Below are 144,179 nucleotides of genomic sequence, written 5' to 3'. Positions count from 1 at the left end.
TACTCTCTTAAAAACTTTCAAGTATGTAATACAGTATTAACTAAACTCACAATGCTATACATTAGATCCCCAGAACTTATATCTTCTAACTGGAAGTCTGTATTATTTGTCCAACATTTCTCCATTTCTCTCATCCCCATGGTAACCACCATTCTACTCTGTTTCTACTCGTTCACTTTTTTTAGATTCTGCATGTAAGTGATATCATACAGAATTTGTCTTTCCTTGTCTGACTTATTTCACATAGCATAATGCTCTCAAGGTCCACTTGTGTTGCTGCAAATGGCAAGATCTTCTTTCTCGTGGCTGAATAATATTCCATTACATGTATATCACCACATTTTTCTACCCATTCATCCATTAACAGACACTTGGTTATTTCCCTGTCTTGGCCATTGTGAATAATGCTGCAATAAACATGGACATGCAGATATCTCATCAAAATCTTGTTTTTATTTTTGCATCTATATTTTTCAGGGATATTGATCTGTGGTTTTCTTGAAGTGTCTTTGTCTGGCTTTTGGTATCAGAGTAATTCTAGGCTTGTAATTTTGTAATTTTGGAAATGTTCCCTCCTCCTCAATTTTTGGAAGTGTTTGATTTTAATTTTTCTTTAAATATTTGATAGAATTTACCAGGGAAACCATCTGGTCCTGGATTTTTCTTTGTTGGGAGATTTTTGATTACTGATTAATGTTCCTACTCATTATTAGTATGTTCGTATTTTCTATTTCTTCATGATTCAGTCTGATAAGTTGTATGTTTCTAGGAATTTATCCATTCTTCTAGGTTATCCAATTTTTTGGTGTATAATTATATATACTAATTTCTTATGATTTCTGTGTATTTCAGTTGCAATATCTCTTCTTTCACTCCTGATTTTGAGTCTTCTGTCTTGCTTAGTCTAGCTAAAGGTTTTCAATTTTGCTTATCTTTTAAAAAACAGCTCTTAGTTTTGTGATCTCTTCTATTATTCTTCTGATCTCTATTTCATTTATTTCTGCTCTGATCTTTGTTATTTCCTTCCATCTGCTAACTTTAGGCTTAGTTTGTTCTTCTTTTTCTAGTTCCTTGAGGTGTAAAATTAGGTTATTTCCAAAGATAAAGAGAAGGAATCAGAGCATACTACCACAGAAAATCACCAATTAGCAATGGCAGAAAGAGAAGGAAAAAGAAACAAGGAAACTACAGAAAAAAGCCAAAAAATGATTAATAAGATGACATTAATAAATCTTTACAGATCAATAATTTCTCTAAACAGAATGAATTCTTCAATCACAAAACGCATTGTGGCTGGCTGGATTAATAAAAGCAAGACCCAACTATATTTTGCCTACAGAAAACTCATTTCAGCTTTAAGGAAAACATGGGCTCAAAGTGAAAGGATGAAAAAAAGACATTCTATGCAAGTGGAAACCAAAAGACAACAAGGATCACTATACCTACATCAGACAAAGGAGACTTTATGCCAGAAATGGTTAACAAGAGACAAAGAAGATCATTCTATAAGATAAATGGGTCAACTATACTTCAAAAAAGTTAATTTATTTTAATTAAAAAAAATAAAATTAAAAAGTTTTTTTAAAAGATAAATAGGTCAACTCATTAAGAGGATATAATCATCATAAAGGCACCCAACATGGGACCACCTAAGTATATTAAGCAAATACTAACAGGTCTGAAGAACAAAATAGATAACAATACAATAATGGTAGGGTACTGCACTTGCATCAATGGGTAGATCATTCAGACAGAAAATCAGCAAGGAAACAATGGACTTGAGCCATGCTCTAGACCAAATGGACCTAATGGACCTATAAAGAACAGTCCACCAATAGCCTCAGAATATACATCCTTCTCAAGCACACACAGAACACCATCTAGGATAGATCCTATGATAGGTCACATAACAAGTCTTATCAAATTAAAGAAGACTGAAATTATACCAAGTATCCTTCTAGCTACAACGGTATGTAACTAGAAATTAACAATAGGAAAGCTGGAAAATTCACAAAAGTGGAAATTAAATAACACACCCTTGAAAAACCAATGCATAAAGAAGAAATCAAAAGGGAAACCAAAAATTATCTCAAAACAAATGAAAATGGAGACACAATCTACCAAAATTTATAGGATGCAGCAGAAGCAGTTCTAAGAGGGAAATGTAGAGAAATAAATGCATAAAGTAAGAACAAAAGAAAGATCTCAAATAAACAACCTGACTTTACACCTCAAGGAACCATGATTTGTTTTTATCTACTAATTTATGTATTACACATGAAAGAAGGAAAATCACAAAAACCTCAAAAAGGATTTAAGCAGTTATACAGGTAAACTTATGATCCTATTTAGGATTTTTTTTCCCGTGTGCCTGACAAAAGGTTGTGCCACCTTTGATTAAATAGTTCTGGTGACAGACAGTCACCATCTAATGTGGTAGTCTTTTGGACACTCTCCTTTTGTTTTTTAATATTTTTAAAAATATTTATTTATTTTTGAGAGAGACAGAGACAGAGTGTGAGTGGGGGAGGGGCAGAGAGAGGGAGACACAGAATCTGAGCTGTCAGCAAAGAGCCAGACACAGGGCTCGAACTCACAAACCGTGAAATCATGACCTGAGCAGAAGTCAGACGCTTAACCGACTGAGCCACCCCAGGCGCCCCTTCAACACTCTCTTTGATGGAATGTTATAGTTTACTCATTTTTTTTTAGTAAATTCTACACCAAAATGGGGCCTAAACTCATGATCCCAAGATCAAGAGTTGCATGCTCCTCCAACTGAGCGAGCCAGGTCCCCCATTTGTTTTGTTTTTTTAATTGATCCCAAATCTTCCTTTCTTCAGCTTCCTCTCAATTGTTCCTAGGTTTGTCCCTGAGAGTAAAGCAAATGCATCCCCTCTTCTGTTAGGATAGTTGCTCCATATTTGGAAACAGCTAGAATGCGTGCTACCACCCTCCCTGTCCCCCACCTCCCACTCCACCAGAGCTCTAGAATCTTAAGACAAGGGCTCTTTCCAAAAGTCTTCATATATCAGTGTCTCCAGAACTCTTCTCACCCTGTTTGCACTCTTTTAGATTACACTAAGAAAACAAAATATTCAGGGAGATTTAATTGTATATTTTACATATTAAGTATTCATGGGGTGTCTGGGTGGCTCAATCAGTTGAGCGTCCAACTCTTGATTTTGGCTCAGGTCATAATCTCATGGTTTGTGAGATCAAGCCACCTGTGGGGCTCTGTGCTGACAGCACAGAGCCTGCTTGGGATTCTCTCTCTCTCTCTCTCTCTCTCTGTCCCTCCCCTGCTCACACTCTCTCTCTCCCTCAAAAAAAAAAAAAAATTAAACAAATAAATAATAAATAAATAAATAATAAATAAATAAATAAATATTACATATTCACATTCACTATGCCTTCCCCAAGCATCCAACCTAAAATAACTTTCATTATATTCTTTCATGGTATCTTGTTCTATTCCTTTATAGTACTTATCATATATAAGTGATACTCACAAATCTAATTAATCATAAATACCTAATTTAGATAACACTTTAAATTATTAAATATTCATTTAATAATTTAATTATATCTATAATAATATCTGTCTCTTCCACTGGCCTGTAAGTTCTCTGAGAGCTGGAACTATATTTATTTTGCTCACCATCTTATTTCTTGTTTTCAGCATAATCCATGCTACACAGTATATATTAATAAGTATTTATTGACTGATTGTCAGCTGTTGAATAAAATGAAATTCACATTGTGAACATAATTAAAGAAAACAGAGTGTCATTGTCTTCCTACATAGGAAAAATATCCTGAAAGAAATTTTAAAAAAGAGAATTTTGAGGAAGACAAGGGTCCTGGATTGATGGAGAAAGCAGGAGAAAACACTCCAGCATGTAGCGCTTTATCTAATGTAGTAGAGAATGGTAACTGTTTACTAAAGTCCATATTCCCTTCTTCCTGGACATATGGTTAGGTTACATTTCTAAGCCTCCCTTCCTGTTAGACAACTCCTTTGGTGGTGACTAATTTATGTTCATGCTGGAACATGAACATAAGTGAGGGCTACTGCTTTTGCATTTCTGTTTTAGAAGTGTCCCCTTGCCCTTTTGTCTCTTCCCAGCCTCATCAATGCAGATAACAACAAGGCCACAAGTGGTTTATTCTCCATTTGGGGTGGAGCCACAAGTTGGAAGGAGCCTGGGTCCATTTTGGACTCCTCAGAGCAGAGCTGTCCCACTCACTTGGATTGTACATTCTATTACTGCATAGAAGAGACATAAACTTTGCTCTTTAGGCTACATTATCAGTAGGTCTCTTCTTATAACAAGTTACCTTTGTGGGACACCTGGATGGCTAAGTAGGTTAAGCGTCCCACTCTTGATTTCGGCTCTGGTCAGGATCCCACAGTTCATGAGACCAAGCCCCACATTGGGCTCTGTGCTAACAGTGCAGAGCCTGCTTGGGATTCTCTCTCCCCCTGCTCCTACCCTGCTCACATGCACAAACACACCCTCTTTCTCTCTCAAAATAAATAAATAAACTTAAAACAAAATTTTACCCTTTGCCCTAAGACATCTGTCACTTAGAAAATGTTTGATCAATATTGCTTGAATTCACAGTATAGAGAATGACATGTGTGGCATAGTCTAAAAGAATCTAATCACAGAGGAGATGAATATGCCCCAGACAAGAAGCTAATGAAGAGTAGTGAGAAATCGCTAACCAATTGTGGGAAATATTGGGGGTTATTATAAACATATATTAAAAATATTTTTAAATAATATAAATTGTATTATTAAACTCTCATGTACCACTCCCTCAAAATGAATAAATGTCAGCATTTTTGGAACGCAGTTCAGATTTTTTTCATTTTTTTTAAAGAAATAGTACCTTATAGCGGGAACTTGGGTGGCTCAGTCGGTTAAGAGTCTGACTTCAGCTCAGGTCATGATCTCACAGCTCGTGAGTTCAAGCCCCACTTAAGGCTCTATGCTGACAGCTCAGAGCCTTGGGCCTGCTTCAGATTCTGTGTCTCCCTCTCTCTCTGCACCTCTCCTGCTCGCATTCTGTCTCTCTCTCTCTATCTCAAAAATAAGTAAACATTAAAAAAAAAAAAAAAGAAAATAGTACCTTATAAAAAAATTACTGTCCCCTATAATTATCCTGCCTGGAGGAGGTTTTTCAACATTCCTCCCAAAGTCTGGTACCTACAGTTGAAACCCAAATAAGGACTAATCATGAGAGTACAGAGTCTATTACTCACTGGGATTGGAACGGTAAAGTTCTAATAGCAAAGACCAAGATTGCATTTCTTACTTAACAACTGCTTAACACTATTTGCTTATGTTAAAGTGGAAATTTACTAACACTGCCTAGCCATCTTTCACATTAACTACTACCACCTGTTCTCCCCTTTCTAGGCTAACAAAACTTGTGAAATTGACTTCTGACATAAGTGCACCACCCGACATTTACTACTTGTAATTGTTCTCCTGTTATTCTGGTCTATTGGTGACAGGGCACGACTTTTATTCAGGAGAATTCTTGGCATCTAGTTGCAGACATTGCCCATTTATGAGGACTAAAAACTCCTAGGTGGATCCTAGCACTTCCAATACTTTATAATAAGTTTATCACTTGGTTCCTTTCCCAAAACCGGTCAATATATCAGGCAGATACAGGTGCCTAGTAAAAGCAGGGTCCTATTTTAGTATTTCTGTTTTGTTTTGTTTTGTTTTGTTTTGTTTTGAATCTGAAGAGATTTCATCTAAAAGTTGCTAGACATTTTCTGCCACAAGGAGTAGCGACATCAATTATTCCTTAGAACAGACTTCCTTTGTTTTGAAAAAACTACATGAAGGAGCCATTTAATTATATTTCCCCCAATTGTTCTGTGGATTGTTCTGTGGTGGCATGGAAAGTTGTTTGCTTACAAGGGCAGACTGGGTGAAATTAGCCCAAGAGATTTCCAGATAGTATTATTGAGCAAGAAAAGTAAGATGCACAGAGATGTGTATGATTCCATTTATGTAAAACAAATGAAACAAAAATGTAAACGTGTATAAATATGTTTTTAAGTGGCTACATGATCATAGAAAAAGTACATTAGGCTACATACACCAGACTGTGAACATGGGATGGTTTTGTGGTACAAGGAAAAGCAAAAACAGGGAAGACAAGTAACAAAATAAATAAATAAAAATAAACTTTAAAAAAGATATTTTTAGAAAAGAACACTAAAAAGTAACAGTACCATGTAATATAAGTGAAAGATTGGACTTTGCTAAACTAGTTGAAGTCATCATTTTTTCAAATATAAAAGCAATGTGGTAACAGATTTGTGAGGGTTTAAGGACATATGTGTTTTAAGATGAATATCAAAACACAAAACAATAACAACAACAACAACAAACCCTTATGTACACTAGTAGAAAGACGATAGTAAAACCCTCTATGACAAAAGCAAGTGCAAATTATCTCAAGTGTTTCTGTTAACAGATTTTAAAAATGCAGTTTGGGGTTACAGTTAATAGCATCTTAAGTACAAGGAAAAGAAATGCCAAATAAAGCAGATTTGATTCCAGATCATGGAATAAAATAGGCAGGCTATAATGGCTTCTTTCAGTTATGACTTAAGATCCCTCCACCACTGGAGCATCTAGGTGGCTCAGTCAATTAGGTATCTGACTCTTGATTTCAGCTCACATAATGATCTCACGATTCAGGAGATAAAGCCCTGTGTCAGGCTCTGTACTGACAGCATGGAGCCTGCTTCAGGTTCTCTCTCTCAGCCCCTACCCCACTCGTTCTCTCTCTCTCTCTCTCTCTCTCTCTCTCTCTCAGTAAATAAATAAGCTTTTTTTTTAAAGGCTCCTCCACCACAGGTATTAATGTAACCATTTTACAGATGATGAAACTGAGTCTTTGAAAGTTTTGGCAGCTTTCCTAAGATTACTCTACTTGAATTTGAGCCCATTTCACATAATTCCAAAACCCATGTACTACTCACTATCATAATAATTGTCTCACTATAGAATGACATACTATAGATTTAAAATTCATTTAGGAGCATGACATACATATCCTGTATTTGCCATGGCAGGCTATATTGTATTCCAGAGTGGTGCCACCGAGTTCTTCTCTTCTTTTGTATCAACCCAAATGTTCTCTGCGTTTCCATGCCCCAATATATATCCCTAATTAGATCTGTATAGGCTCACAAACCTATATGATCTTCACACACCTCTATCTCGCTGACTTCTTCTGTCTTACTCCACTCCAGCCACTCTGGCCTCCTTGTTGTTCCTCAAACACAATAAGCATGTTCCTGCCTCAGTGCCTTTGTACTTGCTATTTCCTCTACCTGGAATAGTCTTCCTTCAGATGTCTACTTGATTCACTCTCCTCCTTCACAATGAACCTTTTCCAGATCAACTTACTTAAAATTAGAATCTTTGTGGCCAATCTGACTCTTGCTAATTGGTATCTCCTGTTTTATTTTTTCTATCACATTCATTATCATTTAATAAGTTTTATATTTATTTACTTTGTTTGATCCCTACCACAAAAATGTAAACTTCACAGGGCATTGATTTTCTCTTTTTTTTTTTTTTTTTACTGGCATGTCACAAGCATCTAAAATAGTACTTGGAACACAATAGGTTCTCAATGTGTGGAACAAATGAATAAGTGCATTGCTGTTCTCCTTTCCAATATTCAGATCTGATAGTATGATGATCATTAGATATGTCTTTTAAGTACCACATTCTGGTCATGCATCTCATGCTATAAATGTCTACAATTTCTAAATGCCTGTGATTTCTAGAGATAAAAACAGGACTGAGGGGTCAGTGGTGAGACAAGTGAGTTAATATTGTTGAAGAAATTGTGATTGTATAATATGAAAATATAATTTTTATCTATGCCTATACTTTACACAAAAATGAATCTAGGTAGATTATATACATATTTTTAAGTGGTGCAAAGCTACAGAAATTCAAATTTTATGTTGTCATTAGAAGGGTAATAAACAGGGGCACTGGGTGGCTCAGTAGGTTAAGCGTCAGACGGCGGCTCAGGTCATGATCTCATGGCTCATTAGTTCAAGCCCTGCATCAGTCTCTGTGCTGACAGCTCAGAGCCTGGAGCCTGCTTCGGATTCTGTGTCTCCCTCTCTCTCTCTGCCCCTCCCCTGCTCATGCTCTGTCTCTCTCTGTCTCTCAAAAATGAATAAACGTTAAAAAAATTTTAAAAGAAGGGTAATAAACAATGTCAATATTGCAAAGAGGAATCAAACAAATTTATAAGAAAGAAGTTAAGGTTTTAGTGGCTAAAAGGGCAAGGTGTAAATAATTTATATAATGAATACAAAATTTGTAAACAAACATGGAAAAACCTTCAATGAGTTAACAACAAATGCAAATGAAAACTATAATATGGTATCATCTGACATTTAGAAAGCAATGTGGTTAAATGGCTATGACAATGTTAAATGAAAAAGGCAGAATTCAAAATTGTATCTGTCATGGTTATAATTATGTATATGGACATGGACAGGAAGGGAACCCAAAAGCTAGATGTAACTTGGTCTGCTGGTTTTATGAGCATACTGAAATTTAAAGTTTATTTTCATCCCTTCCTTACCCTACCCTATCCTATGTTTTGGTATGTTGACATTTGAGGTCAATCCTCACCTGGCCAGTTTTGGTTTTATTGTTGTTGCAGTTTTAAACTGAGAAAGACTAATTTTCTATCTCTGTCACACCATATTTTTTCCCAGAGCATTAGGCTTTGTAGTTTTGAGAGCCAGAATAGTACAGAGGTTACAAGCACAGACTCTAGAGCCAGACTGCCCTAGTTTGAATCCTACTTTTTACTTGACCTTGGGCAAGTTACCCCAATGGCTCAATTACTTCACCTTTAAAATGGACATAATAATCATCCCTCACTTGTGTGGTTTTTGCAAGGATTAAAAAAGTTCATGCATGTAAAGCACTTAGGACAGCACGTAGCACTAGATAATAGTGACTATTATTATTATTTTAATTAATTAGTTAAATAATTGATTATTTTCTCTCTGTCTCTCAATATTCTCAATATTCTTGATTAGATTGAAACTCTTGTCAAGCAAGCTCGACAACCTTAAGAATCATAGGGTTCTTCCGTCTTGCACTGTTGGTGGGAATGCAAACCGGTGCAGCCACTCTGGAAAACAGTGTGGAGGTTCCTCAAAAAATTAAAAATAGATCTACCCAATGACCCAGCAATAGCACTGCTAGGAACTTACCCAAGGGATACAGGAGTGCTGATGCATAGGAGCACTTTACGCCAATGTTTATAGCAGCCAAACAATAGCCAAATTATGGAAAGAGCCTAAATGTCCATCAACTGATGAATGGATAAGGAAAATGTGGTTTATATACACAATGGAATACTACGTGGCAATGAGAAAGAATGAAATATGGCCTTTTGTAGCAACATGGATGGAACTGGAGAGTGTTATGCTAAGTGAAATAAGTCATACAGAGAAAGACAGATAGCATATGTTTTCACTCTTACGTGGATCCTGAGAAACTTAACAGAAGACCATGGGGGAGGGGAAGGAAAAAAAAGGTTAGAGAGGGAGGGAGCCAACACACAAGAGACTCTTAAAAACTGAGAACAAACTGAGGGTTGATGGGCGTTGGGAGGGAGCGGAGGGTGGGTGATGGGTATTGAGGAGGGCACCTGTTGGGATGAGCACTGGGTGTTGTATGGAAACCAATTTGACAATAAATTTCATATTAAAAAAAAAGAGTCATAGGGTTCTTTGCCAGGAGTCTGTTGTTTTCAAACTATAATTAATGGTTCAGGTAATGACAAATCTGATCTCTAATGCCATCTTTGTACTATCTAACCACAGAACACAGTCAGGCAAGTCACAGTTTCTCCAGGTGGCAGAACAGACTCGAAAGGTTTGGGATCTGGAGCTAAATCACCAACCATGTGGGACAGACAGAGGAAGAACAGATCCCTCCCTAGGTACTAGGAAATTAAGTCTAAACATTTGCTGAAATACGTGTCACATTCCAGTTATTGTGCTAAGTCTAAAAGCAGAGTAGTTGGTAAGAAAAGCCATTGCTTTCATAGAGGGTAAAGACAAAGAGAAACATCAAATAATCACAAGTGCAGTAAGTGCCACTCAGAGATCCAGGATTCTAGGGGAGCTTACAGTCTGACAAGCGGATATTCCAACCACATGATCACAGTCAACAGAACACAGGTTGATCCAGCATAGGCTGCTGTCAAAGTGAGTGGTAGTATCTGGCAATAAGGAATACATAGCAATTATTACTCAAAACTACAGGAGGCATGCTGGGACTCTTTATTCTGGAAGTTCCTGCCACCAGGCAACATCAAGGAGAGAACTCAGATACTCAGAAGATTAAAACAGATTGGCACATCCTGAAAGGAGGTGAAAAGAATGTACCATATTCTAGAACTCCAAGTAATTCAGTATGGCTGGAGCTCAGACAGGAGGAGCGCTGGGAAGGGAGGCAGGAGCAGCAAGCAGGGACTAGATCTTGAGAGCATTTTCATACCACATGGTGGACATCTGCCAAAAACCTGCAGCCTGCTGGCTGGGGAGTACTATCAGGCTCAGTTCTCTTGCTCCTTTCCACCTACCTAACAATAGCACCACACTGAGCCTCTGCCAGTGTGGAGAGAGGCGTTTTCTAGCTGCCACATTAACCCAAATGGTCCAAACCCACATTCAGAAGGACTTGTAACTAATATGGGCTGTACAGTTGCACCTGAGAGCACAAACAAGGGGTAAGGCTCTCTTTTCCTTCTCTCTCTCTTTCTTCCTCCCTCCCTTTCTCTCTCTCTCTCTCTCTCTCTCTTTTTTCTCTCTCCTGCTTTTTTAGGTTAAAGTCCAACAACTTCTTTTCTAATGAATAAATAGCTCAATGTTTATTTTGCCTTTTCCCTCCTATGTCCAAGGGAAATGATAATATAGCCCTTAATTTTTCTTGCTTTGAATGGGGTTTGCTGAAAGGGGATACTAGTGTCAGTAGGTGGCAGCATGGAAGGAAGCTCTGCTGGGAATTCTCCATCCAAAGGGAAGAAACACCCACATGCCTACAGAAAAATAAAATAGGCCTTTTTATCTCATTTGTGAGTTCTTTCTCTGTGATCGTTTTTCTTGGAATCATGCTGATATTCACTTTGTTATTATTTTAAAACTATATAATTTTGGAACTATATTTGTGTTATAAATACTACATACTTGTACCACATAGATTACCTTTATGAAATAACTTCACATTTATAGAAGATTTGGCATTCTACTCTGAGAAAAACTTTCTCTCCTGCTTGTTTGCTTATCTCTGTATGGACTTGTGTATTCCTATTTTGTTCAATGCGTTGCAGTCTGTTACTGTCCTTACTTACTTTTATGTGCAAAATGATCCAGACTTGGCCAGTGGGGATCCCTTCAAGCTAGCTTCTATGTCCTTTGACAAGTGTTTATAATTGTTTGAGCATTTCCTTACTCTCTTGAACAACAGGTGATCCTAAATCATCTTGCATTTTCTTTGCCTCAGCTCTGGTACCAACCATTTACAACAAGTACTGGTTCCTTTTAGCAAATATCAATATTTAGAAACCAAGATCTAGGCACTCACCATGTTCATTTCTACTGAGCTGTCATTGCTTCTAAGCTCTCTCAGAGAACAGAGCTAGGAAATATATGCATGTATACACGTAGACATACAAACACACACACATTTATATTTATCTCTATATGTATCCATGTATGTATGTTTTTTAAACTCATTAGTTTACATACCAATACTTTTAATTCCAATTCAGCACTTCAGGTTCTCTCTCGCCTTCCTCTTTCCATATCTGTAAACTCTTTCTCCAACAGTGAGAAACCTGACTCACATGATCCTCAGTGTGTTTATTTATTTGTTCAATCTACCTGTATGTAATTGATCTATCTACCATGTTGGTTGTCTGCTTAGCCCCAGGCACTGCCATTTCCACAGCAACTGCCTCTTTCAGAGGAGGAGAATGGATAGAAAGAGTGGCTTAATGAGAGGAAAAGAAAAATGGAAGGAGGGAAGGAAGGAAGGAAGGAAGGAAGGAAGGACAGAAGGAAGGAAGGAAGGAAGGGCCAGTTCCATCTTAAAGCTTCCCACCTACAGATTGTTCAAAAAACCAAGGGCTTACTCAAAGGCAAGGGTTCAATAGTGTTTCCAAATGCCAAATAGGGAAAGAAACAGAGAGTCTGATCAGCATTCAACTGTCTGTGCTTTCTGATCAGCATTCAACTGTCTACGCTTCTTGCAGTAACTCAAAGTTTCTGTCAATAATAATCTCAGAGAGTCCTACAGAGGCTTTTCTACAGACACTGTGATTATGGTTGAGGGTATTGCTGCCATTGCCATAGTAGTGTCCCTATTTGGGTTCCACAGTTATATTTCTTCTAATTTATACCTGTCCATGATCAACCACCATGTCATAATATCTGTGTTAAAAGGAGCCTACACACAGTGCTGAGACCAACCTTTCTCCATGGAAGCTTTTATATTGAAAGCTAAAGCTCTTAGAGACCAAATACAAAGACCCAAATACTTCTATGAGGAGTTATCAGGCCTTTATCCTCCCTAGAAAGATCTTGATATTCTTTTTAGATAAAAACAGTGATAATTTCTGGCTTTTTCAGGATAGTGATGGTGCATAACAGGATCTGCAATTTACAAAATTCCGGGGCACACATACTTTTATTTAAGAAAAGGTAGGAAATTACCTTAGAGACATATGTGAAATATGAATATTTTATCACACTTAGAAGACCTCAGCAAAATTCCAATATATGAATAATATTCTTCACTTCCTCTTAGAGAACTTGTGGCACCCTCTGATGATAAATCTGAATCCCTCCTTAGATAATAATTTATCCCCTTTACAGAAATCTCTAGTCAAGGTAGTAGTAAGCTTTCCTCAACAACATCACATTCAAGCCAACTTTAGAAATGCTCCTTTAAAGTCCAGAAGCTTAATTTCTGGGCCAAATCTGTCCAGAATGGATCAGAATAGTACCCAACTGTCCACCAACCATAGACATGAGAAATAAATGATAGTATATTCAAAAGCAAAATATTACACAGCAGTGAGTGTACTACAACTATGCAGCAGCACTGCATCTCACGAACATAACCAAATGTGAAAGAGGCATCGTGTATGATTCTGTTCCTACACGATGTCTACTTTCATGTTCAAATATAGACAAAACCAGTTCATGGTGCTACAAGTCAGAATTGTAGTCACTTGTGGGGGAATAGCTAGAAGAGGGCACAAAGGGGGTTTCCAGAATTCTAACACTATTCTGTTTCTTGATCTGGGTCCTATCCATTCTGTAAAATTTCATCAAGCTATACACTTAAAATTTATATATTTTTACTGTGTATATTAAATCCAATCAATATATATTTATGCCTCAAAAGGCTCCTTGAGTGAAACACCATTGATCCTTAAGGAAGGATCCAGAAATTTTCAGGGAAAAAAGACCATTCTTAGGTCACTTTCTAACATCTTCAGGAAAGGTCAGGATTGTTTTAAGTCCCCTGGTTATGACCGTAGGCTTCTCTTCTGTCTCCACACCTGCTTACTCTGACTGACCTTAGCCCCATATATTTGAATCAGACCATGTGGGTACCATTTTGTGACTAGAGGATTTTTGGAGGTGAGTGAAACTCCATGTTTATACCTATATTTTGAGAAGGCTGACTCTCCCCAAGTCAAATTTGCCAAAATTTTTTTAATGTTTATTTACTTTTGAGAGAGAGAGAGAGAGAGAGAGAGGGAGAGAGAGAGAGAATGAGCGGGGGAGGGGCAGAGATGAAAAGGAGACAGAATCCAAAGCAGGCTCCAGGGTCTGAGCTGTCAGCACAGAGCCCAATGAGGGGCTCGAACCCACAAAGTGTGAGACCGTAACCTGAGCCAAAGTTAGACGCTTAACCTACTGAGCCACCCAGGTGCCCCAAATTTGCCAAAATTTAATTGAGAGCCTACTGAACATCAAGTCACATTCAAGGCCTGGAGACTACTCATGCTGAGGTGGGGAAATCCAGTCATGACAGGTAAACATCTCTAGAAAGTAGGAAAATTTAATGATCTTCTTTAAAATGTTGAATTTAAGATTTCAAAGATCCAGAACCAGAAATCTTGAGCTGATATCCCATTTTTCAGTCTTAAGTAGCAGATAGTTTTGAAAGCTCCCCATACCCAAAGTGGTTCTTTGCCCTTCAAAATGATGTGAGCCTGTAGCCACATTTAGAGCTATGGGACTTAAATTGGTAGGGGAAATTGGATTTTTGTTGCTTTGGAGAAGACAGAAAAAGACAAATAAAACGTGTGTCTTTATGACTTACTTTTCCATAGGATTCAAAAGATGTTAATCCATAAATTTGTGAACTCCCCATTTGGCTCTCTGGGAACCAATCTAATCTTAAGGTAACATATATGTAACTATTCCCTATGTGCAATAAAGATATGCAGCTATTGAATATATTCACAGCAGCATGTCCCTGGAATAGTTTCAGGTTGATGTCTGGCTCTGCTTATTCTTACCGTTATTATCAGCACACCTATTCATACCCCAAATCTTGCTCAACTGATTTAAAGACACTTTCTAACTTTTTTTCATTGCTTCATGTCATCTTTGCAGTTTTTTTCCTTTTTTAATTATTTGTGAACACTCCTTAGTCTCAGCCCAATTCCTAAAACTGCCACAATATCCAACTAGCAATTTTCATTTTTTCCTCATATATTTTTTCCAAAAAACATCGTAACAAGTTATCCAAGACTTTAACCAAGTTATATTCTTGCATTCTTGGCAACTGAATCATTGAAAGAATGAGTCTGATAATCATCCCCAATGACATTTTTACCAGGGCTTTCATAAAATAATCCCTATATTGGAGCAATAAATAGTTTATTTGAATTTTTCTTGAAAAACAAATTATATTTAGAATGGCTCTGTAATCTGTGTACTTTTCCTAAGAGACTCCTTCTAGGTCTTTCTTTGTTCATCTCATGACCAATAATATCCACAAATATAACTACCACCTAAGCAACTCAGGTATTTTATAAGCCCATAAAAAGGTAAAAGAACCTTCAGAATGTGTGTATATTTTCAAAGTCATTAGATTAATCTAGAAGTATCATCTGAAGCAGAATTTTGTTTAGGAATCAAGATGTGTAATTTTTAACACCAAGAACATATGCTCTCCTTTTTTCTTCCCCTCTTTATTTCTCCACTACTGTGATTCTTCCCTTCATTTGAACAGCTTCTAAGCTCTTTATTCGAAGATTGCACCCTGTTTTTGCTTTTCTTTATTAATCTTACTACTCAAAATCTGAAAGTAGGATTCAGTAAACTTTCTAGGTGAAACCAAAGGGGATGTTTGTCAAACTTGGCACCCTCTGGTTTAAGGTCTGTATCATGCCGCTGATACTTATAGTTTCCAACCTCTGTTGGCTCCTTTACAATCTAATGCCCTGTAGTCTCTACTTACTTTCTGGCATAGGAAATCTCTCCTCTTTCCTCACAGATAACATGGTAAATGGTTTTGAAGCTTTTTAAAATGAGGAAAGTGATGGCACTAAAAGTTGCATCGATCGTATACTATTTTATAGTTTATGAGATAGTTTACGGAATTGTTAGAAATAAATGACAGGCCTCCTAATTCCCAATCCCTATGTCTGGAAAGAATTTAATACTATTGTCTTACTCTCATTTTACTTAGTTTTAAGATTATCATCTATTAATAATAAATGTAACTGTTCTCCCATTAATGATGGCAATATAAAGTCTTCCTTCCAAATAATTTATTTAAGTAAAAATGCCATTACATTAAAGAAACTTTAAATAAATAATAGCAAAGGTGATATGAGGATATGGCAAAAATCGTGAAAATCAAATGACTAAAGTTTGGGAACCATCACTATTTGGGAAACTATAAAGACTGATGTAGAATGATGGCAGGGCAACTGAAAGTCAAATGTCATTTACTCTGTTCTCTAGATGGTACTTAATGATTCCCGTGCTCCTTTATGACATCAGTTGAGGTCATAATGGCAAGAGACAATCCCAGGCTTTCCGCTTGCCTGACTCCAGCCAATAGCTGACTGGCAATTAGAGAAGCAATCCTATCACACGTTTGGAATAGTCAGAAAATGTGCTGATAGGAGCCAATCAGAGTGACAATCTTCAAGTCCTATAAAAAACATAAAACTGACCCAAGAAAAGAAATAGGTAAGTTGGCCAGTATCAGGGAGCACAGATTTGCATGCTACCTCACCCCTGGGGCACCAGTCTCTGATTTTTTTTTTTTTTTGGCTCTTTCTAAAAACTAGATGTGAATCCTGGGCAAGTGTACAACAGTTACAGAAAGAGCACTATGCTCTGGGTAACCCTAAAAGTTTACTAAGGACACTGTAAGGTGGGAACCATCTTTGCTTGGTATTTATGGTATTTCTATTATAGCAAATATTCTTTTTAGCTAAAAAATGATAAACATCTTGTTTAAGTGGCAAGTAGTTGGGATGGAAGTTTTGTTTTTGGCAACGCCATAAGTGGGGGGACAGGGCTAGGGAGACTGACACAAAGATCTTGCCCTAAACCCTTACAGGGGGACAGAAGTTAGAAGAGGAAGCTCATGCTTTTGTTTAAGAACAATTTATAGGAACAAAAATTATAACAATATTTATTAACTTTAGGAAATTTTTAAAACTTTTATAAGCTTCAATGTCTTCATCTGAAAATAAAGAGAGCAATAACATACTTCATACTAATTATTGTGCAGATTACATGAGATAATGAATATAAATCACCAGGTCACACTAATGCTCCATAAATGTGACTTCTCCATGAAGGCAAAAGAACTGAGGTCAAGATCTGAATCTTACCAGTTATGTAACCATGGGTCAGTTTATTTATTTATGACTCAAAATTTTCCAAAATGTATATGAGACAGATTATAAAAATTCCAAATAACAAAATAGTATACATAAAATTTCAGAATCAGGGAAAATATAAATTGGAATGGAAAACCAAGTGAAAAGAAAAAATATAACATATATGTTCAGACCATTAAGTCTTTTCACAAGTACTAATGTGTACTAAAGTATAAAATTAGCTCTGGGCTTCCTAGCAACCCGAAAGAAGATGGGAAAATGTTTGAACAAAATATCCCTTCATTCTCCATGGGGAAGAAAAATATCAAATGCTCATGACAAACGTGTTTTCGAAGCTTTAGTCTCCTCATCCTTAAAATGATAAAAAATATTATCTAGCTTTCAGGTTAGATGTTGAAGACTAAGTGGAATAATGTATATGAAAAAGTACTTTTAAACTTAATGTGCTATATAAATGTTACTTATTATTCCATATACTTTATCTAATAGAGCAGGCTTCTCACACTTTGGGATCTTCTGTTAAGTTACTGAGCTAAATTACTTTTACCATAGGAATATCTAGCATCTCCAGGTACTATTCTAATTATTTACGTGTATTCAATTCCTCTTGACAATAATAGTAGCTGATATTTTATTATCCCAAATCAGATGAAGAAATTGGGGCACAGAGAGGTTAAGTAACATTCCCAAGATTACTCTGCTAGTATGTGGCAGTGGTAACATGAATACCCAGGAAATTTGGCCTCTCAACACATGCTTTTAACCATACTTGTACACGGCTACAACTAGGTATAAATTCCTTATACTCTCAGGGCTTATGTAACTATAAAGAATACCCATCTATAAATTGAATATAAACCAACCAATAAAACCAATAAGTTTTAAATTAAAGGTCTTAATGTGATGTGACAGAAGATAATTGTTTTCCCCATAACTACTGGTAGCATGAATTTGATGAATTTGGTCAGGTTAAAACCAGGTAGTGCAAGACTACATTACCTCATCACTGTTTTTCATCCAAATTACTGTAAACCATTGTTCATATAGCTTATAGTGATATTATGCTTTTACTTGATATAAACACATCATTTACATATTAAGTCTGCTTTGGTTCTTTTTTCATTAGTTCCCTGATTAAAGTAGAATTGCTTGGTGCTAACTCAATTATAAAAACAGACTAAAATTGCAGAGTAGCACTTGGCCGTAGGGAGGTCATTCAGATGATGCACAATATGCTTCTTACTTTTAAATTATTGTTTAAATGAAAATTAAAAATTTTTTAATTCTCACAGAGAGCTCAGAGATACCAGTTTGAGAAATCCCACCAGAGACTATTCTTTAAAAAGCAGGTGACCAGATGATCTCTTCGTAATTTGATGTGCAACCCTATCCCACTCTGTTGCCAGAGAGGAAGAACTGAGCACCACCTCCTGCCAGTAAGAGAAGAAAGTCTCTAAGCAATGTCTATACTCCTCCAAGTTTCCACCTCTTTCTATCATGTACCCAGGGCTCCTTGGGGCATCTTGAGGTGGCGAGTCCAGCTAGTCTGAGTCCTATCAGAAAAGAGGGAGACTTTAGGGAGATTTGGCTACAATAAACCTGTTCTGATGATACCAAGTGCCACATGCTAGCCCTAGTGGCCTCAGACTGACAAGGGGCTCTTTCGGGATTCTTTCAGCAATAGCCAAGTCCCAAGACCATGCTCAACTTGAATTCCAAGCCGAAAGGGTCTCAGTTCTCAATGAACAGTTCAGGCCCAGGGTGAAAGCAGATCCAGAAGCACTGCTTCAGGATCAGTTCAAAATAGATAGGAATTTAGCCTTGTTTCCTATTGTAAGTATTCTTCAAATTATGTTTTGCAAACTGAGGTTTGATGTATTGGTTTCCAAATATGCACAGTGGACACAGCATACTGACGTGAAGATGCAAATAGTTTTAAGATGTCTGTTACTGAGTATTGCATATTAAAGACTTCTTTGAGGACAGCAAAAATGTTGCAATAATCTCTACAGAGAAGCAAAGACAAGAGTCCAGCATGCCAGTGTCTGGCTTAAAATTACCATGAAATAAAGAGCCAATAGCACAGATCTTTACTAGCAGTTCTAAGAATGAAGCCTGGACCCTAAAATAGAGTGACTAACTCAATCTCATGATGACTGAAACCTGATCTTGGCCTCATCAACATTTTACACTAACTCCTGGATAAGCAATCTCTTTAAAGAACCCCCAGTAAGGATAAATAACACCCATCTGGCATTTTCTTTTGCTAGGTGAAAAATGATAAGAGGTAAATGATAAATGATAGTAAGTCTGAAATTAAGGAAGGTCATATCAACAACTTATCATATATAGAATAAAGGTAGCAAACAGTTGGCTGCCACCAGGGCTGTAGGCTTATTTATAAAAAGTTGATCTAAAATGACCATATTTTCTGATTTTCCCTGTATAATCCAGGCTGTTGTACCAGTACAGTTATTAATAGCACCATTTTCACTCTTAAAAATTTCTCAATTTTACTACAAATTATCTAGTCACCCTAGTCACCCTATCTATGACACCATCCCATGTTATTTTATACTCCACCTCCCCTTCTGATCCTCTTCTCCCTCATCCCCTAGGAATCCCTTATCATCTTCTTTACTCATTGACCGTCTTTCCCTGTTTTCCAAGTGTTTCATGCTCCAAAATTACCCCTCTATTCAGTATTCACTCCCATGTAACCCAAATTCATTGAACTCAAATGATCCTGGGAAATGATTAGAAAGCAAGCAATGTGGTTATTACATGGAAAGGAGTTTGTGCTATCTGTGATTTTACAAATAATTTAGAACTATAGAATGGGGGGACAGTTTTCTAATGCCTCTTGAAAATCTCTGCCATTTGTCAAAGTAGGGTGCAATTGTGTTAATTATGTAATCACTTCTGTCTGAGTTATTTTTGTGACTGCTATTATATATACACTTGTTCAGTTATATAATAGGGATCGCTGACTTGGCACCCTTTATTCTGAAAGTTTGCCAACACAAAAAGAAGTACAAGGAAAGACATTGGAAAGAGATCCAGAGAAGCAGGATTATATTCTTTATTACACATTTCCATATTTTCCAAGTGGTTTGAATTAAGTTTATATTACTTTTCACCATCTGGAAGGAAAAATGAATTTAATAGAGGAGAATAATATGTAAGACAAGAGTAAAGATCACTTAGACCACTACTTATTCTTATCAACAAGAAAATATGAAAGCTAGCTTTGACATTGGATAATTGTCAGCTGGTTACAAACACATGTGTTTATATCACATATAAAATAAAGCTTCTTTCAGTGGGCAAAAAGTTAAAGTGAATCATCACACCAGCAATCCAGCTTTGCAAGAACTGCCTCTCTTTTATTAGTTACCCTTAACTGGCAAGATAAAGCCCCGCCCACCCCTTCCCCCCCCCACCCCCACCCCCCCCCCCCACTGCTTCCCACTGTGTGCCACAGCAAGGTGTTAACCAAGACAGACAGGAATAAGTCTTGTAAAAGCACATTTTTAAGGGGTGCTATTTCTTTGCACCACCTACTTTGAGCACCAGACTTTTTACTGCAATTGTCAGTTGAGGGCTATTCAAATTCCCAAATTATAAATTATAACAATGCCTAAAGTGTTCTTTTAATGCAGAACAAATTCATTACAAATAACTGACCTAAATATTAAAATACAGTAACCACCTATGCAGATTCCTTCATTAAAATCAACCCCCATTCCCCCCACCCTAAGGAATTATAAGAAGCCTTAGCTAGATATAGCTAGGAAAATTATTTACAATTTGATCCTGTTAAACTCTTCTTCCTTTGTCATCCCAGGCCTGAATTATTTACTGACTTTTTCTTCCCAATAATAATTCATGTTCTATAACAGTAAATGATCTTTCTTGTATGGAAGCTTTAATTATTTCTCACAGAAAATTTTCATCTCTTTTTCTATAATTATTCAATCTCATACTTTAAGCAAGAGTCTTTACCAAACGTGCTTCTGTTGCTGTGGTTATTCTAATTCCTCTTTGACCTCAAATCTACACAAGGGTTAAATTTTAAACAGGATAGTCTCTGTCAGTATACGATTTTTTCATCACCAATTTGCAGGTGGGAGTGGTGGGAGTCATGGAGGGAAATATGTTCTTTTTTTTTTTAATAGCACAAAGAATAACTTTCATTTTGAATACTAGAAGAAAAATTCCTCTTTGTCATATTTGTACTATGATACTTCCCATAGCATACTACAATACAAGAAAACTCCAAGCTAGGGTCTAGGTTTACTGTTTTAACCATTTCGTGTCCACAGGTCCATAACAGGTCACTTACCACTGAGTCTTGAATTCTGATAAGCCATAGAGGAATGAGACGTTTGAGTAACAGCTGAGGTCACCCAAGATTTAGGGTTCAGAGGATGAAAATGGCTGCTGCTGGTGGAGGCATGCATATAGCTGTCAAGAATATAAGAAAAAGAATGTTGAGAGAGTGAATAGTGTTGGAATATGCAGTTCTAGAATACTTGCCAGCAACATGATTAAAGGAAAACATAAATATAGGAGAACCATTTTTTAATAAGAGAAATGAGTAGTTGTCTTAGGCACTTAGAACAGAGGTTATTGAATATTTTTTAAAGAATTATATCTTTCATCTTGTTCCTCACCATGTCTATTGCAAATTATCAGATCCCATCACTCTGTAATAATTAAAATAGCTTTCTTTTATTAAGAAATAACATGCAGGGGCGCCTGGGTGGCGCAGTCGGTTAAGCGTCCAACTTCAGCCAGGTCACGACCTCGCGGTCCGTGAGTTCGAGCCCCGCGTCAGGCTCTGGGCTGATGGCTCGGAGCCTGGAGCCTGTTTCCGATTCTGTGTCTCCCTCTCTCTCTGCCCCTCCCCCATTCATGCTCTGTCTCTCTCTGTCCCAAAAAAAAATAAATAAATGTTGAAAAAAAATTTTTTTTTAAAAAGAAATAACATGCATACAATATAATAGATTTAATGTACTAATCAAAGTATAGCTCAAGAATTTTTGCATATATGTGTACACATATGACATACATATATACATACAAATATGCATATCTTATATCTATGTAACCACATGTAACCAAAACCCAGATGATAAAGTCCCCTTCTCAGCCTAGAATTATACAGCAATTAAAAAGTAACTGATTTTAACAGAGAAAATAATTTGAAGATCACTCACACTGATTGTACTAGAAAATGCATTAGTTATGAAGAAGAGACCCCATAAAACAGTGCTTTTAGACAAATTAGTGGCTTTCTATTTCCCTTATGTGAAAAAAGAAAATCCAGATGGAATGAAGGCTCCACAGAACCTAATGTTCTCCTTCTATGCAGCTACCCCTAGCCATGAGCCATCCTCTTGGCTGTCACAGAGCTCCTGACTCCACCTAGGTGTGGTGACCACATTCCAAGCAGGAAGAAAGGTGAAGGTGAAGAGCAAAGGGCCCTGCCTGCTGAGTCAGGCCCCTATCAATGCTTTCTCAGAAACTCCACCAAATCACTTCTGCCTAAATCTCACTGTTTAAAACTGTGTGGCAAATAGTTTGGGGGTAGCAAACCCAAAACAAAATTAGATTTTATTAGTAAGAAAGAAAGAGGGGCTGGATACTGGCTAGCCAACAGTCCCAGCCACACCAATGGTCACAAACTCCTCCCATGAATGACCTTTCTTGAAAATGCCACTGTGCTTAGATAAATGCAATCTAAAATCATCCCACAATGGGTAATGAGTTCTGAAGTAAAACTCCTATAATCTCTGCCACAGATATAAAATTAAAACATTTGGAAAAGAAAAGACTGGTGAGGTACTGCTTCAAAATATGTTTCCTAGAAAAGCATCATAACATTTCACTATTCTTAAGAAGGAAAATACAGGAAAAATATTAAAGGGTAAAATTAAAAGAATTTGTTTAAGACCACACAAATAACTAAAGAAATTTGATAACATGGTGTACATTAATTCATTATGGTCCACAAGTGGCAGTTTGGCCATTTCCAAATTGTAACTCTTTTCATGATCATTTGGATTATGAGCTTTGATTTAAACTAAGAATTTTTTTTTAAAGAAACTGAATGGACTAGCATCTTCAGATGCACAGTCTCTTAACCACAATTATGAATTCCCAAAATTTGAAAACTAAAAACTTTTTTGCAAGTTGCAGTATCTGTTTGGTGACAAAAGCTGACTTGACTGATATGGGGCTACTTATAGTCTTTATTTACCCCCATTTAGTGTCATTGGTCATATATTTTATTATTATATTTGGTTATGGAATGCTGCATCGTATTACTGCTTTAAAATTACGGTAGTTCCTTCTTATCCATGGGCGATACATTCCAAGACCCGTAACGGATGCCCAAAACCTCAAACAGTACCAAACCCTATGTATACTGTTTTTTTCCTACACATAAATACCTTTGATAAAATCTAATTTTTAATTTAGGTACAGTAAGAGATTGACAATAACTAATAGTAAAATTATAACAATATACTATAATAAAAGTTATGCAAATTTTGTGTCTCTCTCAAAACATCTTACTCTACTGTACTCACCCTTCTTGTTGTGGTGATGTGAGCTGATAAAATGCTACATCATGAGATGAAGTGAGGCGCATGATGCCAGCATTGTGACAGAGCATCAGCCAACTATTGACCTTCTTACAACTTGTCAGGAGGATCATCTGGTTCCTGTGGAGGGTTGGCCATGGGTAACTGAAACTGCAAAAAGCAAAACTGTGGATAAGGGGGACTACTATGGTTTAAAACTCTGAATTCCAAACCATGTTTTCCTTCACCTCACAGTTTTAAGAGGTAAAGGTCTTAAAAACTGCATTACCTAATTGGTTCACAATTTGATTTGTTTAGAGATTCTTATTACTATCAAAGCTCATTCGAGGAATTACACATCATTGCTTTTAAATATTTTCTAAGTCTTGGAATCTAAGAAATCTAACACATTTATTTCTGCCCAAGTGTACATAGCATTTTGGTTCAGTAACAAACAGTAAATTCAAAAAGGATAACTATTTTTATTACTATTGTATTAGTTAAATTCTAGCTTTATAATAATGCTTTGGCTCATTTGTTTAATGTTTATTTATTTTTGAGAGAGAGACAGAGACAGAGTGTAAGCAGGGAAGGGGCAGAGAGAGAGGGAGACATAGAATCTGAAGCAGGCTCCAGGCTCTGAGCTGTCAGCACAGAGCGCAACATGAGTTGAACCATGAGACCATGATCTGAGCTGAAGTCAGACACTTAACCAACTGAGCCACCCAGGCACCCCTAGCTCATTTGTTTAAAAAAAAAAAAATGTGTTAATTGAGCTTTATGCAACTGATAAGAAATATAAGGTTTTTTGAATAAAAATATACCAAAATCACACTTGAAAAGAAGCAGAAAATGAGGCAAATGGTTGCCTGAATTCTTCCTTTTCATTTTACGGGTAATATGTATGATCTTAGACATTTGTTTCTTATTCATATTTATTTATGAACTGAGTCATGGTCAATGGCTATAGTGATGCAGGCAAAATGTAGATTTTTAAAATATAATACCAAAACACTGTGATGCAGCTGTGTAAATTCACAATTTGCATGGAGTTTAGGTTTTTTCCTCCACTTCACCACAGGTTCTCTGGATCTCATCATCACTAAAACTTCCAAAATCTCAAATTCCAACCTTCTACTCTCTGGATATAATTCACTTAGATATGGAACTCCTTTCTGTAGCTTACAAACCTCTGCAGAGACTAATTTCTGACCTCATCTGATGTCATTTTCCCTTTCTCTCAATAGGCTGCACAGACATTGGCCTCATTTTACTTCCTGGAATATTTCAAGCTCCATTCTGCCTCAGGGCATTAGCACATGTTGTAACCTCCTTCTGGTCTGCTATTTCTCATGTATTTTTCAAGTTTGGCTCCTTCTCATCCTTTAAGTCTAGTTTCAATGTCACCTTCTTAGAAACAATTTCTTTTAACACCTTATCTGTGTGTTTCCCTCCCTGTTACTAAGACTGCACTCTATGTCTTTAATAGCACTTACAATTTACAATTACATATTTATTTGCTTGCTTTCTTCTCTGTCTCCCCACTAGACTATGAACTCTTTGAAGGAGATGGTAAACTGTCTCTTGTTCATTAATATATATGTAGCACCAAGCATCACGTCTGGCACATTCCAAGCTCTGAAGAACTATTTGAATAAACAACATGAGAATTATTTATCCTATGTCTTTCAGTAATTTTTTCTAAACATCTCACTCTACATTTTACCTTTGCCCAAGCAAAAGATGTCCAAATCTTGTGTATCATGAATATTGGCTCAAAAGCTCTGAAGAAAATTCTCCCATAAGAAAATATATAATTAGAAATATTAGAAGATGCTAATTTATGGATAATAAAGTATATACACACATGCACATCTACATATGTATATATGAATGTACATATATAATTATATATGTGGATGTGTATGCACATAAAGGAGTGGTGGAAAGGATGGGAGAGAAAAGAACTGGACTAGGATCGTGGAGAGACAAAAGGACACAGTGAAAACGGCCTCTAGAAAATTTTTTCTATTGGAAAGAAAAGTGCTTAAAAATTACTCAAGAATTTTAGTCTACTCTGTTCATTAGATAGCTTTTTAAGGATCTTTTCCTGATTATAATAAAAAAAAATCACAGAATTTTACTCTCATCAGGTCACTATTGATGAGATTACAAAATAATCTCTTTACCGCAGTTGTTCATTAAATATATTTGCATCCAAGTCTTTTGTCATCTACTCCAGTTGAAGGAGAGCAGGGACAATAGACATAGCCCAGAGAAGGGATCTAGTTAGGTTCTATCTAAATTGGCCGAGGACCCATGCCTGTAGGTGTCTGTCTGGCAAAAGCAAACAAATGCATGGTAAGCCGTACCTCCTGGTTTACCGGGGACAGTCCCTGTTTATTCCAATCATCATATAGTTAATAATATGTCCCCTTTCACTCTCAAGTGTCCTGATTAAAATGATGAATTATATAGTCACCTTAGCTATAGCTCCTTAAGAATGTTACCTATTAAATGCCAGGCAGGGAAAGGGATGCCAGACCAACAGGTCTGCACAGGGGGAAAGGGATCCTGAAGAACTAGGCAATTTCTCACCCCTTTTCTTCATCCGGTTCCTTTAAACGTTGCTCTATCCTTGGCTCATTAGAAGTTTAGCTGGCGAAGAATTTTGAATGTGTTCAATTAACAAATATGCAGTATTAGACACATTTCGATATTTGCTGGCTTTTTGACTTTACATTTACAATCATCATGTTGCATTCATTTTGTATTAATTTTTTTTTAAGTCTCAGACTTCATTTTTATTTAAAAGCCCAATTGGAACCACCAAATACCTGACTCAGCTCACAACTAGAGACAGAGCATCAAATTTCCCAGCCCACTTAATTTGAAAGCTTGCCAAGATAGGTGAAAGACCTTATAAATATGTAAAGCAGGAAGTTCAAATTACAGTCAAGTAAATCTCTAGTGATTGATGTTCTTTTCAAAACAATTAAAAAAAAACCTCATAAAAGCAGCACATTTCTAAGACCCCCTTACCAGAGGTTTCACCAGAGTTCAGACTGGACAATGTACTTTTAGTACTCTATTTATTTTGGATTTTTACCACTTCCTGGAGGCCGGGAGGAGGCACAGTGGGAGGATCCAAAAAAACTCAGTACCACAGCCATTTTGTTTGTAAGGCAGAGTGGTAGAATTCTGTCAGCCAGTAAAGGTTTTTGAAACAGAATTTTTAAGGAGGAAAAAAAAAAAGTATGTCTATTGTTTTAAATTTAACCACTAAAATCGTTTTATTTTTATTCTTTGCACAAATGGTAGTTATTGCAGCTAACGAGTTCTATTTTTACAAGGAATTAAATCTCTGAGCTACAGGAGCCGTGAATTTTGTTCAAGGAGGACTGCCTTCTTTAGGTACCTATGATGTCAAATCAACAATGTTTTGATGGAAATCGTTTTTTTTTTTTTAATGGCCATATTTGTATCCAAATTACATATCCACGTTTGCGAAGTGATCAACGATCTGCTTAAGAAATGCATTATATTCCGTTAAAACCCCCATACAGGAAATAAGAGGGTTCCTTAAGACGTTGAAAGGGCATTTTCCTGAGCTTACAGGCAGTCGTGGGTGCTATTGTTTTGCAGTGTCACTTAATAGCGAGCTTAGACTTTTGTCGTTTGGGTGGCTGTGCTTTTAAAAGCCCAGTGTAAAATGGCACACACACTGCATTTTTTTCCGAGCTGCAGGAGGCGGGGGGAGCGGGGGATAGTGCAGACTGTAGGGACACTGCCCTCCTAACCAATCAGAGCACGCCTGCTTGCCATCGCAAAGTTGTTAACCCCAGAGTCTTCTGGCTGCCGCTGCCTCCTCTGCTTTTAATCTTCCGTGGATATTTCTCCGATTTTTTCCAAACGCCCACAGATCCTGGGGGAAGCCACCCTATTCAGCCACTGATCATGGAAGAAAGTATTACTTTTTATTTACCAAATATTTTAAAGATGTTTGAAGATCCATATGCTGCCTGGAGGCTGTTGTTTCTAGGGACACAAGTATCCAGCCTATATTGTTACAATTATTTTTCAAGAACTGGCTTCTTCTTTGCCTACACTAATGGTAAGTTTGTAATTTTTAACATTTATTTCATTAAATCTTTGAATGAGCCACCAGATAAAGAGGATTTTCATTGTGTTTCTTCTAACAAAACCAATCTTTGTATTTTTCTTTAGCTTTGATCTCTGCATATTCCACCTAATCTTGTCTGGTTAATTTTTACTAAAAGAAAGAAAGATAGTTTTTTTGTTTTCATTATTAAAGCTAAATGTTTATAATATAAATTATACTTTAATTACTGTGAACTACAGGAGAACTCAGCTATTTCAAGATGGACTTGTTTTGTGCCAGCAATGTTGGTAATGCCAAATATGTGCATATCCCCTTTATAAAAATTATGTATTACCTAATTTGTCCAGGACTAAATTATCAGCAGGCAAACTATGGATGTAGTTTTTGTTTGTTTGTTTCTTTCTTTCTTTTTTTAACTGGCCTATTGTGGTTTTCTTGATGGATTACTTGGATACAAACTACCGAAAAGCTGCCCTTGGTATAATGAAGGTGGAGATTGACATAACCGGGTTTATATTAAGTTATGGCTGTTACTAAATAGTGGGTCTTTTATTTGCTGATCAGATCTAAACTTGTATTCCATAATATTAATTCTTTGAGGCTCTTCATTAGATAATCTTTGCAGATCTAGCTTGTTTTTCTCCAAAAAAGGTATCTTTGGGAGACATTTTGTAATTTTTGGCATTTTTCTAATTTTTTTTCTTTTTGCACACGGTGGGAGATCTTTTTTGTTTTGCATTGATCTGTGTTGGTGGCGCTGTCGTGCTCCTCAACAATTTATGTCAGTTTCACTAAAAGAAAAAAGGAGGAAAAAAAAAGAGGTGGGGCAAGATTTGATCTATTATCTTATCCCTTTATTTCCTTAAAGAAAGTTCAATTTGGTCAGAGGAATTACTCAGTTGTATGATTGAAATGTTTTTTTTGTGTGTGTGCACTGTGAACTGTGGGTGAGAGCAGACATGTCGTCACAACCAGTCCAGGGAGCATCAGAGACAAGCGTGCAGTTTGCAGTTGTGTTTTATCTGATCTGATTATCTCTAGATCAGAATTTTTCAGTAATAAGCTGTTGGTTTACCCTCTCTTTCCTCGGTAACATTTCGCATTTTCTTTATATCACAATACCATACGTATTCATGTCTTTTCAATGTAACAAAACATTTGAGTTTTAGTTCACTCAATGTTGTAAAAGTTTAATTTCGTTTTGAACCTAGGGATTTCTTAAATAACTATTCTAAGTTTCTCCTAGGAATTTTCTACTAGTTTGACATACAATAATGCCTACATTATTATTTTGAAATGATACTTCAATTAGATTTATGTATATTCTTGTTTTGAAAAAAGCAAATATTTTGGAATAACATAATTTTTTGAGAATATGTACACAACTGCTTCTAACTTTAAAAATACTGGTATTCATGTATCTAAATGTAGGTAAATGTTTTTCATCTTTGTTCTTATTGAGAATTATCTGATTAGAGAATATGGGGTTTAGGCCCAAAGCCTCCCAAGAACAAAATGTATACTATGATATGACATAGGTTATACCCGTCTCTGTGGACATTTTAGTTGTTTATGAAGAGTGTAAGTATGTCCTTCATTTACAAAGAAAGTGGGAGGGATCAATAATTGTACCTAAAAACATAATATTTTGCCAAATAAAGTAAAAACAACTGAAATATTACCCTAGACTACCTTACCATATGATTGAATAATTTCTTGAGAGAGTGAAAATTTCTGGACATATTGTCTTTATTCACTTTGAAATATGTAAATGCTCATTTCACTGATCATTTAAAATTCTGAAGTAAAAACATGTGTGAAAATGACTAGGAATAGTATTTCTGATTTTTGTGTCCCTATAATTTACCTGTATAGGACTCTTTCCTTGAACTTCACAAATAATTATGTATTATGTCTATATTTTGCTTATACAATGCTACAAAAATTTGAAACTGTCCACTGTAACATTTTATTTCTTTATAAAATGTAAATGCCCCCAGCAAGACTAGTTTTGACATTATAGATTATTTATAGAATGAAATACTGCAGGTGTAAATATATTATCTAACCCTCTGGTTATTCTGGAGAGTTTAGTTCTCTGAAGTTGATCTACTGAATAAAATAGACTTCCCAATATGTTTGTTACTGAAATATTCTGTTATTCAGCTGGTGATATATTTTATTTTAATTTGTAAAAACTAAAAAGGTTTATATATTGTAGGCCCCCTTTTAAAAACAAACTGATGCTATGAAGTCCATATGTAGCTATGCAATGCTCTTTGTTCTCCTATATCATTGACTATTACATCATTGATTATGAAGTAACCATTATAGTTAAATTTTCACTTTTTAAAATCAACCATATTATATTTATATTAAGATATTCTTTTATGTATGACTCTTATATCACTATGTAGGTAAGGAGGTTTAAATCTAGGAGGCAAAAACAATTTATTATTTTATATTATTCTCCATTTTTAAATCCACCTTGTACCTCATTTTAGCTCTGGATTCTATGGACATTAATTCTTTTTTTAATTGACAACATTTTTGTGGGCATTTAGTTCATGAGTTTGGTGTGATTTAGATTAGAATTATTATAAACTATAATGTTTCTCTCATGAAAAAAAATCTTTATTTATTAAATGAAGTCTAGAGAGAACTCAGTTTTCCATAGTAACAGTTGCCAGATCACGAGCAATGAGAAAATAATTTTTTTAATCCTGAAATGTCATTTTAGTTAATAATTATACATTTATTTCTTTTTTGCATACCATTTTATCAGAGATAGGAGGAAATAACAAAATTGACTATATTAAAATGGCATATCATATTTTTTACCCTGCTCATCCCTCTCATGGAGGGGAGGGGTCAATGAGTAGTGAAATAGCCAAAAACAGGTTGCAGAAAAAAATGAATAAATGATGCCAAAGACACGGAGAATCTGTAAATCAGATTCTGAACAATAAACCTCAGAAAAATGAACTTGAAATTATGGAGTTCAGTCAATAACAGAAATAATCTGAAAATTTTATTAAGACTTAATGTAATGAACCAACACAATGTCCTAATTTATTAACTCATATTCATTAGTATTAATAAAGTTTGAGGAAATTTTCAGGTTAGCCGTACCTATTAGGAAAAATGAAATAACAAAAGGAAGAGATATTAAGACAACCTAACATAAAATGCTAAAAATATTAGCCAAAACCAATCTAATATTCCTTGGAATGAACTTCTGGAGAAGAAGGAAATATAGCTAAAAATTTAGCTCTTAGAAAACCAAATTCAATACAGGCTTGAAATCGCACATTTCCAACTCCACCTACTTCTTGTGCATATTGACCTCTGCTGTTTCTTGGACATATCATTACTTTCCATAAGACCATACAGATTCACTACTGTCCTCAGCATTTTTGTGCAAGGAAAGAGAGGGGGAAAGTAACAGACAAAATGGGTATTTGTGGTATAACTTTTTTTTATCTCTCCAAAAAGATTCTTAAATGGAGAGTCTAAAGAGAAAGTAAAACAAAGAAATTATTTGTTTATGAAAAAGATGAAAGGGTTGTACTTTATACATGATTTGTTCAACATTTTTAAATTTTATTTTATTTTTAATGTTTATTTTTGAGAGAGAGAGAGAGAGAGAGCTTGTGGTGGAGGGGCAGAGAGAGAGAAGGAGACACAGAATCCCAAGCAGGCTCCAGGCTCTGAGCTGTCAGCACAGAGCCTGACTCAGGGCTTGAACTCATGAACTGTGCGACCATGACCTGAACTGAAGTCAGACACTTAACTGACTGAGCCACCCAGGCACCCCAATTTGTTCAACATTTATTTTTATTTGGGGATTTATTTGTTCTAGATTTTCCTACATATTATGTGCCAGTGTGCTAAGATGCTGGGTATAATATTAAGAAAAGGCATGCATCCCTGCTCTCATGGAGTTTATAGTTCAAGAAGGTTCAAAGTTCTAATCTAAGGTGTTAGATATTGGTAGGGTGGGAGAGGTCCCATTTGGGAATAAAGGCCAAATAAGATTTCTGGAGTAAAAAAAAATTTTTTTTAATTTAAATATGTTCTTATGGGGACTTAACAAGTGTCCTTCTATTGAAGAATCATTATTTGGGCACCAAATATTCACACATTGAGGGGAAAATAGCCCTTAGATTTTAGATACAGCCCAAATAGATGCTATATAAATAGACAGTTAACTAATCCAAATTTCTCTTGCAACGTGAGAAATAAAACATAAACTTATTTTCTTGAAAAGAGAGATGGAGAAGATCACTCTGGTAGTACGAATTTGGGGTGTGTCCTTGTGAGGTCCATTTAACGAAAACTTTTAAATGTGGTAGAGCCCGATTTTGTACATTTTGTACATTTTATTCACATTGTCATGAAATAAATCTCTGAATTTAATATAAACTGTGAAATGAAGCAGGGAAATACAATTACAGTGTTAAAGGATTATATCAAAATTAAAATATTTATTTTTATTTTAAAATCTGTAATAGTTTTAGTGGTATATATAACAGAAACTTTTTAAATAAAAACAAACATTTTAATCTACAAAAGTAACATAATTACACATTTGCCTAATAGTTAATTAGTTAAGCACATCAGATATGGAGCAGGAAATTAAGACCACTGTTATGGGGCACCTGGGTGGCTCAGTCGGTTAAGTGCCTAACTCTTGACTTCGGCTCAGGTCATGATCTTGTGGTTAATGAGACTGAGCCCCACATGGGAATCTGCAGTGACAGTGTGGAGCCTACTTGGGATTCTCTCCCTCTCTCTCTCTGCTCCTCCTCCTCTCTCTCTCTCTCAAAATAATTAAATAAAATGTAAAAAAAAAAAGTTGCTTAGAAAAAGACTGTTGTTATATGCAGATGATATTGAGCAGAAGGCTCTTCATTAAGGATTCTCTATATATGGTTTAAGATGACCTCAAGAATAAAGTAATAAAATTATTTTGCTATAGAGCCAATTAATCCACACTAGCTAGATGTATTATGCCATTTAGTTTGCTTTTGTACTAACATAGAACCTTACTGACAGTGGCATAAAAAATATGGACATTTATTATTTCAACTAAATCATTAACAGGAAGCAAGCCTGTTCTAGGTTTGGTTCAATAGCTTAACAATGTTACCAAGCTCCTTAGCAGTTTACATTTTTTTATATTGCCACAATGTCAGCAATGTCTTTCCTCACAGGCACATTATGACTGCTGCAGCTCCAAGCATCATAGCCTGATATTACAGTTTCCAAAGGGAAGAGAGTTTCTCTTAATGCATCTTTTTATAAGGGAAGAAATTCTTTCCCAGAGGCTCACAGCACCATGCTTCTTACAGCTCATTGACTAGGTTTGTAGGATGTGTTCATACCTTACCCAGTCATGATAAAGAGATGAAATTTCTCATGATTGGTTTGGCTAGGCAAGAGCTCTTAGAAGGATGAAATACCTTCTCAGTATCCAGTGCTCAATATGGTTAGCTTCTATTTGCTTTGTATCAATTTTAACTGCTTTGTGTGAACTTCTTAAATGATAAAACTTAAATATCTGTTTTCACAGAGACCAGACTGGGCACAAAGGCAGCTAATTAAAACACACACACACACACACACACACACACACACTGAAAACAAACATTTAATCAGAGCCTACTTTGCTCCAGCTTCTATCTAAATTCTACTTTTTTATTATATCCTTAAATTCTCACACAAACTTTGGAAATAGGACAATTGTTATACCCATTTTCCAGAAGAAGAACCTGAGGCTTAGAGATTTGGCTCAGGTTACCTAGTAAATGAAAAAGCTGGAGTTTAAACCTGGGAAGTTTGAAATCAGAGGCTGTGTACTTACCTATTCTTCTATACTATCACATTAGACATTTGTAAAATTTATGTTATGTAAATGGACATCTTTTAAAAGCACTATATGATGTCACTGTTTAAATAAATCTAGTAACATTTTCGTTAAAACAGTAATTGGCCACCTAACTTACCAGCTGTGTATATATCTGATTTTTGTACGTTGAGTTTGCTGAAGGCACACTTGTACCACATCTTGTCTCTTCAGGAATATCTCATGAAATTCTGTCAGAAGTTGGGTTTTTATAGGGAAGAAAAAGATCAAAGCCTAGAGATTTCGTGAGGCTTAGTTGAAGTGGGTAAATACATCATTCATAGCACTATGTCCCAATAGAATTTTGGCATCTATTTCACAACTTCCAAGTTCAGTTTTATGTACAGAATGTTTCAGTCTTAGCCACGTTGGGGATGTATGGAAGTTTACCCCCTGGGATATTTTGGGGGGATTCATTGTACTCTAGATCAGTGGATCTCAAACTTTAGTGTGCCCAGAATCACTGAAAACACAGACCCCACACCTAGGGTTCTTGACTCGATTGGTGGAGTGGAGCCTGAGAAGCTATATTTTTGGCAACCTCCCAGATGCTGCTGGTGCTGCTGATGCTGTTGGTCCCCAGGGACCACCCTTTGAGACCCTGCTCTAGAGAGTTGGATGGTACCTGCCATGATAAATAGTTTGCCTTTGAAATAAATATGCCAAACTTAAGAGGATGTCATTTAATATTTGGCAAATAGATGAATAAACACAAATTGAAATATTCAATAGGGTTGTCAAGACAGCCTCACTGAAAGAGTGAGAATTGAGCAATGACCTAAAGGGAGGAGTCTTCTTATGCCTCAGCATGAATATCACATTTCAGATTTATTTGCCAACAAATCATATATGTGTGTATTTTTAGCCTTTTTTAAGTAGCAATCTACAATTTACAAATTATTTTTAAAAGTAGGTAAAAATAGAACTTAGTTGTGCTCAATAGCAACTTACATCTGAGAAAGACTTCTATATCCATGGCATTTTTCTGTTTTTTCTCAAGATTTTATCCCACCAGCCATTAATGCCCCACATTCATTAATAGGACATGGTTTCGATGAGACTGAGAAAGAGGCTGCCATGCCAATGACCTATATTTAGCTTTGAAACTCAGGCTGCTGCCCCAATCCACTGGAAACTCTCCAACCTCCAAGACAAAGGTCACAACCTCTAGTTGAAAAACACTATCACATGCCAAGGAGCAAAGAGGACCTTTGCAAAGAGTTTAATTGCTCCAGTGCTTTGACACTTAAGAAATTTTTATTTCTGAAGGCCTTTGCTCGTTTTTCATTAAAATAGAAAGTCCAAGAAACAAACTGCCAACATAAATGAGTAAAAGGCAGATTCAATGTCCTTAACATTCCCAGAAGCCGATGTAAACTTTGAGCTATCCTTTCAAACCACTAGAGGCTTCATCAGGAAGCTAATGTGAAGTACCCTGAAGAGACAAGAGTAGTAAGGGTGGACTGGTGTGGTCCACTATCAAAAAAGAGTCATTCAGCATCCATATGATGATAAACTTAGAGCATTTTAAATGGTCTGAACCTGACAAACTGTGCTGTCCAACACAGTAGTCAAGAGCCTCCTGTAACTATGTAAGTTTAAATTAGAATTAAAATTAAAAATTTAGTAGCTACACCTGGCTGGTGGCTACCATATTGAGCAACAGATTCATGGAACATTTCTATCTTAGTCTGTTCAGGCTGCTATTACAATACCATAGCATGGGTAGGTTATAAACAAGCAAACAAAAACATTCATTGCTCATAGCTACAGAGCCTGGAAGTCCAAGATCAAGGTGCTGGCTGATTCAAGTGTCCAGTGAGGGTCATAATGTCCTGGTGCATAGATGGCTGTCTTTTTGCCTTCTGTGTCCTCACGCAGCAGAAGAGGTAAAGGACCTCTTTGGGGTTTGTTTTACAGAGGCACAAATCCAATTCATGACATTTCTACCCTCATGACCTAATCACCTCCCAAAGACCCCACTTCCAAACACCATCACATCAGGATTTAGTATTTCAATACATGAATTTGGGGGGACATAAGCATTCAATCTATAGCAGTTTCCACGATTGCAGAAAATTCCGTTGGACAGCACTGGTTCTTCAGACTATGGCAGGCTCACACTGTTGCACCAGTGCTTCTCAACTCCTCCTGTAGTTAGAATCATCCAGAAACTTAAAAACAAAATGCCTGCACCACATCCCCAGAGATTCTAGTTGGTCTAAGATCAGATCTAGGCATAAGCATTTTCCAAAAGTGACTCACAGGATTCTGATACACAGCTGGGGTTGAGAATTGCTAAGTTACTCACTCTACTGAAGTAAGCCCTAAAACAAAAATTTAAGAGGTTAGTAGATTTAGAACTGCTACATCTCATCTTAATATTTCAAAAGCTACAATCCATCTCCTGTAAAGTGAGGAAGGTTCAAACCAAATTAAAGAATAACTGGACAGTCAGGCCAATTCTCTGGGATAAAGCATTGACTGCCTAATGAACACAACATCAGCTGGAAGAAAAACGGCCCAATAGCCACTGTTAGTCTTGCATACTAAAAAACTATTCTGAAATTAATTTGAGCTTTTAAAAAATAATGTGAAGTTTATTAAAGTTAATATCCAAGGAAGCTCTTCCTTATGTTTTAAATTTAATTTACAAATCTTATCATATTTATAAATCTTGCAAGTTTTAGAAATCATGGTCCTTTAAATTTTGGTCTTATTTATAGTATTACTTAAATGCTTTCCAACTCTTTATTCCCCTTTATACTGCACTTATAAACTTACTGCATAAACATTTTCAAGAAGTTAAGAAAGTCTTACATATCTAATAAATTTAACTTCTAAGTATGGTGACTAAGTTCTCTTTAATGTTTCAACACACATATAACTTTGTAGGAATTATACTTAAAAGTCTAATAGGCTGAGCTCTTACAAAACACTTTTGTACTTATTCTACATCTTTCTGGAGTTGAAAGAGTCTTACCTACTAAGAATGTCTTACCTACTAAGAATATTTTAACCCCAGAAAGATTTAGAATGAGTCTAACAAACCAATTATGTCCTACCAAAAAATTTTGGAGTGATGCCTTCCCAAGTGAAAATTTTTATCTGCCTTCTCAGCTTATTGTGGTGTCTAGATGAGAAGAGGTTTTGGCTGCAGCACACTGTATCTGTGTCTGAGACACTAATGTAATATGCTGAGCCTTATTTATATTCATTGTATCAAAAAAAAAGTAAAATTATTTGCTCAAGATATTGAGTCATACCTTTCTGGACCTTTTTCCAAGTCAGGTTAGGATCTTTGATCCACACACACACAAGTGGCTACAACAATGAACAAATATTTATAGGTTGTGCATTTCTTAATCCTTTAGAATATATCCTTTAGATGTAAAGGGTTTTATCTAAAGGTTTTATCTATATTTATATCTAAATCTAGACACCTTTGAACTTGGCAGAATCCTTCACATACTGTAGTATAGGACAATCAACTCTTGGATATACTAAGAGTTACTTAATTGACACAATCTCTTTCATGGCTTTGTCTGAATATATGATCACAATTTCCAAGCATATTCTACTGACAAGGTTTTTTTTTTTAACCCTCACAAGAGCTGACAAGAGGCTTCTTCATACACATTTCTCTTGAAGACATATGAGAACAATTTAAGTACACAGCTTTTCCTGATCTGTTTGAGTCCTAGCTCTGCCCTTGACTACATGTATAACCTTGGGCCAGTTACTTAATTGTGCAGACCCTCAGTTTCCTCTTTTATGAAACAAGGTAATATCACCTACCTCACCTGGTTTTGTGAGACTACAATGAGGGAAAGCACTTAAAGCACCAAGTATAGCACCTGACATGTCTAAGCACTCAGTATATGCTCTAACTTCATTTTATCATAGACCCCCCCCCCCTTGATGTCAGTGATCAAAATAGGCTTTGTGCAGTGTGTTGGGAATTAAAAAGATAACCCCATTCAGGTGTATGGATATCGCAGTATTAGGGAGGCTCTCATTATCCTCCGCAGCTACTCTTAAAAGTCAGTAAATCTCAGTAAAATGTCAGTAAAGTCAGAGATCCTTTTCAATGTAATGATTAAGGTTCCTTTGTTACCTGCGTTTTGTTCACTAAATATATCTCAATAAATTTATTGAGTTTCTACTGTATTAAAAACAACAGCAACAACATTGTGCTGAGCCTTAGAGGATTAGGGAGAAGAGAAAAGCCAATGAGAATTGGGTAGACTTCATGGAGAAAGATACTTTTGACTAGGGCTTTGAAAGACAGTAGGCTTTAACATGTAGAAACTGAGAAAAGACATTCCAGGTAAAGAAAGCCATGTGAGCACAGGCAAGGAGGAGAGAAAACACATGGCATTTGGAGATGCCAGCTAGAAGTCCAGTGTAGGTACAAAGTAAGCTATAATTGGGGGGGGGGGGGGGTGCAGAAACTGGGAGAAATGGACCTGTGATGGTAGCTTGGAGCCATCACAAGGAGGATTTGGAATCCCAAGCTAGGGAATCTGGATGTCCGTTATTGCCAATAGAATACCAATTCAAGGGGCGCCTGGGTGGCGCAGTCGGTTAAGCGTCCGACTTCAGCCAGGTCACGATCTCGCGGTCCGTGAGTTCGAGCCCCGCATCAGGCTCTGGGCTGATGGCTCAGAGCCTGGAGCCTGTTTCCGATTCTGTGTCTCCCTCTCTCTCTGCCCCTCCCCCGTTCATGCTCTGTCTCTCTCTGTCCCAAAAAATAAATAAACGTTGAAAAAAAATTAAAAAAAAGAATACCAATTCAAGTGTTTGTAATTAGCCAAAAAATGGTGATGGGATAAATAGGAGGAAACTGCTTCTTTCTTACATCACTGTTTGCCTATTAGCCTGAGTAGAAGAAAACTTCAATGGTCTAGATCTCTGGCCAGGTAAGTTTTGATGGGGGGAATGAAGAGGAATAGCAAAAGATTGAAAAATGTGGGACAGTTTTCAGTAAGTGTGGACACTGGGCAGCAGGGGGCAGCATGAGGGCACTGAAAAGTTAAAAGAATGTGTAGGGCATTTGCTTCTGTAATATTTCTTGACAATTATGAATTTGCATCTATAAGGCTACTTACATTAATAATAACTTAGTGTTCTTTTCCCAGAAATGAATAAATTAAAAGAGAAAAGAAGAAAAGTTAACAGGCTGGCTGGTGGCAGAATAACATCACTGTTTATTTAAGAGCATAGAAATAAACAGTTGTCTATGTATTATTTCCTTTCAGAGTTCATATAGATTTGAAAATGTCTAAATTTCAATTTGAAAGCAATTGGTTTTCATTTGAAAAACCTTTATGACTCTTAACTATTTTGCATTTTTTCAAAGTACCCTTGTTCAGCTACACTGTGTCTAAAGGAACTAGTAAAAAAAAAATGAGAAAACACCTGAAAATAAAATTTTAGTTAAATAATGAATACAAATTTTAATATACATTCTATTTTACACACAAATATATGGAATTTTAAGTTTTGGCCTTTTATGACTATGATATTTTGGTACTTTCAAATGGAATTTTTCTTTCTATATAAAATTTGAGACTATCCTAAATTTCATATTTTTCTGGTGAAATTCACCTTTTTACTAACCTTTTTAGAAGTTTTGATGGTTCGTGATAGGAAGAATAGAAAATTAGAAGTTTCCCTTTAGATTTTTTTTTTTTTAGCTCTGGAATTTACCATTGTGAATGCTCCATTACACCCACCCGAAAATCTCTCTCTCTTCCGTTGTATGAGGAAGATGGTATAATACTGTTCATATACCACACACTTACAGAGAAACTTTCTTTGTTCCTTCAAGATTCTCTCAGTGCCCATCACACATGTTTAGGAGGCTGTGATCTCTGCATGGATTGCCCTTCATGTCCTGCTTTTTATTGCCTCATTTCACCTTTATGTATGCTTCTTTCCTTGCATTAACATAATACGTTATACTTGTCACTTGAAGAAAATTTAAAAAAAATTTTTAATGTCTATTTGTTTTTTTTGGGGGGGGAAGGGACAGACAGAGAGGGAGACACAGAATGTGAAGCAGGCTCCAGGCTCAGCTGTCAGCATAGAGCCTGATGCGGGGCTCAAACTCACGAAGCGGGGCTGAAGTCTAATGCCCAACCGACTGAGCCACCAAGGCACAATAAAATTTTTTTTAATGTTTATTTTTGAGAGAGAGAGAGAGAGAGAGACAGAGCATGAGCGGGGAATAGGAAAAGAGAGGGAGACACAGAATCCAAAGCAGGCTCCAGGCTCTGAGCTGTCAGCACAGAGCAGTGAGATCATGACCTGAGCCGAAGTTGGACGCTTAATCAACTGAGCCACTCTGGCACTCCTATACTTGTCACTTTAAATGGCCACATAAACTGGGGGCTGACTATTCCATAATTATTGAATATTGATTTCCACCTTCATTAAGGAAAATTTGAAATGATGAATAAATGTTCGGTTCTTAAATAACATGAAAGGAGATAAAAACAAATAGCTTCATAAGTTTATGAACCATTTTCTGTATATTTCATTTCAATCATTTGTAAATTTAAAAATATAAAAATAGAAAATTTTTAACATTACCTTTCAAACCAGGATACACCAGTATGTACACACAGGACATACCCTGTTTGTTTTTACAGGAACTAAGTCCATTAAAGGAAATAACATCTTTTTCTTTTGTATCTCCCATGGTTCATAATACAATGCTTGCACAGAGGCAGGGGCCAATAATTAAAACATTAGGAAAATTTATTAAAGTGTATGAAATAATCTAGTTTTTTGATGTAAAGATTTAAATGTACTCTTTATACTTCTTAAATTGTTGAACTGGTTAAATTGTTACTATTATTGTTCTGGTTGTTTCTATTTGGTATTTTTCTTAGTGCCAGGATAATAGCATTGGGTTATTTTCTTGATTTATTACATAGAAATTCCCTGTACTTTTCCAGTGAGAATATCAGACTAATTGCAGCTCTATTACTAGATTTAATTATTTTGATCATTTCTGCTTCAGCTTTTATTTTGAACCTTGTCTCTTTCTTTAGATAATAATTCTCAATCCTTATTTTCCAGTTTTAATGATATCTTTATAAGCTACATGGATTTCTCACATCCATGTAGTTATGGATTTGACCATAGTTATGGCAAAGCTACTTCTACTAAGCATCCTTTTGTTTAAGCATTGAGTGTTACTAATTACCAACTAGCAGAGCATTACATCTTTGACTCACTCAGTGAAATCACTCGCCCTCTAGGGCATAGCTTTCACTTTATTTGCTCTTACACTCTTCGTAAGGGTTTTCTATACTATGTAAACATATAGCCAAGAAATACGAAAGGCATAATTACTATGAAAATCATATATCTCAATTTTAATTATCTTTTCTTAGACTTTTACATTTAAAAAATTTCACATATCCTCATTTTTTTTCTACCAACTATAGAAAAGGCAAGATGTTCATACAGTTTGACAGTCGGAAAGTGGGGAGGGATCAAGTCTTAGTGCTTTTTTTCAAAGTCCATTTTTTTCAAATGGCCCAAGGACATTAAGATCAAGATTACAAGTTGGGGTTAAGAAGCAGGATTAGAACCTACATCTTTTAACGTAAAATGTTCGTGAATAACTATTTAATACAGATGAGATAGCCAAGCATGAATTATTTTTTAATTCATTGACGACTCAATTATAAAATGTAACATGGCTTAAAAACCTTTTCTTTCTTTCTAAAAATAGTCTTAAAAACCCACATAACAGAGGCACTGCTATCATTATAAAGTTAGATTCTTTTCTCTATACTTAAAATTGTTTTGTTTTTTATTCCCACTGAGAATTGAGAAAACAATTTTAAGAAAGACCATGAGACAGAATGTAGTTCAAAATTACTCCTGAAGAACTGTTAATTTTCAAGTAGACCATGAAAGTGTATTTGAAGAAGCACAGATTCTGGAACAACGCAAAAAAATAAAGACAGAGAGTTCTGCTAAGATGGAAGAACAGAACACACACAGTAGTGTCTGCTACAAACCTGATATAAGGGTGTGTGTGTGTGTGTGTGTGTGTGTGTGTGTGTGTGCGCGCGCGCGCACGCTAGCATTTTTGTGACTAGAAGGACAAAAGATAGGGTTTAAAAAATTGGGGGAGAAGGAACGCTTTTTTATTCAGATAACATTTCCTTCTTTTTAAGGTTTGGGCTTTGAGTATTTCTGTTTGAAGAAAATAAGGACCGAACAGCTAGTGTATACCCCGTTTAGTATTTATATTAAAATGAAGGTAATTAGGACCTGGTTCAACCTCTCCAGGGCAACCAACTTTCCAACCTATACTGGAAACTATTCCTTATCTGTTTTTAAGAAAAATGCTCAGTTTTTTTGGTGAAATAGTATTATCTAATAATTCTTATTGGAATCTTACTATAATAACAGGCACAGAAACTATATTGTAAAATTTTGTAGGGATTAAATGAGATAGTGCAGGGGAACCTGGGTGGCTCAGTCACTTGGGCATCTGGCTTCAGCTCGGTTCGTGATCTCATGGTTTGGAGTTTGAGCCCCACGTCGGGCTCTGTGCTGACATTTTTTTTACAAATTAAAAAAAAAATTTTGATAAGAGAATGCATGTAAAGCAGCCAGCCACAGTAAGAACTCAGTAAATTTGGTTACGTGGTTTCTATACCAAACAATATTTGGAGGCATGAACTATATCCATGTTACAGAGGAGAAAATTGCAACTCAAAGAAGTAATAATTTAAGTTTACAGAGCTAGGAAAAAGCAGAGTTGAGAATCAAACCCAAATCACCTCTGATTCTGGCGTTAGTATTTTAACCACTACATATTAGCCATTTGTTTTATTGGTGTATCATCTGCTAGAAACCTTAATTGCTGCTTTTTAAATGGGGGAAATTGGGCTGCCTGGGTGGCTTAGTCAGTTAAGTCTCTGACTTCAGCTCAGGTCATGGTCTCAGAGCTCATGAGTTTGAGCCCCACGTTGGGCTCTGTGCTGACAGCTCAGAGCCTGGAGACTGCTTTGCATTCTGTGTCTCCCTCTCTCTCTGCCCGTCTCCTGCTTGTGCTCTGTCTCTCTCTTTCTGTCTCTCTCTCTCTCTCTCTCTCTCTCAAAAATAAACAAATATTTAAAAAATGCTTTTAAATTAAAAATAATAAAATGTGGGAAATTAGTGAGCAGAGAAAATTCAGGGAAAACATTTTTATTAATTTTCTGTTCTAAATGGAGTGATGATGATAAAGAGGAATTTTTGAGAAAAATATATTAAAATTATAAAAATTTATAATTCTAAGAGTTAGAATACAGGTACATTTCTTAGAATAATTCAAACTTATGATAGGTTTTAAGGGGCAAAAAAAGATTATTGAAAAATAAATGAAATGGGTGAATTTGGTATTGTGTTCAAGATTTTCCATTTAAGGAAATGTCCAAAGCCCCCTCAGTCTGCCAACAATCTTCTGTGATCAACTGCATGATTTGGACAGGTCATGGATTTTCTGTTCCAATATGCTATTTTGGGGCAAGGGTATGTGTATGCCCTTTCTAACCACTACAGTGAAATTGAAATAATAAATTCTTCCTTAATATTTGTTTAGTACTTTGTAGCTGTCAAAAATTTTTCACTACATTACCTCATTTGTTCTTCATAATGGCCTAAAAGAGAGGAAAACAAGTATTCTTTAAACTAAGTATATGAGATACTTAAGGCTTAGAAACTAAATCATTTCTATGGGATCATACTGCTGGGAACTGGTAGATATTAGATTAGCATCCAGAGCTTTAAACATGGATGCCAGTATTCCTTTTAGCACATGATGCCTGGACTTACTTACTGTACCATGTTGCTACTCGGAGTCCAAAATGTTACTTATCCTTTGACTGTTTTTACACAAAGCACTCAGCCTAAGGGAAACAGTAGCAGCTTGTACAGAGAGGCTCTGACCCCCTGGGGAGCTTGCTTGACCAGATTTGGAGATTGAGTAGTCACTGAGTTCAATGAGTCATTTGTCAATGGGGGGGAAAGGTGCACCAGAGCTCCTTGTAGATTTAAACCTAGGAATGATACAAAGTTACTAAAGGAAAACAAAACAAAAAAAATCTAATTTTTTTGATGTTTTATTTATTCTTGAGAGAGAGAGACAAAGACAGAGACAAAGCACGAGTGGGGGAGGGGCAGAGCAAGAGAGGGACACAGAATCCGAAGCAGGCTCCAGGCTCTGAGCTCTCAGCGCAGAGCCCAACGTGGGGCTGGAAGTCACAAGCGGTGATATCATGACCTGAGCCAAAGTCTGATGCTTTACAGACTGAGCCATCCAGGCACCCCAAAACAAAAAAAAATCTAGAAGATGAATGTAATGTTTTATCTAAATTAGTTGTGTGTGTGTGTGTGTGTGTGTGTGTGTGTGTATCTTGTTGGACTTTGGTTTCACGTGAGGACTTTTTTAGCTTGGTTTTGTTTTGTGTCCTTAGGTAAGAATTTTGAAAGTCTTTACAATTCATGTTGTTTTGTACTGTATATATAGAAAAAAAAAAAGCTCTGAAAAATAAAATGATCTATGGGATAAAAATAGAATTAAAATGTCCTTTAAAAATCGCTCATGGTTATTGAGCATTACTTTTGTGTCACGTTCCTGATAAACTCTTTGCATTAATGATTCTATTGAATCAATGTATCAACCTACATAGTAGATTCTGTTGATTACTATTTCACTGATGGAGAAACTGCAGCTCCAAGAGTTTTAAGTTAGAATAGAAATCTCTGAATCAAAGTGGTTCACCATATTCTTTTTAACAGAGAAACTTTTAGACAGAAACATAGCTAAATATTTTGGTTTATTTGGTATTAAATACCCAATATATTGTCAAAGTATAGCAATCTGCTAAATTCTGTGTCAGAATTCTGTTCATTTTTATACTTAAATGTCTTATTTTACACTGGTTTTAGCAGGATAAAAATCTTAACTGATAATAAGGATAATACTTTACATTTATAAGATCGTTATGCTTTTTTCAAAGTTCACATGTCAGACTTCTCAAGTAATTAAAGGAATAACTTGATCAGAAAAAAACTTTTATTTCCTTGAATTACCTAGATTAGAATTTCCCAAAGTGTGTGTTTATAGAACTAAAGGTAATAATTGATAGTACATAGTAAGGGGTTGCATGGTCAGATAAATTTGGAAAATACTGTAATAAGCATTTGTAAAAGATTTCTTTTCTGCAGTTGTCCTGATCCTTTGCCTTATGAGCCTATACATTCTTTAAAAAAATATATAATAGTATTTTTCTAACTTACTGCTTTTTTTTAATGTTTATTTATTTTGATGGGGGTGCACAGAGAGAGAAGGAGAGAGAGAGAATCCCAAGCAGACTGTAGGCTGTCAGTGCAGAACCCAATGCAGGGCTCAAACTCATGAACCACGAGATCATGACCTGAGCTGAAATCAAGAGTCGGACAGTTAACTGAGCCACCCAGGTGCTACATATGTGCTACCACAGTGTACCTGTGTTTAATTTTTGGCTTATGAGTCTAGTGTTTGGGAAACTTAATTCAGAAGAAATCTTAAGATCTGGATATGACTTATGTCCTTATTAGTTACTCATTTAAGCAAATTGGGTTGGTTTTTTGTTTACTAGTTTCTGCAACTTTAAAGATGGAAGATAAGTTTTACTTCCTCCTGTAACTAGGATTTTGTAAAGACTTGTGAAATAATGGAATGTATTCTCTTTTAATGTCTAATGTGGGAGGTGCTGATGATGTTAGCCACGCTGTGTCCCTGGCTCTGTCCTGAAGCTAGGCTGATTTTTGGCCTTGAGGTGCTCTCACTCCTGTGGGCAAGTAACAAGAAAACTATCTCAGAAAAAGTATTGGGAAATCACTTCAAAATTTTACTTGGCTTTGGCTTGCCTGGTAAATGATTAATTAACATGCTTCAGGCACCACTCAGCCTATGACTCCTCCAGTTCACATCTCAACTCACCAGAGTATATTTTCCGCCCACAGTGTCCTATAGAAATCTTGCTGGCTATGATCTCCAGTGACGGCCTCATTCTTTTTGGTCTTCCTCATTAATCTTTTTGGTCCTCCTTGAAACATTTACCTCACCCAGCTTCTCTCTGTGCTTCTCCCAGCCTCTTGTCTCTCCTTCTCTGTTCTTTTCCTAGCTCTTGTCCCTTTGCTGTCTCCTCGATGTTCGTATCTCTCCGGTTCTGTTCTCCATGCCCTTCTCCTCCTCCATGAATCATTCTTCACACCTATAATCTCAGTCCTTGCGGTTGAAATCGTCACTTTCCCTTCCCTACTCCGGAAGAGAGGAGAAACTGGATTTAGAGTATTTATCTAACTAATCGGCACAACAGTTGCTCAACGTATCATAAAGAATACAGTGAAAGTAAAACTTTAATTTCACTAATACTAACTTATTAGATGATAGAGAAGATAATTCTGTGCCCCACGTTTCAAAAGGAAAATGATTTCCTGCCTTGAGTCATAAAAGCAATAATAGCAACTCAAAAAGTCTCTCTCTCGAAAACCCTCTTCCCAATCTTTTTTGTTTTTTGTCTACCACCCACTAATAAATTTGATATAAACCTTCCAATATGAATTTCTACTTCATGAACAGTTTTTCTCTTTTCTCCAAGTTTCATTTTTTCACCCTATGTACCATTTATACCATACTGATTTATTTATGTTGCTTAGTAAAACTAAAGCTCAACTATAGGATGTTTTATGTGCTCAGACTGTAAGACACCTAAAAGGTTACTACATTCCCTTTCCCTCCCTCCCTTTTCCTCCTCCTCCCCCGGCCCGCTCCTCTCTTCTCTCCTAACTTGCTCATTTTTATGTCTTTGCTCCTTACAACCTTGGACTAACACCTGGGCTGTACACAGTAGTCTTGTCAGTAAGTTCCACTCACTGCATTAAATGAGTTAACACTAATTTAACAAAATTCAGTTTAGATAAATACTACCAAATATGATATATATGTTTTAGTTCTTCAATTTCCTTGTTTTCTAAGGCGGACTTTTATTCTTCTGGCAAATTAATTGTTGGAATGTGTGACATTCCTCTAAAGTACTAAATTGTTATTCAAGTTTCAAATGATTTCCTGTTTATAACTCCCACTTATGCATTCAACTGCATCCAGTAGTCTAATGTTATCCTCACTAAAATAATGCCACAGAAGTCTCATCAACTGCCTACTAGGACTGGGGGAGAAAAGCTCAGATCATGTGTTGGACCTGGGAATTAAGGAAGCCCAGTCCTCAAAATGGTTAAACTTACCTAATCACCTTTTTTCTTTCCAGAGAAAATTTAGACCATTTTGGCAAAATCCTTGCTGGGTTCATAATAGATTTTCTACAAATTTAGGATTTTATATTTCACAACAAGATGTATTATTTTTTTAATTTTTAAATTTCAATACTGCTGGCACCATTTTGTGAATTTTTAAAAATATTCTAATTCATTCTCAGGCCCAATTTGTTTGAGTTGTGTTTCTTTTTCTTTTCTTTTCTTTTTTTTTTCCCCAGTTAAAATTTGTATTGGAGATAAAGGTAAACTGAAATAACTTTGAGTTCATCCTGCTACAGTTTGCTAAGATTAATATTTTCCCTTTATTCTTTTAAGGTAGAGATAGATTATTTCTGGATACATTCTGAATATTTTATCTCAAATATAGATCTTAAATATTTCGTACAGAATCCCATGTATAAATCAACTCTGTAGAAGAATCAGTTCAGATATTATTTCTTTGACACCCTATTAAATACATTGCAAAACAATTGCAATATTTACTTTCCAATATTTCCTTGAGGGGGAAAAACACATCATGAAAGCATTTCCAGTTTTTATTTTCCTAAATGTTATGTTGGAAGAATTATTTGATGCCATTGCTTTATATAGCTTATCATGAAACTAAGAAGCAGAAAGTTAGGAAAAATAACTTTAAGTGAAAATTTAGTGCTTTTGCACAATGCTCCCTTATAGCTCTGTATCATTTTCTCATGTTGAGATCATTATTATACATTCACACATTTTAAAGAAATTAATTTCACTTTTTCTCAATTAAATGTAAAAGCAATATCTCACTTTATTATTAACTCTATGAGGCTATAGGGATCATGTCTTGTTTATCATTGTTCTGCAGCACAAACTGCTTTACCTAGTTCTTAGTAAACATCCAATCAATATTTGTTGAATGCTTGAAGGAATGAAGAATCTAGACTCCTGCTAGCAAAACTGGCATCATGGTTTTTTAAATCTAATTGTTTAATCAAAGAGAGTGTAACTTCTTTGCATCACCATCCATTCTTGCCCTCTTTCCTTCCTGCCTCAGAAGACAGTTCTAACATTAATCAATTTATACGATTCTTTGTTTTCAGTGTAGAAACATGCCCACATCTCTCCCACTTTCAAAAACAACACAATCTGTGACCCAAATAGCTACCCCTTTGTCTCTGCCTCTCCTCCCTTCATTGCCAAGCCTCTTGAAAGGGAAGGCTACATTCAACATCTCTTTTTTCTGACTTGTGGTTCACTCCATGCTTCACTTTATAACCTGGATATGGGGGGCTTCACTCTGGATTCAGACACTAGGGATTTCAATCTCAGCATTGCCCATCACCAGCTTTGTGACCATAGGCAGGTTCTGCAACCTTTATGACAGGACAGATCTCAGAGGACTCTCATGAAAATTAAATGAGATAATACATTTAAAATGTACTTCCGCATTGCCTGGCACATAGTAAATGGTAGGTATTATTCTTACTGATTGGAAGTGTAATGGGAGTTCAGAGATGAGAAAGAATGGTACAGACTTAAGAAGAATTATTTTGAATTCACATAACCACTCACTCATTCTTCATATTAGGAAATTAGAACCCAGAGAGATTAAGTAGTCACAATTTCGTGGAGGACATGATATTTGATTTGGATTTTGAGGGATAATAACAATAGTTTATAATTATTGAATGTTTACTGTGGGCTAGAGACCATTCTAAATATTTACATGGAATGTTTTATTGAATCTTCAAAACATTCCTGTGAGGTCGTATTTCGCATTTCGTTAGCTAGAAATATACTGTCCGTCAGGGAGAACTGAGAAAAAGGAATGAATAAAAATGAATAAAAATGCTGATTTCTTTTTTAATTTTTTTTTCAACGTTTATTTATTTTTGGGACAGAGAGATACAGAGCATGAACGGGTGAGGGGCAGAGAGAGAGGGAGACACAGAATCGGAAACAGGCTCCAGGCTCTGAGCCATCAGCCCAGAGCCCGACGCGGGGCTCGAACTCACGGACCGTGAGATCGTGACCTGGCTAAAGTCGGACGCTTAACCGACTGCGCCACCCAGGCGCCCCAAAAATGCTGATTTCTAAAGATGGTTATGAGACATACCAGCCAGAGTGAAGAGCTTGTCTTAGGCAATAATGAGAAACAATGTTGGACAGAGTTAAGCAAAGTTATGAGGCCTTAACAACCATACCAAAAAAAAAAATTTTTTTTGGCTTTATCTAATGGGGAAAATAAAGAGCAGATATAAATAAGTGACTTGGGGAAGGGAGGATACCCACGGAATGGGGATTTAGGCACACTGGTTGGGTGGCATGAACTATGAAGCCCTGAAGGGCAGTTTGTCCTTCATATACCCAGGGAACCTCTACCAGCCACTATTAGTTACCACTAGCCACTAAGAGAGTACCTGCAGCTTCCTGTTAGGTAGGTGGTTAATAACGGTTTCTTGAAGGAATGAATGAATATAATTATGAATTCCCACTTTCCAGTTGGGAAGTGATGAGAGCTGGCACTATGGTTAAGGCAATGGGAATGGAAATAAGGAGAGAAATCCTAGATACAGTTTCAAAGAATAAATAATAAGACTTGGGCACATATTGGACATGAACTAAAATTTAGAACCATACTTCAGGTTTATTATATATAGCAAACTGCAGTGTTAGAGCAGTTGCATTTCACACATTCTTGGTTGTGTTTTCAGCAGAATTTCTGTATTTGGTGTAAATTGAAATGAAGCACATTTCAGCATGATGATATGTAATTATTATTACCATTAAAACTTCTATCTCTTTACTTTCTACTCCTACTCCCTCACCCCAAGAGCTTACCAGTTTTACCACACACCTGGTTTGTTGTTGGAGTCTTCTACTGAACTCTGGCCAAATAAACCTCACCTTCACACACCTGGCAGTTGCCTTCTCTCACTGTTTTGTTCATACAGTTGCTTTCTCCCATGAATACCTTTTCTTCTACCAGTTCATTGCCATTACCAACTGGAATATTAGTCATCTTTCAGAACCAAATCACATGCTATCTTCTCCATGATGTCTGATCAGCCCAGGTGAAACTGACTTTTCCTTCTGAACTCCCATAGCAATGCACTTCACCATACTGCCTAGTACTCGTCATTTGGTTTACTGGGTATCCCCTTATCAGAATCTTACTTGTATTCCCTACATTTAAGCCTGAACCTTTATTTCTGCACTCCTGGCCCTTAGGAGAGAGGGAACTGAATTGAGTATGAAGCTTGAGACTCCAGTCTTTGGGTCCTTGAAAACCCAGTAGGACCTGGGAGTCAGAAATCCAGGTCACTGAGCTGGATGGAGAGTCGCTGCAAAAAGAAAACGTCACTTAGCAGGCATATTATCTGCGAAAAGGCAAGCTTAATTTGTAAGCATATCTCTGAACCTGCCATGGAGGATGATTCTAGAATTTCTAGAGAACAAGGAACTGATTTGTACAGTATCCATAAGGGATGTAGAAAATGTTATCCATAAGCTGTTATTTTCATGAAGTTTAAAAATACATATATTTGTTTCCGTGGTGGTTCATTCATAACTTAAGATCCTATTTTGTTCTATAAAGTCTGTAAAGACTTTGTGCTACGAAGTCTTCTATAAAATCAATGGAATTCTACTTGTGGGATTTTCAGAAATCTAATATTGTAGGTTGCAGAGGACTACTAGACTAATATTGAACCAGAACTCTTAAACTTGGCTAAATAGGTGTCTATTTCACAGAGTGGTTGGCAATTCTTGAGGCTCCCAGAATATGATACGGGCTCTCGTGGCTAATTCTTTGCACGTGCTGCTTCTCTTGCCTAATATACTTCTCTTCATTTTTTTTTTTTTTTGTTTTTTTTGGCAAGGTTAACTCATACTTATCCTACACAATTTTGACTCAGATATCATCTCCTCCAAAAAAACCTTCCCTGAATGCTTTCATTAGAGCCACTGCCTATGGATTGGGTGCCACTCCTGCCTGTTCCCACAATAGCCTGTGCTTTCATTATAACACTTACTTCAGGTGTGGCAGTTTTCATCTACAGGTCCTTCTGCTCGAGCTCTGAGCTCTGCCAGTGATAAGTCATCAGCAGCATACTTAGAAGGCCACCAGGGCTCATAAATGTTTGCTCATTGAATAAATGCACAGTATTAGTATAGAAAATATGGATGAAAGTCCCTCTGCCTCCCAGAGGTAAGTTGTCAGTATGAGAATTTTAGGGTAATTTTTGAGAACTGGAGTCTGTGTGTTCCTTTTCTTCTCCCCACCTGGTAGAGTGTAGCTAAACCAGCCTGGAAGATAGCAGTTTCCTATGTGCCTTAAGCAAGTTAACAGTTCCCGTCCAACCCAGTATTTAAGAATTGTGATTATTTTTACTGTGTAGCCCCAGGGAGAAAAGCAGACTTATAAAACCTTTTTCTATCTCCATGAACGTTTGAAATTTTGCTGCCAAACCTACTAAACCCACCCTAACAGTCTTTCTGGTTTTTGTTTAATATGCCACCGGAAAGAGCTCTCTGGATACCTAGTTTCATGTATAATATAAACCAAAAATTAATATATCAGTTCTTCCCCTTTTTTTCTGTTTTGATTTGGCAGGAGCACTACAGGCTTTATATGATTCAATCTTATAAAGTTTTTCAGAGAACAAATGATAAGTGTGAACCCATGACTATGTCATAGAAGCAGCTTTTTCCTTCAGTGCAAACAAAATCATGAGCCACATATAATGAATTGGCTGTGCAATCCTGAAGTAGGTCGTTTAAAATTTTTTTTTCCCTTATCTTCCCGATAGGAACTCCTTTTGCTTCAATTACAATAAAAGTGTGAATATGGGTACATAAAATGCAAGATTAAAAAAAAGACCTATTTTGGAGCGGAGAAGGATGCGTACCGTTTATACTGAGTTCAGTGGATGGGAACTGACCAAAGATTTGCTGCGGAGCCTGTCAAATATTATAATCCAGAATTTCATTAGACGCAAAAATAATCGCTGGTAAAAGTTCACCCAAAGTATTATCTTGCCCCTAATTTCGTTTGTATTTTTGTTTTAAAGACCTAAAAAGCCGCGATAACTAAGACGTGCATTCACCCACTGAATTTGCCATCGGTGCGCAGCGCCGTCTGGAGCGCCCCTCCTAACCCCCACCGAGGGCGGCTTTGGCCCCCCAGAGTCGCCCCCGCCCCTTGCGCTGGCCGCTGGCGGGGGTGACAGGTGCCGAGCCCGCCCACCCCCGAGTAATAGCACCACCCCGCAATTCTCCCGCCGTTGCCTTTCGCTAAGCCGGCTTGCGGCTGGGTAGTTTGCCTGCACCTTTGCCTGTCAGAAAACGGCGCGGGGAGGGAGCGAGCGTGAGAAAGTGAGCGTGTGCGCTATAAGAAGGAACAGGAGGATCGAGGCGTCGGCTCCCGGCGTCCGAGCGCCCAGTCGGCCCCGTCCCGCCCGTCCGCCTCCGGGCCTGCGGAGGGTGGGGGCCGCGAGCAGCGAGGCCGGCGGGCGCCGGGGGTTGGCGGGACGCGCGCTCCGTGCCGGCGCCCGGCCTCGAGCCCGCGCTCCCCCCCCCCCGCGTGCCCGCGCCGCTGCGCGATGCAGTGTGGGGAATGGCTGGGGTTGGCTGAAGAGCGCACAGTGGAGTTTTAATGTCCGCCATGTTGGCCATGGCGTATTGAAGAGAGCGAGCGAGAGAGGAGCGGAGCGGCACAGCCTCCCACCCTCCCGGCTGGTGTTAGTGCCCGGACGGCGGGCTCTGCGCTCCGCCCCTCAAGTCCCCGGCAGCGGTAGGCGAGTGGGGACCGAACCCCCGGTTCTCCATGATCCCGCTGGCCGGGGCCGTTTCCCCAGAGCGGAGAGGTATCTGCTGCGCCTGAGATGAGTAAACTGTCGTTTCGGGCGCGGGCGCTAGACGCCTCGAAGCCGCTGCCGGTTTTCCGCTGTGAGGATCTGCCCGACCTGCACGAATACGCCTCGATAAACCGGGCCGTGCCGCAGATGCCCACCGGAATGGAGAAGGAAGAGGAGTCGGTACGTGTTAACTCCCCTGTCCGACCCAGCGCCAGGCCCCGCTCCCTCTGCTGCCTGCGGCGGCGGCGGAGCAGCATACCCACACAAAATGGCCGCCATCTTCTCTTCGCCGCCGACCCTCAGTCGCCGGCCGGGCCTTTACCCCGCCTCCCCCGGCCTCGACCCCCGGCCGCCGCGGCCCGGCGGGGCCCCCTCTAAGGCCACCCGCCGACCCCGGCCACTTGTACCCGGGTCCCGCGGAGTTCGGGAGCCCGAAAGGCACAAAGGGGTCACGTGACGAAGCTGCCGGCAGCCATTTTGTGGTCTTAGTTCTTGGGTTGGGCCTTGTGCATCCGGAGAGGGGAACGGGCTTGGGTGGCGGTGGGGGTGCGGCGAGCCGGGAGCCGCGGAGGACCCGCCTGCAGCCCTCCCGGCAGGCCGCTGGGTGGCGTTCTAGGGCCACCTCGGCCTTCGCGCGCTGCGGGCGCTGGGGAGCGCAGGTTCCGTGCACAGTGGGGGAATTTCGCTTCCCGATGGCCTGGAAGGGTGGCTGGGCTCTGTGCGGCCCCCACGGGGAGCCTCACTGGGGCATGTAATGTTGACAAGCAGGTCTGTGAGGCTTGTATTCCTTTTACCCCCTGCAACAGAGTGTTGAGAGTACTGCGTGTTTGCTCGGATGACTTTTATAGAAGATAAGATTCATTTTCTGTATCTTTGGGACTTTTGCATTCATTCCTCCCCAATTCTAATTAGTCGGAGGGTAATAAACTACTGTCTATCCCTGACTTTTTCTTTGATCTTTGAGACTATGTTGCAGACTTATTTTGGAGTAAGTAGCTTTTCTAAAGCCTGTAACTTTATTAATAGCTTTTTTTTTTTTTTTAAGTGTAAGTCTGCCTTCTTTCTGGTTTCTCAACATAGGGGAAGAAACGACCCAATTTAAGAAGATGTTTTATAGATCTAGATTTCGAAAGAGGGTCCTTACTTACCGATAACCGAACTAAAGTTAAGTGAGTTCATTTTACAGAAATCTTCACATTCAGATGTTTTATATCGGGTGGGTTTCAGTATTTAAGTATTTACAGCAAATAGACATTTTATCATAGCTATGGCTTTACCTTGTTGTGGAAACTGGGTTGAGACACAAGGATAATAGAATCTTCCTCTCATTTTCCCCAGATTCTTGACAGTATAGCTTGATGACTTCTAATCCTAAGGAATTGCATACTTTGGTTTTCAGGTACAGCCATTTAAACAGGGTGCAGCGTATTGACAGTTCAAGGAAATCAAGCAGTCGCAAGATTTGTGTGCTACAATTTTGTTGTGGAAAATTGTACTGTAATACTTCTATTTGGTGCTGTAAGAATTTTAAATGTAGAAATTATGCTCTGTAATGTTGATTTTGAAAATAAAGCTCTTCAAATTGTTTGGGTTATTTAACCTTTTAAAGTAAAATAGTTCTGACAGTTGAATGTTATTTTTGAGAGTAGTGTTTTAAGTCTAACTTTACAGATAAGCTAAGTGATAAGTGCATGTAGTAGTTGAGATTGTCTGGTGTAGCACTGACTTTCAGCACTTATCAGACAGAACCTCTCAATTTATTTTACTTGTGTCAACTTTAGAGTAGATTGGTGCCATTTATTTTTTAATAAGTGATTTGTTTTTAAAAATTAAAGTGCTTGTGACTGCAGAATCTTGTCTTTTGGTTTTATTTTTGTTTCTAAGTTTTACAGATCATACTTTCAAGTTGGGGTGTTGGTGTTATACTGCCTTGGAATTTAATTTGTAGTTCTTGTTTTGCAGCCAGGGAAGGTGGGGAGATGCTTTATAAAAGCAAGGTAGCACTACAGTACATGTTAGACATTTAGTTAAGTCTTGCTTCTGAGTATTTTGGACAGTCTCGAGCTACAACCTGAACTCTGAGCTGAACTCAACTAAAGTATCAATGTTTGTTAAACTTTATAGATAATTTTGTTCACGGAAATAATTTTGACGTCTTAGAGTGCAATGGATATCATTAGTAACATGTGCAGTCTCTCTGAGGAACGTGAGGGATTTTTATTTTCCTTTAAGCTACCTTTTTCCATCATCTGTTTAGAATTTGTTTCAATTTACATCCAGCCAAAACTATGATCAGTGAAGCATAGACATCAAGAATAGATACTGAATTTAATAAAAGGATGTAAGCACTACCAAGTAAATTGCTGCTGTACAGTCCTGGTTCATGTTGTCAGTAGTAGTAGGCCATGTAAGTCACAATATTGAAAATAGCATGCTACACAATATTGAAAATGCAGGCTAAACATAGAAATAATTGAATTCTGAGTTAACTTTAGAAAAACAAAAATATTTTGATAATTTGTTGAAGCATGATGTACTTGTAAAGGTGAATGGTTAAAACAAACTTTTGCCTTGGACATTGAGGGTCTAGCTAAAAAAAGTATAATGGTATGTTGATCATGAAAGATGGGGCAGATTTAGATGACAGTTTTGTATATAACCCCTGATTAAGAAAGCATTTCATGATCAAAATGTATCTGCGGTATTGTCATGTGAACTGTCTGGTAATTGTTACCATATTTTGTTTCTGTGGTGAAGGACAGACAAATTCTAGGTCTTACCACTGAGAAAATAAAACTTATTAATGTACTCCTATTTAACCAATTTTAATAATATAAGCTGAACACAATTGGGCATGCCTCTTAATTTTTAAGAAACAATTTTAAGTAGAAATCCTCCCCCCACCCCGTGACTTTACTCAATTTTAGAATTTAGTTGTTATTTATTAGTGTAGTTGGATTGAAAAATAACTCCAAATTGTAATAAATTGAAGAACTTGACTGAGTCTTAGATATTTAGGGATTAAATGTTTGAATTGGTACACTGTCATACATTGTAGCTTGCTAAGTCAAAAAACAACATTTGATGAAGTCTTGGAGTTGATGAATTACAGAAGTAATTTTCAAATAGGAAGTCAATAGACTGTCAGTTCTAAAATGAGATAAATGAGTCCCTTTGGGTTTAAAAAAGAAAAATTTGGTTAAGTTGAGAGGGCAGATGTTTGTGCCATTATAATATTTTAACATTTTTGTTAAGATTATAATCTTAAGTTTGAGATCTTAACTTTGAAGTTAGGAATGTTGAAATACTAAGTCTAGTGCTACGGCTTCTCTTTTAATTGAAGGGATAACTTTGCAAGATGTTGGTACTATTGGTGTGTTTTTAATAAAATTGATTTATGTTGGTTAGAATTGGAGCTTTACACTAAAGTATAATTCTGCTAGGGAAGACATTCTGAAAACATTGGTTTTAAAGTGATAATTAATAAATTGGAACTACCTGGTTCCTATAGTGTAACTTTTTCATTGGGATGTCCAGGGTGTTGTGGCTCTATTATGAATGGAGAGTTAACCTTTCTACTCCTATTACCTAGTCTGATTTGGGTAGAATAGGTGATGTAATTGATACTACCCTACACAGCTATCTTTGAGACTGTTGGAAGTAGGGTCTAGCCATTATAATCCAGCACCTTGTTTTAATTGGGTTCTATCTGGACAAAATGGTCTCATACACCTGCCTTTCTCTCCTCTTAGAACTACCATCCATTATTAGGTCCTGTATATAATGTTATTAGATCCAAGTTAAGGACTAGTTATAAAGTGGATGGGTTTTTTGTTTGTTTTTAATTAGGGATAAATTGGAAATCTGTATATATCTCTGAAATGAGGAAAAATAAGTGTTACATTTTCAAAAATTGATAAAAGTCTAGTTTTTCTACTTTAAATGATCAATTTAAATGTTTTCTCATTTTTTGAAATAAACCAAAAATCTTTTTTTTCCTTTTAAAATTTTATGAACTAAGATTTTTTTAGTCCTTGTATTTGGAGCTGTAAAATTAGATTTCTTCCTTCTTTCTTGGAAGTGAAGAAAAATATGTGAAATCTCAGTTACAGTAGAAGCGAAGTTTAATTTTTACAAATAGTTTGAATTAGAAAGGACTCGAGATTTTTTTTTTTGCATTAAGTAGCCAATAACTAGTCTATCTAAAATCAAAGATAATTGAGAAGCAATAGTAAAATTTAGTGTCCAATTTCTACTTGAAGATATTTTTTTAATTTATTTTTTTAGGTAAGCTATATGGCCAGCATGGGGCTTGAACTCATGAACCTAAGATCAAGACCCACATGCTCTACTGCCTGAGCCAATCAGGCCCCCCCCACCAAGATATTTTTGAGAAATTTCTAAGTTCTAAGGACTGCATGGAAATGATTCTGGAAGTAGTGAATTCCCATGATATGCATATAAAATTTTGTGATGGTATATTTTTCTAGGGGAAAAGTTCATATTTGTCTATCAGTTTCTCAAAGCATTGGTAACAAATTGGAGCAGAAAGCTCAAGATTAAGGGCTACTAACTCTCCTAGAAATTTCAAGTGAAGTCATTTTGGTTTTATTAGTATGACAATTCTATAGACTTATTAGAAGAAGGATAATTCTATCCTTAGCTATAGGCAACTCAGGAAGAGACGACTCTTTTCCACCCCCCCCCCTTTCTTTCTTAATTGGCTTAAGGAAGAGACTACTCTTAACTACAAAAGGAACCTCTTGAAAACTATGGTTCCTAGGTGCCTAAAGAGCTCTTGTTTCAGTGTACTACTTGATATTTAAAATTTTGGATTAATACCATTTGAACTTAGAGTTCATTTTCTTATAAAACAATGGTAATGAAAACTGACAGGCTTACGTATCTACCATGTTTTGTAGAGGCTTTGTGATCTGTAATGGAGTTTGTGCTGAACTACCATTTCTTTCTTTTAATCAACAGTACTTAATTAAAAATACTGTCTAAATGTAAGGTAGCTAAATTTTGTAAACGAGGAATAATCTGTACTCACAGGTTCATGAATTTGTGGCTAGATTTAAGTATTAAACCAACAGTCCTAAAAACTAGGTTTTAGTTTTATATTTTGCATACTACTACATCACGGTAGTAAAAAGAGATGAAAGATAGATTTGGAGTCTAATATATATGATTCAGTTTTCCTAAAAAGTTAAGGGTATTTCTTATCAGCGGTTGGTTAAACAGCAGTTTTAAAGCAAAAGCTAGCATTTAAATGTATATTTATTTGATAGAGAGCACATGTGCATGCTCATGCTCTTGAGCAAGGGAGGGGCAGAGAGAATTTCTAGCAGGCTTGACATTGCCCTGCGCAGAGCCTGATGCAGGGCTCCTATTTACTGACCATGAGATCATGACCTGAGCCAAGATCTCAGTTGGCTTAACCAACTGAGCCACCCAGGCACCCCCAAAAGATAGCATTTTAAAAGTAACAGTAATACCATGGGATGAAGACATAGTTTGTAATTCTGCTTCTTAAGATAACCAGCAAGGAAAAGAGAATTTTATATTGTAATTTGGGAGTGAAATGAGTTGTGAGCTTCTAAGTGCAAAGTGGTATGAAAATATGAAATACAAAGACAGGAGTAGAGTATGTCTTTTACTTTTTAAAGTAAATTTTTGAACCCTCAAAGTATGATTTACATTAGTGTTTTGTAAATTTTTTGTAAGAATATATCAATTTATTGGGAAATCGATGAGAAATGATTCAAATATTTTAAATAAGTTGCTAGAACTACTTTCAATGAGTTGCTTGAAGCTTTGTCGTCTGCAACACATTTGTAAATTTTGGCAGGTCTTGATCAAGTTTATGTAACTTAAAGCCTGCGATTATAGGGAACGATTTTGAGTTATTGAGTGTTTCAAACATAGTGGAGACCCAACTTTATACCTTTAAATATATATGAAGTGAATTTCATCCACCAACCCCAGTGTAGTAGGTAGATGAAAAACAAAAACATGTAGTTAAATATATTATGACCCATTATTTGAGTTGTAGCTTTGATGAATGGGGATATAATCAGTTCTTTGAAAGGTTTGGGTCAGCTTCTGTTAATGCATGGTGACAACTTTGCTGAATTTTGTTAACAGATTATTAAAGCAGATCATTTTGGTTGAATTCACTTCAGTATAGAGTTCTGGCTGAAATGACATGGCCTTAGAGTGAATCCGGGGGTAAAGATAATGTGAGATTTAAAACATCCCATCAATGATTTAATAGTTACAATTTTTTTTATATATTGGGATGAATTATTTTCAGTATTTTAGAACCACAAGTAGCAGTTGTATATTCTCTGAGAAAATGTATTTTGGCTTTTGTGGCTTACTTACATTTACACGATCCCTTGTATTTGGGATTATCCCATATGAATGTGTTAGATACATTCTTTGTCCTTGTAGCATTGTATGTAGTTGCAAAAAGTGTGTCTTTAAATTTGGGTAGTAATTTGAGAAAGACAAATTTATTTTTATATTTTTAAAAATATTTATCTTTGAGAGAGAGAGAGGGAGACACAGAATCTGAAACAGGCTCCAGGCTCTGAGCTGTCAGCACAGAGCCCGACGCAGGGCTCGAACCAACGAACCATGACATCATGACCTGAGCCAAAGTCAGCCACTTAACCAAGCTGCCCAGGTGCCCCAGGAAAACCAATTTTAGACTCAAGGCCTCGTGCAGCTTCCGACAGTTGAGTGTATGCACACCTGCTTCCACTCACCCAGGTTTTCTTAACTGCAAAGTGAAGTAAGGCTATAGTAATTTCCTGTTGTAATGAGTATATTATGGTCTGTTTCCAGAAGTATTTTATGTGTTTACAGAATAGTCATTCAATCTTGAATTAGTTAATAATTTCATTTGCATATTATATAAACATAATTTACATGGAAATAAAGGTAGTCTGGGTGCAGGGATAATTGGTTCCAGTTTAGTCCAGAAAGACTCACAAGTTCTAAAGGATTTAAAGAACATAAACGGGTGCTGTAGTCACAAAGCTTTTATTGTTATGAGAATTTGAAATTAGAGCCAGAATTGTGTAGTTGTGGTTGCAAATTTGTGTTTCACCTGTAAGAGTCTAAAGGGAAACAATATAAATATGGCTGTTTTGAAATCTGAAACAAGAATTTGATCATTATTCTAATAGATAGGTGGAGATATTTGAGATGAGGTATGTTGTACACAGACTGAGAAAATGTAGATTAGCCCATTTTCAATCACTTTTGTGGCAAATACTTGTGCATTCGCTTTGAGGCAAGGATTGTTATAGTTCCCGTGGTTACAACACTGAGCAAACAGGGTTCCTTTTTTCATGGATCTTACATTCTAGAGTATAGGCTGTATTAGGGCAGGAATTTTTGTCTTGCTTTATTTCACTGATGTGTTTTCAGCACCCAAAAGAGTGCGTGGCATGTAGTAAGTGTTCAATATTCGCTTCATTGAATGAATTCTGTAATGGGGAAACAAAAAAGGCAAATGAAAGTAAAAACTATAACTCTTATGTGGCAGTGGAACAAGTTAATTTCAGATGGAAGGAGGAAGATAGAGTTTTCTTGGCATAGATGGTCAAGGAACGTTGGATCTGGACCTGGAATGGTGGGAATGAGCCAACCCTTTGAAAATCTGGGTGAAGAACATTCCAGGCAGAGAGACCCACAGATGCAGAGAATATGAGGTAGGAATAGAAGGCAAATATGACTAGGGCAAAATGAAAAAAGGTCCTCTGACTGAGGACCCAACAATAGTCAGGAGTCTATATCTGGTAAGGTATTATAGGCTACTACAAGGAGTTTGGATTGTTCAGAAATGAAGTAAGCCATTAGAGAATTTCAGGCAAAGGAGTGCCATGATCTGAAGTCATGTTTTTCAAGATTATTCTTGCTATCATATGGGAGAATGAGGCATATTGAGCAAGAATGAGAGTTGGTGACTTTAACTAGGGTGGTGGTAGTGGAGATAAAGAGAAATGGATGGATTTGAGGTATATTTTGAAGGTAGAACCAGCAGAAATTGCTGGTGGATCTGAATGTATTAGATGGAGAGAAAGAATCAAGGATTAACTCTTGATTTTTACCTTGAGCACCTGGATGGTAGGTGATTAGGCCACTTACTGAAATAGGGACAGAGAAGGGAGGATACAGAAAGAATGGATGTGTTTGAAGTGCCTCTTGTCCATATTTAACTGGATATGTAAGAGTGTAGTGAATTAGAACAGTCTGCACTGGAAGTGTATGTAATATTTTAAAGTCATGGGTTGGTGCTATAAATTGGCAAGTCTTTGGGAGATGGCTTTTAAAGCTGTGCCTTGTGGCTCAGCTAAAGGAGGAGCTATTAAAGAAGTAGGAAGAAAATTATCAAAGTGTTTCAAGAAAGGAAATTGGTTAACTGTGTCCACTGAGAAGATGAGTAGGGAAAAGTGATTGTTTAATTTGATTACATGTGTGCCATTGGCCTATTTTGGTGGAGTAAGTAGGAAGGAAAGCCCAGTGAGGATAGAAGAAATAATGAGAGATAAAAGAATCATGGCAGTTGTAGACGATGCTTTGCAATAGTTCTGCTATGAAAAGGAACAGAAAAAACAGGACAGTGGCTGAAGTAGGCTGGGAGATCAACAAATGATTTCTTTTAAAAATGAGTTCCATTGGGTGTAAATGTAATTAATTTAAAAAATAAAATGAGTTACAAAGTTTCAGCAGACACAAAGGGAAGGTAGGAAATAAATGAGGGAAGCAAAGCTAGTCCTCAGTTTCCCCATCTGTACCCACCTAGTTTCCAGGCTTCGAGCATATGTGGAGGAGATGCCAAATAGACCCTGACTGACAGCCTCCTTGAGTTGGAAGAGAGAAAATTCAGAGTTTGGGGAAGCTGAAGTGGCTTCAGGTCAGGGTATCAGACACGCACAGAGAGCTCCAGAGATTCCCTTGAGGGTGGCTGAAAACTGATCTGAGCCTGTCTGAGGAAACTTTGAAGGTTGAGGCAAAAACTACTGTAAAGAAGTAGGAGGGACAGTCCTGGGAGCTCACACAGGACTAGGAATGTGTTGTGTTCTCACTAGCCAGAGTGGAAAGACATCTTAATAACATGGGGCATCAGGTAAGATTTCTCAGAAGAGTTATTTCCTTAGTTTTAGGGCCAAATTAGCTCTAAAGACTGTTCAGGATACAGCCTAACGAAGATTAAACACTATTCTCAAAAGGATCAGACTAATTACAGGTAACTTAACTGTGTCCCAGAATAATGCTGAAAAATATTCAAAAGAATACTAAAAGATCCTGCAACATAAAACTTAGTGTTTAGCATCCAATAAAAAAATTACCAGGTATGCAAAGAAGCTGGAACATACAACTAACGACTAAGGAAAAAATACGGAAGACACAGAAGTAACCCAGGTAATAGAATTAGTAGACCAAAATGTTAAAAGAGTCATTATAAATAGTAGACTTAGTGTAATAGTTGGAATGATGTTGTTAAAAAGGATAAAATAATCCTATCCCCTCTTCCACTGGGGACTTTGTTCCTAAAAACTATTTCCTTAAAACTGTCTCTCCTGGATCAATTTCATAGAGGGGGTTGGTCGCTAATTAGAGCAGAAATACTTCTTCCTCTTTAAAAGTAAGAAAAAAGGCAGATGTGAAAAAAAAACTCAGTTCAGTTGTTAGAATTGACAGTGGGAGAATGAGGTAATTTATTCTATGATTCTGTTTTCTCTGTGAAGTATGAGGTGAGGTCATCACCTCAGAGCGGGGTGGGACCTTAAGACAGATGAAGGTATGTGTGGGAAAGCTGACTTACTAGAGAAATGTGGTATGATTGATGGATGAGCTGAGGGCTCAATATTTGTGATCATTTAAAGTGAGACCTGTCAGCTCACTTCAGCAGTTGAATGCAAGCATTAAAATTGAGTTCAAGCACCAAGTAGGTATATGATAGGGGTTTTGGGGCATTAATGTTTGCCCAACAAGTACAAAGGAAGAAGAGAGGGATGAGAAGATTAGTGAGGTAGATTGTCATGATAGACCATGGAATCTAAACTGGGTGAGCAGGGAAAGGAGATATCAAGAAGCTGATGAATAGTGGAGAAGTGGTAGGAGTCATTGGCATAAAAGGTTTTGTGGGAGGCAACTGCTGGAATAGGTGAAACTAAATCATGAGAGTGGTGGTTAAAAAGTGAGACGCTTGATTTTGGATGTCAGAGGTGGCACAGTTACTAGTGAAGGCAAGAGCTAGAATATAATCACAGGAATGGTGGCTAAGGTGGAACACAGAAAAAGATCAATGTGGGTGAGAAGGTCATGATGGCAGAAGTGTAGTTAGTAGTAGTTGAGAACAAGACTGGAAGCTCTGTGACTCGACCAAGAGAGTGTGTATGACAGCTCTGGGGAGAATGATGTTCTGAATTTCTGAGGGGGTTATGATTTTTGAAAGGAGAGCAAAGAAATGGTATGGGATTGGTGGTGGAAAGCAAGGAGAATGAATACTTAACCCACCTCTAAGTAAGTTGGACATGGGAAAATAAATAGCTTCTTCTTAAAAGGGCTATAGGGAGCACTATTTCAGGAAGACACCACCAGGCTTCAGTCAGGGCAAGAAGTTGAGGGAACAATGAAAGAAATTTGAGACTTTTATGAAAAGGATATCTCTATTCTAGATAACTGAGTGGAAGAGTTTGGGAAAGCAAGGAAGTGTGGAAGACTGGATCACATTAGGTGATGGTGAGGTCAGAGTGATGATAAGAGCCAGGGAAATGCTATTAAGTTTTGGACTCTGTTGGCAAAGAGGTTTATCCAGCCAACTTCAGATGCACAAACGGTTCAGGATACCTTCCTAGTAGATACTCTGATCTGTATGAGCCATTCCTGCAGCTACATATGGTGTGATAGCCTGAAGGATGTGCATCCCCACTAGGTAGAAACTGGCTGCTTGAGGAACTCCAAGGAATATCTATCACTCCTGCTGCAGTTATATACAGGCATACCTCAAAGATACTGTGGGTTCAGTTCCAGGTCTTGCATAACGTGAATACTGGAACAAGGCGAATCAAATGAATTTTTTGGTTTCCCAGTGCATTTAAAGTTAGGTTTACACTATACTGGAGTCTATTAAGTGTGTAATAAGATGTCAAAAAAAAAGTACATACCTTAATTAAAAAATACCTTATTGCTAAAAAACGTTAACTATCATTTGAGCTTTCATTGAGTCATAATCATTGATCACAGATCACCATAACAAATATAATAATGAAAAAATTTTTGAAATATTGTGAGAATTACCAAACTGTGACACAAAGATAGTAGTAAGCACATGCAGTTGAAAAAATGAGGCCTATACACTTGGCTCTATGCAGAGTTGCCACAAACCTTCAATTTATAAAAAACACACTACCTGTGAAGTTCAATAAAATGAGGTATGCCTGTAAATATCTTTACAATAAAGGATTTGGGTACGGTATGCTTGCTTCAGGATCCAGCAAGTGGATGTTTGAGGTTGTTATTGAGTATCTGAGAACTCTCCTTTCTCTGCGTGGTTCTCCACCGGGACTATACTATTCTCTCATCTTCAGGATATCCTGGAAAATTGTGGAAATGCTTTTGATTGTCACAATTTTGGGGAGATGGTCTTGGGGTCAGGAACAGTATGAGTTCCATCATGCAAAGAGTAGTCCTGCAACGCAAAGAATTGCCCATGGGACTTTTGACTATTCCACAGAACATCCTAGTAGGTGAAATTTCCACTTGTAAATTTTCTGAGTCTAGGACCTAAATGTAAAGTGTTTTTGTACAGTTTTTATATATACTAACATTTCTAGGATTGCTCCTAGTATATAAAATAAGGGAATATTATACTGTGTTTTGTTTAGAACTTTTGTAGTGAGTTGTTACCATTTTGGAAATAACTTCATCAACATCATTTGTAGTATTTGAATCAACAGACCTAAAGCATAAACTCTGTTTTTTTTTTAACTGTCACATTCACAGTGATTCTTTGTAGACATGTAGCATCTGTGATTGCTTCATTTTGTCTTCCTAGGTACATACCCCAAGCATTTACATGTTGAAATACATATTTGATTGTAAATTACTTTCCTTTTATTTCTACTTTGTTTTGCAGTAGGTTCTTGGATTGAATATTTGAAAAATGTGTAAAGCAGAATAGTGAAGGAATTTGAAAAGAAGGAGCATTGGATCTGATAGGATTGAAAATAGCTACTCTACTGGGCTCAAAACATGAGCAGTGGAGTTAGGTTTTATTTCAAGTTCTGGTTGTCCTACTTAACCCCAAGTCTGGTATAATTGAGATCTTGTGTAAAGTTTTTAGCATGGTGCCTTATTATGCAGTAACTGCACAGATCTTTTTAGTTTACTGTTTTAGTTTCATTTTTAATCCTTGAAGGATAGAGATGTGTTTTTTAGGTTGGTTTTAAAATTTTCAGCAAATTTCCATTATATAACAAGTGATTTTTGTTATAGAGTGTTTTGATAGTACTAATTTTGATACACATATAGTTGTATTCATGATAGAATGTGAGATACTAAGCAAGGTGTCAAAGAACATGGCCTTAAGTAGACAAGTATATCGACCAAATGGATTGTTTTCTCTCCTTAAATACAGGCTTGGTTTCCCAGTGGATGCTAAGATGTATACAATATGTTTTGAAGAATTCATCAGCTGAAAAAAAAAAAAAGGTTTCTGCACTTTTTTACAGGTTCTGTACACTTTAATGATTTTCAGTTTTTAAGGCTGCTCCTTCACATAAACCTATGCATTTCAATCTAAGAATTCCTTAAAAAGATTAGTCTGCCTTATTCTGAAAGGTTTATAATTGCTTCTTAATTGGTCTCACTATGGTTTTCAAATTTATAACCCCCTCAAAATTGTCAGCATACTCTTTAAAATTTGAATATGGCTGTTGCTTTGATATCTAAAATCCTTTAAATTGTTCCTTTTTCTGATAGAGTAGAATGCAACAACTCTTCAGTGGAGTTTATTGGGTTCTGATGATCTGACTTATCTCTATTTTCAGTCTCTTCCCTGCTTAAATTCTGTATTAGTTATTAATTGCTGCACAATAAATCACTCCCAAACTTAGCAGCATAGAGCAGTAAATACTTAATATCTCACACAGTTCTTGAGGGCTAGGAATCTAGGAGCAGCTTTTCTGAACAATCCTGGCCGAGGGTCTTTCATAAGGTCCCAGTAAAGCTCTTGGTTAGGGCTGTAGTCTTCTAAAGGTTTGACTGACTGGAGAATTTCACTTCCACACTCCCTCACATAGTTGTTAGCAAGCTTCAATTCCTTGCTGACTGGAGGCCTCATGAACTTCTCCATTGCTGCCTCATTGTCCTAATGGTATAGCAGCAGGCTTACCCCAAAGATAGTGATCCAAAAGAAAAAGAGCACAAGTAAGAGAGCACAAAAGACCAGAATAGTAGTCTTTTATGACTTACTTTGGAAGTTACATATATGGTCACACAAACCAAGCCAGGTAAATGTAGGAGGAACTACACAAGGTTGTGAATACCAGGAGATGGGGAACATTGGAAGCTGACTACCACAGTAGCCACATGCAGAATAAATGCTCTCCCTTTCAAAGCTGCTACAGGTCTCATCCCATTATAGTATCAGCTCATAATCCAGAATCCCATCCAAATTGGTTTCAGATACCTGTTGTTGCTTCTCAGACGTTCCTTAAGTACAGCTACTCAAATTTCTCTCAGCGTGTTAAGCTAAAGGGGAGTATCCACCCCCTCCCTCACATACCCAGTATACAGTACAGGGTAAGGCTTAGGAAAATCCTTTAAACCATTCCCATTCAGAGCAGGAGGCAGAGGGTAGACAGTAGTAGACACAAGACGGTTGGTTCCTGGTCCAAAGCATATCTGAAATCCAGTCACACAAATTATGATAGTTCCTTGGTTGAACTCATGAGTGTAATTCACCCAAGGCTCTCAACTTTGTCTTTTGGGCATTTGGTTCTGCCCTCTGCGCACCCTTTCTTTTTCATGAAAGGTAGACCATGTTTGTTATTGAGTTTTCTTAGCTTTCTTCCTGCCAACATTTTAGGATTCTGAAGACCTTTTTTCATTTTGTATGGTTTCTTGTCTCATTAGTTCAAGCTGGCAGTGTTTCAGAATATGTAATTCTTTAAAAAAAAAAACAAAAACTTGTAGGTCTTCTATGTACTTTATGGGGTCTATTTCATTAGTTAAATGCCACACCGTGAATATATTTAAGAGAAGCCTTTTACTACCGAGAGCTGCTGCTGAGATACCACACCCTTAAGCTTCCTAAAAGCCTTATTATTTGAGAGAATCTGAAGAGAGTTGTTCTTTTTACTAGGCCTTTTGTCTGGCACAGTCTTTGATCTTTCTGAGGTTTTAACAAAAGATTTTATACTCCCTCCCTCAGCTTAGTTTTAGACCACGTTTTTTCCATTGGTGCCCTGGATTTGATATTGGCTCAGAGACCATTTCTAAATTTTAGTGTTGTTTGCATCCTGGAGAAATTGCACATTTTCAAAACCCTCACTCAGGTCCCAGCTCTTCTTTAACAGTTCTTCATTTAGTTTGTTTTTGTTTTTGTCTTTGTCTTTTTTTTTTTTTTTTTTACCATATAAAGCCAAAAAACAAGGCACCACTTTTCAGCTCTCTGGTTTAAAAATCTCCTTAGCTAAATCACCCAGGTTATTAGGTAACATTTTCTACTTTTCACATAACTAAAGGTAACAGTGTTCTTGAACTTTCTGTACCCTTCCTAACAGGGATACCCTTCCTGTAACATCTACCTCACTTTTCTGCCCTCATTGCAGCCTTATAAAATGCCATGAAGCTTTTATTAACAGTTTCTTCACTAATACTGTCCTTAGAGGCCATGGTCTAGTTCCAAAGCCATTCCAGCATTTTAGGTTTTTGTTAAACCATGAGGACTCTTGGTACCAATATATGTGTTAGTTATCCCTTGTTGCATCACTACTTATCCAAACCCTAGCAGCTTAAAACAATCTGACCTACCTTTTCTCAGGATCAGGAATCTGGGAGTTGGTTTACTGGGTGATTGTGGCTCCGTATCTGCAGAAAGCTGTTCAGGGTTGCAGTCACCTCAACTGGAAAATGTGCTTCCAGGCTCAGTTATGTTGGCTAGAGGTTTCTGTTCCTCATCACACGGGACTCTTCATTTACTACCTATTTGTCCTCCTCACAACCAGACAGCTGGCTTTCCCCAAGCAAATGATCCAATAGAAAGAGTGTGCTCAACTAAGAGAGTGCCTAAGACAGAAGCTGCAGTCTTTTGTAACTTAATCTTGGAGGTGATTGAGACACCATCATTCATGCTGTATGCTACCGCAAGCCCTCTGCTCAATACACTGAGCTACTTATTGCACTTAATATTCTTTTAATTGCTCACCTCTGCCTTTCCTTACACTATCCCCTTTTACCCCAAAAGCCTTTTCTTTCTTTCCACAGGGTCACTCAACAAACTCCGGTTTGCTGTCAACTTTTATGAAGCCTTTATTGACATACCTTCCCAAGCCCTGTCATATATAACCTGAACTTGTAGAAAATAAACTCGTTTATGTGATTATTTCCTAGTATCTAAAAGCCCTTTGAAAGCAGAAATAGTGTTATATCTTAACCACTTAATATTGTTCTGGCATCAATGTTTCTTTAATTAATGATTAAATAATTCTGAGAAAATCTAGGTACTTCATGATTTTTTTGTTATCTAAAATGGTAATCAGATACCTGTTTTAAATGCCTGTGAGCTTTTGGAGTGAAACTAATAAAGTAGGATTTAAGCTATAATTTTTATGTGTTTTTGTAAGATTAGGAAGAACATGAGACATTCTAATGATTATGCCAAAATTTTAAGCCAGAAAAAAATGTCATGACCTTTCTAAAAATACATTTTGTGAAACACTGTGCTAAAAGTACTTATTTTATATTGTGTAGATTTATCAAATATGAGTAAGCTTATACTTACAAAGTGTAATGATAAATATTATGGGGTCTGTAGACATGTCTTTTCCTTCAAAGGGTTCATAATTCATATGATAAATAAACTGTAATCTGAGGCAGTCTTTTTTAGTCCCTGTTGTAACGATCAGGAATACCTATTTTTACTTTGGGTAGTTTATCACTCGGAATATAATAAGGGGAGCCTGGGTGGCTCAGTCAGTTAAGCACTGGACTCTTGATCTCAGGGTCATGAATTCAAGCCCTACGCTGGGCTCTCTGGACTGGGTGTGAAGCCTGCTTAAAAAAAAAAAGTCTAATAAAACCTCGCAAACCAACTTCTAACGTCAAGTCCTGAAAAGTCATCTTTTTTGCTCCATTTGAGGTAAATAAAGTAAAAATCATGCAAGATCAAAATCAGTTATTTTACTCTAAAGTGTTTATATTAAAATACCTTTTCTCTGATGTGAAAGAGTTTTTGAAAACCAAGATTTTGGTTGCAAATACCACTTTATTTGCAAGTTTCCTTTTCCTCTACCATAGTGACATCTTGACACTGTTTATGAGAATTCTGTATGAATGCTTTTCCCTTGGTTAATTTTTCCTTTGCAGTGCAGTACCAATAAAATAAGAACAGTTTGTTTTGTTTTGTTCATTTTGCATATCAGTAAATATAGAATCCACTCCACAAAAATACATTATTTTGTTTTTGAGTTTTTCCATGCACTATCTAAAAACATTTATTGAATTCTGTTTATTTTTTTGTCTGAACTTTTGTGTTGTGATTTAGTAAAATACACTTGAGAAATTTCTAACTTTTGTAATAATGAAACATCTTCTTGGTTTTTTGTTTGTTTTTTTTTTGTGTTTTTTTTTTTTTTTTGAAGATGGGATAGAGTAAAGAAATGTTTGAGAGGATTAACGTTTCCCCCTGGTCTTTGTATTTTTTAGGATTGGATATTTTCGTATAAAATTTCTCAGTTGAACCTTAGTTCTTGTTCATATGTAGAACTCTTATTTCTCAAGGATTCCTAATAATTTGTATCACTGGCAAGAAACCAATTAAATTACTGTAATGCCCCTTTATTTCTGCCCAGCTACCTTAAATCCTTCCTGGAATAAATCTTAAGTGTGAATAAAAACCATCTGTAATTTCTAAGATTTGGATCTAGAAAGCCTTATCAGTTGGGAAATAATGGAATATAATCTAATGTTTACTGTATAAAGTGGCATGAAATAAGATGACCACTCATTCCTAATAGCTGTGTATCTTCTACAAGTATGGGGGTGGGGGGGAGCTGTTGGAAAGGCATCCTTTTGATATAAATATGTTATGCTACCCATAACATCTTGGTGTTATGCTGTCCTTTCAGTTTAATGCATTCAGATTTATTATGAATTACAGTGGAGAAATTAGAGAATCAAGAGGAAAGTTCAGGTAGGGTAGCAAGAACTTAAAATACCCTGAATAAAAATTCCTAAATAATTCAGATGTTGTCTCCATTGCCACTTCCCTAATTCAAAGCTATCATACTCTTGCCTAGACTTAAGTATTTTCCTAAGAAGTCTTCCCAAGACTGCAATTACTGCCTTCCCCGGTATTAGCAAAACCAGTGGTCCATTGAATACTGTGAAATCTCATTGTGTCGCTTCCTGCTAAAAACCTCTTTAGAGCTCCCATTGCTCTTAAAGTGGCTTATATATTAGGCCTTATGTAACCTGGCCCCTACCTTCGTTTAGTTCCTCCAAATCCTTTGAGGTCCCTCCATCCACAGGAGGATCATTTATTGCCATGTGCTGATACATTATTTCTCTACAGGTTGGTTTAGTAATCTCAGATCTCAGCTCCAGGTCACCTCCTTCGGTATCTATCCGTTAGGATAGGTCTGTTACATTCTCCCATAACATAACTTTTTAGCAATTACTGTTACAAACTTCCATCTCATTTATTTGATTATTTGCTTAGTCTTTACCATGTGATTCTTGGGTCCAAGTACCTTTGGCATTTGAGCTTAATTTCTTATTTGTTGAATAAATGGGTACATTATTGGCCTGTTAATTTATTCCTATGTCTCTAGTTCAGTGTATACCGAGTTGTGTTTAAAGATTAAGAGCATAAATCCCATTATAATTTAGAGTTACAGGACAATAGTGGTATTTCCATCAAATTTTTTTACCATGTGGTTACATGTGATTAGACACGTCACTTAACTACTAGACCTCACTTTTGTCATTTGTAGAAGGAACTAGTTGATATGTAAGCTTGCCTCTGACTCAGATGTTCAGTGGTGGTAATGGTTTCCCTTCATCAGATGGGACAAAGATTGATTTCTAGCTTCATTGTCCATTAGGTTGATTTGGAGGTTCTGTTCCACATGACTCCAACTCTGGGATTCAGCTGAAAGAGCAGCCTCCATCCTCAATTTGGCTGGACGCTGTGATAGAGGAAAGAGCTCTGGAAGATCTCTTATCTTGGATCTTAATGCTCTGGCTGGAAATTACATGTCACATAGGCTCACAGCTCATTGGCCAGAAGGAGCCACATGGTTCCACCTAACTATAAAAGGACCAGTACATACAGCCCTACCATATGACCAGAAGGCAAAGAAAAAAATATCCGGCAAACAACACTAATGACAGATCTACCCTTCTCATCAACCAAAGATTTGAATCACTGTCTTTAAAGCAAAATACACTCTTTTCCTCTCCCAGTGAACCCACCCAAAAGTCCTAGCTAAACTGCGTCAAGCTTGAAGTCTTAGGATTTCCAGGTGATGTACATAATTCTCTGCATCCAGTTTGGATGTGTTTTTTTTCTTGATCTGGAAACGTGTGAATGAAAATACTATCTCCGTCACTGCCTGCTACCACCACCCCCACCCCCCCAAACTCCCCCCCTCCCCCCCGCTGTAAATATACCCAGTATACATCAGAATAACAGGGGTATGATAACCACAATAAACACTCCCATTTGGATAATGAGAGGAAAACATAGCACTCCCTAATCCAAAGCAACTCAAAAATCTCACCAGGCTGACTTTTAAAAGGGTCCCTTTCCTCTGGATATGGGGAATATTCTTATGCGGGTACTAAATCTGCTCTTCTGGAAGGTCTCCCCAGTCCATTGTTTGTTGTGGCTCTTGGTATTCTTTAATTCTCCATCATCTTCCCTAGCCTCATCTGAAGTAGGTATTAGAAAATATCAGGGGAGGTAATGCAAGTATACTTCTAAATCAATCAGATTTTAATATGGGCTTTTGATTTTTGTTAATTGGCAGCACAACTTTGTAGTAGGCTTCTAATGTGTTTTCATTTAAGCTCAGTATGCTAGTAGCCTGTATTCATAGTTCTTTATCAGATGCCAGTCTCCTAATTGCTAGTAGCATAAACCTATTAACTTTTGCTGGAAAAGCTACACCCTTAATGTCCTTTCTTTTTCCTCAGAGCTGTTTTGTTCAACTGAAAGCATTAACAGTTTTAATTGGGTCTCTGCTTTTGAGACTCTAATCAATTCAAGTGTTTTACTCTGATCTGAAACTTACCCTCAAGGTCTGCTGCTCTTCCTTTGTTAGTCAATAGCCTTCTTAATTTTTACTTATGACTCAGATTGAGAAACATTCTTCAAATACTACAAGTCCCTGTCATTCTTGTTTTACAAACTAATCCGTTTTTTAAATTTGTTACTTACAATACTGAACACAGAGCAACCAGAACACCGTTTTGGTGTTGTTTTTTTAACCTCTTCTCCTAAAACTACAGCTTTATTAAGTACATTATTTGCTTTTCAAACTATAATTGCCTTTTATTTCAAATAATTTGTACTCCCTAATACGGATTATCATCCTTCCATCCTCTGAGAAGTGTCCTTCCTGCTTGGCCCCCAAACTAATGGAATATATTTTAGTCTTTGTGTTACAACAGTATCCCACTTCTGGAACCAATTTATATCAGGATCAACTAGGTTCTGATGTGATAAGCAACTTCAAAAGTTTATTTCTTGTTTTATGTAACATTTTTTCATGGATCAGGTGGGGAACTAGGCAGATGCAGCAGTCAACATCTCAAGTATGGTGACAGATAGAAGGAGATTTCGAGTGTTTCACCAGCAGCAAAATACTCTGGCCTAGATGCAGTAAGTCACTTTGATTCACAACTCATTGGCCAGAATTAGGCACCTAGTCCCATGAGCCACAGGAGAGCCAGAAAGCACAATATTACTGTGTGCCTGGGAGGCAGCCAGGAATAATTTGATGAACAGAACTAAGGGCTATCCATTACACTTTCCGTATTTCTCTTTGTGTGTTGGGAAAAGAGGATGAAGAAAGGAGGGTATTTGAAGACATTTGTGAAGACGTAAAAGGTATACCTTCAGTAAGCTATGTTCTGAACCTAAGGTTTTTAACCTGTCCTCCTTTAGTCCATTTAAATCATAAGTTTTGCATTCTTACCATGGTTTGGTGAGATTATAATATAAATATCTCACTTACTAGAAGGTATACTTTGGTTGGCATCATCAGATTGAGATAAGTGTAAATTTCTAATTAAGTACAGATGTTTAACATCAGCCCTTTGGTGGCATTTATTACTGGAAAATTTGCCTTTATGGGGTTAAAAAAAATTGGCAGTGTCTGCCATAGTTTCCTTCTTTAAAATGGGATCATGAAAGTATATTACTTTTGTTTAGGTATAGAAGAGTCAGAGTTTTATTCTGACCAAATTTAATGCAGCTTCTAAGATAAAACTTACAAGCATGATTTAATGCTTTTGTAGGAAACTTGTCTTAAATATTATCTCGAAGCTTTATTTAGTTATTTCATCTCTTTCTGCTATGAAATAAGAGAATTCATGTAATGTTTATATAAGCCTAAAGACCTTTGCAAGAAAGAATATAATTTCCCTTCTCTTATGAATATAAATACCAACTAAATAGAGAATAATTCAAATGTGAAGATTAAATCTAAAACTGCTGTAGGTATGTTGTTCAAGTTTTGCAACCATTTGCCCTTCCCAAATAAAAGTTACGCATTTTTCTCTTCATAGGAAAGAGGAAACCAAATTTATTTCAGGTAGCATAAATTAGTTTTAAAATGTTCCAGTGAGTTATCTCATATCCATTGTAGGATAAGATGTGTGGTGAAAATAATCTTTGAAGTGAATTACTGCCATGAATTTAACTTGATCAGGAAAGCTGAGAGAACAGGGCTTCCTTATGACTGCAGTGCAGGGTTTTTTTTTTTTTTCTGTTGTACTTTAGAGTGTATAGAGTTCTCGTTCTTTTGTAAAAGCTGAAAAAGTGAGTGGAGTTACTATAGTAATGTGCCTGAGTTTGTCATGTAAAGTTCTTGAAGTTTACAGTGAGTGAGATTTGACAGTCTTCGGAGGTTAGGATTGTTTTTAACAATGACAGACTGCCAATAAAAAATAAGAGGTTTAAAATGTCCTTATTTATAGGATTAGTTAGGAGAAAGGACATCATTTAAGAAAACACAGGTGAATTTGAACTTAGTCTTATCAACTTATTGATTCACATATAGCTACAGTAAAACAATGTCTATTAATAACGTAGCCATTTATTGAAATTTGCTGTTACAATAATACACCAGTTTTATAGACACAATTTCACTTAATCCTCAATGCAGTTTTTATAAATTAGGTAGCATTTTCTGCCCTTTAATGATAAGGAAAAAAAGGTTAAGTTGGTATCATTATTTATATTATTAGAAGCTAGTAAGTATGTGCTAGGTGCTATGCTAAAAGGTTACCTGCATTTCTTACCTCATTTTATCTTTATAATGGCAGTTACCTCATTTTACTAAAAAGAAAATTTAGGGTTAAAGAAGTTAAGTCACAGTTAGTTTAAGTGACACAATTGGAATTCCAATCCAGGTTTCTGACATCAAAGTGTGTGCTTTTAAATAGTATACCTTGTAAATGTTTTCCTATTTGATAAAGGGTATTCTAATAAAAAATTAATATTAAAATCAAATTTTATTTCCATACAATATATTTTGTAATTTATAAGAAGATAATTTATGACACAAAATAACATTAAATTAAAATAATTTGGGATTAAAAATAACTTATTTTCATCCACCACTGTGTTTAAATAAAGGGGAAGTGAGTTTGAGTAAGTAAAGGAAACAGACATATAATTTAAAAAGAAAGTTTTGAGACTATCAGAGCACCTTTTATTTTTTAGCTACTACAAGACACAGCTTTCAGAAATTATCACACTGGGAGTTTAATAGTTTTGGTGAAACCAAGGGACTTGGTATTAGTTAAGAAAAGAAAATTTGTGAGATTAGTGTATGAACTTCCTATACTTTCTTTGTATACTAGCCACGTTATAGTGTTTTCCACAGTTACCTTAAACATGCACAAAACTTATTAGCATTCATACAAACCCTGAAAGTTTATACTTTTGATAGGTAAAACAAAATATTAATAAGAACAATATAACAGCAGCTAAGTCTTGCTACATTGACTTGCAGAAAAATACAAGAGATAAATCTGTTATTTTTGATGGAAGAACAAGTTTCTAACGGGTCTGTTTCATCCTTCTTAGATCCTTATCTCTCTAGGGTGGTAAATCACTTATTATCCTCTTGACTTCTTTTATGGTAGATTATATAATAATACCTAAATAAAATACTTTAAAGCCAAAATGAACTCCTTCCCAATTAGCTGTTAATTCAAAGCTTATTCTCTTTTTGGAGGAAATCTCATATTACTATTTATTTCTGTAAAGAAATTACTTTGTTTCCACATTTGGTAAATGTGGTATCAGAGATATAATAAAGTGTCCAGTATAGTAAAATTTTTAGTGTAAAATAAGTATAAATTTTAATGTATTTCTATTGTCTATTTAGCAAGGTAAAACAATGCTTATTAAAAGAAAACATACTTTATACTTTACTGTGGACCTGTATGTATGTAGGGATGGTAGATGATTAAGAGTAGTTACACAGGAAACATACGTACCTGGTCTTGGTTCTCCTAGGACTTAATCTTGCTCTGCTCCATCCTTCATATCCATGGTGCCTGGGTACTACCAGCAGTTAAGCTTTTTGAGCATTAATTTAGTAAAACACCTCAAAGAGAATCCTGTAAGAGGAGTTGGGGAATTGCTGTTATTTCCTTATCTGGTTGTAGCTTTCCACTGATCCTTGTAGCCATGATGCTGTTGTTCATCTCTTCATCTGTTTAAAGTCCTTTCTGCTTCTCTCTTAGTATTCTGAGTCCTTCCCTGAGTACCAGCCAGAACGCAACCGTACATGGGGAAGGCAGAAGAAGACAAGAAGGAGGAATTAAGGCACAGTAGAAAGACCATGGGGTTCTGGAGTCAGACCTTAATCCAAATCCTTCTTCCACCACTTCGGGCAAGTGACTTAATCTTACTGAGTTTCACTTTCCCTGTAAAATAGGTATAGTACTACATTTTAAGAATGAAGGTTAAATATCTAATATAGGGTCTAAACATAGAGATAAAATTTTACTTAATAAACTTAACTTCCTCCTTCTTACTGTCATTTTCACCATGTAAATAGGGCATGCTTTCGTGTCTGTCAGTGATCCACCTTACCACAACCAGACTGCTAAATCTTCAAAAGTAAAACAGTGTAAATAACTATACCAATATTAAGAGTCTCCAAATTTTATAAGAGTCAGATAGTAAATATTTTAGGCTTTGCAATTCTTACAGTCTGTCACAACTACTCAGCTCTGCTATTGTAGGGCACAAGCAGCATGGGCAATATGTAAATGAATGAGTATGGCTATGTTCTACTAAAACTGTTTACAAAAACAGATGGTGAGCCAGATTTGCGCCCCCCCCCCCCCCAGGCTATAGTTTGCCAACTGCTAGTCTGTACTACTGTCCATAAAAGGGAGTTCTATTGTCAGAGATTTCATTGTCTAAAAACAGCCCCCCCCTTTTTAAAAACAGTGAAAAATACCTCAGTATGAGTTAACAGTGAAGTCATAAGGTTATGTTTCCCGAAATTGATAGACTTTCTTATTGTAGAAGAGAATGGTTTTTATATGCCACAGTTTACATATAACTTTAATGCTTACCATACTTTTTAATATGATAATGCTTACCATACTTTTTAATACTGAAAATTAAAGGTTTGGTCCCACCAAACATTTAGATGAATTACACTAAATGGTCAGTAATAATTAGGATATATTGACTTCTGTATTACTCATTTGGAAAATCATAGTGCATTTTAGTATATGTAAAACCTGTGAAGATTCATCTGTACAGAAACTGTTCAACATTATTTATCCCTGTCCATGCATTTCTCAAAATGAATCACACAACTCTTCACATAACACTTAATGCTGTCTCTAGAACTATTCAGAAGACAGTATTCTGATAATATCTAGTTTAGGTAAAGAAATTAAAGAGCCAGAAAACTTTCACTGACATGTGATCAGAGATAGTGCAGTTACTTGGCAGTAATTCTGGAAGAAGTACTTGTACCTCTTCCTCTGGATTTCGAGGAATCTTGTTTTTCTCTTTCTTTTTACTCTTTTTTTTTTTTAAGCTATTATTGGGAAATAATTTCAAGTTTACAAAAAAGTTGTAAGAAAGAGTAGTACACCCATACATACCAATTGTTAACATTTTGCCCAATTTGCTTTATTGTTTGCTTTTTCATATGCTATCATGTGTTGTATGTGTTTGTATAACACATGCACATACATAATATATTTTTCCAAACCATATGAGACTAAATTGTCTACATCATGGTCCTTTATTCCTAAATATTTCAGTGGGTATTTAATCTTTTATGATACAGATAGTTTTTGAAGATTACAGTCTCTTTAATTTTTTTTTATTTTTAACAGAGGATCCCATTTTGAGTTTGATGTTTTCTCAATTAGATTCAGGTTTTGCACTCCCAGGTAGAATATTACATAAAGGATGTCGTATTCTCATGGTATCACATCTGGAGGTACGTATACCTATCTGCCTCTCATTGATAATGTTAGTTTTGATCACCTAGTCAAGGTGTGGACCAGTCTCTCCACTGTATAGTTACATCTTGCATCTAATAAGCAATCTAATAAGGAACTGCATCTAATAAGCAATCTGAGGGGAATCTACATCTTTTGGGGAATTAATATAATGAAGTTGTTAAGAGTTCATTTGGGTTTGAATCCAGCTAATTGAATGAACTTAGGCAAGTTTACTGATACATGAAATAGGGATGATAGTTGCCACATCTTTTTCTGTGTGTGTATATAACATACATTGTTATGAGCTTTAAATGAAATAAGATATACGAAGGCCTGGCATGTAATAAATGTTCAGTACATGTTGGCTATTACTATTTTAGTTCTGGAAAGATGAATTAATAGACACAGTAATAAATTCTAAGGCTTTATACCCAAAGTTATAAAGGACTTCACGAAGTTGTTTCTTCCGAGTAGATTAATATTTTATCTGGGGCACCTAGGTGGCTCAGTCAGTTGAGTGTCCAGCTGTTAGCTCAGGTCTTAGTCTCAAAGGTCGTGAGTTCAAGCCCCACATTGGGCATCACGCTGGGCGTGAGCCTACTTTAAAAAAAAGATTAATATTTTATCCAAGATGAATGACTTTTTTAAAATATCTTATTACTGAGCTTGTTCTAATTCTTGATATTCTTCCCTACCTATTGTGCTCTGTCCCTTCTGGTATGTGTGAGGCAGGTAGTTTAAGGGTGAAACCCCTATCAGGAAGTTTTTTTCTGAATTCTTACTTGGTTAGTTTTCAATTTCATGAAGATTTTAATTGAGTTTTTATGAAATAGACATTTTAAAAATCACCTGTACCTATTTTCTATTCTACCACTATGAAAGTGTCATGTAATAGCTCTAAGAGACTTTCTGAAAGAGGTAGATATCCTAGTAGAATTATAAGGAGTAGAGAGAGGTTTAGATGGACTTAAAGACAGGGAAATATCACATAGGTATCACTAACAAGTTCTTTTAGGTGTTCCCTGTGGTTGGAGTGTGAAAATCGGTAAAAAGTAATAAAGTGTTAGACTGGAAGAATTAGCTAGAGCTAGATCATGAAGGACCCTGTTCGCCATGCCAAGAAGTTTGAATTTCCTCATGAAGGCAGTAGACAGCCAAGGGTTAAATGTCAGAGTGATGGGATCTAACTTTTAGAAAGGCCCCTGGCAGTAGCGTTAGAAGGGAATTAGAGGATAGTGATACTAGAAGTAAGAAGGCTAGTTGCTGCCTGAACTGTAACAATAGGATTAAAAAAAAAAAAAAAAGCTGAATAATTTCTAGACATAAAATGAATGAGAAATCTATAGGATCTGATGGCCTTATTTGGAAATGGGGAAGTAGGAAGCAAGAGAGAGATGGAAAAATCAAGTCTCCTGACTTGTGTGACTAGATATATGATGGTGCAATTCACTGAATTAGGTATTACGAGAGCAAGAACAGATTTGGGGAGTCAGCAGGTGGGGATGTTCATGTTCTTGTTCTGTGAGGTATGTCTGTGGAACGTATAGTAAGAGGTCTTTATACATGTGCCTAGAGTTTAGCAGAAATCTGGGCTAGAAATTAAGGTTTCGAATCATGTCCTCAGCATACAAATGGCAGTTAACGCCATGATCATGGATGAAATTGCAAGAGTGAATATGTACAAGGGCTAAGGACTAAATCTTGGCATAGCTTTTGTTTGTATTAGATTATATAAACACGTTTAGTTTTAGACAAGTTTAAATTTGATTATTCAATACTGTTGATCTAGGGTAGTAACCTCCCAAAATGAGAAACACCGTTTGTATTTTATTTGACTTTGTGAGTTAAAAGGTATTAAATAATGAGAGATGACTAGCTAGCTCTCCAGGATATGTCAGAGGCTTAGAAGTCATCAGCATAAAGATTATAACCAGAAACAAGAGCTTTTTGAGCCTTTTTACATTTAATTTTTAGGGAAGCATTCCAATTAGATTGTCACTTCTGTGGGACGCCTGGGTGGCTCAGTTGGTTGGGCGACCGACTTTGGCTCAGGTCATGATCTCGCAGTTTGAGTTCGAGCCCCGTTGTCAGCTCTGTGCTGACAGCTCAGAGCCTGGAGCCTACTTCAGATTCTGTGTCACCCCCTCCCCCCCGCCCCCTCTCATGCTCTGTGTCTCTCTGTCTCTCTATAATAAATAAACATTAAAAAAAAATTTAGATTATCACTTCTGTGAGAGTAGAAAGAAACTAATTTCAGTCCCTTCCCCTTCACATGGCAGTCAGCACATTGGGCATGCAGGCTCTTAGTAAATACAGCACAAGCCAAGTCTAAAGGGATGTAAGGGGTACAAAAAGGAATGAGAAGGCAAGCATCAAAATTGAGCTTAGTTTTGTCTGGGGCTACCTTTGACCATGTTACGTAATACTTTATGTCCTGAATATTTTGTAAGAAATTGGACTAAGTTGACACTATTTCACACCGCAGAGAAGAAACAACACTGGACTATTTTACATGTACCTTAGCAAAGGTCTCATTTTACTGTTTTATACTCTAGAAATAAAGTAATTTCAGAGTATTGATCTCTAAGTGGGAGAAGGGGTAGAGGGTAATAGTTTTATGTTCTTTTACCATTTATTCCTTGTAGAAAATAGTAAGAATTGAATTGTTCTTTTTCATCCCAAATAATCCAGATCTTCAACTATTTTAACTATTCACATGAGTATTTTAAATACAAAAGCCAAATGTGTTTAAGCCTTAATTTGTTTCTTTGCTTTTATGAAATTTAATCTTAGTTTTTTTATGAAGTCTGTTCCAAACCAGAACAGTTTGTGGACCTTAAATAATTGGCGCAATTCACTGGCTCATTTATTCAATAAATATTTCTTCGGTATTTGTGTTAGGCACAGTTCTAGACCTATGGCAGAGCTAAGCAAAAAACAAATTCCTACCTTCATGGATCTTATATTTTAAGGAGAAGGAGATAAGACAACAAATAAAACAATAAGTAAATTCAGTAGTCTGCAAGGAGCTAAGTACTATAGAGGAAAACAAGAGGGTGGGATAAAGTGTTCTAGAGTTAAGAGATGAGAGAGATTTCATATTTTTTTTGCAACATTTTATTATGAAAATTTTCAAACATATACAGTGAAGTTTCAAGAATTTACAGTGGCGACCTGTATACCCACTAGCTAGTTTCTACTGTTAACATTTTACCCTACTTTATCTCCTATCCATCCATCTCCCCATCCATTTTTTGATGTATTTCAAAGGAAATTGCAGACATCAGTGCATGTTTTCCTAAATATTTCAACATACATGTCATTAACTACAGTTCAGTATTTACTGTTGTTTTTTTTGAGGTAAAATTCACATACAAAGAAATTCACAAATAGTATATGCTAGCTGAATTTTGACAACTCATACACTTTCATAACCCAACCCTCAGCAAGATAGGGAGCATTGTTACCATCATCCCTGAAAGTGTCTTCATTCCCCTTCCCAATTAATCCTTACCCCCACTCCCCAGAAACAAGTACTGTTTTGATTTTTTTTTCACCATAGATTAATTTTGGCTGTTTTAAAATTTCACATAAATGGACTCAAAGAATGTGGACTCTGTTTTATAAAGCTATTTTTACTCACCTCGGTGTTTTGGGGATTTACTCATATTGTTGCATGTATAAGTAGTTCCTTTTTGTTGCTGAGTATTATTCCACTACATTACTATACCGTGGTTTGTTCATCTGTCCTATTGATGGACATCTGGGTTGTGTCCACTTTGGAACTACTATGAATAAAACCATATGAATAGTCTTATTCACGTCTTGTTGTGGGCTTGTGTAAATTTAACCTATGAGTGAGATTACTGGGCATGTGGAATGGGTATGTTTGGTAAGATCTTCCATACCTTTTTCTCAGTGACACCGTGTATGAGAGTTCTAGTTATTCCACATCCTCACCATCATTTGGTATTGTCAGCCTCAAGTTTAGCCATTCTGGTAGATGTATAGTGGGAGGCTGGCAAAGAATGATCTTTGTGCAAAGATGACTTTTGAACAAAGACTTGAAGGTGAGGGGGCAAGCTATTTAAGTTTGAAAAAAAGCAGATAATCTAGTATGGAAAAGCAAAGTGCGTGAAGAGGAAAATAGTGAATGATGCCAGAAAAGGGGGAATACAAATCATTTGGGACCTTGTAAGCAGTTTTAAGAACTTTGGCTTTTATTCTGAATGAGGTAAGAAATAACTGGAATATTTTAAATGGAACAGTGGAGTGACTTGCCTTGCATATTAACAGATTGGCTATTCTATGAAGAATGGTAAAAAATGGAAGCAGGGAAACCAGTCAGAAAGTTCTTCTAATGAGCCAATCGTGAGTTGGGTGTTTGGATGTAGAAAACTACACAGTCCTTGCTGAAGCCATATTCCTGAATAGGCACTGATGTTTAGTTCTTAGAAATGTCATCAGAGAATAGAAGAGAAAGTAATGCAGCTCAGCCTTTGTGTTCAAGTAGCAGTGGAGTCTAGCTCTACATGCGTAAATAATCAGGGGTTAAATTTCTCAAGTGGCTTTTTATAAATTAGTAATCACTTATTTCCCCATAAGGAATTTCATATATTGTTGCTTATAATAACGTGTTTTAATTTCTTAACCCAGAGGGTCTAAATGTGGTCCTAATTGTTGTTACGTCAAAGTGTTAAGGTCATTATTTGCTTAAACAAAAACTTAATAAGTGAATATAATTTAATCTTTATTTAGGAATTTGTACAAAATGACCTTAAATAGCTCTTTTCGGTTTGCTAATATTTATTAGATATTATAAAACAAAGTATTGAGTGTCTGCAGTAAAGCAAAATATAGTACTAGATGCTGAACAGGTTACAAAGATAATTGTATTTAGTCTTCATCCTTAAAAAAAATTTAGAGTCCCCAAATAATACAAGAGAATACATCTTTTAAAGGAAAAAAATTAAAGGTTAATTAAACATAGTGTCCACATTTTAGAGATCAGTATATAGACAATTACAACACAATTTCTAAATAGAGAATGTAGTACTATCGAAGCACAAACTGGGGAGCATTTGTGCTAAGACAAGGCAGAGGAAAGATAATTTTAAAATAGACCTAGAAGAACAAGTGGGAATTTTCCATGGAGGAGCGGGGGCATGGTGAATGGTAATGTCAGCAGAGGTAGCCATTCATCCATGTGAGCAAAAGCACAGAGCATATGCTTAAGAGACCTTTGCAATATTGTCCCTTCAGATAATTTTTATCTACACATAGCTAATGTCACTCTCATTTAATCAATAAAAATGGTATTTTCTGACTTCTCAAATGTAAGTGACATGCCCTATTTAGAACCAGTTAACCCTTTCACATTAACTACCAATGCATTTAACAAAGAGACCATAAAAAAAGCACCCGAAAGGGCAGCCTTTTTCTAGGGATAAGCAAAAATAACAAAGAGGAGAGTAAAAGAAAAAAGCATTAACTGCGTGAGAGACGAGAGGGAAAGTTGGGTAAGGGGGAAAAAAAACCAAAATAATACAAATAGGTAGCAAAGTGACTTGCTGGACTTGGAGTCTGTGAGGAAGCTAGGATTCTTACGTATTCTTATGTATTCTTATTCTGTCTGTAAAACCCATGCTCTTCTGTGTACTAGGCGGGCTGAAGTAACATGAGTGAATACTTATGGAGCTTAGTGTCATGATAGCAAGTTTCATGGACACATGACAATGTGCCTCTGAACTTTCTAAAGATTATTGTTCAGTCTTTTCAGATCTTTTTTATTGTTCATATTGCTATGTATAGAAAACATAATTACTTGCAGTACAAGAAGCTTTTTAAGTTATTTGCTTAATCATAAGTTATAGTTAACCTAACTCCGTTTTATGTGGGATCAAATATTAAAGAATTCTTTAGATCATTTAATTTTATTTACTTTGTTCCTTGTAAAACCAAACTTGAGAATTTATGCCTCTGTTATTTTATGAAAATTATAATTGTTCTTGGTATTTTGGTGATTAATTTTTAATTGCAACTGTGCTTAATATAAATACAATATAAATTTTACCTCCCCACTGTGTCAAATGTATAAGTGGTCTTCAAACATAGTTATTCCCTTTTTTTTTTTTAAACAGTCTTTTAAGTAACTCCCATTACTGCATATGTTAGCTTAAATGTCCCATTACTGCAGATGTTAGCTTTGCACTAGTGAAAATGATACTTGAAATCCTTTTCCTGTTTATGTTTACAATAACACATTGTACTTTTTCTTCATAGCACTTACCACACTGTACAATTTATTTTTAAGACTATTGTATTAGTATCTGCTCTCTAGTAGAGTGTAAGCTCTACAATGTTAGGAACTGTGTGTATTTTATTTACAACATTGTGTTCCCAGTGCCAGGCACATGGTTGGCACTCAATAAATATGGACTAAGTTAATGAACAAATTTAATCCTAGATGTTCTGCTCTGTATCTCTAGTTTTTGTTCTCTACCAGCATTTCCCAAACTATTACGAAAGTTCTCCATGAGCTATTAACAGATATTTTCTGAAAAAAAAAATGATTCTGTGGTCATAAGTTTGGAAGGACTGCATCCCCGTTCTTGAACAACCACAATTTCCATTAGTATGTTAAGACCTCTCAGAAGTACTAAAGTTCAAAAAAAAAATCTAAGGTTAGAATCCAGCATTTTGTCTTTTTTAACTGTCATACTCTTTACTGGACTATTTGAAATTATTGGAACACAGCTGACCTACTTAATTGCTGCAAGTACATGTATTCAAAAATTTCATTGACAGATCTTATCTTCAGTGAATATCTAAGTTTCTATATAAATTGTAATTGAAAATTGGATTATCTGTCTTAGGTATTTAGTCCAGGCATTCAATAACTTATTGAATTGAATTCAGAACTCATTCTCATTTATTCATTTGTTACTTGGTTTCACGATTCTACATCTTCCTACTCAAATTAAAAATCTCATTTTCACTTATAATGTGATGTTACTGTAATGTAATTTGTTCTGTTTCCTAGAAATAGATGTATGTAGTTTTGGGTTTTAAAAATACTTTCTTTACCTAGAAAGCTACAAGTATATTTTACTCTTGAACTAAACTAACTTAAATGGGGAAGGTTTTACTGAACCAAATAAATTACGTCTTTTAGAAATCAACAGTGTTTTATAAAATCATTTAGTGAAATGTACTCAAATATTTTTTTGTCCCAAAGTATTACAGATACATTTTAGAAAATATAGGAAACAAAGTACAAAAGAGCATTTCAAAATTGTACCACTTAGAGATAATCTGTTAACTCTTTGGTGTCTATACTTTGAAACTTTATGTGTGTGTGCACGTGCATACATGTGTGTGCATATGTGTATATGTGTATACACATACATACATACATATATACATATGTATTCAGCAAATATTTAAGCACTATGCTTTGTGCCCAGCTCTTGTTTTAGGGTGGCTGTTTAACAGTGACCAGAATAGACAAAAATCCCTGTCTTCATGCTGCTTAGATTGGGGTGGCAGAGGAGGGTGGGGAGAAAGGGGTGACAATAGTAAACAGGTAGATGTCAGAGGATGGTAAGTGCTGTGAAAAAGTAAAGCATGGAAAGGAATAAAAGAATACAGAGATTTGTTTTATATATATGCTCATCTACTTTTAGACTTTTTTCTGAATGTGCTTATGTTCAATTATATCTTTATTTTTAAAAAGATTAATTACTACAAATATCCTGAACATACAGTTTTTACATCTTTTTAAAAGATGTAAAAAGATTTTACAACTTTTTAATAAGTTGGTTTTTTTCCATATTAAATATTATTCTGAGCCATTTAAAGGCTGCACATACTCCATTTTATAGAATATGGTTTATTATCTATTTAGCAACCAAGGTGATCTTTTAAAACCTTTCAGCCACTATTGCCCTTAGTAAAAGGACAGATCCTTAACATGACCAATGACTGTGCATGATTTGGTGCTAATCCCCCGAGCAGACAGCATCTGTTATTCTCCTCGCTCACTCACCATGCTCCAGCCACAGTGGCCTGTGTTTGGTCCCCTTCCTGTCTTAAAGTCCTCATACATACATGGGGAAAGGGAAAATAGGGATATATAAAGTTATAGCTATATCCCAGTGGTTGAGGAATGCTTTGAAAGACTTAGAACTTAACCATAAGTCTTCTATACTCTACACACTTAGGGTCCTTCGTACCCTATTCTTCATCTAACTTTTTATTAATAAAAATTTTCAAACTTAGAGAAAAGCTGAACAACCTAGATTCCAAACTTGTTAGTTTTGCAGTATTATTTTTTACTCTATAATAAAATGTATCTATAATTGAACCATTCAAAAGTATTTTGCACACATTATGACACTACCCCTGTAAGCCATGTATTGGGAAAATATTTTCTTGACTGTTAAAGATAGGAGGAAATTGTGGGAAGTATTTTGTTTATAAAAAAAAAAAAAAGGTTTTTAGGGCAGGAAGTATTCACTCTAATATTAATAAATAAAAATTCGGTTTCATAGTTATGGAAAATAGATAAAACCATAAGGAAAAATCTACAGGACACTGTTCAAGCTACAGAGACTATAAATGGTAACTGTTAAGCATATAGAACATTCTTTAGTTTTTCTAATAATGAAAGATACATATTTGCTACCATATGTTGAATAGTTAGTATGTTTCATGCATTTTAACCACAATTCCATAAGGTAAGTGCACAATGTACACTTAGAGATAATAAAACATGCTGGGATAAATATCTTGTCTCAAGTCCTAAAGACCTAGAGCTAGTAAACCATGGAGCCAACATTCAGATCCAGAGTACTCTTGGTTGCCAAAGTCCATGTTCTTAACCAGCATACTGTATTGCCTATAAAAGTCAAAACATTTTAAGGGTTCTTTTTCACACCTGGAAAGTAATTTTCTTTATGGTTCATCTAGAAAAATAAATGAGGTAGCCAGGAATATTCTGAAAAAGGGATTATGAGGGAGGAGTTGCCTTACTAGATAATGAAATGTAGTATGAGGCTACACTATTTAAAATCCGTTAAATCTGGCATAAGGGACAATTGGATAGAGTAGGAAAAAAGTTTAGGAATACTCCCAAGTGCAAGGGAAATTTATTCTAGGATACAGGCACCTTTTTTTTAAGTTTATTTATTTATTTTGAGAGAGAGAGGGGTGTGTGTGGAGGGGAGTGGCAGAGAGAGGGAGAGGGCGAGAGAATCCCAAACAGGCTCCTACTGTCAGTGTGGTGCTGGATGCTGGCCTTGATCCCACAAACCATGAGATCATGACCTGAGCTGACACCAAGAGTCACATGTTGAGCTACCCAGGCATCCCAATACTGGCACATTTTTAATCATTAAAGGGAATAGATGATTTTATGCATGACATTAGGAAAAGTGGCTTGCCATCGTCTGTCCTTATACAAAAAAAGGAAAAGACCATATGTCTCACGTTCACCTCCACAAGTGATAACAGATTAACTGTTCTAAATTAGGAACAAAATGCAATTAAGAGTAATGTGCCTTGCTTCCCCACTCCCTTCTTGAGTTTGGTATAAGTATGCAGGGCAGAGGTCAAAGAAAATTTTTCTCAACATTTAAGGGAATCTGAGAATAGAAAAAGTATACATGTGACTGACTTCCCAGCTGGAGCTTACAGAAGCACCCTGTGTCAATAGATAAGGGCCAGTAGATATGACAACAAACTATACTAAAGTATAAGAAGATACAATTAGCCAGTAGGGAACCTAAATCAAAGATCAAATTGAATTATAAAAAAGAATTTGTGTACCCCCTGGTTTGTGACTATACAATTTATATCTCTTATTAAACATGACAAAACCATAAAGGAAAAAGATTAATAAATTTAACAGAACATTCTTGCATGGAAAAAATAAAAACAGAAGTCAAATTTAAGGAAAATACTTGGAAAATTTATTACCTGGGGCCAATTTCCTTAATATTAGAAAAGAAATAATCTATTTAAATGTCGAGAAAGAAAAGCACTTTTGAAAATGAGCAAACAGCAGCAAAATTTAAGAAAAACTTAATCATCCTTATAAAGAAATTAACCTAAAATAACTAGATGGATGATTTTAAAATTTAAAAGAGTCATTAAGATGCTGCAAGCAGTATTTTGTTGGAACCCCATGTGTCCTTTGAGGACTTTCATTTGCAGTTTTCCTACAGATGCTTTCACCAAGCCACAAAGCTGTCTTGTATGTAACAGTACAGGAGTGATTTTTGTAGCATTCAGGGAAAAAGGTAGGCACTTAGGTTGTTTCCAGGGTTTTGTTTTGTTTTGTAATGTTTTTTCCCTATCAATTAGTGTCTGGTTAAATAAGTCAGGTACATCCATATAGTAGGACACAAGGCAGCTGTTGCAAAATTGTAGTAGAAGTGTCTTTGTGGAAAGATCTCCAGGATATATCAAGTGAACCAGCGCCCTAGAAATAAAGCTCTGTGTGTTGCATAGGGGAATCCTATCTGAATTTTAAATCTTACCTGAATATGAGGACTGGAATTCTCTGTTTTCAGACCATTGGAATATTTTTTTGTCCTTAAACTTGTATTTTATATATTTTTTTAAAAATCAGTTTCATGAAACATTTACCAAAATTCAGTGATGATACATGGGCTGGGTGAGAACAGGTATTTTTATGGCACTGGTGGTATCACAAACTGGTAAAATCTTTCTGTGTGGTGACTAAATCAAAGTTTATTTTGAGTACCTGTTATATGCTATATGCCACACATTATACTAAACATTTCAGGCACATTTATGTTACTTAAACCTCCAACCAACTCTATAAAGTAGATTATTTTTCTCTTTCTGTAGGAAACAGATTTAGAAAACTAAAGTATCTTTCCAGGAGTCACAGACTCTGAAGCCTATGCTTTCAACCCCTGTCCTCACTCCACTATGATTCAAGAGGGATCTGGAAATTCATAAGGGGTTATAGAGACAAAAGACCAGGTTTGAATGTGTCCATTTCATAAACTAAAAATGGAGATAATAATCTGTCTTTCTTTTAAAAGATATTAGTTGATGTATATGAAGGTATTTTGCCACATTTATGAAGCATTCTATGAAAAAGGAGATTAGAATTTTTTATCCATATCTTTCTTCATACAAATTTAAATGTTTTAACCCTTTTTCTTTGAATTTCATCTATAAAATGCAAACTTTAACAGTTTAGTCAATTTTTTGGGATCTTTTGTATAATTTAACTCAATTTCAGTGTAATACCTTTCTTAAATTGAGAAAGTATACAGTGTATTTAACAAAACCTTGTTTCTTCTTAATATGTTTTTACCACTAACTGTATTGTCAACATCCTTTCAAGGCTATTAAAATCCTTCTTTTTATTTTTCTTTAATGTTTGTTTTTGAGAGAGAGCACGAGTGGGGGAGGGCAGAGAGAGAGGGAGACAGAATCTGAAGCAGGCTGTAGGCTCTGAGCTGTCAGCACAGAGCCCAATGTGGGGCTTGAACCCACAAACCATGAGATCATGACCTGAGCCAAAGTCTGACACTTAACCAGCTGAGCCACCCATATGCCCCTAAAGTCCTTCTATTTTTAAAATAAAAACCTCTTCATAAAGTATACGTTCTGTTGGCTATTTTAAAATACATAGACTTACCTATTTTTTCCTCTTTTAGGAACACCATCTTCAGCGGGCTATTTCAGCACAGCAGGTGTATGGCGAGAAGAGGGATAATATGGTCATACCAGTCCCAGAGGCAGAAAGTAATATTGCTTACTATGAGTCTATATATCCTGGGGAATTTAAGATGCCAAAGCAGCTCATTCACATACAGCGTAAGTAATTACTCTTTTAATAATTATATTTCCTATATTATCTGCTTAACTTGACATGTTTTTACTTTTACCTGTTCAAGGCCTTTTTAGGTATCCATTTCATTGACTGGCATCAGCTTAGAGAGTTACTAGAGCCCATTTTCAACTTGTTTGTTTGTTTGTTTGAGAGAGAAGGCACAAGTAAGAGGGGCAGAGAGAAAGAGAAAATCCCATGGGCAGAGGGAGAGAAGTGGTGTTCACCCAGGGCTCGTGCTCTCCCAATGCAGAGCTTGAACTCACAAACTGTGAGATCATGACCTGAGCCGAAGTCAGATGCTTAACGACTGGAACCCCATTTTCAACTTTTAAAATTGAGATTTCTACCTGACAAAAAAAGATGGCATTTTCATCCTACGTTTTTAGTTTCATCTCAACATATGATCTTATGCTACTTTCAGATAATGAATATACCTAAGATGTGGAAATGGTTTTCTTACTATTGAGAAATAGTAATATGAGTAGCCTTAAAGAACTTCTTAGTATAAGTCAGGAATCACCAAACTTTTTCTGTAAAGGGTTAGATAGTATATATCTTAGCCTTTTAGAGTCATTCAGTCTGTCACAACTGTTCAGCTCTACTGTTGAAAGGCAAAATCAACAGTAGACAATACATAAACAAATGGGCATAGCTGTGTTTCAATAAAACTTGATTGACAAAAACAGATGCAACCCAGTATTGGCCCTTGGACCATAGTTTGCCAACCTCTGATCTGTAATTCTATTTACTTTTTAAAATTCGGTGGATTTTGGGGGGTGGTTGTTTTAATTTGAGACAGCTCACGAGCTGGGGAGAGGGGCCCAGGGGGAAGGACAGAGACAGAGAGAGGGAATCGTAATCGACCTCAGCGCTGAGCGAGCTCGATCCCACAATCCTGGGATCTACCTGAGCCGAAATCAGGAGTCCCATGCTCAAATGACTGAGCCACCCAGGCATCCCTAAATTTAGTGTTCTAATTGGTAACTTGTTTCACTTGATAGTGATAAGTTCTTCATTAGCAATAATCCTTTGATAGCTATCACATTTGATGATGAACAGCTGAGAGCTTGTAAACTTAAGAGACTTAAATTTCATTTACTCCATCCTCAAGTAGTTGACAACTTAAAAACATAGTTGAAAGTTTACTTAGGTAAAATTTGTACAGCTTTCATTGTTATGTTGTTGACCTTTATGATTAAGAGATTTTTCCAGCAGAATGTCCAAACTTTTTTTTTCTGTCTAAGCCTTTTTTCAGGATCATATAAATCTGTGTTGTTTTTAGAATAATTATTTAAAATTAATTTTATTTTCCTCATTTAACCTTTCCTCTATCTGATCTAGTTTCTGTCCTAAATTCTAAACATTTATTTTACTATTTCTTAAATGTGAAAAAAAAAAACCCACACATAGTGTCTGTATTGGCTCTTATCAGTACTATATTGGCATTTGATATATTTTTTTTAATTTTTCTTAATGTTTCTTTATTTTTGAGAGAGAGAGACCATGTGAGTGGGGAGGGGTAGAGAGAAGGAGACACAGGATCTGAAGCAGGCTCCAGTCTCTGAGCTGCCAGCACAGAGACTGATTAGGGGCTCGAACCCATGAACCGTGAGATCATGACTTGAGCCGAAGTCAAATACTTCATTGATTGAGCCACGCTGGTGCCTTTTAACTTGATGTTAATTCTAACTTGTATGTAACCTTCTTCATTTCCTTTAGGAAAAATAAATATATATTTTTTCCAATTTACTAAAGGTTACTTTGAACCAAATAAGTGGCATGTGCTTTCTTGCCCACTCACATGTTTAGTTATATTTATGGCACAGACATTTTAAACAAATTTGATCAATATTAGAACCTAAAAATTAGTTCTCTGAAAAATCATGGGAGTTTGAAAGTTATAGATCATCATCAGATCTATATATGTTAACTGGGGCCACATTGTATTCCACAGCCACAGGTAATATTCATATGAATGTATGTGTTTGGGTTAAAGCAGGATTAAGTAAAATAAAATTATATTAACTTACATAAACATTACTATCAGAAAAAAATTTGGAATGCATGTTTTACAAATAGACAGCTCATTGATGACCAAAACCCACAAAACACATTTTAGTGGTAACTAGTGGATTAAATTACGGTCAGAAGAGTCAAAAGGTGCAATATTTATAAAGGAATTGACCTTGCTGTTGTTGTAATCAAATAATAGTAATAAAATGGCAGCAGAATTGTAGCTTATTTGGGAAGAAACTTTTTTAGTCAGTACAAATTTGAAGTATGTTGTCTCTGGAAAGCTGTATACATTGGAATATTAATCAAGACAGTCTGCTAATTGGTGTTAGCTGCCATTGAATTTCTTTCAACATTTTATTTTGGGTAATTGTAAATTCACAGGATAATACATTAGTGTTAGATACTTCAGTCAAGATACTCAACTATATGGGAATGCAAGCTGCTGCAGCCACTCTGGAAAACAGTATGGAGGTTCCTCAAAAAACTAAAAATAGAACTACCCTAAGACTCAGCAGTTTCACTTCTAGGCATTTATCCATGGGATACAGGTGTGCTGTTTCGAAGGGACACATGCACCCTCAGGTTTATCACAGCACTATCAACAATAGCCAAAGTATGGAAAGAGCCCAAATGTCCATCGATGGATGAAAGGATAAAGAAGATGTGGTATATATATACAATGGAGTATTACTCGGCAATCAAAAAGAATGCAATCTTGCCATCCAACTACGTGGATGGAACTGGAGGGTATTATGCTAAGTGAAACTAGTCAGAGAAAGACAAAAATCATATGACTTCACTCATATGAGGACTTTAAGAGACAAAACAGATGACCATAAGGGAAGGGAAACAAAAATAATATAAAAACAGGCAGGGGGACAAAACAGAAGAGATTCATAAATGTGGAGAACAAACTGAAGGTTACTGGAGGGGTTGTGGGAGGGGGGATGGGCTAAATGGGTAAGGGGCACTAAGGAATCTACTCCTGAAATCATTGTTGCACTATATGCTAACTAATTTGGATGTAAATTTAAAAAAATAAACAAGTTAATTAAAAAAAAAAAAAGATACTCAACTATATCATCCCCACAGGATTCCATGTTGTTACTCCTTTATAGCCAAACCTAGTCCCTGGCAACTGCTAATGTGTTCTCCATCTCTGTAATCATGTTAGTTCATGAATGTAACATAAACAGAATCATGCAGTGTGTGTCCAAACTTTAGAGATTGGCTTTTTTCACTTAGCATATATCCTTGGAGTTCATCCAACTTGTTTCATGTATTATAGTTCTTCCTTCTTATTTGCAAGCAGTAGTCCATAATATGCATGTACCACAATTTGTGTAGCCACTGACCCAATGAAAGACATTTGGGTAGTTTTCTTTTTTTTTTTTTTTTTTTTTTTTGATTTTTTTTTACGTTTATTTGTTTTTGAGACAGAGAAAGACAGAGCATGAAGGGGGGAGGGTCAGAGAGAGGGAGACACAGAATCTGAAACAGGCTCCAGGCTCTGAGCTGTCAGCACAGAGCCTGACGCGGGGCTCGAACTCACGGGCCGCGAGATCATGACCTGAGCTGAAGTCGGCCGCTCAACCGACTGAGCCACCCAGGTGCCCCCCTTGTTTTTTTTTAAATTTTTTTTTTTAACGTTTATATTTCAGGTTTTGACTATTATAAATAAAGCTACTGTGAACATTCATCTGCAGGTTTTTGTGTGAACTTCTGGGATAAATACCTATGAGTGCAGTTGCTGGGTCCATTTTTAGTTTGACAAGAACTTCCACAGTATTTCCCAGAGTATCTGTACCATGTTACATTATCAGCAGCAGTGTATGTGTGATCCAGTTTCTCCTGTATTCTTGTCAGCATTTGGGGTTATCACTTTTTTATTTTAACCATTCTAATAGGTATGCATTGATAGACCTCAATATACTTTAAATTTGTATTTCACTAAATAGCTAATATGTTAAATACCTTTTCATGTGTTCATTTGCCTTCTATGTATCCTCTTTGATGAAATGATTGTGCTTGTGTTTGCCTGTTTTCTAAGTAGATTGTTTTAACATTGAGTTTGAGGATTGTTTTATTTATATATTCTAGACACAAAGTCTTTGTCATATATGTGATTTAGACATATTTTCTCTCAGTATATAATGTCTTTTCATTCTCTTAACTGAGTCTTGTCACAGAACAAAAGTTTTTAATTTTGATGAGATCAAATTTATCAGTTACATATAAGTATATGATCAGGGGCGCCTGGGTGGCGCAGTCGGTTAAGCGTCCGACTTCAGCCAGGTCACGATCTCGTGGTGCGTGAGTTCGAGCCCCGCGTCAGGCTCTGGGCTGATGGCTCAGAGCCTGGAGCCTGTTTCCGATTCTGTGTCTCCCTCTCTCTCTGCCCCTCCCCCGTTCATGCTCTGTCTCTCTCTGTCCCAAAAATAAATAAACGTTGAAAAAACAAAAATTTAACTATATGATCAGTTTTGAGTGTGTGAGGTTTAGGTCAAGGGTTTTTTTTGTTTGTTTGTTTGTGCTTTGTTTTGGTTTTATTTCTGGATGTACAATTGCTCCAGCATCATTTATTGAAGAAACCCTCCCTCCTCCATTGAATTGCTTTTGCTTCTTGGCCAAAAATTAAGCATTTTGATTTGGATCTCTTTCTGGGTTCTATATTCTATTCCACTGATTTCCATTTATTTCAAGATGTTTAGATTACTGCAGCTCTATGATAACCTTTGATATCAGGAAGAGTCATTCCTTCTTTTTTTTTCTTTTTCAAAATTATTTTGGGTATTCTAGGGCCTTCAATAAGCTTGTCTGTATCCACAAAGAAACTTGATAAGATTAGATTAAACCTATAGATCACTATAGGGAGAATTGACATCTTTAATATGTTGAGTCTTCAGTCCATGACCACAGTGTGACTCTGCAAGTATTTAGTTCTTCTTTAATTTCTTTCATTGACACTTCGTAATTTTCATTATACAGATCCTGTACACATTTCTTTATTATTTAAAAATAATTAATGTTTATCTACTTATTTTGAGAGAGAGAAAGAGAGCATGAGCTGGGAAGGGGCAGAGAAAGAATCCCAAGCAGGCTCCATGCTACCAGCACAGAGACTGACATGGGACTCAAACTCATGAACCGTGAGATCATGACCTGAGCCGAAATCAAGAGTCGATGCTTAACTGAGCCACCCAGGCACCCCAGATCCTGTACACATTTCTTTAGATTTATACCTGAGTGTTTTATTTTCTGTGGAGCAATTGAAAATGGTATAGCATTTTTGATTGGTTTCCACTTGTTCATTGTCAGTATACAGACATGCAGGTAAAATTGTTTGTCTTATGTACTGTGGCCTTAATTGAAATTGCTTGTTCTAGGAAATGTTTGCAGATTCTTTGGAATTTTCTACATAGAAAATCACACTATAGTCTGCAAATAGAGACAGTTTTATTTTTCCTTTTCAATCTGTCTTATTTCTCTTTCTTGGCATTAGTATAGTGTCTAAAACTTCAATACTGTGTTAAACTATGTGGTGAGAGCAGGCATCCTTACCTTGTTCCTGATCTTAGAAGGAAATATTTAAGTCTTTCACCATTAAGTATTACGTTACCTGCAAGTGTTTTTGTAGTTGCCTTTTATGAGATTGTCATATATGTGATTTGGAAATATTTTTTCTCAGTATATATAATGTGACTTTTCATCCTCTTAACAGAGTCTTCCAAAGAGCAAAAGGTATTTTTCTGAGATCCAGTTTATTAGTTGTACTCTTATGGATCGTGATTTTTACTCCTAGTGTACTGAGAGTTTTTATCATGAATCAGTGTTGAACCAGTGTTGAATTTTGTCAAATACTTTTTCTACACCAATGGATAGCATCATTTGATTTTTCTTCTTTAGCCTGTTGATGTGATAAGTTATTGATTTTCAGATATTGAACCATACCTGGAATAAATCCCACTTGGCTGTAGTGTATTTTTTTTATACCTTGTTGGGTAGAATTTGCTAAAATTTAATTGGGGAGTTTTGCTTCTACGTTCATGAGAGATAATGTTTGACTGTATGTGTGTGTGTGCCACGTGCACGTGCTCTGCCTTGTTTCTCTTTTTTTTAATCTTTTTTTTTTTTTTAATTTTTTTTTTCAACATTTATTTATTTTTGGGGCAGAGAGAGAGGGAGACACAGAATCGGAAACAGGCTCCAGGCTCTGAGCCATCACCCCAGAGCCCGACGCGGGGCTCGAACTCACGGACCGCGAGATCGTGACCTGGCTGAAGTCGGACGCCTAACCGACTGCGCCACCCAGGCGCCCCATCTTTTTTTTTTTTTTTAATGTTTATTCATTTTTGAGAGAGAGAGCACGTAAGTGGGAGGAGGGACAGAGAGTGGACTGGAGACAGGATCCAAAGGGGTCTCTGCCTGATAGCAGTGAGCCTGGTGCCGGGCTCGAACTCACAAACTGTGAGATCATAACTTAAGCTGAAGTCGCACACTCAAACAACTGAGCCACCCAGGCACCCCTGCCTTGTTTGGTTTTGGTATCAGAGTAATAGTGGCTTCATAAAACAGGTTGGAAAGTATTCTCTCTGTTTTCTGGAAGAAATTGTGTAAGATTTATGTTAATTCTTTAAAACTTGGTATTGGCTTTTAATATAATACAATAAAAATCATTATGGTGTAAATTTCTGCAAAGTTAAAATTGAATTTTGACTACAAGGTGGTCTAGTAAATTACTTATGAAGGGTACATTACCTTGAACTATATATATGGACTGGTTCATTGTAGTTCCCCTAATTCCTGTTTTGTAAAGCTCTTAAGCTAATGTTACACAAATTCTTCTTGGGAGTTGTTTTGTTTTTTTTTTTGTTGTTGTTGTTTATTTTTGAGTGAGCGAGCACAAGCGGGGGAGGGGCAGAGAGAGAGAGGGAGACACAGAATTCAGAAGCAGGCTCCAGGCTCTGAGCTCTCAGCACAGAGCCCGACGCAGGGCTCAAACTCACAGACTGCAAGATCATGACCTGAGCCGAAGCTTAACCAACTGAGGCACCCAGGTGCCCCACTTCTTGGGAGTTTTTCAGGTGATAGATAATTAGTATTCCCTAAAAAAATCAATGGCCAAACATGTTTGAGAATGATTACATGTTGTATTCCCCTATCATAATGTATAGTATCATTTTTATAGGCTCTGGGAGTCTTGTGGCTAAAAAAAAAAAAAGCTTCTTTTAACGCACCATTTTCCAATTGTGTGTTTGTTACATGTTCTGTTAACATTTCTTTGAACTTTAGTTTGGAAAAGTTCATCTCTGTCCTTGTCTTTGACTGGCTTAGGGAAGAAATCAGAATTTTCTCCCTTTTTTCCTAGTGGGAGCTCTGAAGGAAAAAAACCCATGCTAAAACCATTGTCCCCTTCAGACTTTAGGTACTCTGTAAGGTATTTCATTGAGTGTTGGCTACTCAGCATCTCTTGATCCAAATATCATGTAATGTTGTTTCTCTTTTGATTAGTGACCTGTAAAGTTTCTGGATTACGCAGCTAGGACTTCTTTCCTATTTATACTGGAAGAAAGGACAAAACAGTTCTGACCAGAATGAATAGACAGGAACAACTCTCTCTCCCCCTTCCTTTTGCACTTGGGTCTTAAGACTCTCCTGTTAATCCTGAAAGGAAACTTATTTTTTTTTTTTAACCTTATTTTAGAGAGCACAAGTGTAAGCAGGGAGAGGGTCAAAGGGGGAGAGGGATGGGGGAATCTTAAAACAGGCTCCATGCTCAGGGCAGAGCCCAATGCAGGGCTTGATCTTACTATCCTGGGATCATAACCTGAGCCGAAATCGAGAGTTGGCTACTCAACCAACTGAGCCACCCAGGCACCCCAAGGAAACCTCTTTTTAAAGAGCAATCTTCATGTACATTTATATAAGTATATATGTGTATATTTAGGTATATATATTTATAGCTCTGTCCACTGGAAAAACCAAGAAGCAAGATTAAAGCAATGGAAAAATTAAGAATAACATGAATTATAAAGCATTGAAAAATGTAGGAATTCGTGAATCCATACTGATGATAAAAAATGGTGAAGAGTCGTCTCCTGCTTTTGTAATATAAAGCCAAAAGCTGAATGGTACACTGTGAAGAGAGTGCTAGAGTTACAAAGTCATTTTGCAGTTAATCATGATCAAGATTGAATCATGTAAGAATCATCAGTGTGTTCTCAATAGAAGAGGAAATTTTGAAAAGGAGCAGAATATTTGCATGGTCTTAAGCTCTCCCTACAAATTGCTTATTACTTACAAGAGGGGGGAAAAAACAAACAGTAGTTATGCAGTGGAATAATTGGGTAATTTCTTGACTGATGAAAATTATCATCACTTATGAGGAACAGATGAACATTGTGTGCCTCTAGATGTGATACACTGAGAAGGACTAAGACAGTTGAGTATTGCAGTATGCCATCAGAGAGTGCATAATCTAATCACAATGGGAATAATAAGAAGAAAGGTTCTGGGGAGAGGTGTGTATTCTCAAAAATATTAGTGTGTAAAAGACAAAGACTATGGAAATGTTCCAGATTAAAGGAAGCCAAAGAGACAGTAACAAAAATAATACCTGATCCTAGACTGGTCTTGTGCTGGATCAGCTGGCAAAATTGGAATATAGGCAGGAAATTAAATTGTTGTATGAGTGTAAATTTATGAGGTTGATGACTATACTGTGATTATATAAAAGAATCTAAAGAAATACACTCTGAAGTGTTTAGCAGTAAAGAGCAATTGTGAATGTTATTTACCCTCCAGTGTCCCCCAAAATAAAGTTATGTATGTATACATTGATATAAAATAGAGAATGCATGCAAATGATAATAAAATTTAACAGGTGAATCTGGGAAAGGATATGCATGTATCCCTTATAACTCTTTTCATTTTGCAATTTTTATAGGTGTGAATTTCTATATGAAAAGGTTTTTTTAAAATAGATCTTTGTTGAACCTACTTTCTAAAGTACCTCAGCATGGATGTATCCTGTCTTTATGCCCTGATTCTGAAAGATTGCATTCTCTCCTTCCTTTGCCTACCTCCCCATCTCCCTACAACACTCCATCTTCCCCCATTACTCTTCTGATACTATGTTCTAACATATAAAATCCATAAAATCAACCACAGAACTTTATCAAAAAGGATTTTGTATCTGTGATTTAAATCTTTCAAATCGGGGATTCTCTATTCATTCTCCTCAAGTACATTCTGGAAGTGACTCTAAGCTCTGTTTACTTAGAAATATAAAGAAGTTGAAGACTTTGATGATCTAGCTAGCCAATGATAGCTTTGTCTTCATAGGTCTAAGGCAAAGATGTCAAATACTACCACACCATAGTAAATATCACTATTAACAATATTTTCTGCTGCTCAGCATTTATTTCAAGAACTTTGCAAGTTGATATTACCAATCATTGAGGGTTAGTGCTTGAGTTGAAACCCATTTACCATTCCTGGTCTGACAAATGTCTCCTGAACCTTGAATGGTGTGCCTTCTTTTCAATCAGGGATTACATTCTGTTTCTAATCCACAATTTGTGCCATTTGATGGACCCAAATATCCTTTCACTATTTGCCTCTTGTAGTTTTATTTTTTTATTACTATTTTTTTTTAAGTTTATTTCTTTGGAGAGAGAGAAAGAGAATGGGCGTGCACATACAAACGGAAGAGGAGCAGAGACAGAGAGAGAGAGAGGGAGAAAGAGAATCCCAAGCAGGCTGTACACCCATCGTGGAGCCCAACGCAGGGCTCAATTCCACAACCATGATATCATGACCTGAGCTGAAATTAAGAGTTGGACACTTAAACCAACTGAGCCACCCAGGCACCCCTGCCTCTTATATTTTTAAAATGCTGTTTAGTGTTATGGTCTGAGCTATATATGCCCTTTGTTATAGAAACATTTATATACATTTCATCTCTATTACTTGACTCTAAGCATGAGTCTGTGGTTTGTACTACTTTGTATTTCCTTTAAAAATAATCAATTTATATGTACTATTATGTTCTTCTTGCTTAGATTTCTTTACTGCATTTTCTCCTCCATCTGTGTATTTTGTTTAACCATATACATATCTGGGTTTATCCCTATCAAAATATTTTAAAAGGAGTCAGCCTCTACAATATGGCTCCTATTTTTAAGCAATTACTGGCTAGCTAGGTCTCATTTTAATTGACAACTTAATTACAAGATGCAATCCATTTGCCTGTTTGTCTATAGACCCTATTTTCTATTTTGAACAAACTCAGTAACATGGCCCAGAAAGTTTGAAGATACTCCTCTATTTTTAGGACCATGATAAATACATTATATCTTTATCAGCTGCAGTTGAGCTATCATTTGGAAGGGACAGGTTTGGCTGAAGCCAAATTACACGTTAAACATTGGCTTTGGTTTTTTTCGTCAAATGAAATTTGACGTCAAGTGAATTTATACATGTTAGCATTTTTCTAGGGTATTAATATTTTTATATCTGAACAAGATTTGGTTCTCCTTATATTTTAAGATCTTACATGTGTTTGCACCAACTATAAAAGGAAAGTTTCTTGCAGAGGCAAGAGCAGTCTGACCATCAGATACTTGTTAACTTCTGTAAAAGGCAGGAGCGCTCCTAGTATAGGGATCTTCCTTTCCAGTCTTGATTGCCTTCCTCCATATGTTAGATGAGACTTGTCATTCATGATATAATGTATGTCAAATATATTTTGGTAAGGCAATAATAAGGTGATAGTAGATGGGTTTAATTTTTGTGAATAAGTTTGGTAAGTGTGATTTGATCTGAAAAATTATTTTATAGCGGAGGATGCCAAAGTAATATATAAATGAGACCCTAAAAATACATAAAAATACCCTTAAGAAGCAGAACATTGCTGGTTGGTCTGTATCAGTTCGGCTCTTTGTATTATCAGGATCACCACTTTTTAATAGAACTTTCAGTGATGATGGAAATATTTTATAATCTGTGCTTTCAGGTATAGCACTAGCCACATGTAGCTATTTAATACTTGAAATGTGGTTAATGTGACTAAGGTACTAGATTTTTAATTTAATCTTATTAATTTAAATTGGCTAGTGGCTATCCTATTGAACAATACAGCTATGGATTGTTCTGGTTAGGGACCCAAGAAAACAAGTATTTTTAATCTAACAGTGTTTAATCTACTTCAGAATCTCCAAAAGTTCTGTTTACATAGCAAAAACAAACAGATCATGGAAAGTCATTGGAGGGCCAAGGGTTATAAGAAACATGGGTGCTGAGATGATAATGTATAGAGTTGTTGTTTTTTTTTAATTTTTTAGAGAGTACTCTGAGCAAGGGAGGGGCAGAGAGAGAGGGAGTGAGAGAATCCCAAGCAGGCTTCAGGCTCAGTAGGGAGCCCAATGCAAGGCTCAGTCTCAAAAACCATGAGATCATGACCTGAGCCTAAATCAAGAGTCTGACAGTGAACCAACTGAGCCACCCAGGCACCTCAGTATACAGACATATTTAATGAAGGAGTCTAAATATTTTAATTAGGAATGTTACAGAAGTGTAATGTAGGTCAAAACGGAAAATGAACAATGCTATGTAATGTGTTCAATTCTACAAATATTTATTGGATTCCTATAGGCCAGGTACTATTTTAAACTTGAAGCAAGGATGTAGATTTCAGGTAGCCAAAGGACCCCCTCTTGTACTTATCACGGATATCACTAATGGATGACTGCATACTTTTTCAGGGTTTTTTTCCCCACTTGAATAGAGGCAGTATCAGTATGTTTTTCAGTAGGGTACAGCAAACAGTTGGCATACAAGATGAACATGTTTACTGTCTCTGCACTAGAGGTACAAAGATAAATAAGTCACAATGCCTCCTTTCAAGGAAATCAGCCATATTCTAATACTTATCAAGTAGATTATAAAGTGTGTAGAAAATAGTACAAAAGAAGGGCATTGATCTAGAACAGGAATTTTTAAACTTGGTACCACAGCTTTTAGGGATATTTGAATTGCTGGTGGTTTATGCAGAGTGTTATATGTTCACACAGTCTTTTTTCTGGGGAGAGGGTTCATAACTTCTAAAAAAGCAAAAAGTGACAAGGAACCATTTACTAGTTGGGGGGCAGTCAAGAAGGAATTCCACAGGACTTGATGTCAGGTTGGATTTTGAAAAGATTAGTCGTTTGCAGTCATTTGCTAGGTGGGCAAGCAGAAAATAGCTAATATAAAGACATGAAATAGCATGCTGTATGAAATACATAAAATTTGAGAGGCACCTGGCTGGCTCACTCAATAGAGCACACAATTCTTGATCTCAGAGTTGTGAGTTCAGGCCCCACATCAGGTGTAGAGATTACTTAAAAAAGAAATACATGATATTTGCTACGGCAAAAAGTACTGATGAGATTGGAGAGACTCGGTCAAAAAGGACCTCAAATAGTCCTAAGGATTTGGATTCTGAGATGATGGGAAGTTAAGGAAGGGAAAGGTGTGAGACATTTTGATATCAAGCTATTTGATATTTTATTTATATTGTCAGCTATTTGATATTTTATTTATATTGTCAACCTAGTTTAATATTGGGAAGTATTGAAGGACATTTGATAATATAGTATAGAGCAGTGGTTCTTGGCCCTTTTTTTCTAATCCTAACAAATATAGAAATACGTCACATTTCTATCACCATGACAGTGATTGCCATAAGGAAACAAACCTTAGCAGATGTGCATTCATTGAGTGAAAGCTATTACTGTTATTGGCAGTGGCTGCCAACACTTCAGCTTTAAATACCACACCCTAAGCATTTGGTAAAGTAGTTAAATAATTTATTAGGTAGGACTTAAATATTCTAGAAACAATCTTATTTAAAGACCTTGTCCTTTTATATTATGTCAAACCATATGAAATTGCCGATATTACATCATTTTTAAGCTATAAGATTTTCATATAGTACAATACATTTGATAATCTCTTTCTGTTCTTAATGGCTTCTAGTTTATTTGCTTTTGAGGTGGGAGGAAGGGTTCACATCCATTGTCTTTTATGACTCATGTCTCTGTTAACAGTAAGGATAGTCTCCTTTCTTAAACTTTAAATGTGGGAAACATACATTTCTTATTTTGTTAGAAAATCTAGCTCTTGTTTTTATCCAGACATCTGTGAGAGGTTTTTGTCAGTGGATTCACATAGTAAATGATTGCTTATGGTTTCTTCTGTCAGCTTTTAGTTTGGATGCTGAACAGCCTGATTATGATTTGGATTCTGAAGATGAAGTATTTGTGAATAAACTGAAAAAGAAAATGGACATCTGCCCATTGCAGTTTGAGGAGATGATTGACCGTCTAGAAAAAGGCAGTGGTCAGCAGGTACAACTTCATTGTATATATAATAAGTGTGTGTTTCCATACCTATATGGAAATAGGATAATGTTGAGGTTAGGATAAGTGAGCAGACTCTGGAGTTAACAAGCATGAATTCATATCCCATATCTGCCCAGTACTAACGTGCATAATCTTGAGTGATATGTTTAAATTTCTCCATGCCTCATTTTCCCCCTCTGTAAAATAGAGATGATAAACATGATAAGATTGTTGTGAAAATTAACTAAAATAAAGCATCAGTGGCTGACATGTATAAGGCACTCCACATTTGCTGTTATTAATTATTGCTGTTTTGATTGTCATTAAAGTTGGAAGTACTTTTGAACCTTATGTATGTATTCTATGAAAATGACATAATGATTTTACATTTAGCCAGTCAGTCTGCAGGAAGCCAAGCTACTGCTAAAAGAAGATGATGAATTAATTAGAGAAGTTTATGAATACTGGATTAAAAAGAGAAAAAACTGTCGGGGGCCATCTCTTATCCCATCAGTAAAACAAGAGAAGCGAGATGGTTCCAGCACAAGTGATCCTTATGTGGCTTTTAGAAGACGTACTGAAAAAATGCAGACTCGAAAAGTAAGTGAATTTGGAAAACTTCTTTCGTAATTTTTTTTTGATATAAGAAAAATTATTTATACTTACAAATATCTCAGTATCTGAAGGTGGTATTTTAATTTGTGTTTAAATAGACTTTCTATACAAAATAATGAAAAGTATTAATTTAAAGTGAATCAACCTTAGGATTCATTACATAGCTATTAATGATATATTTTAATGTTAAACTATTTAAAAATCCTATATATAATTGATCCTGGTGATCCATATTCCCTTTCAGTATCTTTAAAATTCTAACTAACCTATCAAATATATCTATTCTTATATGTTAGTAGTGGTGTTCAGAATGCCACTAGTTAGAAATGTTATTGACATTCAAAAAGCAACTCCATATTTGCAGAATCGCAAAAATGATGAAGCCTCTTACGAAAAAATGCTTAAGCTGCGTCGAGATCTGAGTCGGGCTGTTACTATCCTAGAGATGATAAAAAGAAGAGAAAAGAGTAAAAGGGAGCTATTGCACTTAACACTGGAAATTATGGAAAAGAGGTAAAGTATACTTTAATAGGAATACTTCAATAGGAAGTATGGTACCATTAGCATTTTATATATTGAAGTATGATACCTAAGCAGTTAACCCCAGAAATACCTTCTATTAATAAGTAGAGACTATATAAATGTGTGATATGGTATACTTTGTTTAATTTTACATGTGTTCCTCTATTTTCTTTAAAAGTGACTGGGTTCAGTAAAATTAAAATATGCCAAGTATAAGCTTATTCTTTTGTCCTTAGTTGAGTGCAAGGCTGGGAGGGAGAGAACATTTGTCAGTCCTGCAGCTTTTAATTTACTCACTAGATGGTACTGATTTTTTTTTTTTTTAAACACATACTGGGTTTTTGTTTTTGTTTTTCACAGACAAGTGTAAAGAAGGGAGGGGAAAAGGCCCATAATCTCAACATGCAATCATTCAAGAAAGTACACAATGAAAACTTTAAGCCTCACTCCCCTATTTCTCAGTCAGTATCTCCAAAGAAAACCACTATTAAATTTCTTATAATTTGTTTCAGGAAAATTAGTTTTATAGTAAAGCACAAAGCAATTCAAATTAGCAGAAAGTTCCTCAACACCATTTTAGGCATTAATTTCAACATCTCCACCAAATCTTTCACCAAAATTGGTAAGTTATAGTTCGAGCCTTTTTTTTTTCCCAACAGTCATCTACTTATGGTGCCAAGATAAAGCTTTAAGCCAAAAACTAAACAGAAGAAACAAAAGGAATTATGTAATCTTTAATTTTAATAAGCATTCAGCAAATAGTCAAAGTTTAATTGTAATCTTAAGTCTAGTCAGTGTTTATAATTATGTATCAGGTATTAATAGTTATGTACAGAACTAACTTTAAATTTCTAAGCTTTTTTTAATTTTGTTTTATAATTTCAGGTATAATTTGGGTGACTACAATGGAGAGATCATGTCTGAGGTCATGGCACAGAGACAACCAATGAAACCTACCTATGCCATCCCCATCATCCCTATTACTAATAGCAGTCAATTTAAACATCAGGAAGCAATGGATGTGAAGGAGTTTAAAGCAAATAAGGTAGGGGCACCTGGGTGGCTCAGTCAGTTAAGCATCCAACTTCGGCTCAGGTCGTGATCTCACAGCTCATGAGTTCAAGCCCTGTGTCAGTCTCTGCGCTGACAGCTCAGAACTTGGAGCCTGCTTTGGATTCTGTGTCTCCTCTCTGCCTTTCGCCCACTCACCCTGTCTCTCTGTCCTTCAAAAATAAACATTTTTAAAAATGCAAAAAAAGAAAAAGCAAATAAGGTGATAAAAATTTTTGTGATAACAATAGCTGATAATGGAATGGTATTTTATCATTAGAGTGAAGAAAGAAAACCCATATAAATCTTACTGTGAAATATGCCACAGAGTCAGGTTGTGATTCAAGGCTAGCCTGTCGATGCAGCAGTAGGAATTGTAAAGAGAGATACCATATAGATTAACTTTTTAGCAATTAACTTTTCCAAAAAAAACTGTAATTGAAACTTGATATAAATATTTAGCATATGTACATAACCATGCTACTTGTCATGACTTTTTCTTTCCAACAAGGATTATTTTTTGCCTCTAACCTTTCTTGCCTATTGAATACTTCATACTTCTAGCCTTTGCTGTTACCTGCCATACATATTTCTAAAATCACTCAGTGCATCAGCTCATTCACTCTTGCTTTTGTATTTTATCCTGCGTTTCCTCTGTTTAATGATTTCATCTCTTTATCATCTAAAACTGCTCAAATTCGCCACTCCACATAGCCTTTATTGTTCAGCTCTCAAATCCTTACTACTCTATTTTTGTGACACCTCCACATTATAACTTTATGTTCCAGTATGGTAATAGTTATCTGAGGTTTGCTTTGTGTATCTGTAAAATTATTTTCATTATTATTTTCCCAAAATTGATTTGTTAATTCTTTAAAATAAAGACTAGATCCCCCTTTTTTAATTCTCTTCTGGATTTTTCGTAGAAAATTAAGAAAAAGGTACAGGAGCCAATGGTAAATACTAACTGCAGGATTTCAGAAGCTCAAGAATTTCTATTCTGTTTTAACTGAAACAAAATATTTTATGAGGTTGTGTTTAGGTTGTAGGAACATACCCATGTGTCACAGAGACCAACCTCTAAGATTTTACAGTAAAGGATGACAAAACAAAGTCTTCTATCTCTTCTGAGTATGAATGACTTCATTATAGCTATAAATTTCTTTTTAAAACTTACACAAACTGTACGTTTGATGAACATGGTTTCTAGAGTTTGATTAATATATGACTTTATTGCAGCAAGATAAAGCTGATCTTATCCGACCTAAACGTAAATATGAGAAGAAGCCCAAAGTCTTACCATCGTCTGCTGCTGCTACTCCTCAACAGACGAGTCCTGCCGCACTGCCAGTCTTTAATGCTAAAGATTTAAATCAGTATGACTTTCCCAGCTCAGATGAAGAACCTCTCTCCCAGGTAAATATGAGAAACTCTCTATGAATATAGAAGAGGGATGTAAGAAGTCACGTGTTTTGACTCACTTCATTTTATTTAAAGGTTTTGTCTGGCTCTTCAGAAGCTGAAGAAGAAAATGATCCTGATGGTCCTTTTGCTTTCCGTAGGAAAGCAGGCTGTCAGTACTATGCTGTAAGTTTCAGGTTCTCTTTTTCAATAATAAACTGTTCACCTTTAATTGACAAAATGAAATAATTTAGATTTTTTTTTTAAGCCTCACTTAGACCAAACTGGCAACTGGCCTTGGACTAGTCCTAAAGATGGAGGATTAGGGGATGTACGATATAGATACTGCTTAACTACCCTCACCGTACCCCAAAGGTGTATTGGATTTGCACGAAGACGGGTTGGGCGCGGTGGAAGGTAAGGCATTTCTGTACTCCTAGCATAAGGATATTTTAGACAGTAGGGAGTCAGATCTAGAGCTGAAAATGAGGTAATCCTTTTCAGTAGTTCATTTGTTCCCATTTGCTGTTCTTAACTGATGTTTTTACTAAAATCCTTATAGAAACTGCAAAAAGTTATTTCAGAAGTTCTGGGAGATATTAGGAGAAAGGATTGAATAGGCTAAGAATGTCATAAAACTTGGGGCACTTGGCTGGCCCAGCCAGTTAAGCATTCGACCCTTGATTTTGGCTAAGGTCATGATCCCAGGGTCATGAGATCAAGCCCCACATAGGGCTCCATGCTGAGAGTGGAGCCTGCTTAAAATTCTCTCTCTCCCTCTGCCGTTCTCTCCTGCTCACACTTTCTCTCTCTAAAATAAAATAATTAAAAATCAAACAACAACAACAACAAGAAATGTCATATAACTAGTATACTAAGTTGTTTAACTCATTAGTGAAAAGGATCCAGGATCAATGCATAACCTGACCCTGACATCCCAGTTTTTCTGGATCTAATCGCTCTTCTTTTGTTTAAACGTGATGGAACCAACCCATGTATATTCTAGATGCCTTTATGTAAGACTTTGTGTATTTGTGCAGGAGGCAAGAAGGAATTACAGAACACATAAAAGTGCAGAAAAATAAAATTATTCCTATGTTGGTGAAAAAAAATATATAAGGCAGAACATAATATTAAGGTGCTTTTGGGAAAAAAATCTAATGATGTAATTTGTAGTGAATTATTGCTTATATATGTGTTTCTTTCATTTTTGAATCTTAATTTCAGTTTTTAATCACTTAAAACATAAGTTTAGAGGGGCGCCTGGGTGGTGCAGTCGGTTAAGCGTCCGACTTCAGCCAGGTCACGATCTCGCGGTCCGTGAGTTCGAGCCCCGCGTCGGGCTCTGGGCTGATGGCTCGGAGCCTGGAGCCTGTTTCCGATTCTGTGTCTCCCTCTCTCTCTGCCCCTCCCCCGTTCATGTTCTGTCTCTCTCTGTCCCAAAAATAAATAAACGTTGAAAAAACAAAACAAAACAAAAAAAACATAAGTTTAGAGTTGTCTGAGCACTGAAATATATTTTATTTAGTGCTTTTCCTCCCATTATTGTGTTGACATCAATAGTAGTCAAAATTCTCTATGTTGGCTGTGTTTTGTTCTGTACTAGCATTTATCAGTGGTAGCATTTTAAGATAGAATCTTTTTATAAAGTTTATATAAATAACATAGAAGTATATCCTCTAGAGTAGTGGGTATCAAATACTTTGTCTATAAGAAATTTTAATGAGGGGTGCCTAGGTGGCTCAGTTTGTTGAGCTTCTAACTCTACTTTGGCTCAGATCATGATCCCAAGGTCGTGGGATTGAGCCCCACAGGCTCTGCACTGAGTGTGGAGCCTACTTAAGATTTTCTTCCCCTCTCTCCCTCCCTCTCACTTGCTCTCTCTCTCTTCCTCCCTTATTCCCTCTTCCCTTCCCCCCTGCTTGCATGCACGCTTTCTCTCTCTCAAAAACATAAAGACAAATAATTTTTAAATAAAGAAATCTTAATGATGTAAAATATCCGAAAGATCGCATACTTTTTATTGCACTTCTACCTCTCCCCTACCCCTGTCAAAAAAAAATGAAGTGTTTGCTTAATAGAGAACAGGTATTTTATAACGTATTTTGGTGCTTTGTAATGGAAATAAAAACCTTTGGTTGAAAAGCAATTTGAAAAGAAAAATATTCTCATGTTTTATCAGTAATTTATACTAGTAGACCAACTCCTAGAACTGTTGACTCTTACTGATGTAAAATGAATAGTATACGTTATTCTTTAAGGTGGAGTACTCTCTTTAATCAGATAATTATAAAGTAAAAGAACTTTTATCAGAAGTTGAGAATTTTTTAAAAAAAGAAAAGAAATTGGGAGTTTAGCCTATAGGAGCCAAATACTGAAATAATCAAATTCATAGCTTTTAAACATTTAGTCTGAGATGGCTTTGGGGGAATTGAGTGGGTCTTTTTAATATAATTTTTGAATAGCTATTTTACATATATGTTCCCTGCCTTATTTTTAATAGGGTCTTACTGGACAGAGCTCACTCAGACTATGACAGTATGTTTCGCCATCTGGATTTGGAAATGCTTTCCTCTCCACAACATTCTCCAGTCAATCAGTTTGCCAATACCTCAGAAACAAATACCTCGGACAAATCTTTCTCTAAAGACCTCAGTCAGATACTAGTCAATATCAAATCATGTAGATGGCGGCATTTTAGGCCTCGGACACCATCCCTACATGACAGTGACAATGATGAACTCTCCTGTAGAAAATTATATAGGAGTATAAATCGAACAGGAACAGCACAACCTGGGACCCAGACATGCAGTACCTCCACGCAAAGTAAAAGTAGCAGTGGTTCAGCACATTTTGGTATGTGTTTTTGTTATGATGTACATTTCTATAGAAATGTCAGGTTCATTAATTTTTTGAGTATGTGGTCTATTTAAGTTTAAAAGTCCTTTTCCCTCAAAATAATGAGAGAAAAAAAGGACTTGGTAAAGTATTCATTTGAATTCTGTTTGTACATGTGTTCTCATTTAAATAAACCCACATTACAAAGGTGAATTATTACTATTTAATATATGACATTTGTTTCCTGGGTACACTCTGTGAACCACAATTCCTGATTCAGCAATTATATTTTCAAATAATAAGAAAAGAAAATGGGCTGTTAATTGTTACTATTTTATACTTGGACACTTCTCTAGTCTTTTTTTTAAACTGTAAAAGTAGACCAGCAAGTCAGTAGATATGCAAAAGCCTTACCTAATGATAGTAACGCAGAACAATTTATAAGAGGGAAAATAATTTTTCAGAAAACAATATTTAAATATTTAAAGGATTATTTTAATTTTATAGGATTGTAATTTTGGAAACATCTCTAGATAATGTCTGCTTTAGCATTATGGCTATATTGTGAAATGTGTCTAAAATAAATGCTGTCTTAAAATATTCCTAAGATTTTAGCTTTCTATTTTAAAGCATAAATCTGTGTTATACGAAGCATGTAGATTATAGAAATTCACTGTTAAAATTATGTTACCACAGATTTTTGTAAAGATAATTTAAATACACATTTTGAAGGGACTGTAAAGATATTTATTGCATCGCCCCAATTATCTGGTAAGGTACAGCCAAACCTTCTAACAAATACGAGAACGTGCTGCTTATTGTTAAAGATCTCCAGAAAAGGTTCTATAAACCAATTTACTTTGTGTCTAGAAAACAAGTACTTCTGTGAAATGGAAATCCTTAATTCATAAGAAAAATAATCACATTTCAGAAATCAGCTAGATCATCTAAATTATTCTGAGGCCTAACAGAGTAGTATAGTTCCTTTAATTTCAGAGTGTATATATATCATGGAAAGTTAATCTTCTCTGCTATTACAGTCTTAAAAATCAAAATAACTTTTCAATATGAAGGAAACATATAGTGTGGGGTGTAAACATGTAATATGTTTTCCCTGATAGATTTTTAGGCTCTATAAATTCCTTGAGACTTCTTGTAGAAAATTGGCATGTTGTGTCAATCCCCATCTTCTCAGTCCTTAAATAGAGAAGTTGAGGGAGTGCCTAGTGAGCTCAGTCGGTAGAGCATGAGACTCTTGATCTCTGGGTTGTTTGAGCCCCACATTGGGTGTAGAGATTACTTAGAAAAATAAAATCTTTAATAAAAAAGAATAGAGGAGTTGAATTTTATAACTATCCTAAGGATCTTTTAATGATCTTTTTTTATGTAAATTGTTTTGCTATACTACGTAAGTAAGCATTGATATTATGAAACTTACCTGATTTGTGTTTGCCAAAGAATATTAAAAGGTGAACTTTGAACAGTAGTAGTATTACCAAAAGTTTAGCTGAAAAAAAATTTTTAGTAACTGTGATTTTCTTTTTAATCATTTCCTTGCCCATATATACAACTTTTAGAAAATGGGTTTATCAGTTTTTTGTCATTGCACTTAATTGTTTTCAATTTTCCCTTAATTTTTACTAGATCTTTTGTATACTTAGAGAATAGTTGCCTACAGATTGCTATAGGGAAATGCTTTATTTTTTGCTATTTGTGAATACTCAAGAAACCTAAAGCTCTTCTCTTTATGCTCTATGAAGTATATTATAGTAGAATCATATCATAAGTACATTTAACTTAAAAAATTCAACTATAGGCCCCTGGAGAAAAAATAAAATTTTAACAGTTCAAAAAGTATATAGGATTATGAATACAATTCTACTGAAAGAATATAGTCTCCAGAATTGGCCACTCTGGCAATGGCAGAAGTGAATCTGTTGTTTCTCACAGAGTGTCAGTGCCTCCTGAGGTGCCACCTTCATTCATAGGTGAAGCATCTCACCTCCATCAGTGTAATTATAATTTTAAAGATAAATTTTTTCATATAGCATGGCCCCCAGATACAAGCCAAACTATTTCGTCTGGTACTCAACCACAAAAATTGATCTCATCTGATGCAAGAGGAAAAACTGCTGAGCTTATTGAAAGAGATAACATCCATCATGGCACACTCTAAAGGAATTTTCAAGGCTTAATTTTTACCATACTGACTTTGGAACTTAACTATTAGATAAGATAGGAGTCAATTGATATATACTTACTTGCCTACTGCTTAAGCCAAGTATTTTGATTTAGCCATTTTTTTCTGTCATTGTTTTAAATACCAATATTTATTCATATGTTGTGGCATAGTGATATACCCTCGGAATTGATTGTCCTTTTCCTAAATAATCACCTACAAGAGCCTATTTCTTCTCATTTTCAAATAGGAAATTCTAAATGAGGATATCAAGAGTCCATTATTTTTAGTAAAAGGTATGAGCTTTATTTAACACACCAACTTTTATAGTTTCTGGTGCTCAGAATTTTTTTGCTTGCTTCCCAGTCTTGGCCGTTTTGCATAGTTGTGTGGCCAGATGGGTAACCTGGTTAGTCTGGCATTAGGTAGTCTGGTTAGTCAGGTACCAGAGTGCTTGGTCCACTGGATAACACACAGCAGAATGACACAGTGCTGAGGAACTTGGGAAGACTTAACTATATGCCTATTTAGAATTTCTAGGACTAGATCTTAGTATGTATGGCTAAATTGTGTATCTTAATCTTCAGTTACTATGTGATTTGGACAGTTTCCAAGTACAGTATTTTTTTTTTTTTAATCTGTAAAAGTACCTTTGAAAATTTAATGTTTGTTCAGTGACTAAGTATTCATTTGCATGCGTTTGAGTTTCGGGGATACGAGATATCAGAACTAACACCTTTTTTTCATAATTAGAAAGGACTATATAATTTTGAAAGACTGTAAGTAGAAAAGTGGTTTGTAAACCACCATTCTATGTTCAGGATTTGAATTCCTAGTTCCCACTGAAATTTCATCAGCATTCTACAGATTAGGCTTATTTTCATAAGTTAATAGGATATATGTAGCTGGAATGATGTTCTAAGTCTCAGGATCTGTAGCTTACTTAAATTAGTGCAATTTACTTCATAAAAATTGTAACATAAAGTTTTAAAAGGAACTCTAGTTTGAACCTTAAATATTTTTATGGTTAGATTTTATAAAATTGTAGGACCTTAATCCTTATCCAAGTGTGTTTCACAGTTCAGAATTACATCCTCAGCAGGGTCTGGAGTAGCACCCATAGTAAAATTAATAGTTCTCTCTATGCTGAAGTACAAGAATATTCACAATAAGGGGAAGCTTGGGCCACAGATAATCTCATGTTCAAGTAATTTGTGGCCCAATGAATTCAGGTTCAGTCATGTTTGGCCATCTATGGCAATATACCATGTTTTTTTTTTTCAGGTTGGATTTCTGGGTGGCTGACAAATGCTTAGGAACCGCAAAACTTTCGTTCAAGCTTGCTGACTTAGGGGATCATACTTTAATACTTTCTAAAGTCATTTCATTTTATATTTATTTATTTAAAGTTACCTTTTCCTGTACTGAAATAATTTTCTGACTACTGCTAAAAGAAATTTCTAATTGAGGATTCTCTTTTAAAATAGGTGTTTGGGTTTGTTGTTGGTGGGTTTTTTTGTTTTTTTGTTTTTTTGTCTTTGTTTTCACAAACAAAACGACATACATTTTGGTAATCTTAAATCTGTCTTCTCAAACTGAATTTTCAAATTATTAACTTTTTTCTAAGTACCTGTCATACTCACTACTCCCACTTCGGATCATTTCAGTTGATCTGCTCCAGCTGCAGGAATGTGACTTAAAGAGCAACAGCTTGAGCTATAGGCTATTCCAGGTGCTGGGTTACCACATAATAGTTTCTTTGTCCAAGTAGACTGGTAACATTTTAGATTATTTCATCTAAATTCCTACCCCAGAGAATTTTTAGCAGCTACCAAAACAACAGTGGTGGTTGTAGACCTTTGCCTAAACACCTCTAGGGAGGGCACATTCAGCAGTTTTCAGGTTATTCTAGAGTTCGGAATCTTGTTTAGAAAGTTCGTCCATATATTGAACAAAAGCTGCCTCCTTAAATTTAAATCTACAGATTCCTCTTTTATCCTTAGAAGCATGCTGAATAAGTTTTCTTGCTTTCCAACATCATAGTATCCTTCAAATATTTGAAGTCTTACCATGCTTCTTCCCTCTTCTCGGCTTTTAGTCATGTCCCTCGCGTGACTCCTCTCCCATACCTAGACTCCTGTCAGGTGTTCTATATATGAGGCTGTTTGTTTTTTTAAAGCACTTGAGTCACACTGTTGGGTATGTAAAAAGTTTGATTATTTCTTTTAGATAGTATTAAATCTAAAACTTTTATCTATTTCTTTTCATATTTAAAATCTCGTTGGTTTGGGGATGGATTTTCCCCCTTCCACTGTTAACTATCTTTGTGACCTCAGATGAAAGTTTCTTCATCTTTAGTGTGAAGTGGTAGGAGGAAATCACCAAAGATGCCTCCTAATCTAAAAATTTGGAGTTCTGTGAAACGCTTCTGATTCTAGGTTTGGTCATCTGTTCATGAAACCATCTTGTCCATCCTTAAGTAAATTGCAAACTTGACTACCACGCCCTGTCTGGAGGTAGACATACAACCTTAACACTTTCTACCTTGATAGGGATTGTGGTCATTTTTATTTGTTTACACTTAGCATTTGGTTAAACTTTGAATTAGAATGCCATCTGAAGTCTTCTCAGTTTTCTGTATAAATAACAATATAAAACCCAATTTATTTTGTATTTGCCCAAATTTACTACCTTACCTTTGTCCAGGCTTTTCCTACTTATTCATATAGCCTTTAGAAGGATTAGAAATTTATTTCTCAGAAGAAATATAAAATCCTTACATCACATGGCTGAAAAAAGGCTTTAGTGATCACCTAACTTAATATTTTGGATGAACATACTGAGCCCTAAAAGTTCGGTTACTTGCCTAGGTATACTCAGATAGTTACGATAGAGCCAAGAGCTGGAAAAAAAAAAAAAAAAATCAAGGTTTCTTGGCCCCTACACCTATGGTTTTTATTACCTTCACTTACAGCTTATATGTTGCTCAACATGTCTTTTAGATCATTTATTTAAAATGTCTGGGGAAAATTTCGTAACTATTCCAGAGGTGTAATAATATCTAAGCAATAGATTGACAATACTGATCTAAAGTCATGATGAGTGTTAGGTGCATTTTTATTCCTAAATCTGTATTAGGAAGAAGTTAACAGTTGTTTAAAAGTGAAATTCAGAGACCAGGATTAAAATGTTAACTTACATTACCGCAAAAATATTTGGAACCTTTATTCAAATGAATTTTCCAATTTATTATTGCTAAATTTTTTATTAAAGTGTACACAAATACAAGCAGAGTTCTGCAAAAGAATATATTCATTCATATAAATGGAGTTTTTTATATACAGGTCTCCAGTGAATGCTAAATTACTGTTTTTCTAGATATGTAATGACCTGACCTTGCAGAAATGATCCTTTCTTAAAATATTTATTGAGCATCCCCTACTAGGGAATTCAAGACTTAGGCAACTCAATCAAATTTGGGAAGTTAAAACATAAATCTCAAAAACATACTAGCAAAACTAATAAAGTAAGTTGCTTTTTACGGATTTTTTTAAACCTAAAGATAAATGTTACAGTAATTATAAACCATCTTTCAGGGCAGCATTAATTTTTATAAGTTTTCTTCAAGTTTTGATTCAACACATTTCTATTGTATGGAAATGAACATTTTGACACAAAGTTACTTTATGTCCGTATTTACAGGTTATTCTATTACCAGTAAAAGTCTTCCCTGTAGTATTCAGATCTGAGAAATACAACATAGTAGGAAAAGAAACTTATCAAGGGACAGATATCAACGAAAGTTTTTACAAGAAATTATGTTTTTGCTCTTGTAGCCTAAGCACATAGTTCAATTCAAGTGTAAATAAAGCCTATGTAGACACTAATAACTTCTGAGGTTTTCCTAAATATTATTTCATAATTTCCTGATCCATTGAAAATATGGTAGAATTTCTACCTGAACATTTTGTAGTGGTACTAGGCAGAAAGGCTGTATCCTGGAAGATAAAGTTTCTTTATGAGTTATGAGTGAAAATTATAAAACTTGATAAAGTGAAACTGTCTTCAACTAAATTACTAAAATGCAATTAAAGACAACAGGAAATTTGGTGGACAGTGTTTTGAAAACATTAAACTTTAGATTGAGGAAATTTGCATTGCATGATTTATAGATTCCCTGGTATTCAGGGATGCATGATAACCTTTTTTGTGTTTTGAAATAATTTCTTACCCAAACACCACAGGCTTCTTAAAGAAGCCTTTAAAGTCAGATGTTGTGATTGTATGTACCCTTTTTTTTTCCTTTTTTTAATTGGCAAAAAATAAGAAAAAGAAAAAGGTTTCCTTTTTAAAAACTGCACACACTTTTTTGGGGGGTAATAAATGAACATTTTTTTGTTTGTTTTTTTTAGAACTGAGCTCTCCATAGACAAACATAAGTAGCATAACACAGTGTCTTTCCTCAGACATCATTCTGTACAGTAAATCAACATAAACAACTCCGTTCTTATTGACTGGATTTTTTCCAGGTGGGTTAATTGGGTGGGGAAAATTAATTAACCTTAACATTTGGAGCCTCTTGTCTTCCTGCTAAAGGATGAGTTCTTTAAAAAATAAAATAAAAAAAGGTAATAAACCAACAACCTTATATTCCATATAGAGGGAATGTTTGTAATGGCTAAAATTAGAAAATATGTAGAACAATTAGTATTTATACACAGAACTATTAGGGATCATCTGAATGCATTGGGACAGTGATATGAGTAAACTAGAAACCAAATGGTAATTACCAGATTTCTTCTCAAGCTCCATGCCAAGTTGAATTCTAAATATGTAGATTTAAAAAGCTGGATTACCTTTTTACACTGTCTAGCACAAGTGTCACAGCTTATAAAAATAATGGTTCTGAAACTTGAGAAGTGAGCATTTCTCTTTCCTATGTTGTTATAACTCAGGAAGTTTATAATTTTGTTTTTCTTTAAACTCCAGCCACTCCTGATAAATGTGGTTGTAAAAATGCTGAATTTTTCATATGGAAGTGATCTTTAGCAGGATCATCAGCCTTTGTCAAATGCTTTAATTTTACACAAAAATTTTCTTAATGCTGAAATTTGTTTTAGTATTGTAAGATATGTGTGGTATCTGTGTGTTTTTATAAAGTATTTCCTCGTTTTATGTTCAGCATTTACAGCCGAACAATACCAGCAACATCAACAGCAACTGGCACTAATGCAGAAACAGCAGCTTGCACAAATTCAGCAACAGCAAGCAAATAGTAATTCCTCCACCACCACTTCACAGGTGAGGGATTTGTCTGTCTTATGATTATCCCTCATTGTTTCCCACCAGAGTTCATCTCTAATTACCAACTGTTGTCATAGAACCTTGCATCTAACCAGCAGAAAAGTGGCTTTCGCCTGAATCTACATCATAGCCATTCTATACAGGGTTTAGAAAGAACATTACAGGTGAGTATGGAAGCTGTTGCCTCTGCTCCCTATTTTAAAAAGTAAAGCTAAAAAACATAGTTAAATGCGATCAAGACACTGTCTTCCAAGTCTGTCCTATAGTCTGTGAATTTTCCTTGTTAGTATATGATCTCACCCAGCTCATTTTCTTAGTTATTTTAATTATTATTAAAATTTATCTTAAATTACATACTAAACCTCTTTTACTATTAAATGAAATCACTTTTAAACCTCAAGGATGATAAATGTTTGCCATTGAAACACATTTAAAGCTTGAAGGCTGGAATTTGAATCTAAGCATCTTGGAGGAAAATTCATTTAAAAAAATTCAAAGGGCCTCTTAATTTCTAGGCCAAGTTATGATGTGATGTTTTGTTACTTCTGTTCTAAAAGGATAGTTATCCTCCTGTCCCAAAGATACCTTTGGGGTGTGTGTGTGTGTGTGTGTGTGTGTGTGTGTGTAAGTTAGGTAAAAGAAGCTTACATACTCATTTTTCATTATATGTATTTGCAAATCACTGAAATGTTTTACTAGCATATTTCTTGTCTGACACTTTGTGTTGGAGGTTTACTGTTTCCACATTCTAGAAGGTTTATTTTTGTAGTTGATTTGTCCATATTACATACTGTCACATGTGAAGATCAAAATTCATAATCCCTGCATTCTTATATTGTTTGAACACTCTTCAAATTTATGACTGTCAAAAGAGATGAAGATATTTCAGTGGTTTGCCACTTTGGTTTATATTCAAACTGATTTTGGTATACCTGTGTAACTTTAATGTTGATTTGAGACTAAGTGATGCTGATTAGATTTGTTTTGTATTTTCTTTTTAGGGTTTTGTTTCCAAGACTTTGGATTCTGCTAGTGCTCAATTTGCTGCTTCTGCTTTGGTGACATCAGAACAACTGATGGGATTCAAGATGAAGGATGATGTGGTGCTTGGAATTGGGGTGAATGGCGTCCTTCCAGCCTCAGGTAAGGATAAAGACATTTAAATTGTTCTGATATTTGTAACCTATATCTCTAATAAACAGCAAAGTCGTACATTGTTTAGATGCTTCTTTCTTTTTCTCTAGGAGTATACAAGGGCTTACACCTCAGTAGTACTACACCAACAGCACTTGTACATACGAGTCCATCAACGGCAGGTTCAACTTTGTTACAGCCTTCAAACATGACACAGACTTCAAGTTCCCACAGTGCACTGAGTCATCAAGTAACCGCTGCCAATTCTGCAACAACTCAGGTTCTGATTGGGAACAACATTCGATTAACTGTACCTTCATCAGTTGCCACTGTAAACTCTATTGCCCCCATAAATGCACGACATATACCTAGGACTTTAAGTGCTGTTCCATCGTCTGCCTTAAAGCTGGCTGCCGCAGCAAACTGTCAAGTTTCCAAGGTTCCATCTTCATCTTCTGTAGATTCAGTTCCAAGGTCAGTAGTTATTTTAAGCCTAAAATGTTTGAAAAATATGAGCCCTAACTTAAATCCTCTAGCAGTGCTCTCTACTTATTGGTGTTTTTTGCTCTTTCCTTATATACATTAAAAATGTATAGGGGCATCTGGGTCTCTCAGTCGGTTTAGCGTCTAAACTCTTGATAGTGGCTCAGGTCATGATCTTGAGGTCGTGGGATCCAGCCCCACATAAGGCTCTGCACTGACAGTACGGAGCCTGCTTGGGATTCTCTGCCCCTCCCCAGCACGCACACACACAAACGTACGCGCGCTCTCTCTCTCTCCCTCTCTCTCTCAAAATAAACTTAAAAAAATGTATAGATGAGAATTCCTTATTTAGTCAAGACTTAAACAGATGATTTTTATAATTCAGTACTGTTAACAATTTGAACTAAATGGTATACGAATATTGCATATATGCTTTGGATGTCACTTCCTTAGTATAATAATAGCTTATAATGTTCTTGTTTTCTACCTTTGCATGGAGGGAGTTCTCTTTAGAATGTTTCTTTTGTTTTCTTCCACACCTTCTTGTGTAAAGAATTGATAGAACCCACTGTGGCTTGTATGCTAAGCTGCTGTTAATAATGTAAATAATGTAAAGGCTTACAGTATTAATGCCAGGTCAACTTTTATTCAAACCATTATTTTTTATGCTAATTTGTCATCTTGGGTTTCAGTAGATTGTTTAGAATGTTTGTTCAGGTTCTTTTCTGTTTTAAATATTAATGGTAATTAGAATCTTACTATTTACAAAGTACTCTGGGGGAAACAAGAGAAAGACCAGGGGTTTTCAGTTTAGTTAAAAGACAAGCATAAAAGTGTAAAAATTAAATGCTGTTAATTGTGAGTAATAGGTGGAAGTCATTCTTGTATCACAAAGCATTATAGCCTTGTCAGGTTAATTGTGTAAATTATGACTATAATTTCAATATAAGGAGTGATCTTTTCACACCAGGGGTATTCTGGGAGAGTTCTACAAAATAAAATCAGATTTGTTCTTAGCTGGGCAGAGAAGAGGATGAGAGAGTTGGAGAAATACAAATGTGTTCAGAAGCTAACAACTAAACTAATTTGTCTAGAGGTTTGGGCAGGTTAGTAGTTCAAGTTGAAGCGGTAGGAGGTGGGCACACTTTAGAACACCTTGGATGCTAGACTGATAGGTAGACTTCCTCGGCCAAGCGTGGCCCAAGAGGGAAGAGCAGGCTTTGTAGCAACAGACTATATAGCCTTAAGTTTCCAAACCCATGCATCCCTGTCTGCTTCTCAATTTAAGTAATAGTTATTGTCTGCTCCATTCAGATCCATTCTTCTTATTATTCTGGGTCTAGTCATAACTAATCAATCAATTAGAGTTCTTACCTAAATATATAATACATGGTTTTCACTGTTACAGAATTATATAACCATGAAACACTGGCAGTGTATGGTAAACTTTCATATCACTTATTTTAGTCCCTTCATTTTAAAAATGAGGGAAATGAGACCCAGAGAAGCTGATTACTACAAGCACATTTAGGTGTTAGAACAACTGTGACCCTGGTCTTCTAATTACCAGCTCAGTAGCTCTGCTACTCAACTGCACATATAGAGCACTGACAAAAGTCCTGACTTGAATGACTTTTGTTCACATTTGTTCCTTTTTTGAAAGAGGAGGAAAGTGAAATTAGAGACTAAAAGTTAGGAATTCTTTATGTTTTTTAACATCTGGGTTGCTTGGCTGCCACTACGATTTTATTGGTGATATAGTTGACCATGGAATTTATGGTGGACAGAAGAAGCCTGACTTTTGGTTGTATATTCCTGATAATAAACTATAAAGGTTCATACTCCTCTACTTGTGTCTTATCCCAAAAGTGTCACATTTCTTCCTATTACTAAAAATACTTCATAATTTTTTTATTGGGGAGATAGTCTTGATTTGTTAAATTTGTTGCAGATAAGTAATTTAATTAAACTTTATTTCAACAGGGAAAATCATGAATCAGAAAAGCCAGCACTAAACAACATAGCAGACAACACAGTAGCGATGGAGGTGACGTAGCTTCCTCAGGAGTGGAACTGCAGCCTGGGGACTTGATTAGGTGCTATGCATCAGTAGCATTTTGAATGCAAGGGATGATGGAATGCAGCACACGCGTTTCGGTGGCAGCTGTGGGGACTTGACAGCAGTGCTCATCTCTCATGCTTCAATTTTTCTTTTTCTTATTGTTAATAGGAAAAAAATCAACATCTGTAAATTAAGAATACAGCAATTATCTGTACAGTACTGCATATTTGTAATACCCTTGTATATATGTTACTTGAATACAGAAATGTTCATTTGTGATGCTTTGCACTTGGGGGTGGGGGGGGTGGGAGGGAAATAAATTGCAACAAAGAGTGTGAGATGTGAGATTGTATAGAGATGAAGTGTCATCACATCATGTGCATGGTGCGGAACCTGCTGTTTTATCTATTTATTGTGCCGTGTTTACAGTTTTTTGTACACTGTACCTTCATTGGTTCCTGTGCTGTAGTAAATGTGTTAGGTAGCTGTGGACTCCTTGGTATTTTGTAAATGGTATAACATAACTTGGTTCCCCTCTGGGTCCCTGAGTTTTCTGTGTATCATGTGAAAAAAATGGTGACATACATACAGAATTTTACAAAAAAAAAAAAGGCATCAGTTTTTAAAAAATGGGGAATGTACTGTTAAATGGGGATCTTCCTGGTCTACTATCATTAGGACAAGTAACAAGCTAAAAATGAAGTCTCTTGAATCTTCCCATCCCCACTTGCCCACAAAGCTGTGGGCAATTTCTGGTACTTAAAGCACTAATGTTATGTTGCTGCTCTACAAACAGCCCAGTAGTCCCATTTCCTTCCACACCAAAAAGTGTTAAATCAAGTATGCAAATGGAGTCCTTACAACTGGAGTTTATGTTGTCTTGCCCTTTTTTTAGCACAAAAAAAAAAAATTGTACTTTTTTATTGTCGAATTGTTGAAAAGACTTCATTCTTTACTTGTTCTTACAAAAAGGATATAAGGGAGAAGAATGCAGTAATTGCTGTACGTGTATCATCATTCCAGTTTCTAAAAACAGCCAGCCAGCTTTTTTCCTTTTCAGATTCTCCAGAAGGCTGCAAGGCCAGAACCACAAATATCGGGTGCCTTCCTTTGGAAATATTTGACCTCTCTTCTGTGAAGAGAATGGTACTTAACAGACTACTACCAGTGCTTTGTCAGTACCGAAGTCTGAATGCCCAGTCCAATGGCATACATGATCCTTAAGGTTTTTAATCCCACCTGGAAAAATTGTGATAGAATTCTCACAAAATAAACCCAGGGCATTACATGTTGACAAACTAATGTGTAGTGGTCTTTTGCTTTTATTTTCAACCCAAGAACTCCTGTGTACTTTAATTGAAATCACTCCATAAAGGGGGGACTTGGGAATGGGAGTGATGACTTTAAGTTCATTTTTTTTCAACAGTTATTATTGAATGATCACTAAGTTTAGATCCTAGAACAGTGGAAAAATGCCTGCCCTCATGGAGTTTGTAATCTCATTGAGGGATAAAAACAAAAGAAGTAAGACTTAAGTTGTATCAGGGGATAAGTATTTAGGGAAAAAATTAATGCAAGGAAGGGGGAGAGGGAGAAGCAGTGCTAGGGGGGAGGGTGGAGGGTTGAGTTTCAAGTGAGGTGGGCAAGGAAGGGTTCACAGACCGTGCTTCCATTTGATCAGAGACTTGAAGTTGGGCGGGTAGAGCATTCTAGGCAGAGAGGATAAGTACAAAGAACCTGGGGTGGCAGTGTGCCTGGCTTGCTAAAGGAAGAGCAGTGTGGCTGTGCAACGGAAAGAGGAGAGTAGGGTAAGTCGAGGAGTAATGAGTCTGCTCACAGAGGAGCTCCAGGCAGGGCTTTATAGGGATTTGTGCTGGAGGACAAGGTAGAGAGCACAAAGGAAAGAATCCTCAGGCTGACTCCCCAAGGAGAGATTAGAAAGAGTTTTTTTAAGATAAATTTGGGTGGGAAAAGGGTGACATACAAGCACATAAAGGCAGGGTTTTATTAGCACCTGTGCATTTAAAGATCATGCTTCTTCATGCATCACATGTCTGATATGTTAAATCTCCACTCCTGGGTGTGGTTCTTAGTATTATAATGAGGGGGAAGGTTGGTGAACTGTCAGCTCTGGGGTCCATCTTGGCACAGACTGGTTTGGTCAGGTCTTTGCCAGTCTTCGTAGTAAGCATCCTCCTTTCAGTAAGCATCCTCCCTCCACATTCCTGCAAGATAGTCTACCCAAGAGGTATAGAGTTGTAGCTTTTTTTTTTTTTTTTTTTTTTTTTTGTCCTTATGAAGGCATCCTAGGAATGCTGGATTTAACAGGTTTGAGGGGACCCAAGTCCCTGCTCTGTGTCAGTAGTGAGAAGTAGTTGGATTCTCTTTGCATTTTAAAGGTCAGCCCGGTAAATTTTGTCCATTTTGAATAGATGTGAGGTACATGAGAAAATGAAGATTTAAGGATGACTCCCAAGGTTTTAGCCTGAGCAACTGGCCACAGTTGGAGAGCACTGAGGAAGAAGTGGGTTTGGGGAAAGCTTGGTTTCTGGGCTGTTAGAGATCCATTAGACATCCAAATAGAGATGTTAAGCAAGGAGTTACATACAAAATCTGGAATTTGGAGGAGAGGTCTGGGCTGGAGATCAAACCTTAAGAATCATCTTCATAAGATGATGTTTCAAGCCATGAGTCAGTGAGATCTCCAAGAGAATGGGATTAAATCTTGGTATAATAAAATACAGCTATCACTGGTGGAGTGTTTTAAGAGTTATTCTTACCTTGAAGAGAATTCCCTGTCTCGAATAGACTTCCAATTTATATAAGTACTACTTGTCTTTATTCTACAGTCTTTAAGGAAAAAGACAAAAAGTTGCCTTTCAGTGCTAATGGCTGGTAAGTGTGACTAAAATTTAAACTGCTGGTTTAAATGTACTCAAGAATAATTAGGATTAGGACTAAAATTTCAAAATAAAGTCCAGCAGGTAGAGTGAGGCCTGAGCTCCCAGAGTCTCTTAGTAATGTCGACTGTTCACAAGCAAATTTAGAAATGGATTGAGGAACAAGAAAATGAGTCTTCATCAAACATACCCAGTTAGGAATTTGAAATGAGTCTTGGAATGGGGCAGAGACATGGCAGATAGACTAGTAATCATCAACAGCCATGTGGTACTTACTCATTCCCTCATTTTAGCATACCAACTCTGAGATTCAGAGAAAATACTAATTTGTATCATTCACATTTTAAAATAAGGGAGTTCATTCAAAATGGAGTCATCAGCCTCTAAATTTCTTGCTGTCTTCCATATACTCCATTACCAAGGTTATAATAGCCAAAAGTGAAGGACAATACAGAAGAACAATTTAAACATGAAGGTCTTAGAGAAATAGGTCATCAAGGGAACTTTGACAGCTAGTGTAGCTAATAACTATCATTATTTACAATGTAATATCTTATGCATACTAATTATCTCATTTATTCCTTAGAATAATCCTTTTATACAGATACTAGGATTATCACTTTTATAGGTGAGATTACTTCAAAGTTATACAGTGAATGGCAGTCCAGGATTTGAACTCATCTGCCAAATTCCAAAGCTGTTGCTATTTGCTTCCCCCTACTTCGTGAATAAGCCTGGAAACAAACATTTCTAACAAAATTTCTTAGTAACCTCTGTTCTTGTTGTGCTCTTAAAGAAATTGGTGCTGCTGATTCTGTTACCCTGGTATTGTTCTACTTTTGTCTTGAAGTTTCAGGAGCAGAAGCCCAAAAAACGCCCCAAACTGACTTTTTGCCCTAGATACAAGTTTTGTTTCTTGAAAAGGACTATGTAAATAGTGTCTTCTGGACTCCAAATTTAGGAGTTTTGTGAATATTGTAACAATGTGTAGTATCCTATAATATTAATGTATCATATGTTACAGACAGGTAAACAGGATTTCACACTCCTCACTAAGAGCAGATCTACTTGTATCTATTTTATATATTGATGTTCTTTATAAAATATAAATTCTTTAAATACAATGATTCTGCTGTTTTTAAAAAGTTTGAAAAAAGCAGCAATAGAGATATACACAATAGAGATATACACAAATAGCACATTGATTAAACAAGTATTTATTAACTGTGCCAGGCATTATGGTTGGTGACACAGCAATGACATTCTCATAGGGTATACATTGAATAAAAGGCTAGGCAAAATTAAGCATGATATTAAAATCAATATTAAATAAAAATGTCTAAGGAGTCATCTTGAGATTTTTAAAAATACAACATTTATCTAGCTTTGGAAATTACCTGTGGAAAACATATTGGAAGAACCAAATGACAATTTCTTATTTTTTCACGAGGGTATATTCTGAACAAATTAGGCACACACACACACACAAGAGTTTCACATAGGCAAATGTATAACCATGCATTTCGAAAGAGAATCCAGTCTTAGAGAATAATCTGCCCTACTTTTGTAGTCCTATGAAACAAAAACGGGTTAGTATGTAGGACTATTAGTATTACAGAGCATTAGTCTCTACTGAAGACTTCATTTCTGACCACCTGTATTAGTTACCTGTGGCTGCAATAATAAATTACCAAATGATGGCTTTAAAACAACAGAAATTTATTCTCCCATAATTGTGAAGGCCAGAAAGAAGTCCAGAGTAAGTTTTTGCTGAGCTGAAATCAAGCTGTCAGCAGGGCTCTGCCTTTGGATGCTCTTTGGGGAGAATCCATTTCTCGTGCCATCCAGCTTCTGATGGCTGCCTGGCTGGCATTCCTTGGTGCATGGTGGCAGCAGTCCAAACTCTGTCCATCTCTGTGTTCACATTGCCTTCTCTCAGTGTGTCTGAAAACTCCCTCTGTCTTCATTTTATTGTACACATGCAGTTGTTTCTAGAGCCCACCCACATAATCCCGGATAAACCCTTAAGACCCTCAATCTAATCACATTTTTTGCCATATAAGGTAATATTCACAGGTTCTGAGAATTAGGACTTGGACATACATTTGAGGCCACTATTCAACCCACTATACCATGACACTTCTGTGGCTCCAGATATCCAGCCAAAGGGTAGTAAAAAAGCAAAACAAAGTTTACCCTTGTAACAAGCCATTGGTGTAAGTAGCTAGAATTCATTGTTTTAATTCTGATTTGTCTACCTCAAGAAAAAAATTCTTAAGTTTACAGAAAAAGCAACCAGAATGATCATGGATATAAGAGAATTGTGAATAGACTAAAAACATTTGGTCTCTAGTCTGGAAAGATGAAACAAGCTATGACCAAAGTCATCCCTTGTAAGGGATATACAGAGAGTGAACACTGATTTTGTTCACCAAATACTGAAATTCTAAAAACAAGAGAGCCTCCCTACCTCACCCCCACACACACACATCTGATTCTGGGGAAATATTTATGATTAGAGGAAGAACTATTTAAGTTTACAGTGAGTGATTTAAGGTATTGACTGGGCTTAGAAATCAGCTAAAAAGTTCACAACAGGTTTAATGTATGCAATAAAATTGATATGCTGTTATGGTCAAACTAGGAATTCTCTAATATAAATCTTTATTCCAAGATAGCCAGCATAAAACCATCTCTAATTTCCCTTAGACTAATATGATTTTACTCATCAGATTTTATTATTTATCACTTGAGCTCTTGACTCTAAACTCTAAGCCTCTGCAGTTCAATATGCTAACTACCAACCACATGACAACTTAAATGTAAATTAATTAAAATTAAAATTAAAGATTCAGCTCCTTAGACTAGCCATTTTAATAATCTTCAAAAGCCATTTGGCATAGTAGCCACCATATTTGATAGAACTAATCTAGGACATTTATATCACTGCAGAAAGTTCTTATTAGACAGTGATGTTCCATATATATGTAGTGTGATCGTTTCCACTTGGATGTAAGTAACACATTTCAAACTCAATTTGTTCCACATTAAGGTCATCTTTCCTCTTCCCCTTCACCCCATAAAGAAGCCACATGTGCAGTTTGGTTCTTCTCTAGTTCTTTTTTTTTTAATGTTTCAAACTGATTCTCAGACTTCTTCAGCTTAATTTAGCTGCAAAGAATGAATTGTGTATAAACAAAAACTTAAAAGAGCTGCAGTGTCCAAGGGGCTGGGGCTTAAAAATATTAGAGATCTAGATTTTATCAGATCCGTGAACAAAATTTTTAAAAAGCAGTCATAATATAAAATAGCAGCTCCCAGTAACTTCTTCAAGCTTTATCTTCCTCAGAAGTTGATTCAATTCTGTTTGCTTCCTTCTTGGAAGCTTCATCAAAATTCTCCACAAAATCTGGAACTTCATCATCATCATCCTCTCCGGTAGCAAGTGGTACCTTTCCATCCACAGATTGTTTGGGCAGAACTTCAGCCAGCCTTCTTAAACTAGTCAGACTGTCTGCACCAAGTTGGTTTAAGATACTGAGTAGCATTTCTGTCAGATGCTTCCTCTCAGCATGGCCTGTAATGGTGAAAGGGTTCGCTGCCAGGGATGCCTGAACTTTACGGTTGTTAAAGTGGATCACTGTTCCTTGGTTTGTGAACATATTCACTTCTTCAATACCAGAGATATTGTTTACCCCTAACTTCTTTAAAGAGAACTGAAGTTTTTTGTCATCTGCTATAGCTGTTCGATGAGCCACCTTTTTTCGGCGAGCAGTTCCTTTCCAACCAATGCGCACTTGTGCTTGCAGTTTGACGAGTTTCTCCTGGTTCATGATAGTTGCTTTCATCTTGTTGGAGAGGAAATGGGGCCGCGCCTGGGACTAGGGTTGGCGCTCAGGGGGTCTCGGGGGGACCATCTGAGATTAGGTGCACACACGGCGGGGACACAAGATGGCAGCTCTAGTGTTCTCTAAATAAAGGGCACCACTATTTACCCATCTCACTGAGCAAGAAACCTGAATCATGCTCATTTTTTCCCCTCCTACCTAACCTCCCACATTCATAAGGCAAAAATGATTTTTTTTTTTAATTCCTCTGTGGGGCACCTGGGTGGCTCAGTCGGTTAAGCATCCCACTCTTGGTTTCGGCTCAGATCATGATCTCACAGTTCGTGGGTTCAAGCCCCTCATCAGGCTCTGTGCTGACAGCACAGAGCCTGCTTGGGATTCTGTCTCACTCCCTCTCTGCCCCTCCCTTGCTCGCTCTCTCTCTCTGTCTCTCTCAAATAAATAAACTTTAAAAATTAAAAATAAATAAAAATTCCTCTATGTATTGAATTGGTATACTTCTCTCCATCTGCATCATTGCCACATGTGTTCAGACCACCATAATCTCTTCTGAACTACTGCTGTGGTTCCCTAACTGCTCTCCCTGCTTCCAGTCTTATTTCTAAACCTTTGCCCATCTCATTCTGTTGCCAGAGCATTCTTTCGAAAACTCAAACCTCACTATATTTAACGTCCTCGGGGTGAATTCCAAACAGTTATTGAACACTTACCAAGTGCCAGCACTGCTCTAAGCACTTCACATTATCTCACGCAATCCTCATAACCAAGGCCACTGGGTATGGCTGTACAGGTCTGCTACTATTAACTATGTGGTCTCGCGTAAATAGCACACTCTCAAACCCCCACTCCACAATTTACAGATGAGAAAGCAACCTATCTATCTCAAGTGAAATTAACTCCAAATCATTTTAATTCCTGAGTCCACATATGTAATTAAAGGCCATATTTTTTTTCAGTATATGAAATTTATTGTCAAATTGGTTTCCATACAACACCCAGTGCTCATCCCAAAAGGTGCCCTCCTCAATACCCATCATACCCTCCCCTCCTTCCCACCCCCCATCAACCCTCAGTTTGTTCTCAGTTTTTAAGAGTCTCTTATACTTTGGCTCTCTCCCACTCTAACCTCTTTTTTTTTTCCTTCCCCTCCCCCATGGGTTTCTGTTAAGTTTCTCAGGATCCACATAAGAGTGAAAACATATGGTATCTGTCTTTCTCTGTATGGCTTATTTCACTTAGCATCACACTCTCCAGTTCCATCCACGTTGCTACAAAGTTAAAGGCCATATTTTTAAGTAACAGTCTATCTTTAGTGAGGACAAATGCAAAGTATTACATTTGTGGATAAATAATACTATATGTAGAAGATTGTACTTTCAAAGCTAAAGGTTATAAAAACCAAAGAGGCTTCACTTCTAGGAAGAAATACTCCCTCTTTCTCCATCAGATTAGAACGTGGAAGAAATTCTTAAAATGATCCACCCTTTTCTAAAGTAAAGCAGCAAATCTTTGTGTTACTTGTTGGCCATTCCAAGAAATTTGATGTATAAGGCATAAATGACATCCTAAGAGGTTATTATGAATTTTGTGGCTGAATTTGTGAAAGGCAAAAAATAAAGAAGATATAATTATTAAATCTCATTTAGTAAAACCCAATCTTATGTTTGTGTAGTCTTAAAAATTTTGTGGAAATAATAAAGTACTTGATCTATAAAACCAATGTAGGACATTCAGAGTGTTTAAAATTAGAAGAAAAAAGATCTTAATCGTGTACAAATGAGTATTCTTAGGTCATGGTAAATTTAGAGTGAAGGCAAAGCTGGAGGTAAACCAATTAATTTGTATAAAAATTCAATTATTCAGCAGGAACATTATTGGAACTTTGTTCCAATACACATTATAAAATCTGTATTTCTAAATAAAACTGTTATATTATTTAAATTGTGCTTAAAAACTCTGAATGTGAACTTCTAATTGTGGCCAAGATGGAGTAACAAGGATCAGATTCACTCTCTCACCTAAAACACAAAACTGAACAAAGTACATAAAACAGTAATTTTTAGGTATTAGACATAGGCAACAGAAGATAGCCATAAGAGAGAGGAAACAAATGAGGTGAGTTCTGAGGGTGCAGTGCAGGGCAGAGGAACTCAGAGCCTAGCAGTCTCATAGAGTTGAGGAAGTGAAGCTGGGAGTCGCAGAGGTTAAGGGCGAGAGTTCACAGAACAAGTACCACAGAGTTCTGAAAAGAGAACTCCAGAGATTTGCAGGGGTCCTCTTTGATTATTCAGTTGTAAACTTAATGCATATGTGTGAAGAAACAGCACAAAGATGAGGAAAAGCCACCAGAAAGATTTAGAGGCAATAATTCTCAAAGCTTAGGGTTGCAAGCAGTTTTTATACTTACTGGACACAGAGTGGAAGCACTTAGAATTCATGAGGCATCAGGTAGAGTACTCAGAAGCATATTGCCTCAATAGTAGGGCAAAATTAGACTAAGGCTGCTCTGGATCTGCCTAATAAAGCATAATAGCTAAATTCAAAAGAATCAAATCATTTCCAAGTAATTTAAGTACTTCTCAGAACAAAGCTCAAGAATTTTTTAATACAAAAAGTAAAACTCAAGTTTCTGGCATCCAATTCAAAATTATCTGGCACACAACAAAGCAGGAAAATACAACCCAATCATGAGAAAAATTAACCAAGTGGAAGCGTTCTTATTTTTTTTTTTACATTTATTTATTTTTGAGAGAGCACAAATGGGGGAGGGGCAGAAAGAGAATTCAACACACAATCCGAAGCAGACTCCAGGCTCTGAGCTGTCAACAGAGAGCCCAACACAGGGCTCGAACCCACAAACCATGAGATCATGACCTGAGCCAAAGTTGGACACTTAACTGACTGAGCCACCCAGGCGCCCCTCAAGTGGAAGAGTTCTAAATGGCATGGATGAAAGAATTAGTAGGCAAAAATGTAAAATCTATAACTATATTTTATACATTCAAGAAGTTACAGGAAAACTTGTACATAATAAATGCAGATATTGGGAATACTAAAAGACTCAAATAGAACTTCAAGATGTGAAAAATCAATGGCTAGATGAAATTAAGAGATTAGATACTATTGAAGAAAGATTAGTGAAACTGAAATCATGACAATAGAAGCAATCCAAAATAAGACATGGGGAAAGAAAAGATTGAGAAAAACAATCAGTCAACTATGGCACAATTCCTAATATATATGCAATTAAAGTATAAGAAAGACAAGAAAGAGTGGGGGGTGTACTTAAATAATGACCAAAAGTTTTACAAATGTGATTAAAACAATTCACAGACTTAAGAAAATCAACAAGCCACAACGACAAAAAAAAAAAAAAAAAAAAAAAAAGGAAAGAAAATTCACCAAAGTATATCATTAAAAAATTGCTAAGAATGACAGCAAATATTCACTGGAAGAACATGCAAAAGACAGTGGAGCAATATCTTTATTGAACAACAGCAACAACAAAAAAACTATCAACCTAGAATTCTGTATTTAGCAAAATTATCTTTCAAAAGGGAAGGTGAAATTTTTTTTCAGATATACAAAGGCTGACAGACTTCATCACAAGTAGATATTCACTATCAGAAGTATTAAAGGAAGTCCTTGAAGCAGATGAAAATACCAGATAGAAATCTAGACATATACAAAGAACATCAGAAATGGTAAATATGTATATGTGTATAAAAATCCCTTTTCCTTATTTTTAAAGTCTTTTTAAAAGATAATTGACTTTTTGAAGCAAAAATAACAAGTGGATTATAGCACTATAACATAAAGGGAAAGAAAACTTATGACAACAGCACAAAGCTCATGAGAAAGACAAGACTGAAGGGTCTTATGCTATATTTGAAGTGGTATAATATCACTTGAAGGTAGCCTATGATAAGTTAAAAATGTACACTAAAAGTCCTAAAGTAATCACTAAAATTACAAAACAGAATTATAGCTATCAGCCAGGAAAAAAGATAAAGTAAAATCATAAACAATATTCTATTTATCCAAAAGAAAGTAGAAAAAGAAAAAGGAAATAGGACAGAGTAAATAGAAAGCAAATGATAGTTTTAAACCCAACCCCGTCAATAATATTAACTACTAACAATATAAACAACCCAATTGAAAGGCAAAGATTGTTCAACTGTATAAAAAAGAAATCAAAAGAAGAATTAGGACATTTTGAACTAAAGGAAAATGGAAGTACAAATATCAAAAGCTGTGAGATATAGTTAAAACAGTGCTGAGAGGAAAATTTATAGCAAAAAAGAAGAAATCAATCAATGACCTAAACTTCTACCTGTATAGGAAACTAGAATAAGAAGTGCAAATTAAATCTAAAGCAGACAGAAGAAAGGAAATAATGAAGACCAGAATAGAAATCAAAGACATATTTAACTTAATTTTATTTTTTTTAATGTTTTTATTTATTTTTGAGAGGGAGGGAGGGGTAGAGAGAGAGGGAGACACAGAATCCGAAGCAGGCTCCAGGCTCTGAGCTGTCAGCACACAGCCTGAGGCAGGGCTCAAACTCACAGACCACAAGATCATGACTGGAGCTGAAGTTGGACACCTAACCAATTGAGCCACCCAGACACCCCAAGAAATTTTTAAAAAGTAAAACAATACAGAAAATAAATGATACCAAAAGCTGATTCTGTGAGTAACTCAGTAAGATTGATAAATCTCTAGACAGACTAATTAGGGTAAAGAGAAAGAAGTATGCAGTATGAGGAGTATAAGAGGAAACATCACTATAGATTCTACTGAAATTAAAATGATAAGAAAATACTAAAAATTATATGCCAATAAATTTGACAACTTAGGTGAAGTGGAAAAATTCCTTAAAATTCCTTAAAATTCCTTAAAAGACACAAATTACCAAAGCTCCCTCCCGAAGAAATAAATTAAAAAAAAAAAAAAAAAAAAAACTACAGTACAATACAAAAAACAAAGATCAATACAAAAAAAAATCTTTTAATAACATTTTGGCAAATCAATTGCAGTAATGTATTTGAAGAAATCTACATTATGACCAAGTAAGAACCACCCCAAAAGTGACTATGTGGCACATCTAAGTGACTAACGCCTGAGACACTTACATATTTCCCATGGTCCAGGTGTGGCCTTGTAAAGTGGCTGAAATTTATCTCAGGCTTGTAAGAGGGTGTGGATAGAACTTAGATGGAGCCAGAGCTATAAAGACTCTGTATTAGAAGACAAGGAACACATTTATATATCAACAGCCCACGATCCAATGGGGCAATTTATAAACTACCATGTGTCAATGTAGGATCAGATGACAACTGAAACCCAGGCAGTTCTAGTTCAAATCCTGTCTGTACCACTAATTAGTTGTGTGACTTTGTGTGAGTTACTTAATCTATCTAAACTTCAGTGTCTTTATCTCTAAAACGAGGGAAATAATAGTAGCTACTTGTTGGGAGAATTAAATGAGATCATGCAAGTACAGTATTCACTCAGGCCAATATTAAAAAAGACAAAGAGAGAGACAGAGACACAGAGAAATTCTATAGTGCCTTCCTCTGAAAATAATTAAGTGTTATGTTGTCAAGATGACACAGTCAGATAGGGACTGGGAAAACAATTTATAACTCAATACTTGTTCTGGATTTTTATTTGTTTGCTAAATAAGTTGACATATAGATGTACTCTTTATTTCTTGCTCTTCCTATTATTATGAGAAATTAAGTGAGTCTCTCAATTCACTGTGCCCCAAATTGCAAAAGGAAAAGAAACACAAACGTCTAGCCAGTAATGTGTTAGAACCGGTTTACGTTGGCTCATGAGAATCAATTGTTAAATTTTTAGAAATTTTATGACCTGGTTGTTAAACAGTTATTATTAAAAAGTAAATTATATAAGCTTACAGATTATTAAATTATATAATAACAAAGATAATACAAGAAAAGTATAGAGCAATATCCCTGATGAATATTAATACAAAATTTTAAACAACATTCAACAGAATTCAATAGCACATTAAAAGGATTATATACCATGACCAAGTGAGGTTTATTCCTGAAATGCAATGATGGTTCAACATATAAAAATCAATCAATATAATATACCACATTAACAGAATGATGGGGAAAAAAACCACATCATCTTACTTTCTCATGATAAAAACATTCAACGAGGGGCGCCTGGGTGGCGCAGTCGGTTAAGCGTCCGACTTCAGCCAGGTCACGATCTCGCGGTCCGTGAGTTCGAGCCCCGCGTCGGGCTCTGGGCTGATGGCTCAGAGCCTGGAGCCTGTTTCCAATTCTGTGTCTCCCTCTCTCTCTGCCCCTCCCCCGTTCATGCTCTGTCTCTCTCTGTCCCAGAAATGAATAAACGTTGAAAAAAAAAAATTTTTTAAAAAACATTCAACGAACCAAGAATAGAGGAAAACTATCTCAGGGTGCCTGGGTGTCTCAGTTCATTAAGTGGCCGACTTTGGCTCAGGTCATAATCTCCCAGTTGGTGGGTTTGAACCCCTGTAGGGCTTTGCATTGACAGGGCGGAGCCTGCTTCAAATTCTGTCTCCCTCTCCCTCTGCCCCTCCTCTGCTTGTGTGCTCTCTCTGTCAAAAGTAAACATTAAAAAAAAATTTAATTGAAGAAAAGAAATAAAAGGTATGCAAATTGGAAAATAAATAGGAAAATTATCACTGCTCACAGATGGCATGACTTTTTATGTAGATAACGCTACAGATTCCTCAAAAAAATTGTGAGAACTAATAAACAAATTCAGCAAAGTTGCAGGATACAAAATCAACACAAAAATATAAGTAGTGTTTCTATATGCCAACAACGAACAATCTGAAAAGCAAATTTTTAAAAACACTTCCATTTACAATAGCATCAAAAAGAATAAAATACTAGGGCACCTGGTGGCTCAGTTGGTTAAGCGTCTGACTTTGGCTCAGGTCACGATCTCGCAGTTCATGAGTTCGAGCCCATGTCAGTCTCTGTGCTGACAGCTTGGAGCCTGCTTTGGATTCTGTCTCCATCTCTCTCTGCTCTCTCTCAAATATAAATAAATATTAAAAGAAAAAAGTATAAAATACTTAGGAATAAACTTAACCAAGGAGGTGAAAGATAAATACACTGAGAACTACAAACATTGCTGAAAGAAATTAAGAGGACACCAATAAATGGAAGAATAGCCTGTGTTCATGGATTGGAAGACCTAATATTGTTAATACTGTTATTGTTCAATCCAAGGTGATCTACAGAATCAGTGCAATCCTTATCAAACTCCAAATGGAAATTTTTGCAGAAATAGATTAATCCATTCTGAAATTCATATGGAATCTCAAGGGACCCTGAGTAGCCAAAACAATCTTGAAAAAGAACAAAATTGGAAATCTCACACTTCCAGATTTCAAAAGTTACCACAAAGCTACAGTAATCAAAACTGTCATGCTAGCATAAAGACAGACATATAGACCAATGGAATAGAATAGAGTACCCAGAAATAAACCCTCACTTATATGGCCAAATGATCTTTGACAAGAGTGCCAAAACCATTCAATGGGGAACGAATAGTCTTTTCAGTAAGTGGTGTTGGGACCTTACACCATATACAAACATTAACTCAAAAGGATTAAAGACCTACATATAAGACCTAAAACTATAAAACTCTTAAAAGGAAACACAGAGGGAAACCTTGATGACAATGGATTTAGCAGTGATTTCTTGAATATGACACCAAAAGCACAGGCAACAAAAGTTAAAGTATATTGGACTACATCAAAATCAAAATCTTCTATGCACCAAAGGATGCCGTCAACAGAGTGAAAAGGCAATCTATAGAATGGGAAAAATATTTCCAAATCATATATCTGATAAGGGATTAATATCAAGAATATATACAGTACTCGTATATCAACAACAAAAAACAACTAATTCAATAAAAAAAAAACCACAGGAAATGAATAGATGTTTCTCCAAAGAAGTTATACAAATAGCCACAAGCATATGAAAAGATGCTCAACATCACTGATCATTAGAGAAATACAAATCAGAACCACAATGAAATACTACTTTATATACATTAGGATAGTGACTGTTAAAAAAAAAAAAAAAAAAAAGATGGGCACCCGGTGGCTCAGTCAGTTGAGCGTCTGACTTCGACTCAGGTCATGATCTGCAGGTTTGTGGGTTTGAGCCTCACATAGGGCTGTCTGCTGCCTTTCAGCACAGAGCCCACTTCAGATCCTCTGTCCCCCTCTCAGTGCCCCCCCACTTGCACTCTGCCAAAAATAAATAATTTTTTTTAAACAGAAAATAAATGTTGGTGAGGAAGTGGAGACATTGGCACTTTGCTGGCAGAAATGTAAAATGGTGCAGCTGTTATGGTAAATAGTATGACAGTCCCTGAAAACATTGAAAATGGAATTACCATATAATCCAGCAATCCCACTTAAAAAAAAAATTCCGATGTAGTTAACATACAGTGTTATATTAGTTTCAGGTGTACAAAATACTGATTCAACAGTTCCACATATTATTTAGTGCTCATCAAGATAAGTGTACTCTTGATCCCCTTCACCTATTTTGCCCATCCTCCCACCCATCTCCCATCTGTTTGTTCTTTATAGTTGAGTCTATTTCTTGATTTGTCTCTTTTATCCCCCTTTGTTCATTTGTTTGCTTCTTAAATTCCACATATGAGTGAAATCATATGGTATTTGTCTTGCTCTGTCTGACTTATTCCACTTAACATTATACTCTCTAGATCCATCTCTGTTGTTGCAAATGGCAAGATCTCATTCTTTTTTGTGGCTGAATAATATTCATATATATATGTATATATATTTTTTAACTTCGCATATATTTCTAGAAGTGAGAGTAATCTTTTAAATTTGACCAAGCTCATCTTAAAACAGGTTGAACCATCTTAAAATCTGACCAGGGCTGATTTACGCCAAGACATTGAGTGATGAGCTCTGTGGGCTTTTGTTTTCATTGTGGGTTTGCTCTGGCTCCTGAATCAGCAGAATCAGGCCCCTCACGCATGAGGACAAAGCCACAGCTGACTTTTCCCCTTGCAGGCCAGCCCAAGGGACTTCCAGAAGCCTGGCCTCAAGGGGCTGGAGATTCACAAGCATTAGGTAAGAGGCGGGATCAAGGTGGGGGTCTGGGCACACAGCCAGGTGGGAGACAGCCTGACCCTCAGGGGTATTGCATGCCTCCCTCCTTTCCCTTCCTCACACTCAACATGTACAAAATCAACCATATGTGCAGGCATGAAGGGAGGGGGCAGGAAAAGAGAGAAGGGGAGGGAGAGAACAAGGGATTTGCCCATCCGTCCACATATACCCAGAGGGAGATGGAAAACGGGAATTTACTCTTCCCTTGTTGGTGTTCGTTCCTGCACACGTCCTGGCAATGAAGAGAATTCTAGAGTTTATATCAGTCTCTCCTTTTATGTAATTAAAAAAAAAAACCTGTAAGCTGTCTTATAGGACACTGGAAATTACTGGATATAGTGTGCACATATTACTGTACTGGGTACAAACACAGATCCCCTGTTCTGTTTACATGGGTGATTTAAGGGTTTTTCAAGGGCTTTTGGGGACTATTTTAATTTGTTCCTCATTCTGAAGCAGCAGCATTTGGACCATGCTATTTGAAACCATGACTGGATTTTGCAATGAAGCCACACATCCATCCCTGGGGTTCTTTTTTGGCTTATCTTCTGAAGCAGCAGTGGCTTGAGCGAGAAGTTCTGTAACTGAACAATCCAATATATAGGATATATACTATATCTTTTTTATCCATTCATCTGTTGATGGACACTTGGGAAGCTTCCATAGTTTGCCTATTGCAAATAATGGTGCAATAAACATAGAGGTGCACATATCCCTTTGAATTAGTGTTTTTGTATTCTTTGAGTAAATACCTAAAAATGCAATTACAGGATTGTAGCGTAGCTCTAGTTTTAGTTGTCTGAGGAACTTCCACACTGTCTTCCACAATGGCTGCACCAGTTTGCATTCCCACCAATAATGCAAGAAGGTTCTCTTCACTAACACTTGATGTTTTTTTGAGTTTTGGGGGTTTTTTGTTTGTTTGCTTTGTTTTGAATTTATCCATTTTTGAGACAGAGAGAGAGAGAGAGAGAGAGAGAGAGAGAGAGAACAAGCAGGGGAGGAGAAGAGAGAAGGAGAGACATAGAACCCAAAGCAGGCTCCAGGCTCTGAGCTATCAGTGTAGAGCCCAACATGGGGCTTGAACTTATGAACCATGAGATCATGACCTGAGCTGAAGTCGGATGCTTAACCAACTAAGCCACCCAGGTGCCCCTTTTGAGTTTTTGATTTTAGCCATTCTGACAGGTGTGAGGTGATATCTCATTGTGGTTTTGATTTGTATTTCCCTGATGCTTAGGGATGTGCATCTTTTCATGTGTCTTCTTTGTACAAAAGTCTGTTCATGTCCATTTTTAATTGGATTATTTATTTTATAGGTGTTGAGTTGTATAAGTTCTTTATATATTTTGGGTATTAGCCTTTTATCAGAAATGTTATTTGCACATATATTCTCCCAATCAGTAGGTTGTCTTTAGTTTTGTTGGTTGTTTCCTTTTCTGTACAGAAGCTTTATATTTTGAGATCGTCCCAATAGTTTATTTTTGCTTTTGTTTTCCTTGCCTCAGGAAATATATCTAAAACATGTTGTTATGGCCAATGTCATAGAAATTACTGCCTATGCTCTTTGCTTCAGGTCTCATATTAAGTCCTTAATCCTTTTTGAATTTATTTTTTGTGTACAGTGTAAGAAAATGGTTCAGTGTCATTCTTTTGCATTAACTGCCCAGTTTTCCCAATACCTTTTGTTGAAGACACTGTCTTTCCCATTGCATATTCTTTCCTCTCTTGAAGATTAATTGGCTATATAATTGGCTATATAATTGGTTTATTTCTGGGTTTTCTATTCTGTTCTGTTGATATATGTGTCTATTTTTATGCCAGTACCACACTGTCTTATCACAACTTTGTAATATAACTTGAAGTCTAAAATTTTGATACCTCTAGTTTTGTTTTCTTTCTAAGATTGCTTTGGCCATTCAGGGTCTTTGTGATTTCATACACATTTTAGGATTGTTTGTTCTAATTCTGTAAAAAATGCTGTTGGTAGTTTGATAGGGATTGCATTAAATCTGTAGATCGCTTTGGGTAGTATAGATACATCAACAATATTTGTCCTTCCAACCCATGAGCAAGGAATGTCTTTCCATTTCTTTGTGTCATCTTCAATTTCTTTCATCAATGTTTCATAGCTTTCAGAGTACAGGTCTTTAACCTCCTTGGTTAAATTTATTCCTAGGTATTTCATTTTTTTTTGGTGCAATCATAAATGGGATTATTTTATTAATTTCTCTTTCTGCTGCTTCTTTATTAGTGTATAGAAATGCAATGGATTTCTATATATTGCTTTTGTATCCTGTGACCTTACTGGATTTATTTATTAGTTTAGTAGTTTTTTGGTGGAGTCTTTAGGGTTCTCTATATATACATCATGTCATCTGCAAATAGTGAGTTTTACTTCTTCCTTATCAATTTGGATGCCTTTTATTTCTTTATGTTGTCTGATTGCTGTGGTTAGGACTTCCAGTACTATGTTAAATAAAAGTAGTGAGAGTAGACATGCTTGTTCTGTTCTTTTTTTTTTTTTTTTTAATTTTTTTTTTTCAACGTTTATTTATTTTTGGGACAGAGAGAGACAGAGCATGAACGGGGGAGGGGCAGAGAGAGAGGGAGACACAGAATCGGAAACAGACTCCAGGCTCTGAGCCATCAGCCCAGAGTCTGACGCGGGGCTCGAACTCACGGACCGCGAGATCGTGACCTGGCTGAAGTCGGACGCTTAACCGACTGCGCCACCCAGGCGCCCCATTCTGTTCTTGACCTTAGGGGAAAAGCTCTCAGATTTTGCCCACTGAGTATGACGTTTACTGTGGGTTTTTCATATAAGGCTTTTATGATGTTGAGGTATGTTCCCTCTACACCTATCTTTTTGAGGGTTTTTTATCATGAATGGATGTTGTACTTTGTCAAATGCCTTTTCTGCATCTATTGGAATGATTATGTGCTTTTTATTCTTTCTCTTATTGATGTGATGTATCATATTGATTGATTTGTGAGTATTAAACCACCCTTGCATCCAAGGAATAAATCCCACTTGATCACGATGAATGATGTTTTTAATGCATTTTTGGATTCAGTTTGTTAGTATTTTTTGTGAGGATATTTGCATCTATGTTCATGAGAGATAATGGCTGTGGTTCTCTTTTTTTGTAATGACATTATCTGGTTTTGTATCAGAGTGATACTGGTCTCATAGAGTGAATTTGGGAGTTTTCCTTCCTCTTATATTTTTTGGGAATAGTTTGAGAAGAATAGGTATTAACTCTTTTCAATGTTTGGTAGAATTCACCTGTGAAACTGTCTGATTTTTGTTTCTTGGGAGTTTTTTTATTACTGACTCAATTTCTTTGATGGTTATTCAAATTTTCTATTTCTTCTTGTTTCAGTTTTGGTGGTTTATATGTTCCTAGGAATATATCCATTTCTTCTAGGTTGTCCAATTTTTTGGCACATAATTTTCCATAATATTATCTTTCAATTGTTTGTGTATCTGTGGTGGCAGTTGTTATTTTAAAAGCAAACAAACAAAACAAAATAACAAATGTTGGTGAGAAACTGGAACTCTTGTGCACCATTGGCAGAAAAGTAAAATGGCGCAGCTGCTATGGAAAACAGTATGGCAGTTCCTCAAAAAGTTAAAAATAAAATTAACATATAATTCAGCAATCCCACTTCTGGATAGATACACAAATTGAAAGCAGTATCTCAAGGAGTTATTTGTATACCCATATTCATAGCAGCATTATTCACAACAGCCAATGGTGGAAGCAACCCAAGTGTTCATCAACAGATGAATGGATGAAGAAAATGTGTTATATACATACAACGGAATACGATTCAGTCTTTAAAAAGAAGGAAATTCTGTCACATGATGTAATATGGATGAGTCTTGAGGACATTATGTTAAGTGAAATAAACCAGTCACAAAATGACAAATACTGTGTGATTGCACTTATATAAGGTATTTATATATAAGGTATCTAAAATAGTCAAACTCATAGAAACAGAGAGAAGAATGGTGGTTGTCAGGGGCTAAGGGAGGGGGAAATGACTTGTTTTGGATATAGAGTGAGTTTTGTAAGATGAGAACAGTTCTGGAGATTGGTTGCACAACAATATGAATACTTAACATTACTGAAGTGTATGTCCACTTCGTAATTATTGCAGTGGTAAATTTTATGTCATGTGTGATTTACCACAATTTAAAAATGTTAAAAACAAGGATAATAAAGACTCAAACCCCATAACTTCCTAGTTATTTTACTGTATTTACTCTAATGTATAATATTGGGGTTACATCTATTGTATTTATGTATGTATGTATGTAAACATACTCTATACAGGTGGGGTTCTGCATATCCCTTCCCAGCTCAGCATTTAAAAAGATCATCTTGATAGTTTGAAATTAGCCATGATGAAAGTATTTGTCCCCACAGAAATAGATGAACAGTAAAAATAGTTAGTTGTTTGGTGGAGTGCTGGTTGTTAAACATTTACCTGCACACCACTAGGTCTGGTATACATGTAGATTTGGGCCCTCTCTGCCACTGAAAAATACACTAATCACTGGCACTGGGGGACCCTTATTTCTAAGCCCCTTTGACAGTAATAGGGGATGATCAGGGTGGATATTGAAATCACATATAGAGCGTTATTTTTGTTCACTGGCCTCAGGGAGAAAGAATGTAAAGAAGATCACTAGGATTTGATGGGGAAAGTGTGTCAAACCTGCAGTTCTTTATCTGAGCATCTACATTATTCACATCTATCCTTTCTGCCCAACACTGCCTTGACCAAACCCCTCAGGCAGAAGTCCCCAGGCCCAAGCCAACCTTGCACACCCTGTATCTCCAAGCAAATCATCTCTTTGTTATCAATGGAGCAATGGCCCAAAGTCAGTAGTTCTGGGATCCATCCTAAGGTATTCAGAGGTGAAAAGATCCAGATCTTTGAGGCCATTGGGAGTAAAGTCTGGCTGATGAAACATCCATCTTCCTTCAAAAACTTGTTAATTGCCTGCCAATTTGGCAACTTTGATTAGCACTCTGAGTACTAGGAGGAAGTCACTGGTGCCCCCTCGTGGCAAACTTTGAGGAGGAGAGAACCCAGAACTGCCCAGAAGCCATGAAAACCAAAGGACATGTCAGGTGACAAGCAAGTGCAAAACAGGGCACACTGTTGTGCTTCCCTGTCTGTTATGAAAGGAAGTGGGGTTGGGAAAACAGATTTATACTATCTCTAAAAAGGTTATTATATCAGTGTAATGCTTTAAAAAATACTTTAAAGAAATAGAGACAGCTTGTCCTTGTATCAGGAGAGATCACACAGCAAGTGTTAACAGAAGCAGTGCCAGCCACTCCTGAGCAATGGTTTTTCAAAATCTGGTCCTCTGACTGCCTGCATGACAGTCACCTGGCATGCGGATAAAAATGCATCTTCCCAAAGATCAGCCAAACCTGACAGATTTCGTTTCTCTGGAAGTGAACATGTAAAACAAGCTTACAAACACGAATATTTGAGCCCCAGTTGAATTCAGAGATGAGTAAGAAATTCAGGTGGGTTGTTATTTTGGTGTTAGCTGTCTCTCACTGAAAGTGTCTCATGTAATCTCTCCCATATCAAAGGAGACAGAAGAGACAGGATGATTAACTATGACATGTGACCCTGAATGGATCCTTGTCCAGAAAAAAGTCATTAATGGGGCAATCGAAGTAATTAGAAAAATGTCTGAAGATTAGTTAATAGTATTGTTTCAATGTCAATTTCCTTGTCTTGATAATTGTACTATGGTAAGGTATTAACATTTAGAGAAGTTGGGTAAAGGGTCTCTGGGAATTTTTGGTACTTTTTTTTTTTTAATTTTTTGCAAGTACAACATTATTTCAAAATTTTAAGTTACAAATTTAAAAAGAAGCTTGGGTCTCCCATTTGATAAGTACTTTATATCCTCCCTACCTGAAAAGTGGCCCATGGACAAGCTGCACCTGGAAACTTGTCAGCAAGGCAGATTCTTCACAACCCCAAAGAAACTCTGAACCAGAATCTGCAGTTTAACAAGATTCCCAGGCAATTCCTATGCTCATTCAAGTTTGAGAGACACCAAAGTTCACACACATTACCCCATTAAATCTTCCAACAACATGACATGACATGAGAGTATTATCCCCATTTGACTGATGTGGGGGCTGCAACTCACAGAATCATCACTTGCCCTATGTCCCATAAGCACATAAGTAGAAAGGTCAGATTTGAACCCAGGTCTCTCTGACACTAAAGTCCATTTTCTTGAAGTGCTAACTGCTGTCTGGTTGCAGATATAAAATTTACTATTATATGCAAGGCTAGGACTCAACTCTTACAGATCCTACTTTCTGGCTTCTATTGTAAAGGCAGATATATTTGAGAGAGCACTAAACTGTGAGACCAGAGTCACAGTCCTGGTTCCTTTTTGCCCATTCATTGGTTTGCAATGTCAGGAGTTCCCTAGATGAAATCTGAAACTGCCCCCCATACACGGGGGGCAAGAAGAGATGGAGGATACAGACTGCTCCCGATGGGTGGGTGGCCGTTGTAATGAGCAAAGGAACTTGCACGTGGGGCTTGTGTCGAGTAGCTGCAAGATGAGTAGATTTTTGCACGCACTTATCAGACTCCTAAAGGTTCATACAGAAGCCTTGACTGATTTCCGTCTTGCATTCAGTCCAGATGGTCTCAACACCTTACTCTCTCAAGGCTATGTCCTTGAAGCAGCTGCTAGTATGGGAATAGCAGGCTGAACATATGTTCCAAGGACAAAGGAGGGAGTGAGGAGCCTCTGGTTGCCCACAGCCAGCTCTCAGGTGCACTGGAGGTCATGTCCTCCCGATGACCTCCTCCAGCACACCTCCACTGAGGCTGCCTGGCCTCTCAGGGTGGCAGGATGCTCACATGTGGAGTGAATGTGAGAGACAGATACTGTTCATGGTCCCTTCCAGTTCCAGCATCCAGTTGGCTTTCTGTCACCTTTACCCAGGCTCCACAGCTAGTTGAAGTGGTTGGTGACAAACACATTGTCATTGTATCCCTTCATCTAAGCCTGCCAACGCTGGTCTTCAGAACCCAAGAAGCAAGTGACCTCTCTCACTGGTGTCCTTCACCCTCTTAACCACGTGCCCCCAGTGTATCCAAATTCTTCAAGCCCCTCTCTTCCCAGGCTCCTGGTCTTTATCTCAGGCTGATAGGATTATTCCTGGCTCTGAAAGACCTGCACCAAGAAATTCACTTTGCTGTGTTAGCTGACACAGCCTGTAGAGTACTGCTCCGAGGATGCATGTCTGTGTCCCATGTGAAGCACGAAGTGACCCTCAAATGGTGACACAGACGAAATTGCAACCTGGTGAGAGACCCTGCCCAAGCTCCTTAGGTCTCTTCACACACGTGGGTCTACTCAGAACTAGCCCTTTGAGGAAGAAGCTGCCAGGTCATGAACATTCTTGCACAGAGTGGGGAGGGGGAAAACAGTCAGGGCCACCTGAGTCCTGATGACACATAAAGCTGCTACACAGAGACAGGTGCGCTGAAGGGTCTGAGCCTCATGTCAGTTTAGAGTTTATCCCTGAGAAGATTCATGTGCAAATGTTGTCTTCCTCTGACTCTCTTTCCTATCTTAAGT

The 144,179-nt window shown here is 36.4% G+C and overlaps 2 protein-coding genes across 7 annotated transcripts; one reads left to right on the top strand and one right to left on the bottom strand.

Moving 5' to 3' along the window:
* The first annotated feature begins 27,406 nt into the window (after positions 1-27,406).
* Positions 27,407-128,439, top strand: EPC1 (enhancer of polycomb homolog 1). Of its 6 annotated transcripts, none has more exons than XM_047866082.1 (16): positions 27,407-27,681; positions 89,424-89,583; positions 102,860-103,005; positions 103,393-103,599; positions 103,979-104,127; positions 105,022-105,181; positions 106,426-106,602; positions 106,684-106,773; positions 106,856-107,004; positions 109,091-109,443; positions 116,787-116,905; positions 116,986-117,072; positions 117,910-118,051; positions 118,153-118,516; positions 120,509-120,882; positions 128,428-128,439. In XM_047866082.1, the coding sequence occupies exons 1-15, from the start codon at positions 27,679-27,681 to the stop codon at positions 120,579-120,581; spliced, it is 2,379 nt and encodes a 792-aa protein (XP_047722038.1). In that variant the 5' UTR covers positions 27,407-27,678; the 3' UTR covers positions 120,582-120,882; positions 128,428-128,439. The 6 variants fall into 6 exon arrangements, with proteins under 6 accessions (XP_047722038.1, XP_047722039.1, XP_047722040.1 ...); XM_047866079.1 differs by lacking the exon at positions 27,407-27,681 and adding an exon at positions 52,575-52,941; XM_047866080.1 differs by lacking the exon at positions 27,407-27,681 and adding an exon at positions 75,991-76,139.
* LOC125170540 (transcription factor BTF3-like) lies at positions 126,817-127,341 on the bottom strand. Its single transcript, XM_047867262.1, has one exon. It carries the CDS (start codon positions 127,333-127,335, stop codon positions 126,817-126,819), a length of 519 nt encoding a protein of 172 aa, XP_047723218.1. The 5' UTR covers positions 127,336-127,341.
* Positions 128,440-144,179: the final 15,740 nt, after the last annotated feature.

Source organism: Prionailurus viverrinus, chromosome B4 (assembly GCF_022837055.1).
Source record: "Prionailurus viverrinus isolate Anna chromosome B4, UM_Priviv_1.0, whole genome shotgun sequence".
In the NCBI taxonomy this organism is placed as follows: domain Eukaryota; kingdom Metazoa; phylum Chordata; class Mammalia; order Carnivora; family Felidae; genus Prionailurus; species Prionailurus viverrinus.
Note: the sequence above shows the minus strand (reverse complement) of the source record. Positions and strands in the feature narration are given on the sequence as shown.

Coding starts and splice junctions, on each gene's coding strand:
- EPC1 (XM_047866079.1), top strand. CDS start 52,789: ATGAGTAAACTGTCGTTTCGGGCGCGGGCGCTAGACGCCTCGAAGCCG. Junction 103,006..103,392: donor AAAAAGGCAGTGGTCAGCAG/GTACAACTTCAT, acceptor TTTTACATTTAG/CCAGTCAGTCTGCAGGAAGC. Junction 106,603..106,683: donor ATGAAGAACCTCTCTCCCAG/GTAAATATGAGA, acceptor TTTTATTTAAAG/GTTTTGTCTGGCTCTTCAGA.
- LOC125170540 (XM_047867262.1), bottom strand. CDS start 127,335: ATGAAAGCAACTATCATGAACCAGGAGAAACTCGTCAAACTGCAAGCA.